This window comes from Mauremys mutica, chromosome 13 (assembly GCF_020497125.1).
Source record: "Mauremys mutica isolate MM-2020 ecotype Southern chromosome 13, ASM2049712v1, whole genome shotgun sequence".
Taxonomy (NCBI): domain Eukaryota; kingdom Metazoa; phylum Chordata; order Testudines; family Geoemydidae; genus Mauremys; species Mauremys mutica.
In genome coordinates, this window is record NC_059084.1 from 22,168,294 (window position 1) to 22,283,162 (window position 114,869).

The 114,869-nt window shown below is 43.6% G+C and overlaps 3 protein-coding genes and 1 long non-coding RNA gene across 6 annotated transcripts; all 4 read right to left on the reverse strand.

Annotated features, from left to right (window-relative positions):
- Positions 1–8,686: 8,686 nt before the first annotated feature.
- LOC123348159 lies at positions 8,687–17,621 on the reverse strand. The gene is made up of 3 exons (XR_006573183.1): positions 17,143–17,621; positions 8,963–9,131; positions 8,687–8,789 (listed from the first exon to the last, which is right to left on the reverse strand). It is a non-coding gene; the product is annotated as an uncharacterized LOC123348159 (long non-coding RNA).
- A 2,633-nt stretch (positions 17,622–20,254) lies between these two features.
- On the reverse strand, positions 20,255–68,991 carry DHX35 (DEAH-box helicase 35). Of its 3 annotated transcripts, none has more exons than XM_044985586.1 (22): positions 68,897–68,991; positions 66,631–66,764; positions 66,157–66,249; positions 62,047–62,124; positions 57,359–57,463; positions 55,585–55,646; positions 53,708–53,777; positions 53,068–53,127; positions 51,561–51,673; positions 49,709–49,805; positions 47,717–47,875; positions 46,188–46,398; positions 42,551–42,675; positions 41,325–41,379; positions 34,541–34,636; positions 33,305–33,399; positions 32,573–32,650; positions 31,209–31,338; positions 30,423–30,504; positions 29,569–29,640; positions 27,322–27,460; positions 20,255–22,075 (listed from the first exon to the last, which is right to left on the reverse strand). In XM_044985586.1, exons 1-22 carry the CDS (start codon positions 68,934–68,936, stop codon positions 22,031–22,033), a joined length of 2,139 nt encoding a protein of 712 aa, XP_044841521.1. In that variant the 5' UTR covers positions 68,937–68,991; the 3' UTR covers positions 20,255–22,030. The 3 variants fall into 3 exon arrangements, with proteins under 3 accessions (XP_044841521.1, XP_044841522.1, XP_044841523.1); XM_044985587.1 differs by lacking the exon at positions 68,897–68,991 and adding an exon at positions 67,140–67,269; XM_044985588.1 differs by having other exon boundaries at positions 20,256–22,075; positions 27,349–27,460.
- Positions 68,992–77,139: 8,148 nt separating this feature from the next.
- LOC123348592 (protein FAM83D-A-like) lies at positions 77,140–86,111 on the reverse strand. The gene is made up of 4 exons (XM_044986158.1): positions 85,630–86,111; positions 79,569–79,736; positions 78,560–78,684; positions 77,140–78,293 (listed from the first exon to the last, which is right to left on the reverse strand). Exons 1-4 carry the CDS (start codon positions 86,089–86,091, stop codon positions 77,903–77,905), a joined length of 1,146 nt encoding a protein of 381 aa, XP_044842093.1. The 5' UTR covers positions 86,092–86,111; the 3' UTR covers positions 77,140–77,902.
- A 6,667-nt stretch (positions 86,112–92,778) lies between these two features.
- Positions 92,779–108,291, reverse strand: LOC123347277 (protein FAM83D-like). The gene is made up of 4 exons (XM_044984676.1): positions 107,780–108,291; positions 96,707–96,874; positions 95,331–95,455; positions 92,779–94,246 (listed from the first exon to the last, which is right to left on the reverse strand). Exons 1-4 carry the CDS (start codon positions 108,239–108,241, stop codon positions 93,286–93,288), a joined length of 1,716 nt encoding a protein of 571 aa, XP_044840611.1. The 5' UTR covers positions 108,242–108,291; the 3' UTR covers positions 92,779–93,285.
- Positions 108,292–114,869: the final 6,578 nt, after the last annotated feature.

Sequence of the window (114,869 nt, forward strand, 5' to 3'; positions counted from 1 at the left end):
CCAGACCCAGGCTTCAAAGATCCAAAGGAGCATTCTCCCAGCACACGGCTGCCAAAAGTATCCTATGGGGGCTCCCTGGCGAGCTCCAGTACAGGGGATGGTAGGGGACATGTCGAACAGGAGTCATTTCATATGATGCTATGGATAGTCTGGGCTGCTCTAGACAGCCCAGCATGCAATCTGCAGCCATCAGGACATGGTCATAAATAACTTATACAGGGGGCTATTCTGGTCCCCCTAGAAACCCGAGGATGCTAAGGTGGCTTAGCCATTTCTGTCCCAACCATCCCTTCCTGTGCTGCAGCTTCTGTAGTTATTCCTAATCACGGCTTAATTAGTCTCTTCAAAGGCAGCCCTATTAAAAAGATAATGGAAGGAAGGAATCGGGTCACTTGCTAGAATCACCTGAGCAGAGTTCACTAAATCAATTCCCCGCCGTTGCAGGGAGCTCAAGCCCTGGTGCACCTCGGTCCTTCCTGTTTTCTACCTGTGGCACATAACGGTTTTGTCTTGGATCTAATTCTGGTTGTTGCACTTGTGGCTGTGATCCACAAGAACCCGTATGATCTTATGGTCCTTTCTGGCCTTAAACGCTATGACTCTAGATCCAGTCATCCAAGGACACTTGCAAGAGATTTGTACCTAAATTAGCTGATTCATTGGCCCCATTTGGAAGTTGCACCCATTTTCTATGGCAGACCTGTCATTACACACATGCAGTTGGATGGTCTTAAGGACTGTAAGAAGAAATGGTTTGAGAAATATAAATAAATCTTTCAATCACCATAAGATTAGTTACTCTTAGGAAACTAAAAATACTGGCATATGCCCAACTACTTACATGACAGCTTGTAATTGAATGACAAGCCCACTAATCAAGGGCCTGATTCAAAGCCCATTGATCCCCAACCTTTAAGGCAATTATCTCCTGATGCTCTCCAAAGCTAGTCCTGTGTGGGTCATGCTCCCATTCTTAGAGGGGGCAAAAATGGAACTCCCAAAAGGAGTTGCAGGCACTCACAAAGGTGCTTCACTCTCCCTGTTCCTCGGGTTGGGAAAGTGAGACAGAGGTGCAGTGACTCACCTAAAATCCAAGGGTATGGCCTTCAGGAAAAGAACTCTAAGCGCAAGACGGGAAGTCCCCAGACTAGTCCCATTAGACAACACAGAATGGCTCTGTCCCAGGACACTTGTCAAAAGTTATCCTCACTGAGCTGGTACAAGTGAACTCTGACCATTAGTCTACCCAGAGTTCCCATGACAACTATAGGGCTCCTGTCTGTGGGTAAGTCCCCAGCTGTGTATGGGACACCAGCCTAACTATTTCTATATGAAAGCCCCAACGTCCACGCCACAACTTGGGTGTGTTTGGCCAACACCGGTTTTAAATGGGCCAGAGTAATTAGGGTGGGGGAGACTTCAATCTGAAAGGCTCCATAAACAAAATTGGACAAAATGGCTTAGATCTGCTCAGACAGGTGCTTTGCAGGAGAAGCCGGCACAGTGCCAGACTCTAGACATTGCTATTAGCTCCTCTTTTTCACAAACATTAGATCCACCCAATTTGCAGAGAGTTTTATTAATATATCAAAATTTGGGAGGGGGGGGTTTAAACCCGCTGACTGAGCCTCTCCACCAGGCTGTTTCTTCCCTTTGCATTTAACAAGACGAACAAAGTGGTTAACAAGAACTTTCACAAGCTAAGCTTTTTCTATGGTTTTATTTTTTTATTTTATTTTTATGACCTTCGGAAGCCAACTCATCTGCTCTGATGGGCTCCTTGCTGATACGTCTCACTTTATTAGTGAGTTTGGCCTTGAGCGTCTCAGCTCTTTGATCAATACTGCGGGGGTCAGTGATATTTTCTCACTTTTAGTGTCTGGCTGCCTTTAACTTTGTCACCTGATGAACAGCGCTACCCCTGGAACGCTTATCTCGTATCGATTTTCTCTGGGCTCCTACTGCGTTTCCAGCTGTCCCACCATTTCCTCCCCTGTCACTGGATGTCCATTTAATGTTAACTTATCCCCTTTCTCCCAGGTGCCTCGTTCTTACAGGGATTTTCCCCCACTCACACACAATAGCAGATTGTCAGAAAAACAATTTCCTTTTTTCGCCTGACTCATTGTTATCCTTCAGCTGTTTATTCTTTGTCATCTGGACTCCTGCTTTCTCCCCTACCCCACTCCCTCATGCTTGAAATGGGGGACTGCTAGGCTGCAACCTTTGTTAGAAATTCATCCAGCCATTCCCCCACATAACCCTAACCCTCAGTTCTCCGTGCTGGGGTGCAAAGCCTTCTGCCACCACAGAACCCTACTCTGGAGGACTCCATTCTTCACATTCTTCCCTTAGATCTCTCTGCCACACATTCAGACTTCCCCCCACCATCCACATGCTCCAGCAGCCCCTTTAGACTCTACAGCAATGGCTCACAATGCCGCAGTTAGCGTAAGAGTCACTGTTCAGGACCCGTCCCTCAAAATATGGCAGTGTTTACAAAGGCCACGGCTTTTGCTCTCAGCACCCACACAAACACTGCCTCATTGACACTGGGAGTAAACAGGGGGTGCTGAACTCTTCTGCCTTGTTAGGCTACGGCCTCGCCATAATACCATGAACTACCCACTTACAGCAGAGTCCAAAAGTCACCCAACTGCTGGCACCTGCTCACTCCTAAAGAGCAAATGCAAAAGGGCTGGGGTTTATGTAACACTATCAGTGAAGAACTATCTCTGCGGGGGACAGGAGATTATCATGGACAGGATTTGCCCTGTTATAGGCTCTATTGTGAGAAAAACAGCATGATTCAGATGTTCCTGGGTCCCTCATTACCTAGAATTAATAGGTTCACTCTGAGCCACATTGCCGGTGGGGCATGGGAGAAGCTAGCACTGCCATTGCTAGTGTTGTACCACAAAATGACTTGATTCACCAGTACTGTCACTTACACTAGCACTAAAACCGCACACTTTAAAAAAAAAATCCACTAATGTCATCTGACACATTGATCTGTCTAGTACTGGCAGAGGTTGCCAATTGCACATACTGAATAGGATTAAACACCATCTACCTAATTAATCAAAGATGAACAGTGGGGGAATCACCTTCCTAGCCAAGAGGGGAATTCTTACATTCACCTTTCTCCTGCGACACTGGGCTGAGGAACACATCATTGGGCAAAATAAAGTGCACTTCATGTTCCATGAAAAATGTTGAACCTCCCGGCGAATTGTTCCCAAGCTCCTCTCTCTACTTTAAACTAATCTAAGCTTAATCCAGCTATGAAAGATCTACTGGGAAGCTCTCAAAGCACAGATCTTACCACAAGACTTTCCAAGCCCCAATCTGTTTAAATCACACTGTATATTGTCCTGAGATAGTTGGAGCATGGCAGAACTTTTCCCTATCATGCTACATTACCTATCACGCTAAATCATCAATTTTAAATAGTTGGTTCTAAAACTAATAAGGTGCTGGCCCCTGGAGAATCAAATCAATATTTCTCATGAAATATATCTGACTGAGAAATATTCCAGGGCACAAATGCCACCACCCACAAATGCTCCTGCTTCCCAGAATTTTGGGATCTTTAATTGCAGACTCTCCTCCCACCATTTGGTAACTGCAGAAAGAGTCTCACACATCCTTCACGTAGAAGAGTTTTGTTATTAGGAAAAACAACCCCCACATTAAATGCACCTCTATCCATGTGAGTTCCTATTTGCATGCGCACAGGTTAAGGGACTCCTGAAGCCTGTAAAAAAAACTTGATCCAAAGCAGTGGTGGACAACCTGCGGCCTGTCAGGGTAATCCGCTGGCAGGCCGCGAGACAGTGTTTACATTGACCGTTTGCAGGCCCAGCAGCTGCCAGTGGCCGCAGTTCATCATTCCCAGCAATGGGAGCTGCGGGAAGTGGTGCTGGCTGCAGGGACGTGCTGGCCGCTGCTTCCCACAGCTCCCATTGGCTGGAAGCGGCTAACCGCAGCCTGGGAGCTGCGGGCGGCTGGGCCTGTGGACGGTCAATGTAAACACTGTCTCGTGGCTCACCAGCAGATTATCCTGACGGGCCACGTGCAACCTGTGGGCCGCAGGTGGCCCATCACTGCCTACAGGATGGATTACCTATCTAGCATGCTAGCGGTAGTAGCAAGCATTACAATCACTAGCAAACATTTCCTGGATCAGTCCCTGTATTTGTGGGCAGAGACTTGATACACAGCACTGTAGGAAAATCCCGTTGAACTGACAAAGCACAGCCTATTTCTTTTAACAGGCCTGTTCCTTTAGGTAAGGCAGGCCTTAGATACTGCTTTGAAATACCATGTGTCTTGGGGCACAGAGAAGATCAGTTACTTTAGGTCAACTTTATTGCATTTCACTGATTGGTGCCCTGAGAGTTTACTCCTATATGAGAGTACCCATTTGCACTAACCTTATCCTGTTTCGGCATATAGCAATTGGTTTATGCTATTGAAAACTAGTTCAACAGATAGTCGTTTAATGGAGGAGGGTATGTGGAGCCCTTTCTTGTGACTGGGACCAGATCATCTCATCTTCCCATGGGAAAACCTGAAGGAGAGCTTCAGGAGATGAACTCTGCAGGTCATCAAGCTGAGTCTTCACCAGGCAGGCTGGAGGAATGGGGCAGAGAAGGGACAATTAGGGGATAGTGTTTTCCACTGCAGAATGAGCAAGAGGTTCTGACGCAAAACGGCAGATTCCACACAAGACCTGTGGGAGGCGAGGGGTGAGATCTCTGCCAATGAGGGGCTTGCCTAAAAACTTCAATTCCCCACTCGAGCTGGGGGAGAGGAATAAGATTCACAGAGCAGCTGTCCCTGGAATAATGCCAGGGTCCCACAGAGCTGCCCAGGAGTAGCAGGGGATAGTGCTACAGAGGGGTTATCTCCCTTCCATGTAAAAAGAGGGATAGCTGCCTGGATCCCATGTGTACATCCCAGATGGGCCAATCTGGACTCTTTTTTTTTCATATTCCTGCCACTTCAGCCCTATGAGACCTTTGCCAAGTCATTTACAGCTCTCTGTGCCCTCTTTTAACCTTCTCTAAAGCGTCCCTAGAACCAGACCTCCCTGACAGAGATCCTCTGGGACTAGACAAGCGCTGAGTGCTAACTCTCAAACAGGCCTGTGCAGAGAGTTCTCCGTTCACTATGGCACCGGGGTGAGGGGGCTGCCAGCTACGCCGGCTTGGAGAGGGAGATTTCCATCCCGTGGAGCACATCCACAGGAAACACTTGGCGTTTCCTTTGAACGGCTTCACTGGGTTTAATGTTTCTTGGTCGGGGCGGCATGCCTGTTACAGAGCCTGCACCTTGCAGCCCTGTATCTTTGGCATGGCATTATGCTCTCTGATTTAATGTAGATGTGCCCTTTTATTCCCCGAACAAGTTTATTCCTTTGTCAGGGGCAGCCCCCTATCAAAGGGCTTTGGTGAGATGGGTGTGCAGAGAATTTATTGCTCCAACAGGTTTATTCGTACACCAGCTATTCATTTATGCAGACTCCCCTTTATTTGTACATAAATGGGCTAAGGCAGGGCTCTTGTCTCTACAGAGGTGCGCAAAGTGAACCTTCAATGCCCCCTAGTGGTCGGCTGGTGCACCTGGAGTCCCGAACATTAATCATAGCAGCAGGAGTGTAAAATTCAATTTTACCTCTCCATTCATTCTGAGATGAGTTGAAGGCCGGCCTTGTACATATGAACCACACTTTACTTCATCAGAGCCTTGGTAACAAATGGAGTGTCTTCTTCGGGGAGTTTAACCATCAGAAAACACTGCGCCAGTTAATTCCACTTGTGCCTAGGGTCAGAGGAGGAGCTCTTGGCATCAGCAAATGCCTCAGCCCTCAACTGCGCAGTAAACTATGTTTTAGAGATTGTTCCTCAATATGAAATGATCAGTCCATTTATCTACTAAAGAAGCCTGTCTCTTTGTTCAGCCTCCCAATATTTTTTCTGCTGACCTGATCTGGACAATAAACCAGAGTCGTCTTAAGATATTCAATTTGTTCAATTTGTTACTTGAGTGCCTCCGAGCCTGGCTGTCTCTGCTGTCAGCATCCCAGACTCTCTGTAGCTTTCACTTTTGCCCAGAGTTCCTGGGTTTAACTCCCCAAGTCTAAGGGGATCGGAGCCAGCACAAAAAGTGGTGAGAGCCAGTGATTCCAGGGAAGCGGCTTAGCACCCAGTAATACTGGATCACACAAAGGGAGGCAAATTATCTATCTTAGGTACTTCTGTGGCCCCATCACCATAGTATAGGGTGACCAGATGTCCCGCTTTTATAGGGACAGTCCCAATATTTGGGTCTTTGTCTTATATAGGTGCTTATTACCCCCGCCCCCCCAACCTGTCCTGATTTTTCACACTTGCTATCTGGTCACCCTACCATAGTATCACAATGTCCCTAATGAAGTAGAGAGGTGCTGTTAACCCCCTATTCAAAACAGGAACTGAGTACAGAGAGGCTCAGTGACTTGCCCAAGTTCACACAGGCTGTGGAGGTGGTGGAAGGCTTTGAACCTAGGTCCACCAAGTCCCTGGTGTGCTAGCCCCTGGACCACCCTTCCTCTCATAGACAAAGGACTGAGCTTCACGAACAAGCTGGCCCTTTAACAAAAACTCCTACAGCCGTTACTGCTAATCCAGATACCCTGGCCACTTTCATTAGTTCTGTTTGACATAGTATAGCAGTATTCCTCCTTTAGGAATGTAGGGAATGCATCGCGATAAAGATGTACACCAGGGGATAATAAACATCAAGGTTTTATAGCAGCTGGTTAATAATGAGTTTCTCAGCACCTCCTGCCTCGGCCCCTTCACAGGACAAATTTGGACCAATCCAGCCAAACTAATGCAGAATCAATGATTGAGAAATTCCCATAGCCTAGAATCTCATTTCCTTCAAAATAGCTGGAGGGCTGTTGCGCCATGTGTGGGTGTGAAGAATGTTGCTGTGGAGAGCTGAAGCCGGAAGGGCCATAGCCAGTAGGGCTGTAGCCCTGTGGAGAGGGTGGCTGTGGAGAGTTGGTTATGTGGGGCTGCAGCGAGAACCTGCAGAGCTGCAGCCTGTGGGCCTTGATCAGAAGAGGCGATTAGATGCCTGGCTAGGACCCTGATTTTCTGTAGATAATCAGCAGAGCAATTCAACAGGTCATACATGGATCTGCTCGTATTGCTTCGTTGTAATAGTACAACGGCTTGCAATCTCAGCAATCTGAATGCCTTATACAATGCCTTCAGTCACGAGAACTAGAGCTGGCTCATGAAAGCTTTTCATTCAAAATGGGTAGGTCTTAAGCAGGAAGTTTTTATTTTGTGCCTAATTAAAATGGTCTTTGTTCTCCCTGTTTCTATCACTTTTTTTCCAGTGGGGGAAAAAGGTGGGGGAGGAGGAAGGGGTAGAAATAGGTGAGCAGTAGAGAAACCTCACTGTCTCTCATTGTAACGCCTTCCATACTTTTCCAATTGAAAAAAAAGTCTTTGCACCCATTTTTCTATCACTTGAACAAAGTGAGGGTGGAGGTGCACAAAGGAGTGGGGTTTTTTTTCTTTCCCTCCCTTTCTATAATGGGAAAAGGGGGGGGAGTAAACCCAAATTCAACCTCTCCACAAAAAATTTTTTAAAAATGAAACAAACAACAAAAAAGTTTTAAAAACAAACAAGAAGTGCAACTCAAAGCAAAACCATTCATTCAGCTTTTTCTGTCAAAATCAAATCATTTCATCCAATGACGCGTTCCCACAAAATTTAATTTTCAACAAAACCCCATTTTCAGCAGGAAAAATCTTCACATGAACGATTTCAACCAGCTCTAACTAGAACCACTGTTAATTCGGGCCAACTTGTCAAAAAACCTCTGCTCTTCCATAAGGCATCTTATCCACAGATCTCAAAGTACTTTACAAACATTAAAGTCCCCGAGTCCCTTAGGAGATAAATATTGCACCCATTTTTACAGCTGGGTAACATAAGGTACAGAAGGGAAATGAATGGCCCACTAAGTAACAGACCCAGGGTGAGAACTCAGAATTCTTAACTGGGTCCCAGCCTCTACAATAAAACTCTTGGGAGGTGGAAGAAGGACCCCATGTCATCAAAGCTTCCACATGGCTGTGTATTTATGAAACGGCAAGAAGCAAGGCATGCTCCATAGGAATCAATACTGCACAGCTCTCTCAGGCTGTAGCACTGCCTGCCAGTTCAGGACCAGCCTTGGGGATGGCAGACCAGTGGGGCATCCATAGTTGTTTTTATGGACACTGTCCTGGAGTTTTCTATATAACTACCTCCAGTAGCAGTATTTGCCTGGGAATGGCCAAATTTTGTCCTGTCCAGGACACTGTGACTCACAATGCACCTGAGGCAGGGATTCTAGTGCAGCTTGAAACACCTGCCTTGGCAGGAATTATGGCTCACTTTAGGTACAAGGTCTCCTGGAAGAATTCCAAGCCCTAATGGAAACTTCACTCAAATGACCAAGAACGGAGTAGTAGTCTTCCATATATTTCAGTCTACTGGCCTTCCTCCTGGCCTGTACAATACATCTTTCCTCTGTATAGCACTCTTCATGCAAACTGTAACCTCTGTTAAATAGAGTTAAAAGCAAACTGTGGGAGCGGGACAGGTACTAAGACTCTCAGAGGGAGAATGTCTGCGGAGGAAAAACAGGGAGCAGGAGCTACAGAGAAGGGTCTCACTAACCGTAGTATTACCAGCACCAATTTTGACCTCTTGGGGTCTTTCCCAGCAGTCTGGGTAACCTGTTGAAACACAAGCATTACAATATAACCTTCTACAGCTGGCCTTCAGAATTCAAGTGTGCATGGACAACCATCCCCAGACTTGTTACAGAAGCACTGGGAATACTGACATTAAGGCAATTGGGAAACAGCCCCAACTCAAAACTGAGAACAGAATCTGGGTACAAACCTACCTTTATCCCAGCTCTTTACTCTTCAGTGTAAGAACAGATGAAGACTCCACCAAATGAAGACTCACTGCACAGGGTCAGCAGCATTTTCCAAGCAGGGGGTGCGCCAAAGCACCAATTGTCTTGACAAGCCATGATGCAAGCCCCACCCAAGAGGCCTTCTCCAAAGGGCCTGTCAATTGAAAAGCACAACTAAGGTCAGTGACAGAGCCATAGCTGCTCCCTACTGGCAGTGCCTCCATGGTAATCTGTGTGGCGTGTAAAATGCAAATAGCCACATGTTATAAACTAGATCTAACCCAGGGCAGTCAATGAGAACTGCAAGTACAATTAATGGCAAATAGACCTACCCAGAAAGTAGTGAGAGTCCTGTTGCTGGAAACCACACTTGTCTATAAGAACTAATCAACCCCCTGATTTTCCAGAGTGTGTGTTGGCAGGATACCTCTGGGATGGGAATCTGAATCCAACCCAAGTCAGAAGAGCCTGAAAACTGTCCTGGGGCTATCTAGTGGTCTTGATTGACTTTCTAGCATACACATCCCCATACTGCTCAGACTAGCTGTGCCAACTGCAAAGGTAGATTTTGTGAAAAGGCCAAGGACATCATGCTCTGTAAATAATGGACCAGATTCATCGTTGCTCTACAGCCCTTTTGACAACCAAGTCATAAAACAAGTGGGACCTGGGAGGTAGGAAGGGAGAGTGGGAGAAAATCTTACTGATTAGGTTGAGGAAAACAAGGGAGTGAATCACATGGCGTCAACAGTATCTTAGCACTAGAAATAAACTAAAAATGTGGTGTCAGCATCTCTGCCATGTGTAACCCAGAGCTATTTGTGCTTTATGGAAAGGCTAGGTAGGAGTAGGACGGAGCCAGGAGGTGGAAAAGCTATAAGGGGTGGGGTAAGGCCAGCACTACTAACTTTCATAATTTTAGGAATCTGACAATATTTGTGTTTCTCAAAGGTCCAGCTCCTGGGATCCTGTGATTATGGGGAAATAAGCTTCTAGCCTTCATGGGTATGGAGAAAAGCTTTGAAAATATGACATGGTTGTACCCTAAAGGCTCAGAAATCAGAAGGCAAAGAACCCAAATATTATTATTTTAAGCCAATCTCATGATTTTGTGGGGCCTGATTTACCACTTCTGAAAACTCAGGGTTGGCAATATTGGTGAATACCCCGGGTGCAGAGAGCTCATGTGCCAGATGCCAGGCCAGCTCTAAGTTCTCCATAAGGCATGGAGAGCTTGCAGTTAACAGCTACATCATTTGTATTTAAACATTACAGAACCCAGCGATGGGAAGAGGAGGTTACTCTCTTCGTGCAGTAACTGCAATTCTTTGAGATATGCTCTCTATGGGTGCCCCAGGTCAGATGCACATGTGCCACTCAAGCTCTTGATCAGAGATTTTCAGTTAGCAGTGCCCATTCAGCCCACACATGTGCCCTATGCGTCCTTGTGCCGTATAGCAATGCTATATTGGGTGCGCGAGGGAACCGTCCTCAGTTCCTTCTCCACCCAAACATCCCTGAAGGAACAGTCCGAAGCAGAGGGTAAAGAGTGCAGGTAGTGGAGTACCCATAGGGACACACATCTCAAAGAACTACAATTACTGCACAAAGTGAATAACCTCTTCTTCTTCTTCAAGTGGCGTCCCTATGGCTGTATTCTCAGATGGAGGAGGGAGCTTTGGAACAGAGTCCAGAATTGAAGATAGTATTGCAGAACCAAGTGCCTCATCAGATCTGACAACATGGATCAGGGCATAATGTTTTGAAAAATGTATGTATTGAAACCCATGTAGTGGCCCTACATATTTCAGATACTGGTACGTTCTTCAGTAATGCCGTAGATGTTGCCTATGATCTGGATTAATGTGCTATTACCCTTTCGGGGGATGGACCCACATCTGCAGCATCATAACAAATGATAATACATCCAGATATCCATCTTGAAAGTCTCTGAGTAGAGATCAGGGACCCCATGGATATATCCTCAAAGAAAATGAAGAGCCTAGGTGACTTCTTAACTTGCTTGTTAGAAGGCCAATGACCTTCTAACATCCAGGGTATGTAAAGAGGATTCCTGTAGAGAACTGTGTGGCTTTGGGGGAAAACACTGGTAGGTGAATGGATTGATTAAAGTGGAACTCTGATAGAACATAAGACTTTAGATGTAAAGAGACCTTGTCCTTAAAGAACACCATAAAAGGGGCATCTGCCACCAAGGCTCCAATCTCCACAACCCTATGGACCAATGTGATGGCTACTGAAAAGGCTGTCTTCATAGATAAATGAAATAGAGAACAGGTTGGCATTCATTCAAATGGAGGTCTCATAAGGTAACTGGGTACAAGGCTGAGGCCTCAGGTCGGGGTAGGGTTTTTAATCTGTGGATAGAGATTCCCCAACCCTTAATAAGCATAGACAATACTGGATGAGCAAATATGAAGAATCCTTCTACCAAAGGATGAAAGGCTGGTACTGCGGCCAAATGGACCTAAATTGAACTAACTGATAACCCTGATTTCTTTATATCCAGCAGACAATCCAGGATGACTGAAAGTGGTACTGAATCAGGCAGGAGGCAATGAGAATACCACCAGTGAATCTCTTCCAATTCTGCAGGTAAGTAGTGCGGGTTCATTTCTCTACTATTAACACCTGCTGTACTTCTATAGCACAGTAGGATTCTAACGCCATGAATCATCTCTTCATCCCAGAGAACTGCTAGGTCAGGTGCTTCATCCCAAATCGCATCCTGTGACAGGAGATGAGGAATGGTTGGGAGTTTGAACAATGGTTGGAGACACAGGTGAAGCAGGTAAAGGTACCAAGCTTGTCTCGGCCAGGTCAGCATTGTAAGGATAAGTCTGGCTCTGTCCTGTCTGATTTTGTTTGTCACTCTTACTATAAGCAATGTTGGAGGAAATGCATAGAACAGACCCTCTTCCAAGACAGAAGAAAGGCACCTCCCAGGGAATGATGGCCCAGACCCCTTAGAGCAGACCCAGATCCCTCGGGTCTGTGCTTGCCTTCCTTGCTGGTGGAAGGTACCAAGGCCCTATCAGAGCCATGTTTCTCCTTCATGTTCTGGAACTTTGCAGACCTGCTGGTATCAGAGGAGGAGTCCTTCAACTCAACAGCACTGAGTCGAGAGGTCACGGCTCCAGAGTCTGCAGATCTCGGTGGGGACCTGGACTTTTCCAGAGCTGGATCCTTAAGGTGAGAGTCCATGTTCCTCTTTTTGGAAGCCTTCCCTGAAGTCTCCAGAGTCTTCCCTTTCTTAGGGGAAGCCAGCGCCAAGGTAGGAGAGGCACTGGATCTATCTGGAGACAGACGTATAAGCGGGGAACGTGTCTCCTCACCTGACTCAGAAGCTGGCCAAAGGGACTGCTCCATCATTAGCAGTCTGCATTTAATCTGTTTCTCCTTGCCCTGGACATGAGGGCCAGGCAGAAGTCGCACTTCTGGGTGATGTGGGATTCCCCCAAGTAACAGGCACACTTAGAGTGGCCGTCGCTCACAGGTATAGCCTCTCAGCAGAAGATGCAATGTTTGAAACCTGGCAAGCATGCATGCCCTGACAGGAAAACAATAAGTCTCCCCAAGGGGAAAGAAAAGGACAACAGTCATCCCACTACTTATCTGACTAACTATAAGTATTAACTATAAAAACAATCATAACGACTACAGAAATATTAGAAAAGCTGAGGCACACTCAAGATGGACACTCTAGGGCTCTGTCTCAGGACGAGGCAGTTGAGAAGGAACTGAGGACGGTTTGCCTGCGCACCTTTATATAGCTTCAGGATCCAGCACGAGGATGCATAGGGTGCATACGTGGACCAAAAAGGCACCGCTAACTGAAAATCTCTGATCAAACGCTCAAGAGGCACATGCACACCTGAAGTGGAACACCCACAGGGACAAAACTCAAAGAATCACCTGCTGTGAGCTTCAGCCAGTCACAGTCAGTTCTCTCCCCTGCAGCCCAAACTGGAGGCTGATCTTTGGCCTTGTCAGTCACGCCTAGGTAAGCTGTGCAGCCGCGTGGCCATGCAGCAGGCTATTTAGGGCCGCACAGGTCCCCTGGCCCAGCCAAACCCCTCCGGAGCTGCCAGCTAGAGAAGGCCCTCCCCCGGCCCAGCCCCACCAGAGCTGCCATGACAGGGACAGGTGCCCCTCCCCCAGTCCGGCCCAGCCCCGCAGGAGCTGCTGGAGAGAGGCGCCCCTCCCCCCCAGCCCAGGTGCTGCTGCGGGGAGAGAGAGCTGGGGAAAGTCCTCTCTCCCCATTGTAGCCCTAGGGCAGCCTGCACCCCAGAGCCTGCACCCTGCAGCCAGCGCCCTCACCCCCCTACACACCCCAACCCTCTGCCCCAGCCCTGAGCCCCCTCCCACACTCCAAATCCCTCAGCCCCACCCCACCACATGAATTTTGTTATGTGCACCTATATGGTGCACATCACCTCCATATTGGTGCACATAACAAAATTCCTTCCGCACATGGGTGGGAAAAATTAGAGGGAACGCTGGTCACGCCCACCTTCTTATATAACCGGTGTAGTTGCTCTATATCTCACCTCCCAGCATCCCAGGTGTTAGGGCAGAGATGGGGGACTGGGGCCGGGGAAACGTGACCCAACTGGATCGGTGATTCTACTACACCTAGGGGCTGGTGAAGTGGCCTCCAGCTGTTCCTCCTCCTGAACTGCCCCCAAATCCTCCCCTCTGTATAAGTGGTCCTTGCAGCTTGGAGCCAAGCTGTAGGTGCGGAGTGCTATGCAAAGCTGGCACTAGCACTGCATACACTGAACCTGTTCTGGGGAATCCCCGGCAGCTTCACTCTACAGAGCTGGCAACCCGGCCTTTCCACCAGCGCTAAGTTCTTTAAGAACTTAAGAGCAAAAAGGCCTATGCACACCACCCCCAAGGGCAGCTGAAGCGAAGCACACCCCAAGTATGCCTACAGAGGTGCTAGAATGAGCTTTTTGTAGAGCCGGAAAGGGAGATCTACAGGACTGGGGATGCTGTTCTTACCCTACACGTAGCTGGAAATGAACAGCTCTGCCAGGACTTACACTCAAGCAGAACAGGACACTTTCCCCTCCCAGCCCCCTCACATCTAACCCAGAAGTCTCTCTAAAACCAGAGGACTTTGCAGCCACTCTGATCAACCCCCCTCTCTGGCACCTGATCATAGAAAGTCCCTTTCCCATTAGCAATCTTCCTGCCATGCAAAGGGTTAAGTGATCAATAGCTGCAATTTCCAAGAAACTGAAACAGTTTCTAGTAAGACAAGTTCATCCTCTGCCTGCTCTCCGGCTCTGCACACATGTAATTTAGCTCTGAAATACGTCCCTGGGTTCTCCTCCCCGACCAGCACCTTCCCAGGGGAGCAATGAAGAGCCCCTCTTGGTGTTCAGACCAATTGGATGGTTATCAGTGGCTATCAGCAACACCACTTTATACTGTCTGAGCTGGTATTTACATTTCAGGCCTGTTAGTGCGATCAATGCTTTGCAGAAACACTAACCCTAATCTATGGCAAGTTCATGACGTCAGAGATCTGTTGTCTCTGGCTCAGGGTTTGGCTCCCTGGCTAACAGTCAGTCCTTAAAATGCCAAAGAGCTTCTAGGCTGTGTGAGATGGAGATGCTGACACCACATTTCTAATTCCTTTCTTTTAGTACTAAGCAACTTCTTGGCACAGTTTTACTCATTTTCTTTTTATCCTTGAAGATAAGAGTTTCATCAGCGGCTCTATGCACACCTCCTACACCCCCTACTTATTTGCATTACACCAACATCTAGAGACCTCCACTTATATCCCAGCCCTTTGGCACGAGATCTGCAAACACACAGTGCAAAGATCCCTGCCCCAGTAAGCTTGCTAACTAAATAACCAAGACAAAGGGTGAGGGAGAGGAGGGACTACCCCCATTTTACAGATGCGGGGAGGGGACTGAGGCACAGAGACTAAGTCACACTTGCCAAGCTCACATATAGTCTGCAGCAGAGGTGGCAATTAAGCTTAGATCTCCTCAGCTCCAGGCCAATGCCCTAACCCCAACTATCCTTCCTCCATCCAGCAGGTTCCAGATAAGTAGGGCTCCTAGCTACTTAACTCTCTGGGTGATTTAAAAACTCCTGATAGCCTGTTACATCCTGTGGAAGGGAAGGAGAGCAATATCTGATTCTTAAGCATTATCCATCCCAGCTGGTTCTGTGAAGCTTGCTCCATTCCAGTTGGTGGAATCAACCTGTTGGCCACCAGGCGTGCAGGAAAAGTCTCACACTACCTGAAAGAGCTGAGAAAATCTGAGAGACCTTCGCAACTCCTTGTTTTACATTTGACCTCATTAAAGATCTACTTGTATTTGTGTTAATAACTTTTCACCTCCAGGTACCCAGTCAAGTCAGTAGGGATTGAAAAACATTGGCATTTGCTGGCTGTTAGATGACCTAACCCACATGGAAATGAGTTCAGTGGGGCTCAGTACAGCTCCCAGTGGTCAAGGATCCACAGCTCCAAAACAACCACAGCTGGTAGTAATTGACCCCTTTGCTGGCAGTCCAGGGGGAGAGGCTACACAGCAAATGGGGCATGGAGACTGAACTCCCCATTCAGCCCCCACAGGTACACTCTCTAGGTTGGGATTGAGGGCTGCTGATAAGGAGTAACGGGAGCTTGTGCTGCCACTAAACTTGCTGAGGGTACAAATTAGCTTTTCAGAGCTGTTAGCCTAGTTCCTCACACAAGCCACGAATTTTCAAATGCAGGAAGAATGGCCTGGGAGAAAGGTTCTTGTGGGTAGGAGGGTTCAGAGCTCAACTGAAGAACAATAGTGAAAGGACTTTAGTGTCAAGTTTAGTGCTTAGTCATGCATCCTTCAGTTAATGTACTGTACTGGAAGCCTCTATTGTGCTAACACACTAAACTCCTCTGTATGAAATAGATTGAAGAGAGGGCAGTACTGCAGGGAAATAGGAACTTGAGGCTGTGTAGGATTGGACATGCATGTGTACAAATAAGTATAAGTGGTCTTTTGCCCTCATACAGGTTATTGACTTCTTTTAGGGAAGTGTCCTACAAAAGTTTGTACTGTAGGGCAGGGCACCTTACTGCTAAAGAGACAAGGGTTGTGCACTGGAAAAATGGGTTTACAAAAATTACCCTCCTATGTTTGGGGATGCTCAGCTGCACAGTTCAGCATCCAATACACTGAACACTTGAAAATCCAGTCACTATGGAAACATGTACAGGGTAGTACATGGCTGTACATGTACACTACCACCATTCATAGCAGTAGCCAGTAATGCCTTTTCTCTACAAGATTGCACCCCTTCTGTTCATACATAGACCTAGCCATAGCAACTCATGCTGTCATCTCTAGGCTGGACTAATACAAAATATTTTCTATCTAGCTTTGACAGTGGAGATTATATACAAACTATTAGTCCAACTCGCAGCAGCCTGCCTACCTAGCAACAAAGGGAAAAGTGCATGTTGCATCAATGCTTTGCCTTCTAGATTACCTGCCCATCCAATTTTGGACCTGATTCTGTGTCCTAGGGCTGACCGACTCTGTGGTTTACCACAGCAGATGCAACTGGGTGGAGCTGCTGTTGCTGAGTCCAGGCTGATCCACACCTCCGTTAAGGTTTGCAACCACTGAGATTCTCAGGAGAAAGACACAGGATACTACAGGGCTTTGCCGAGGATAGCTATAGATAAGGGGAGTCCTGTGGGGATCAGCTGGGTTGCCTCAAATAGGACTCAAAAGCAATTAGCATTCTGGGTATTTAATAAGTTAAACAAGCCAACAACTATAAATGAACAGTACTAGAAGGTTTCATTCCTCCAGTAGCATATTCTTCCCTACACAGCCTATGACAGCTGCCATTTTAATGACCAGGTAGTTGGGAGAGTCCACCTAGATAACAAATTGTGTTTTATGGGCTTTTCCCTCTATCCTGTCTGATGCCAAAGATATTACCTAGCTATCTGGGCCACCTTCTCTACTGGTTTCCCACTCCTTAGTACCACCTGCACCCATGAAATTGTAGTTTCCCCTCTCTCTATTTATCACTCAACTGTTTTGAACCTGTCAATTTTTCTAAAGTTCAACAAATGGGAGAAGGAAGAAGTAGAGATTAAAAAATTGGCCAAATACCTTTTCAATAAGAAACTGGCTCTGGAAGTTGTGATCTGCTACCATCTACTGTTGGCTCTCTCAAACTGCAGTCAGCATTCATCTCTCTGAAAAGGGACTGTACAAGCCAAAGGTGTGGCTGTTTCTCTGATTCCATGTCAAATGTGCTCAGCTTGCAAGTGATTTTTTTTCGTAAGTGCCAGTTCTGTAAACTCATCCTTAGATCTGAGAGTCAAGCTGGCTTCTTTCCTTCTCATGGATTGCTACCAAAATCAGCTCTCAGTAAAACCAATACAACCTAAACATCCAATTAAGCTCCTAATGATACCTGTCCTAACCTTGCTACTGCCTTTACTGGGTTTATTCAAGAATGACTGTCTGGCCTGATAACTGGTACTTAGTAGTAACAATATTGAGAAGGAACAGCTGCAAGCTCACTTGCACAGCTGAGCTGGATCTGAAGAGTTGACAGCAGTAAAGTGGCATTTAAAAAAACTTGATTTTAGTCACTAAAGAAAGCAGCTCAGACACTGATACACAAAGGAGAAGATCTGCAATGTAAGGAGATTAAAATTTTCCATTTTCAGAGCAGAACCATACTTTCAGATCCGAATGGATTTTTGTGGATGTGCGGGACAGGCGGCAAACCCGCTTCATTTTTAGAGTGGGGGAATTCCCCACAAGCCAGGCACTGTGCTGATTGATGACAAAACAGCCTCTAATAAATTAGATGAAGAGCCTGCTAATTAAAATACCAACAGTACACTGTAGTAATGTCCCCTCCCCCAAACAATATAATCATCATCAGCACTTCTTTAGTGCTAGATCTTCAAAATACTGTTTAGAAACATCTGATCCTCACTGGAAGGGGAATGATTGATCTCACTTAACAGAGTGGAATCAGAGAGCTTTGTTTCTAGTAAACAGGATCCTCCAAGCATAGCATTGAAATGATGGCAACTTCTACACCTTTGTAAGTGGCCAGAATGATACTGCTCTGCTAGCTGCTCTCTGCCAGCTGACTAATCGTAGACTGCCTCTGCTATTACAAAATGCCAGGTTTAAACAATGAGGACCTATGTAGCAAGAAGGTAGAGCCATCAAGTCATGATCCGGTTTAGGGAGTCTAAGACACTTTCACAAGAAAGATCCAATAAGCTTGACAGCCTTTTTATGTCCAGGTGCAACAGGGTGTCTGCCACCTTCCTCCTCCACAATTGATCATTAGTTATTTGACTGGTGTGATGAAATTTATGCACCCTGGAGCTAATCTTGTTCCCCTCAGGTGCATCTCCTGATTCACTGCTTCCTTTCTGCTGACTCCTCCTATCTCTCCCATTCTCATCACTGAACTCAAGGCAAGATGAACTCAAGGCCTTAGCTTTCTCTCAGGGTTCAGAAATATTCCCCCTTTCAAAAAGGGTCAGACTGGTGTTATTTTAAAATTCTTTATCTCCCACCTCAGCTTCTTGCAGGCCTGTCTCCCTTCAGGCAGAAGTGCTTGGAGGAAGTCTCCATGCTGCCAGTCCTTCCCTTCTTGGTCTTGCATCTCCAGTTGCTGGCACAGGATAAACATGTACTGTCTGCACTGACCCATTAGACAGAGGAGTAGAGAAAATCCTGGTGTTTCATTAGTCAGGGGGCATATAGAAATAACAGAGCAGAGTTCACCTGCTTTGATTTTGGCAATGCACTAAAACACTTTTTTTGGTTTAAGAATACATGTAAACTAATCTGCCATGAACAGATTATGTAAAGTTCCCATAAGGATGGTGAATGTCGTGGCCAGGAACAAGGGCACAAAATGGAGTTAAGGTACAGCACTGTATGCTGAAATTAAAGGAATATTCTAGTGGTTTTTTTTTAAATAAGCCAATTAGAATCTGCAGGCAATCTGGTTAATATACTGGGCACTTGTGTAACAGGGCATGGCTACAGAACTAATGGAAACTGCATCACCTTAAATCCATCTGCCTGAGCTTTTCATTTTCCCCGCATGCCTCTTCCTGGGACTGGCTGAAGAATGGGCCACAGCTGTGCCTGCCTCCCCATCAATTTGTCACAGCCACCGTTAATCTCCGGGAAGTGATTTGCATTTCAATTGCTATTGCTTTGACTGAATTTCTCCTCCAATTAACTTCATATTATTTCTACCATTGGCAATCCTTTTTTATAGTAGGCTATCAATACAGTGAAGGTCTTATGCAGAAATACTAACAGCACCTTCTATTGCTTTAGGGTCATTTAACATCTAACTTCAGTGGGTAGTGAGGGAGCTATAACATCCTTTATTTTTACAGGAAACATCTCTTCAAATACAGCTTTGGTGATGCAGGAGCATAATATGCTTAATCGCCCTCCCTTCAGCACCAATGATGTTTCTGCTAAGACTCTGTGTTGCACAGAGCCTGCTTCAAGCCAGCATTATCAGTCTCTGTAACCAAACTTATTTAAAACACAGTGCTATGAATCAAGCAGGCAAAGCAACTGAATTTCACAAAGCAACTAGTGATTTTAGTAGCCTCACCCTGTGGGTGAAAGCCCTTTAAAGGGGACTGATTTTCAGACAGGTGGGAGCATTGTACTCCGTTCTTTTCTGTTAAGCTGTCTGTTTGGATACCAAGATATTAAGGCAGCTAGTATCATTAGTCACCCTTAGCCCAAATCTTCAGAATCAAGTGTGTCTGTTCTGACAGGGTGCTGCCTCTAGCACGGTTAGTACAGCCGAAACTTAAGTAATTTTTTGACTGGGATTTCTTACACAGACCTATTCCACTTGTTCAACTGAAGATGCAACTGGTTACATGTTGTGACACCACTTTCAAATCTCTGTGCTCCTAACTTTGCATGAGTCACAAAGGCCTTGCTGGGTACAAGGACTCAAATGATTAAGAATCAAATTATTTTGCAACAGGAAGAAACATTGGCCACATAGCAGTGTCAGCCTCTGGAGCACAGAGTTCAAGTGCACCTGGTATTCCCGGAAATGCCAAATTAATTGGATGCTCTGCGTGGCTACATCCCAATGCAGATAAGCATGCTACAATCACGACAGAATGGCAATAATCACTAGCTAGCTAGTTGGATGTGTGGGAAGGGATACGTTCTCAAGCCTTCTTGATTCAATTATTTTATTTCTCTAGAGAATGTTTCCGGAGGACAGAGCAACATGGAAAGTTTACAAGTCTTTGTATTCAGCTCGCTCTCTCTTCCCTTTTAAGAGGAAAAAACTACATTGGATCTTTTTATTTAGTGCTTTTGGTGTTCTTCCCACAGTACAGTACACAGACACTCCCTGCCCCAAAGAGCTTACAATCTAAGAGAAAGATACAGAGAAGATGGGTTGCACTGGGAAATCCAGGAGGGGCGGGGGGATGACTGACAGTTTGTCATACTACCAGTGCCACACACTGAGGCTAACATATCTTATTTTCTGCGCTGGCGATGAGGACCTAGACACTGCACAGACCACACACACTTCACACGACAGAACAAGCTTTGTGGGAGGCAGCAATGTAAATGAAGTTTTCAGAAATGATGTGCAAGGCAGCCCTATGGCAAGAAGACATTTATTCTATGTAGAAAGTTTCACTTATTTACACACTTCTTAGAAATGGAAATAAAATTATATAGTTAACATGTTCCAAAGAAGCACATCAACCAAACCAATGTCCTTACAAAAATAAAACTTTCAAACCACGTTTCTAAAATAAATATCATCAAAAGGGTAAGAAAAATAAATACACATGTACCCAAACAACTGTGCTTAAACACAAAGGGGTAATGTTCTTTATGAAAAAGACAGCCATGGGGTCTCAGTTAAACCACTAGCTGCTGAAAATACCCCTGTCCCACTGGCATAAGAGGAGGAGAGTCCTCAACAGCAAAGAGCAGATTGTTTTAATAAAAATATATAAAGGACTATGTTCCTGATCGAGGGAAGTACAGAGCATTTTAATCTTTGCTGAATCTTGCTAAAAGCAGCATTCCTATGAGGTTTCCCTTCTGAAATCTCATGAGGGTTCTAAGTGTTAAGAGAGGCTGGCACATTTATTTTTACTCCGAAAATAAAGCTAAGCCCCATCTGTGAGTCTGCATAAATCCTGTTCCACAACAGAACATGTGCAAACATCTCACGGTTGATCAAAATGTAGCCCCCTCCTAAACGGCTGAGCAACAGCAAACCCAAAGAGATTTCCCCACTGCTGAATAGTGCTTTTCAAGTATGGAAACCATTAATTTCAAATACAGCACTATCTACAGAACAATTGTTACAGGATGGGGAAAGCTTGACTCACAGAGAGGAGGATTCTGCAGCTTCAGGGCAACATCATACCAATTAGGCACAGTTAAACACAGTATCAAGGTTTCCATGGCAGCCCCTTACATTTTAAGGGCCAACTCATTGTCCTCCATCTACCCACTTTCAGCAGGCAGTCTCAGGATGGCCAGCAATATTCACAGTGCTCCAAGAAATGGGAAGCAGGGCATCCTGAACCCTGGTCCTCTCTCTCAAAGGGTGCTGTACCATGCTAAGCATTTGGTTTCTTTCCTGGAGGTTTTGAGTCTTTGTGGTCCTGTGTCCCCCCCACCTCCCCCTTTATATTCTGATCATTTGTCTACCTATTAAAAAGAGCAACATATCCAGGTTACAGAGAGTGGTCAATTAGGCCAAGGAATAATATGTCCACAACGCAAGCTCTACTTAGGTTTACAATGTATTGGTCATGCATAAACCCCTACAGGATCCTGGCAGGCATTTAAACATTTAATTGATGTGGGCATTTAAACATTTAATTGATGTGGGGTCAGGTTGCTAAATGAACGGACTGCTGAATGGACTGTAGCCAACTTTGAATTAGTGGTGGGTTTTGCATCTGATGTCACAAGGCTCAACAGGCACACCAAATCAGTGGTCATCTACTTTAACTCTCTTTGCTTTCAAGGAAAGATGCTGCAAGAGAAAGAAAAAAAAGTGCTTAATACATATGGCACAATCTCATAAAAATCCAAGTACAGTGTATTGAATCAGTCTCCGTATCTGTAGCTCAGAATACTTTATAAAATCAACATAAATCCTGTTTTTGTGGTTGTGGGTTTTTTTGTTTGTTTTTTTGGGGTTGTTTTTTTTTGGTAAAATGCATCAAATCTTAATGCTCCTCTGGAAATAAATGCAGAAACTCCAAAAGCCAAATTTTCCCTAAGGTATTTAACTGGTCCTAGTGCACACATTAATACTTAAACAATTTGCAAGAGGAAGCAACTCGTCAGTGTCTACTAATGCAGATTTTCTATGCACAAAATAGTATTTACCTCTACCTACCTGCCTGATGGTGCAATTACCAGATGTGTGCATGCAAAATGATATATTTACTAATGCTGCAGCTGCAGTTCCGTTGGCCCTTTGAATATTTCACCCTTAAAATCTAATAGGAAAGAAAAAAAGTGCCTTGGAGAAAGTGCATACCGAAGAGGACCCAAGACAGGGTACAATCCCTCAAAGGTACATTCACTTTAAGGAGTGAAGCATATGTGATTACTGCTCATGCTTGTGACCAAACCACAGGAACCGAAAATATAAAAATAAAAACATAATTAGCTTTTTGATCAGGGATAATTTGTTTTAGATCTAGTGATTGAAGGTATCAAGGTTCCAATGTTTCTGGGGCCTGGTCTACACTAGGGTGTGGGAGGATTGATCTAAGTTATGCAACTTCAGCTACGTGAATAACGTAGCTGAAGTCGACGTACTTAGACCTACTTACTGTGGTGTCTTCACTATGGTAAGTCGACTGCTGCCGCTCCCCCGTTGACTCTGCCTGCGCCTCTCACCGAGTTGGAGTACAGGAGTCGACAGGAGAGCGCTCGGGGATCGATTTATCGTGTCTAGACTAGACGTGATAAATCAATCCCCACTAGATCGATCGCTGCCCGCCGATCCGGCCGGGAGTGAAGACATACCCTTAAACTTCTTAGTGCCCCACAGAGATTTCTCTGCTAAGCACTCCCAGTCGATGATATCTTGACCTAAGTGGTTTCAACATGAGACAACTTTACAGATGTTTGGGTGATTTATTTTTGTTTGCCTGCAGTACTCAAATACCACTGCTTCTGCAAGCATTCAGTCATATGTTTTTATGGTGCACCAAGGATAACACCGAGGTTCTGGTACCTTTAGTCCATGAAAGAGAAAGCAGCAGAGTTATTTATAAATTAACATCTGCCATTTGTGTGTCTTAAAAAGCACCTAAGACACTTCAGCAAGATATTGCATTAGTGAGCTTTCCCAACGCCTCTTTGAAAGACGTTCTTCCCTGTACCCTTGTGGACTCTTCTATCATCACCAGTGGGGGAAATTTTTTTATTCCTTAAAAATGAGGAAAGTTTAACGTATTCTTCAAACATCTATAGTTAACTGTATGTTAATATATGCAGCCAACAAAAACTCTTTCATATGGGAATGTCGCAGTTCATATTCACTTGTCTTTGTGTGGGATCAAACTAGCTGCAAATAGCTTGTACAATCACACTTATGTGAGACTAGCATCAATGCAGAGATCACCTAAGTGGGTTTATATTAGTGTCATGCGAACAGCATGTTTCATGATTAACAGAAGAGAAGACCCCACAGGGGACTTAGGAGCACTTAATTTTATTTTTTTAAAACCCTCCATGAATTTGCCCAATCTTAACTCACAAACCTCCTCTCTATAGCCCTCACTGCTTACCTAGTGTTGTCCACCACCCTGTCCTTTCACTTGGTCTTTCCCCTGCAGCTCCTGTTTGTCTTACAGAACACAGGCAGGGCCATAACAAGGCTTCCCGCCACACCCCAAATAACTAATGTATTTTATTCCTTGCCTATTGCCTGTAATTTCTCACTTCCTTTGCTACTAACTCTGTATTAACTAAACACTGGGTTTTGAGATTAGGTTTATGATTACACTGTCCCACCATAGGTGTGAGCAGCGGTGTGCACCAAAGTGCTGTGCTGTAATTTCCCCGTGTGAATACTGCAGGTGCTAATTAAAAGGTTCCTGGTTTGCACTAACGTAATCCTCTTCACACAGGTCTACATTAATGCGAACTAGAAACCCCTTTTAGTTGGCGCTCGCAGTGTCCACACGGAGAAGTTACAGCACAGCACTTTGGTGCTCACACTATTCACACTCCCATAGTCCCAATTTAAGGGCAGTGTAGACACGCCCTTAGTGAAATATGCTATAACAAAATTAAGTAGTTCATTTATTCTGATTTTTACCCCAAAAAGGCAAAGTGAAACTAAACCAAGGCTCTAGGCACCACAGATCGAATATAAACAATGTTTATCTTTTATACATTCAGCAAATTCACCTAAGTCTTGGGGCAAAAGGGGAAAGGCAAGCAGAAAAACAACAAAACCTTCCCCTCCCTAGGATGAAAATGATTCTTAGGGCATGTGGCAAAGCTGAACAGATTTGATCTCTTTCAGACCAAACAAGAGGGTGATGGTAGTGGAGTGAAGTCCTAAAGTCATCACTGAGAACACTCTGCTAGCAGTTCCGTCTCTATTAAACCAAAGGAGCTTTTAGATCAAGCATTTTCAATCTTCATAATGGTGGCAATATCGCACAGGGAGAGAGATGGTCACTCCAGATAGGCAGGTCCTAAGCCATCGGTATAGTGTAAAACACCAACTCTTCCAAATTAATCATAATCCATGTAAAGATCTGAGCCACAAGGATTCCAGAGGCAGATTTGGTACAGTGGGACTGTTGGCTCATTTCCTTCTAATGCCATGCTTGAGGCACGTGTACTGAACAGCAGCAACAGAAGCCCAAGGCCTGCCTTGCAGTGTCATTACCACCTCAGCCAAGAGAATTATGGAATACCCAGTAGAGACCCTTCAATCTAGGAATCATTCTGGGCAAGTTCTATGGCCTGTGTTATACAAGAGGTCAGGCTACATGATCACAATAGTTCCTTCTGGCCTTGAAATCTACAAATCACCTGAGAAGTCCATTTATAGCATGATAAGCATCCTATATAACAGATGAATTATCCAAGTTTCACATTTTAGAAAATCTCTGAAATCACTTACATGTCCTGCATTTGAGCATCACAATACCAGATCTCATTCTAATACAGACTAACAGGTTTCCGTTCTGGATCCCTCCACATCGGAAGAGGCTTGTTCCACAAGTGGAGCTGCATATTCCTATTCCATGCAGATTGCTCCTGCACAGATGGTAGTGGCTGGCTTGAATAGAGCCTCACAATAATACTGCTCTTTGTGTGCCCATTTTATGCCCACCCTGAAAAGTATCAGAATTTGGCTCTTTGCCACTGATACTCCCACATCATTGTTTTGCTGGAATGTTGCCCATCAGAAGAGCTTTATGAAGATTCACACAGAATCTCATGATGCATGTGGAATGAGGCTGTTTGGCATTGCTTTATAGTAAGTACCTCTCAAATTCCACTAATGTTAGGACTGAGTAATTAGTCTTCCTCCCTGAATGATCACACACGTGACACCCATTTGGTCACCCCTACTGTTCAGTGTTTATGTACAGTCTGCTATTGCAGAGACTAGCTTCAGTGTCACAAGCACAGGGATAACATTCCACTCTACATCGAGACTGCTCTGACAGTGCCTAATGAAGGTGGGTAGATGAATGAGAGCAAAGTCTAAACAAGACGAAGTGCTGAAAGTTGGCAGGAATAAGTGGCAGCTACTGAAGATGTACATCTATGCTCTTTGTGGATATGACTCATGACATTTAGGGGCCATACTCAATCTGTCACTGCTCCTGTCTTCCCAGATAGCAAGAACTTGTAGGGCCTTTACTCATGCAGGATCAATCAAGAGACTGCAGCATCTCCTCTGAGAGAGACCTTGCCACAGTGATTGATACATACCCATCATTCACAAGCTACATTACAGCAACAAGCTCTGCTTAGGGCTACCCTTGAAGAGGATTCAGAAGTTTTAGCTGGAACACAATGTAGCAACTTGCCTCTGAGATGCTACAAGGCTATTGTGCCAATGCCTCATGTTCTGCATTAGTTACCTGTTTGCTTTTGGATACTATTCAAGGATGTGCCATTGGTCAAGGACCCTATTACCTAAGAAGTCACCTCTTTCCCTGTTCCCCATTGAAGCAGTTATCTGCTGGATGCTCTTGCTGTTCAGAACTGGTGGCAGGGCTCTCTCTGCTGAGTGTTCCTGCCTGTGGCACTTACTCCTTTCAGGGGGCTAGGGCCAGAGTTTGGCTACTTTCAGGCCCAGAGCAAAGCTTTTGTTTTTTTAAATAGGCTTTTAGCTAGAGGGATAGCATCAACTGGAAAAAATAAGAAACATCTGTCTGAAAATGTGGTGCCTGCTGTCATTACTGGTACCTGCCAACGTGGCTCATTTTTCTATTATTTCACTTTGTGCATTTGAGCCACTTTGTGTACAGGGAAGCAAAACAATTACCCTTTTTAATAAATAAATAAGGGATGTACTATTTCAAAGGTCACAGAGAAAGAACAAGCCACTACTCCTCATTCAGGTCCTGTGGCTCTAATCAACTTCCAATTTAACTGCTTGAAGCCTAATTTTTGCTATTTAATTGTTATGGTGCCTTGGGGCCGCAGGAATACATGTTATATAACTATCCATCCAGCTACCTCACATCTTGAACCAATCTCTTTAATGTAAGGTGCTAAGTACACAAATGAACTTGTATTAAGTTTATCCATAGAAGGACACTCCTTTTCATGACTCCAGATTTTAACCTCTAATTTATTTTCCTAAGTAACAGAGCTATTATCATTTATTTGCTTGAAATAATAGTGTTGGGTACTGCCAAGAAAGACTTTTCAAGGCACATGACGATTCGGGCCATCTCAAGTTTACACTTACCTACAGCAAGTCAACAGAACTGCTGAGAGAAGTGCTATTGAACACATATCTCTGAGGATAGACTAGTTCTGTGCTGAATTTCCAAATGGACTTCAAATAGACAAATGCAATTCTGAGCTAGCGTCTAGACAGGCTGTACTCCTGTATGGCAAACAGAGCTCTTGCAAGGGTAATGCAAAGCAGAGTTTTATATATTAAATCCCCTTAAATGAGTTACACCCCAATTTGTTTCTATTCCCATCAAACAAAAGAAAAATACTGGGAAAAAAAAAAAGCTTTAAATACAAGAGCTGTCAATACAGCAATGATACCATTTGGTGTCTATGTCGAGTCCGTACCGTTCCTTCTTGGTAAAAGTGAGGTGCCAGTTCCAATAGCCAAGTGGATTCAATAGCAGTCACATCTCTCATGTAGTACCTGGAGGTCTGTATGACTTCATTGTAGACTACCCTGAAAACACAGAGAGAGAAAAAATGAGACCATGTTATATAGCAGAGAGGGACTTGTCTCTGACTGTCTGAACATTCCACACTATAGAGATTACAGAGTTATTTCACATAGAAGATGCCATTGGGTAGTCTCTGCTGTGCGGGAGGAGCGTCAATTATAAAATGCCCTCCGACCCACGCCCACCAAGGTGCTCAGAGTATTGTATAGCAGGGCAATAAAAAGATTTTTAGAACTCCACTAAAAAAATATCTCCACAAAACCATCTGGAAGAACAGACCAAGGGGAGGGAGTAACAAGAAGAAAAGGGAGGGGAACTTGTAATTATGGGGCCAAGAGCTCTCATACTAAACACCTCTGAAGGGGAGATTTTAGGTGTTGTGGGTGGAGTGTGACTGAGAAGGATGTCGAGGGTTGAGTGCAAAATTCTAGGCCCATCAGAGTTTAGTAACGCTCCACAACCTAATGTGACGGTGGGATCCCTGACTGCAGGCACTAGTCAGGAAGAGTGTGTTTTGAATAATGCCAGGACATATACTGCTTTGAGCTTTAGAAAGCAAGCATGCCAGTTTAAAAATAATCTGCTGCATCCTAGGCAGCCATTGCCAAGGATGCAGGAAAGTTCTCTCTAAGGCCTGTTACAATGACCCTCCACAGGGACTATAGCATCTCCAGTCCCACACCCTGCTCTCTCACTCATCCAGTTCATAACCTCACCACACGGAGCCATCTTCCATACACAACAAAAAAAGACAAAGCAATCGCCATGCTGCTTAGAGGGGGCAACTCTTTTGAGAACAGAGGGTTAGTGAATGGAAGCAAGAGAGAAGTTCTCACTCTTCCCTTCTTCCCCAAGACAACCACTGACCCATTCGAATGCATCTAAAATTTGAGGAAAACCAAATTAAAACAAGAAGTGAGACGTCACTATACTCACAGTTGATAGACAAAACACAGAGCAAAATACTACCTTCTTCCCTTACTAACAACAAAGAGCAAAACCAAATCAACCCAGCTAACACTGTCCATAGCCCAGTATATTGATTCACACATGAACACGCCCTAAAAGCACAACTAAACAAGTGGAGGTGGAGGAGGTAAGTTCTAATAGAACCAGCACAGTTAAGACTGAGTGATCTGAATTCTATCTCCATCTTGAGCATCAACAGAATTGATTGCTAAGTTCCAATCAGCTACACCAGGTGCAAACGCTGTGCACAGGTGTCACTGAGGATACTATTCAAAGACAATCAAGTTGCACAGGTGTCACTGAGAGCCTAATTTAGCCTGCAAAGTTTTTCTCACTGGTGATTATGCACAAGGTTGCAAGAACCTAGCTCAACTCCAGGAGCCCAGGCTGCAGTTGCTAGGCTGCCAATTAGAAAAACATTTTCATTTGTTTACTGAGCACTTTTGATATGGAAATCAATGACACACAAACATGTAATATCCCAAGAGGACATGTGACTAGAATCACATTTTAAAACCCACTTCTTCCACAAATCTGTTTATACTGTCACATCTTCCTTTTCCTGAAGTATTTTGTCTCTTCCATTTTAGATCGCAAACTTCCTGGAGGAGGAACAGTGTCCCGGTGTGCCATGTACATTTACTGCACTATATAAGTGTGTAATAAAAGTAACTACTACCTTGTATCGTTCAAATTTGTCTTTTTAAATGGGATGGCCTCATTAGCCTCCACATTAATATCAACATCACTGAACTAAGATAGCCTTCTCAATGGGTCAAGGGACCTCCTCAGAGAGCAATTCCTGTGAGTGATTTTACCTGCAGCACAAGGCTCTGGATTCTGGTATTTTTTAGGAAGGGGCCACCTGCCTCCCCTCTCTCGTCTTTACAGCTCTTAATACTTTTTAGTACCACGTTAATGCCACTTTTCCATATGCTCCTCACCTAGCAGTTTTATTTGGATGTTGCCTAAAGACTATTGCAGAGGAAGCCTCCTTTGAACTTACATTCCGGGAATCAGGATCTTCCAGGTGTGTTGTTACACTGATGCAGAACGGAGTTATTAATGGGAATCTCCTAACAATGCCTGATTTGGTGTGCCTCCTGATCTAGGCAGACAAATGAAACCAGCTCTAGCTTACCAGCGAGGAGGTTTCTCTGCATACAGCACTGAGGTGGGATGGATGTGCAGTTCCTGGTCATCACGGATAGTCCTTGAAGAGAGGGTATTATTTCAGATTTAGCAATTGCAAATTTATTCTTAAAATTTATTTACTGGTGACCTTTCAGCCCCAGTCAAAATGCTAATAAATTTGAGTACTGAAAGAGCTGGAGCAAGGTAAAGAGGTGCAAAGCTAATGCACTGGCCTTTCAGTTGCAGAGATCAGGCCCAAATTCTGGCCAAGACACCAGTGAAAAAGTTTGGAGTTATCATTCTATGGGTTTGTCTACAGGAGGAGTTATTCCTGATTGATTAACTCCATTTATAGACATTCTTATTCCAAAATAAGAATATCAACAAATGGAGTTCATCAGGAATAATTAATTCACTTTAAATTCATACCCTACATCATTCCAAAATACTTTTCATGTGTAGATAAACCCTAACACTGAATGGTTTTCTGCCCAAATCACAAGAACAAGGTCCTGAAGGCTTGGATTAAGGTGCATTGGAGGTGTTATGGAATTGAAGCATTTATAGTTCCTGCTCACATTAGCACATTAGTTAGTAACTATTAACAATTCCCCTCTATCAACCTTACTAACTGTCATCATTTAACCAACAAGAGAGGTGATAAACAAGCAAACAGCATTTGGAAACTGTTACATGTGACACTGCAAGACCTCATTAATTTAATGAACCAACAAAACTTTTCTTGCTAGTCTATCTAGAGAAGCATCTGTTTGTTGACTATCCAGATCTGTCAATTCATAGAAGCATGCTAAATAAAAGGACAGTTCTAAGGAATTATATAGATCTACATACATATTTTACCTGTAAGCTCCAGTGGAGTGGCATTTAGCTGCATTAGCAAAGAATCCAGAAACTATACACCTCAGAACAGGATCTGGGTCACCTAAAGAATGGAATTGACATGTTATTCTGCAAAATGTATTTGATAAACTAAGAGCTGATGCAATGACAAAAAAATCCCCTAAATACTGCTCTGTCATCAAAAGCAAGAGACTCAGGATTCTTTATTTCCCTCTCTCCGGTTTCACAATAAATCTCAATTACTATGTAAAAAACAAAGGTGCCAGAGTACCTCCCCTGGAGATAGTACCAACCGTAGCTATCTCACAGGGTACTATGAGGATTAAGTGGTTGCAGAGTGATTTTTAGAGATGCTGAGCACTTGCAACTCCAACTGAAATCAACAGGAGCTAGAGGTGTTCAGCACAACTGAAAATCAGCTCCAAAATGTTTATACAATGCCTTGATCATAATGAGAGATTTTCAAAGGTATAAATGGTGGGTGTGTGAAAATCTCCCATTAGGTTTTATCTATGAAGTTATTATTAATTAACACTACACAACACTGCTGCTATCAATTAAGGCACCAAGGTTTGAAGAAATTCTAATTGTAAAAATGGGCTCAAGTGCTGCTCTGGAAAAGTATATTTTGAAATCCCAGTTTTATTTAACATACATTATTTTTAGGCTGACAAGACAACAGTATTTCTTGAATGTAATAAGAAAATAAACTGACAGTTGGGCGACTCAGTATTCAGATAAACTCCAACAGGTATGACACAAAAATCCTCATTCAGTGGCTCCTACCTTCACTGGATTTCTTTGGTACTTTAAATTTGACAAGAAGCTTTTTCAGCTGCTCCCTCACAGTGGTTGCTCTGACAAGCCCTTTGTAGTTTAGAAAGTGTTCCTGACACCACTGAGAACTCTTGCTGTGCTGTATAGCAACAACAATACAAGAACAGTTACAAATGCCACAGTAAATCTCCCTACTGCAAAGTGTAGTCTAGTTCTGTTCCCCAACCACTGTGTTGTGTTCTGGTATTTACCGATTTGCAGTGGGAAGTAAACTGCAGCCAGTATGCATATGATCTGCCACTGCTTGCACACTGTATGTCAAATAGAAATAATGGCTTCCAGTTCATAAACTCATTTCCAGCACTTATTTCCTAATATATTTGACTCATTTCTTGGGATGTGGTGGGGGAGAACAGTGTCAGCTATTTCATACTATCACATAAAAGTGCTTCATCTCAGTATAAATTAAATCTGAGTCTTTTTTTTTTTGGCCCAAGACATAAGTAGACATCTCTGTACTTTGTTTTCCAACACGCACAAAGATAATCAGTTCAAAATACATTTAAGGCCTGGTCTACACACAGTTTTTGTACCAGTGTAACAACTTCGGTTAGGGTAGAGCTTCTAGTGCAGATACAGTTATATATGTGCCTTACATCAGTATAGCTTATTACCTTTCCCAACACATGTACTACCCTGGTATAGTTAAGGATGTACAATCTGAGTATTTAGACAAGCACTAAGATTTCAATTAAACCTCACTGATCACCAAGCACTTTAAGACATTGACAAGACTTACAATAAATGAGAACATGAATTTCCCATGTTCCTTTGAATGTCCCAGGATAACTGAAGATATGGAGGTTACAGTTAAGGGCCTGTGCCTTACACAGCCACAGGCTTTACGTCTTGCCAACGCAATGGGATTATGTGAGCATCTGTGACAAATGTATCCGTTAATTAATTAAACAAAAAGGTATATTAGACACTTGGGTCCATAGCTTACATAGGCTCAAGCTTCTAGGATTTTTATAGCACGTCTACACTAACGCTTAAGTCGATCTAACTTACATTGCTCAGCAGTGTGAAAGACACACACCCCCGAGTGACAAGTTACAGCGACCTAGGCGCTGTCCACATGCTCTCCTTCTGACATAGCTTCCGACTTTTGCAGAGGTGAAGTAATTATGCCGATAGGAGAGAACTCCCCTGTCAGCACAGAGCATCTTCACCAGACACACTGCAGCTGCACTGAAGTAGGGTTTCTAGTGTAGACCTGCCCTTAGTTTTGAGCATCAGGCATTAAAACCACTGGAACCCACCCTCTCCCCTTCCTCATCCTCAGGAATCCACATGCACTCTAACCTGCTTACTTTAATAAAAGCTTCATAAACATTAAGCATGGTGAGATGATCTCCCTCTTCCACAGCAAATTTTCTGTGTTTCCTGATCTGGAAAAAAGAGAAGAAATGTATTTTTATATAGAAATTAGTTTTTTTCAAAGGTCGCTCCTGCTGCCCTCCGTTCTTACTGTCTTGAGTATTTAGTGACCTTTAACTCTTATCATTTAACACCTCTCCCTTAACTGATATGCATGTTTCGCTATCCAACATACTATATTTTCAAGGCAGAGCTCTAAAACTGAAATTAAAACTCATTTGCACAAAGGAAATGGGATTTACTTACTGTATGTAAGGTTAGACTCAGGAGGATTTCTACCTCTGAATTAACCATTTCATATTAAATAATTTTATCAGCCTGAAAATAAATTTACTTTTTTCTCTCAAAGGGAAGCTCAAAACGGACAATCTTCCTTTCCATGCACCCCAAAACGGACTAATACCAACTTATGATCCTAACATTTCCAAACACTTTCCTAACCTTCTGTAGTACAAGGCCTCCATCATTAGCCAAGGACTGGTCTGCAGGTTTCACTACCATGCAGCTTCCCCTTTCTCCATTACCGAGCAGTACTGGCACGGACAGAAAACTCACTTCCATTCTAGCATGTCAGACTTTGCATGTCCCTATCGGATATTAATAGCAGAGTTGGCAGACACTCAAAGATGTGGATTAAGTGAAGAAAATTATGAGACTGAACTTACAGCCTGAGCCTTTTGGTTTGGAGGGAACATAAAGATGTTCTGAATCTGCATCATGGCAGCAATGCTCAAGATCTCTTGGGAGCAGCCAAAGTTTCCTGTAAAATAAGTGGTGAAAGAAAATAAGGTTTCTTGCTTCCAAGATTATGAAACATAAATAATATCATAAAAAAGGAAGGAGAAATTTACTCTTAGATTTTCCAGAAGAAAGTATTTTACAGCAACGATGGGGGGAAAAAACCCTTATTTCATTGCAAAGGAGGTCTTTGCTGATAAAAAGCTCCTTTTTGTAACATATGATGGGGAGTTGGAGGGGGGACATTTAGGAATTTCTCAGCAGTGGATCACTCAGTCCCTGCAGCAGCAATCAGATACATGCAATCAGCTCTGCCATCGCATCTGCATGTTGTCATACACAGACCTTAGAATCAAGGACTGGGAAATGCCTGTTACGTTTTTGTCTGCACTTAGAGTACAGAAATAAAGAATATGTATGATTTTTTACATATTTAAGAGAGAACTTATTTCACTGGTGGCCTTAGCAAGCACTTCAAACCAGGTAATCAGAAATCAGAGGTTAAAGCATTAACTCACTGCGCTGCAAAGACTCATACATGTTCTTAAAATTATCCTCATAACTAGTCCCATTAACTTCAATAGGATTACTCTCCATGCATAAAATTAAGCATGTGCATGAGTCTTTGCAGGATTGTGGCCTCCTATTATACCGCTGAGCCCTGCAGTTGAGAACTATTATTTATTGTTTATTACCTAAGAGGTAACCTTGTGGAAGCTGAACAACTCTGTAAAAGATAAAAACAGGAGTACTTGTGGCACCTTAAAGACTAACAAATTTATTTTAGCATGAGCTTTCGTGAGCTAAAGCTCACTTCTTCGGATGTTGCCCTGATCCAAAAGCACAACCAACCCCAAAGCATTTTTCTGCTGGCATGGGGACCAATCACTTTCAAACCCTGTAAGGTACATTGGTGCAATACTTGCGGGTCATGAATATAAATATGCCAAGTTATACTAGATAAACTAACTCTGAAGTTAAGATTACAGGAAGGCCCGTGGGATGTGCACTGATGGTATCAAATGGTTTCTTGACTTCTTAACTATGTATCACACCAAAGTTGACTATAGCTTCTTTTAGATACACTAAGTATTATTGTCCCTGGGTAGACAGTATCTTATACGCAACACAAGACTATTGATGGCACCTTGCCTTTTACCTACCTGATTCCAACAGCATCTTTGCAAACATAGGGTTCAAAGGGAACTCTGCTATTCTCATACCAAGAGGTTCTGTTAGGCGACAATGTTTATCCAGACCTGCAAGAATAATACTAAGTATTCAGACAGCAGACCAAAATAGCATAGAAAATTATCTTAATCTTTGTGCCATCAGCTAATATGTAGCAGAAACTCACAAAAAAGCTTGTTGAGCTAGCAAGTATCCAACTGGGAAATCGGGAGCTTTTATAAATACCCATTAACTTTCCCATGAGTCCTCAGTACTTTTAAGCAAACACTATATTTACATAAACACTAGCTTCTTGCAGACACACAAGCCACTCAATCCATGACCAAGTTCTACTGGCACCTCTAGTAACTCAGGAAATATGTAACCACCAAGGTCAATGCAGCAATACAATGGTCACAGAGATACATTCTGTAACGCATTTTGTACACACCATTTGGAAACCATTTAACTCTGCAAAGTAAGTTTTGTAGGAAAACTTCCACCTACTCTTTTGGAATTTGCTTCCAAGTTATTAGAAAAAAAGAGCATTGATAAGAGAGGAAAAGATTGGGCTTGGCTAGCAGATACAGAACAAGTCTCTGGGGTGATAGGGTGCCATTTTTCTGAGTTATATCTACTTGGCTCATTGACAAAAATAATTTAATATCAGCACTACAGTGGCTATTCCAGCTACAGGAAAAGTTAGCTGCAATCTGTTCTGCCTCATGCATCAGTAGCTAAATCAGCAGCTACATTCTAGCTCCAGAATGATGGTTGTTGGTGATGATGCACAGAACAGGATGACAGTTTGATTTTCAAATTATTATTACTGAGCACAGAGTTATGTCATTTTACAAAAAGAAAAGACTTGCCGCTTACAGTCTAAGTACTCTCTACCTGAAGAACTAAAATTCATTCTCTACCCGAAGAACTAGTTACTTCGATTGTGAGCTCTTTGGGGCAGGGATTATCATTTGTTTGGTATTTGTACCATGCCTAACACCACGGGGTCCTGATCTATGAATGGGCTTATTCAAGGAGCATCAAGAATAATATAAATGTGCAGCTATACATCAGTTTACTCACATAAAAAAGGGATTTAATCCCTATTGTAACTGCAGACACCAACACAACTTTAACTTTGCAGTTACTGCCTCCAAAATAAAAACAAAAAATCCCTTGGATATCTGAGAGTATCAGTTTGAATCTGAACAAAACACACAACCTGCTCCAAGTGGAATGGCAGCGTGAGCAGCATTTCTTGCGCTTCTAGAAAACATGTGGGAAACATCTCTGCACATTTCTGTGATTCTGTCCAAGGGTGCAGGATTTTTGGCAGAACATCAAAGAGCTAATCAGGGATCTTATCTGCCTCTCAGTTTCAGTCCTCCCTAAGGTGGTTTTGCTGTGTATCTACCCTTGCATTACACTTCTGAGCCAATGGGAGAGCACTGGTTCCCAGCTCAAAAGGGTTGCCAACAATCAGCTACCTCACAGGTGAAAACTCTCTCCTCCTCTTTTCACTGAATGGAATGAGCACATGGAAAACCATGGCCACAAAGGAACTTACAGCTCTAATGCTGTATGTCACAGCATGGCACCCATGAGTGCAAGGAAAAAACAAACACAAGCCTCTTGGAGCCGCAGAAGCCTGCACAATGTATTTCAAACTTACTGCCCTCTTCCCAATGTTTCAACTGGGAAGCACATAGTCTTTGTTTCGGATACTTCTGAAATGAGGATAGGTATGTTTTTGTTTTGTTTTACTCCCTAGCTTTCTTATCAAAAGTTCTTAATGGAGTGTGAAGGTGGCATCTTTTTACTGGAAAAATTACAAGTTTCTGTTACTGCTGTGGCATGCAACACAAAATGAAAGACATATCCACTGTACCAATTAAAAATTTCAGTGCCAAGCAATTTATCCAAGTGAACAAATGTCAATTTAAATGCCTAACTTTAGGTACTGATCAACTTAGTATCCTCAACCCAGTTCCTAATGAGCACTTCATAATATTGTAAAATCAGGAACACAAGAACTGCCATTGCGAGCCAGACCAGTGGTCTATCTATCTCTGGGTACGTCTACACTACGGGACTATTCCGAATTTGCATAAACCGGTTTTGTAAAACAGATTTTATAAAATCGAGTGCGCGCGGCCACACTAAACACATTAAATCGGTAGTGTGCGTCCATGGTCCGAGGCTAGCGTCGATTTCTGGAGCGTTGCACTGTGGGTAGCTATCCCGTAGCTATCCCATAGTTCCCGCAGCCTCCCCCGCCCCTTGGCATTTCCGGGTTGAGATCCCAGTGCCTGATGGGGCAAAAATCATTGTCGCGTGTGGTTCTGGGTACAGCCTCACCCCTCCCTCCCTGAGCAGCAGACAACCGTTTCGCGCCTTTTTTTGCTTGGTGAACTGTGCAGACGCCATAACACAGCAAGCATGGACCCTGCTCAGCTCCATACCGCAATCGTGGATGTTTTAAACACCTCGTGCACTCTCCTGCAGTATATGCTGAACCAGGACCTTCAATCCGAGGCGAGGAGGAGGCGGATACGGCAGCGCGGCAATGACAGTGATGAGGACATGGACACAGAATTCTCTCAAACCGCGGGCCCCTGCGCTTTGGAGATCCTGATGGTAATGGGGCAGATTCTATCCATTGAACGCCGATTTTGGGCCCGGGAAACAAGCACTGACTGGTGGGACCGCATTGTGTTGCAGGTGTGGGACGATTCCCAGTGGCTGCGAAACTTTTGCATGCGTAAGGGCACTTTCATGGAACTTTGTGACTTGCTTGCCCCTGCCCTGAAACGCCATAATACCAAGATGAGAGCAGCCCTCACAGTAGAGAAGCGAGTGGCGATAGCCCTGTGGAAGCTTGCAACGCCAGACAGCTACCGGTCAGTCGGGAATCAATTTGGAGTTGGAAAATCTACTGTGGGGGCTGCTGTGATGCAAGTAGCCAAAGCAATCACTAAGCTGCTGCTACGAAAGATTGTGACTCTGGGAAATGTGCAGGCCATAGTGGATGGCTTTGCTGCACTGGGATTCCCTAACTGTGGGGGGGCGATAGATGGAACCCATATCCCTATCTTGGCACCGCAGCGCCAGGGCACCCAGTACGTAAACCGCAAGGGGTACTTTTCAATGGTGCTGCAAGCACTGGTAGATCACAAGGGACGTTTCACAAACATCCACGTGGGATGGCCAGGGAGGGTTCATGACGCTCGCGTCTTCAGAAGCACTACTCTGTTTAAACGGCTGCAGCAAGGGGATTACTTCCCAGACCAGAAAATAACAGTTGGGGATGTTGAAATGCCTGTCGTTATCCTGGGGGACCCAGCCTACCCCTTGATGCCATGGCTCATGAAGCCATACACAGGCAGCCTGGACAGGGGTCAGGATCTGTTCAATTACAGGCTGAGCAAGTGCAGAATGGTGGTGGAATGTGCATTTGGCCGTTTAAAGGCGCGCTGGCGGACATTACTGACTCGCTCAGACCTCAGCCAAACCAATGTCCCCTATGTTATTACTGCTTGCTGTATTCTCCACAACCTCTGTGAGAGTAAGGGGGAGACCTTTATGGCGGGGTGGGAGGCTGAGGCAAATCACCTGGCCGCTGATTACGCGCAGCCAGACACCAGGGAGATTAGAAGAGCACACCAGGAAGCGGTGCGCATCAGAGAAGCTTTGAAAACGAGCTTCATCAATGGCCAGGGTACAGTGTGACTGCTGTGTTTGTTGATGAACACCCACCCCGCCTTGACTGACTCATTCCCTGTTAGCAACTCACCCTCCCCCTTCGAGTACAGCTTACTTATGCAAATAAAGTCACTCATTTAAAAAGCATGAATTCTTTATTGATTCATTATAAAAAGAGGGAGAGAAGTAAGGGTGTGGTTTGGGAGGAGGATAGGAGGGATGGAGAAGGCCATTAAAAAAAATTCACAGTAACGACATCCTTCTGGTTGGGCTGTCCACGGGGGTGGAGTGGGCGGGTGCACGGAGCCTCCCCCCACGCGTTCTTACACGTCTGGGTGAGGAGGATATGGAACATGGTGAGGGTTGAGGGTGGTTATACAGGGGCTGCAGCGGCACTCTGTGATCCTGCTGCCGTTCCTGAAGCTCCACAAGACGCCGGAGCATGTCAGTTTGATCACGCAGCAGCCCCAGAGTTGCATCCCGCCACCGCTGATCTTCCTGCCGCCACCTCTCATCTCGGTTGTCCCTCCTGTCCTCACGTTCACTGGCCTCTTTCCTGTAATTTGAAACCACGTCCTTCCACTCATTCAGATGAGCTCTTTCATTGCGTGTAACTTCCATAATATCCGAGAACATCTCATCTTGCGTCTTCTTTTTCCTCCGCCTTATCTGTGCTAGCCTTTGGGATGGAGGAGGGATGGTTGATAAATTTGCAGCTGCATGAGGGAGATAAATATTTAGAAAGATACATTTTACAGAACAATGGTTATACTATTTCACAGTGAACAGCAGTATTCACCACCTAGCACATGTGATTTCCCTACAAGGTCGCATTTTTTCATCTTAATAGTGAGTGCCTGCAGCTCTGGAGTTACAGATTTCACAGACGCAGGTCCAGGCATCATAATTCAGCTTGCATGCGGCCATGGTAAGCCACTGTCTTTCGGCTTCTGTAGTGATTTAACCCTTCCCCCCCAACAACGCATGGCTAATACCACGCTAGCTCCCTGCTAATCAACAACCTTCCCCCCCCCCCACCCACTGCGTGTCTGGTGCCTTGGGGAAGATCGCCGGTGACCAAACACAGAAAAGATCATCGGCATTTCACTCCTCCCCCCCCCCCCGTTCGGTACGTGCATGAAAGTTTTTTTTTAAGCTGATGCAGTCCACGAACCCAGTAGAAAAATGGCCACCCCCCCTTACTTAAATTCCTGATTTTTAACCAGGTTATCCTGAACGATATCACTTTGCTGAGGATAACAGAACAAGATAAAGAACGGATGCTTCTTGAATGCCAGCAGTCACCGGGACCATACGCTGCTATGCTTTGCCACGCAATGATACCTGATTACTTGCTACATGCATGGCGTGGTAAAGTGTCCTACCATGGTGGGCGGAACAAGGCTGCCTTGCCCAGAAACCTTCTGCAAAGGCTTCTGGAGTACCTACAGGAGCGCTTCATCGAGATGTCCCTGGAGGATTTCCTCTCAATCCCTGGACATGTTAAACTTTTCTAAGTAACTATACTGTCTGCGAATGCATCCCAAGACCTCAGGGCAAATCAATCATTAAAAAAGGCTTGCTTAAAAAAAAATGTTTGATATTTGCAAAGGTACACTCACCAGAGGTCCCTTCCATGGCGTCATTGTCTGGGATAGTGGCTTGTGAGGGCTGGGAGGACGGTAATTCCGTCAGGGTGATAAAAAGCTCCTGGCTGCTGGGGCACACGGAGTGCTGTGTGCTCTCTGCTAGGTCTTCCTCCTCTTCTTCATCTTCCTCTTCCCCGTCTGCATAATCCTCAGCCATGGCAGAGATTACAACCCCCACCTCGGAATCCACAAACAGGGGTGGGGTACTTGTGGCGCAGCCCCCTAAAATTGCATGCAGCTCAGCATAGAAGCGGCATGTTTTTCGACCTGCCCCTGACCTTCCGTTTGCTTCTTTGGTTTTCTGGTAGCCTTGTCTGAGCTCCTTAACTTTCACTCTGCACTGCACTGAGTCCCGGCTGTGGCCTTTATCCGTCATAGCCTTAGAAATTCTTTCAAATACTTTTTCATTTCGTCTTTTGGAACGCAGTTCTGTTAGTACTGAATCCTCTCCCCAGATAGCGATCAGATCCAGTACCTCCCGTGTAGTCCATGCTGGGGCTCTTTTACGATTCTCAGCAGACTGCATTGTTAACGCTGATGAGCTGTGCGTGGTCACCTGTGCTGATGAGATGAGATCTCCACGCTGGGGAAGCAGGAAATGAATTTCAAAAGTTCGCGGGGCTTTTCCTGTCTACCTGGCCAGTGCATCCGAGTTCAGAATGATGTCCAGAGCGGTCACTGGTGCACTGTGGGATAGCTCCCGGAGGCCAATGCCGTCGATCAGCGTCCACACTAACCCTAATCCGATATGTTAATACCGATACTAGCGTTACTCCTCTCGTTAGGGAGGAGTACAGAAACCGGTTTAAAGAGCCATTAAAATCGATATAAGGTGCCTCCTAGTGTGGACGGTTGTGGCGTTAAATCGGTTTTACGCTCCTAAAACCGATTTAAACGCCTAGTATAGACCAGGCCTCAGTATGCCATCTCTGACAGTGGCACATATCAGATGCTTCAGAGGCAAGTGCAAGAAACTATGCAATAGACAATAATGGAATAATATTTCCTTCCTAAATCACAGCAGTTAAAGAGGAGTACTTGTGGCACCTTAGAGACTAACAAATAAATTGTTTTTGCTGATACAGACCAACACGGGTACCACTCTGAAAGCAGTTAAAGACTGGCTTATGCTTATTCTCTGTGCATGAGAGTTTACAGCCTTTCTAAAACTCCTGGGTATTCTTGTTTGGAAAAGGAATAGAAGATACTTACAAGTCAAGACTGAGGTACATTGACAAAGTCGTGGACTGAGACCACAATAGAATCTAGTACAAATAGTATTCTCGAAAATAAAGATCTGGTTAATACTCAAGTTAATACCCACAAACACATTAAAAAAAGGACTCTGTAAAATACACATTGATTTGGATTTGTTCTTTAGTAACAGACTATAAATACAACAATGAAAGTGTAGCATGCTCACCTCCTAAAGCATACAGCAGCTCTAATGCTTGCACCATAGACTGCGCAGGGGGCGGCTGTAAAGAAAAAAACTTTTTTAAGCTGTCACTGATATGGGAATACATGAAGTTTCCTAGTGAGAATTTTTAAGTCCGTCCTTCTTCAAGGAGTATTCCTGCCTCAAAGGCACCAATTCGAGCCCTCTATAGTCCCTTTTTCCCAGATGCAGTATTTTCCCCCAGCCTGCTCCTACAGATGGTGGAAGATGTCTCAGAGCATCACCTGATGTCCTCAACCGACCAGCCTGGCTCATTAGACCCACAACTCAAAACCCTCTCCAGGTTCCTGCATCCCACTATGATGCTCTCAAGATCCTGTGACCACATGGAATAAGTCCAAGCTAAAAACACAAACTTGGATTGTCCAACATAGTGATACTATTACAGTGTCAGACCAATTGCTTCCTGAATTCTCTCAATTTAAGTTCTATTGTGTTGGGTTTATCAATGCAGATGTAACTGGAAACATTACAAGGAGATTCACTAAACAAAGTCTCTAATGATTGCTACTTGCCATTAGTTAATAAAAATTAAAGTAAGTGCAGAGGCTTGATACTGTTGATTTATCTTTTTCTCCACTTCACGGAAAGGCCTCCACAATTCTACTTTGGACAAATTGAGGGGTTTCGCCTTCTAAGTTGTTCAAAGTCATTCTTGCTCATTCTTTGTTCTCAAATACAAACTGTACAACAGTCTAAAAATAGTGGCATTTCAGTAGTGCTGGCAGAATCATGGAAATCTGATACCCCTCCACAACACAATATTAGGTCATCAATTGCTTCTTCCAAAGTAACAGAGTATTGGTTAGCAAACAATGACCCCTGGGCCTCAGATGGTCTGTACAGCACTTGCTGATGGTCCACAGAGAACAGGTAGGTCACATAATATGGGATCTTTGTCTTGGTTTCCAGGTGCATCTACAGGCATCCAGGAACTTTATTGCAAAGAAGAGCCTGGATATCTGTAGAATCAACAGGAAACAAGGAAGAGCCAACCAATCACATAAGCCACTACTGTAGCTACCACAGGAACGTTACATGATTACAAATGGTATATTGATTAGGAGGTAGTCCATAAGACAGATAGAAAAGGAGGTGCTCAACAAGATATTTCTGTTACGTGGTCCACACTATGAAGAAGTTTGACAATCCTTGTAATACAGAATTTCAAACAGGAATCCAGGACTTACAGACAGGAAGGGGAACCTGAGCACGTTGTCTATCCCCAGAGCTTTCAGCTGCAGGATAACAGGGGCCAGGTTACTGCGCTGCATTTCAGGAACAGTAGATTGAGGCAACTTCTCAAAGTCTTCCTCTGTGGGGGGAGAAGTCAAAGCTCCATGTGATCATGTTTCAGATTCAAACACTGATTATATTGAGCCAATATCCTCTCACTGTCTCCAGTTTCAGTTTAGCATTGTTAATGGGGGTGTACATACTACTGAGGTGCTAACTGAACCAAAAATGACTGGAAGTCAAATAAAAGAAGCTTATACCTCTCCCCACACCATTTATGTGATTTGAATCCTAGTGAGCAAAATTATTATTAAATATAAAAATAAAACTATTTAAATAGGGACTGTCAGGGTTGATAGGCTCCACATTTGACATACTTCTTAATTAACTTTTCAATGACTTTATACACATTTTTCAAAACTAAATATTTAATCTTTTTTTCTCAACAGATCAGTGTTTCTAAGCAGTCAGACAATAACAAACAAGTGTGCACACATTCTGAAAGCAAACATTTTTATTAAATGGAAAAATGCTTGCAAAGGCTTTTTACAAAGAAGAAAATATCTGTTCACGTTGGGAAGAATAACTCAGGGTCCTGTTATTAATACATGGGCAATGAGTTTTTTAAAAGCATATAAAGCATTACTATTTGGGTTTTTGTATTTTAACCTCCACTTGCTATTTTACGAGCCCTTTTAAAAATATTTTCCTTATAAGGCCCAAATCAGGAAAAATATTTTCTACAAGGCCAACAAAAGCTGTATTTTACATTAGTCAGTTAACTTGTCATTCTAATGCTGTGACTTCATCAAACCTATAGCCCACACCCGGTACTGACTTCAAGTAGCTACATCAAGGTAAAAATTACCTGTGTCTTGTCTCCATTAAGATTTTACATCAAGTTCACTATTTTGATGTAAAAAAACAAATCTTTTTTGCAGTGAAGACTTAGCTAAAACTATCAGAATTAAACTGGCTCTCCCAGCCCACAAAGTAACTTGTATGCAATAAGAGCTTTACACATTTGTGCCTGCACTACTCCCTTTAAAAATCACGACGATAGCCATGATGTTTGAGCTACTATGCAACATACAAAAAAACTCTGGTAATAACTTGAAAGATTTGGAGTATACTTGTGAGTGCGGAGTCCAGATATTGGCATTTCCATGAAAAATGCTGGAACACTACACATTGTATACTGACATGCAAATAAAGATCTTTGCTTCAAAATTCCTACTCTAGACTGCCATAAGTGCTTACTTCAGCCAGGTATGCAGTCATCTGGACATTTGTATCAACTCAGCAGAATTCAACAGTCAGCGACAATAACATAATTTAGCATGGATCTGAGTACAACCAACCCCACTGTACACTCAACCCTCAAAAGTTGGTTAATGTGGGACAAATACATAAGAGGTAGAAAGTCTTTGTTCAACATAAGAAAAAAGACAAAGCCTTTGCATGTGGCTAGAAATAACACAAAAGAAGAACAAGTCATTTTGAAACGTTGCTCTCCCCAGTGAGCATACTAAGTCGCAGTACTGATAAAACGCACTAAGAACTATGATTTATTGACTTTGGATCCACAGTATTATTTTGATTGTCTCCCCAGGTAGCGCATTACATGCTGTTTCAGATATGGAAGAGGTCATTAGTCAGATCTGGGATCACAGATGAGAAAGAGCTCGCAATATGGCTGTTCCCTGGAATCTGGGAACAGGTATCTGATTTTCAAAGGAATGAGGGCTACACTAGTGAAAAGCATTCTACAGTTAACAAGACATGCATTGTAACAATGGAGTGTTTTAAATCACAGACCAACATAACCAGAGACCTACACAGTGAAGTGTACAGACAGCCTACTGGAAAGATGCCTTTTAATATGGTATTACATAAACCTTACTATGATAATTAATCTTAACCACACACAGAGCATGTGCCCCCTACTCTCACTCCCACACAGTGCTGGAACACCCTCTTGCTAGAACTAAGGCAATAGTAACCATGGTAGTACTCTGATTGCAAGCAGTAGGCTCATAAATACACAGAATAGACCACGTTTACATTTAAAATTGTAATTGTAGCTGATAGCCTAGAAATTTAAAGACACACTAGGCCTATTTAAATCTTAAAGCTTCAGTAAAACGAGAGGGAATCTGAAATATGCAAGCAGCTACACTGTTATACTGAAAAGCCTTCTCTCACAAAAGGGAGCTAAGTATTTAGACTGCAGGTTTTTGAAGCTTACCAGTTGACTGACTGAATCATTTATAACAACTAATCTCACTACACCAGCCTCACTGAGCTTCACTCAACAAGCTAAGCATTTGTTTATGACAGCTAATGTTGCAAGAGGAATCACATGAGCAGGGAATTTTACCTTTAATTATTCGGATGATTTCCAAACATACGTCTTTGGTAGACGCAGTATCTGAAAGAGCCTTTTCAAACGTAATACAGAACAAAACATAACAGATAAATAGGTAGAATGAGTTGGAGTAAATTCTCAGCCTACAGCTGCCCAGAGATATCAACAAGAATGCATTGCTTAGTGGACTTTGCGGTCCAGACTTAGAGCAGCATCTTAGGTTTGCAATCACTGCTGGTCTCACAGCATGTCTCTCTATCAGCCTGCTTTTGCATTTTATTAAAGGGCCTCAATTTCAGAGACTCTGAAAGTGCAGCACAAATGGGGTACTATGTCTATAAACTTGTATAACATGCATGCATGGGTCGGTTTATTTGCATACAAAGGCGTGTGGCCTGCATATATTGTGGGGAAGATTTTCTGAAGCTGTTGGAAAATTTGGCCCCGAAGTTTTAATTATTTATTACATATTTGTTCCTTTGTAATTGTTCAACTTAATACAGCATAACTTGATGAATTTGATTAACACCTACTAGTATGAGGCCTCTGATGGATGATTACCATGATGTCCGCATGATGCAAAGACCATCAAGGTTAGCCAAGGAACTTTATACTAACATCACCCTGATCTAATTGCGAGTGAAATGGAGACAGTGCATTCTCGGTGAGAAGTTAACTATAGAATTTGCTTCCTGCCTCTGTTCAACAAATCTGTTGACTTTCAGGTCATGCTGCGAGGCTTTTGCTGATGAAGGTCTGGTGGGAAGAGTGAATTGGTGGGATGTGAAGAGACCTAATTTTATCGGCTGTTGTAACTAAAATATTTGTACTGGTGTCCAGGATGAAGCACAAGCACACATCACAAGAGTAGAAAATGTAAAATAAACACCAAGTTAACGTTTAATAATGACAATCAGTTCACCTATGTATTTATCATATGCTACTGTTTTGTTTTATTACTGATTGAATATATGTAACTGACTTATACTTCTTGTTAAGAAATGATGAATCACTTCCAGACAGGGGTCTGAGGCCAGTGAAGACTGCACTGTTTAGAGACCTGGGTTAACTAATCCATGTGAGTAGTGAAGGGAAGTCACTAGTTCCTGCTGAAACATAGATTCCAATTCTTTACTTCATGATTTAATGTTTGTGAATAGAAACTGGTAAAGCTAGCTGTAAGTCCCACAACAGCAAGATCTCCTGTGCAACACACCACCTACCTGTGTAAAGTCTATAACATTTTCCAGAACGGTTCCGGCCTGCACGACCTGCTCTCTGATTAGCTGATGCCTTAGATACCGGGACAACCACAAGGCATTCGACTGCTGTTTTTGGATTATAGGCCCGAAGCTTCACAAAGCCACAGTCGATCACAAATGCAATCCCATTAATTGTGATAGATGTCTCAGCAATGTTGGTGGCCACTATCACCTAAACGTATGAGAGAACATAAAGTTATTTTGCGACCTTCCACTTCTATTAGTGTTAAAACCTGCAGTCAGTGCAATAGGGCTCTGATAGGAACAATTTGGAAATAACTCAGTTAAAGAAGCTACATGGAATGCACCTGAGAGCAAAAAGAGATTATACATAGATGAAGCAGTTCACATCACACTAATGAGATATTGACAACTTGAAATCCGTCAATTTTTATGATTTTACAAGCATTTTCCTGTTTAAACTGCTGTTCTCTCCCAACAAAAAACAGGGAAACTGTCAATACAAGGAAAATCATGAAATTGACTATATACAAAGTGCTAACAAATAAAAACTGAAAATGAGAAAAATGTTTCTCTGTAATTTCTCTCTGTTATAATCTCAGGTGTCACTTGTGACAACAACAAAAATGGGGATGGTTGATTTAAGCTAACAGTTTCCCTTTAAAGTTACACTCGTTACCTTTGATGTAAAGAGCTGCAAGAAAATGCTATAGCAGAGTACAGAGAAGTTTAATTTTTAGTTCATCTGAAACAAAAATTAAATCCTCGTCGTTGCTGACCAGTATCAGATTCATGAGCAATCGGGGCAACTTTCCAATTGCTCATCTCCCTCCAACAGCGAGTGAATGATATAGCACTAGTTAAAGCCAAGCAAAGGCAAAAGCTATGACAGCTCACCCCAGGCAGTTCTGCCAATATATCTCAGTTTTAGACATAGGCCTCACCTGAACAGAAAAGCCAATTGTTCCCAATTGCAAGGTAGCTCTGTGATGTGGAAAAGTGTCCATTACAGGCTAACAGGAGTCAAACAAGTTTTAACTAATTTCTTCAGATCCAATTCTAGAGCATTAGCCCAGTGTGCCACCAAGCCTCCTGACACAGTGTCTCAGCTGTATACATTGAAGGAAGAAATCCAATTGGAAAAGTACGCAAGTGCAAAGTACTTTAAAGAAGAGGATGAGAAGCGTGAAGTGAATGCAGAAACACCTGGGGAGCCAGTGCAGAGACTTAAGAATGGAGAAACTGATCAGGTGGATGGAAGGGAAAGATTATTATAGCCATCACATTTTGGGAAGACTGAGAAGCTGGAAGAAATAGAGGGAAGCCAGAAGAGTTTGCAGTAGCTGAACATGAAATGATTCCCTCTATACTGATAGGCAATGATAGCTGGTGCATAAAGACTGCTTAGGGCAAAATCAGAGATTGCTTCATTCTAATGACGGATGGGCAGTATCTACACAATCTATAAAGAGCTATGGAATCCTTCTGGATGACAGGCACTATAGCGGTATTATATATGGCAGCCTTACCTTTCTGACACTGTGTGAAACTCTCTCAAACACTTTCATCTGCTCCGAGGAAGGCAGCCCAGCATACATGGGAAGAACTCGAAGGTGTTTCTTCATCCCAGAGCGAGAAAGGACTCGAGCCTGTTCTATTAGCATAGAAACTATGGTCTCCACCTCCTCCTAGAACCATATCAAACCAGAAAACAGACCAATAGAGATTAAGCCGTAAAATTGCGCAACTCACTCCCAGTTGCATAAGAAAAAGGTGCACACAAAGTTTGTCTCTAGTATCTTGTTACTAGATTGTGAAGAACTTCATATTGCAATCATCCCTCTTCTCTCTTTTATGCTTTGATCAGGAGTGAAATAGTTAACAATACTGACATCTGAACTGCCTTAGCTTCAGATTTTGGACCCAACTGAAATTAATGGCATTTGACTCCTTTCAAAACTTTTGTTTCAGGCTGCCTGCAAACTGAGACAAAACACCACTGCATCAATTAGCTCAGTTTTTCAAAACTTAATTTAGCAACAATAGGGGCTAGATAATTTTTCTTTAAAAAAAGCTTGAAATCTGGAGCACAAGATGTCAGTCACTACGAATAGCACCAATTTGCCTTGCTTCCTTGAGTCAGCCCAATTCAACCCCTAAAAGAAAAGCATGTAAACAATCTAAAAAGAAATAAAATGAGATGTAAATGTTACCCATGGTGCTTTGCTTGTTCCCTTTATTTACATGGTCAGGAAAAGAAATTGCACTAAACAAGAAATTTGACATGCAAGACAGCAACAGGCTTCCTTCACCTGCAACCTTTCCCACTCTTAACACAGGATAGCTAAACCCAGCAGTGAGCAACCTGTGGGCCGCATGCGGCCCATCAGGGTAATCTGATTGCAGGAGGCAAGACATTTTGACGACGATGACCATCCACAGGCATGGCCCCCCACAGCTCCCAGTGGTTAGGGTTAGGGTTCCATTCCCAGCCAATCGGAGGTTAGGGTTAGGGTTGCCTGCAGACGGTCAACGTCAGCAAAATGTCTCGCGGCCTGCAATCAGATTACCCTGATGGGTTACACACGACCCACAGACCGCAGGTGGCTTACACCTGGCTAAACCACCGTTGTTATTATTGTGCATCACAGTACCACCTAGAAGACCCACCTGAGATCAGGGCACCCTTGGTGCTAAGCATTTTACAAACACATGGATAGGACTTGACCACACTTGAAAGTTAATTTCAATGAAGGTAGCATATTAATTTAAAGTACAATAGCTATTCCTGAATAATTCCATTTGTGGACACCTATTCTGCTATTCCTGAATAAATTCATGTGTACATAAACCCCTAGTAAGAGAAAGTCCCTGCCCCAAAGAGCTCATATCTGAAGTAGGAACCTACACTAACAAGGTAGCAATAGTTACTGTACAGTTGTTGGTTTTGTAGTCACGCTGCTCCACAGCACCCATATAGAGTAATAAAAAGCTTGTCAGAAGGGGATTAAAATCTATACAATAGCAGGAATTAAAAAGCAAGTTGGAAAATATTTCTTTATCTGAAGTACCAGCTAGGTTGAAATATTACTGGTCAAGTCATTTTAAAGATATTTAACTTAACTGACACAATCTTACCAACTTAAAACCTTAATAGTCATCACAGTTGGAGTTTCTACTGATTAATGAGGATTTACTAGCATTTTAATAACTTGGTGAGTTAGACTAGTACGTAAAAGTTTTGCATTGTTTCTCCAGACAGTGAGAATGAAAGTGCACAGTAACATCAAAGGACATAACTCACCATAGCACCAAGTGTTTGACTTTGAGAAATCTAATTTACTCTGCAGGTAGGATTTTCAGAAGGGCTCAGCGTTGGCCTAACTCTGCTCCATTCATTTCAGAAATCCCAGTGCCTTAATGGAAGCAGAGTTATACCAAGGATGAGTGCTTTGAAAACTCCAGCATACATCGAAGTAGAGACTTTAAGCAAAAGAGAACAGAGTCCCTTTTGTCTGTACCTGGCCAGTTAGAAATGCCAATATATCTCCATCACTCTCTGTCTGGTGAATTTTCATCACAGTTTCCACAGTTGATTTGACATAATCTGGAACAGGGCTATGGGGGAAAAAAAACAAACAACCAAGACTTAAATACATGAATCAATACAATCTTCTCTCTTTAGTAAGAAAAGAACAAACTGTTAACTTTGCATAGACATTACAAATCAGTCACGTGTTCATTTAATTCATTCTGTATCTTCATTAAATTAACCAGTCAACCCTTGGGCTTTCCTGTATCTCATATCCGCCAAATCAGAAACATCCCATTTGTTCTTCATACTATCATAAGCTTTTACAAAAATGTATGATGCTTTTTATAGTGAAATTATCCATAAAAAGCAATATTTTAAATATTTTTGTTTCCTAACAGATGACAAACGGCTCACTCGGGTGAAATTCTAGTGCAAATACTATGGGCTAAATTTTCAAACAACAGTGAAACTGTTTACTGCAAATGCACTCACAAAGGCTCCTAATTGCCTAAGTCTTGTATGCAAATTTTTTGAAAATCTGGCCACAAGCATTTCCATTTCCTAATATTCTACAGGCTTTATTTTATAGGACCTTTGTAAAATTTGGATATGCTCCCATTTACATGCAGAAAGAGAGTGACATTTTCCCATACTAAATGTGATAACATGTCAAGGCGTGTTTGTACAAATGTGAGTTAGCAGGTACTCAAAGAGGGAGGTGCATAAATTAGAAGGCCCATTTGAACATCTGATCCTAATGGACTGCTATCTGAGTGACTCCACTGATATCAAGGGGCTGCCCGGGTTTCCTTTAGAAACCTTTTCTCCCCCAGAGGTGTGGAACTCACCTGTAAAATTTAGACATTATTAAGAAAAGACTTATTTGTAAGAGGCTAGACACATTTCTTTCAAAGCAAACCGAGGGAAAACCAAAAATCCAGACCCACCAATTTGTCTGTAACTTAGACTGTATGTCTAATCATGGTACCTAGGCCACATTGTGCTCAAGGTGGGGGATGGCCATTAGTTGAATAGGAGATCTTTAGATAAAACCCAAGTGCAGCACAAGTGGCGACGATGCTTAGAAGGTGCAGTAGTTCATCCCCAGCATGGTGCACGAAGACACGGTTACCTAGACTTGAGTGGCAATTCCTTTACTTCTTAGATGTTCTGCTCCTTGCAGTTCATTATTATTACTGTTTCATTTTAAGCATCCCCCAGTAGCACCTGGAGCAAACAGCATTGGGGTGAGGGGTACATAACTCACTAATACATGACAATGTACCGATCACACCCACAGTTCTTTGATCAGCAAAAATGCAAACTGAGCACTGTATACGCATGGGGTAAAAGAGCTGACTGCTGCCATCAGACCTATCCATCCCATTCTGTGGAGGAGAGGGAGCACGAAGCTTCTGCCAGGTTCTCCCATATCCCTTCTGTGGAGGGTGGGGAGGTAAATAATGAAATAACACTGGGCTTGTGCCCTCAAGGGGAGGAGAAGCATGAAGATGCCACTGAGTCCCTGCAGCACTTGTCTGAAGTCTGCTCCAGAGGAGAAGGGAACAGGGGAAGGTTTCTGAAGCCCTTCTCCACTCAAGTCTGCTCCTGATGCTCACAAAATAGGAGAAAAACACATTCAACTGCAAAACAATTTCAGTTTTACAACCTTAATGTGTTGGTACCAAAACCATGTAGGAATATTTTGAAAGCATGACTGAAATCCCCTTAATAACTGAATACCCCCCAGAGAACTCCCCAGACACTAACTAGGTAATCTGAAGTAATAGGTGAATATTTCTCTAGTCACCACTTACAAGGATTAAACAGGAACAGACCTCTGTATGTAAAAAATGTCCACCGGAAATGTTCTCCCTTCCACGGTAAGGATCATGCTGGTATCCTTACTGGGGTCATTGGTCTCATTTTGATTGAAGAAATCTCTAAATTTCTTGATAAAGCAAATAAAAAAAATTCCACTTTAAGTCAGTTTTTGAAAGAACTGAGGCAGACTCTAGAGAATACTGAAGAATGTCAAGTTAATGTCACTTGCATCTTTCATCTTTCCAAATCTGACAATTTGTTATTTTAATAAAATTGAAGTCCTTGTTTTTTAAAAATTAAGGCTAGGGTTTTGGTGCCCAAATCTTATTAAGTCTCAGTGGAAGCTGGGTGTTTAAATCACTTGAGACCCTTTGGAAATCCCTGCCTATAACTCTTTTGTGTAGTTATTATGTGCACACTTTTGTACACCTACAGCTGACCTAACAATTTACACATTCAGTCACAGTAATCAAGCACATGCAGACCATGGATCTCTCTTTTTTAAAATCAGAGTTAAAGTGTTTCAGAAAGGAACTGATTTATATTTATTAAAACATGTTAATTATTAATGGATTAATTTAATATATTAAATTTCTTATATATGTGTTATCAACAAAACATTAAGAACATAAGGGATTCCGTAATTAGTGCAGTTAACTACATCTTAAGGTTTCAAAATATATCCATTTAGTAACAAATGTGTAACAAATATACTGTATATAAATATAATGTATATACTTAGATATAATATATAATATATAAAAATAAATATAAAATATTTAGTCACGTATAAATACATGGCTAATATGTCTCTATCTAACCTACAAGATATTTGAAATTCAACTTTTTTTGATAGTATACAACTCCTCAAAGATTTAATGGAGTATTGTAATGATCTCATACTTTTACAAAACATATTACAATATACATGAAGATTATTACCAAGTATGGCACATTATCGGCACTAACTTAAATTTAAATGCTAAATTAACAATGTATAATTTTTTTTGATGCATTAGTCTCACTTTGTGTTTATTTGCTAATTAGCTAAATTCTATAATTCTCAATGGGCTGTTGAGTTACTAGTGAGAAATAGCAAGGTTCTACTGAAGTAGATAATTTAATAATCTTACATTTTTAATAATCAATGATTGCGTCAATTTGTCATCACCAATATAGGGCTTAAGTCTTTTGGTTTTATTTGACAGGAAACAAGCTAGATTAAGCAGCAGGAACATCTTTAAATAAAAACAGCCATTTAGGAAAGAAATAGCCACAAATACATGACAGAAACTGATTCATATTAAAATAACGCTCCAAAAAATGAGCTTACATAACAAACAAAACTGCAAAGAAATAGAAACACAGCAATCTCATTACTTGTAGGTTCTTTTTGCCCATCACCACCATTCAGACAATTCTGCAGATAAGCAGACCATGTAGGATGAGATGTCTTTACTGCTAGAAGTGAAACTTCCACTTGAGCTCACTTAATTTTTAAAACAAACTCATAAACTGTACCTCTGCATCCAGTGTGGCTGATGCTACGATCACTCGAAGATCCCCTCGTTTCTTCTGAATCTAAGACAAACAGTAAGAAATTAACGGAGAAAAGCCACTCACTCAGGAATGATTAACAGACGTGAGATGTCCTACAACATCCTGACCATCATTAACTCTTAGTTACAAATACTTAACAAGCCACAAGACAACTGAATGAGTTAAAGCTCATCCAGCAAGGACTGTGCAAGACTCTTTTTTCAAACACTGGGATAGGCTAACTGGTGCCTGTTCCAGAATGATCTCGGTAATCCTATTCCTCATGCCAGAGAAATCAGGCAAAAGTATCTCCAAGGATACCAGTCACTTCATACCAGATCGCTCTTAGGGAAGCACTATCAGCGGCTACCGAAACATACTTACTTTACGCCCATGTGGGATAAAAGAAAAGAGGAGTTATGTGTTGCGGAGGCAACAGGGTGGAACCTGAGCGCCAGCTGGGGAAGGCGGAAGGCTGTGTATAAAGAAAGGGTTTAGCCCAATAGATGCATTATAAACCTTGGCTCATGAAACTTTTCCCAACAGGGCCACCAAGCCGTGCAGCAGGATTAATGGTGAAAATCAAAACAAAAACTAAAAAGGGAAGCTAGTGAGGAATAACCTTTTTTAACAAACCGATGGCAATGTCTGTATACAGGGTTCTTTCATGGGCTTCATCCAGCATGAGGACACTGTTAAAGCAGAAAGACAAGGTTTCAATAATCAGATCTGATTGCCTTTGGAACCAAGACATCTGTCTCAAAATCCCTACACTTTCAGAGAAGTGCCTGGAATTTTAGGCACATCACTCATTAAAGTCAAAGTATGTTTGTAACTAAAGTCCTCTCAAAAACAGAGGGAAATGCAGCAAATTACCAGTGATAACATTTTAATTTACTAACCATAACACCAGGCATTACAAGCAGGGATAGGCAAGCTTCTTTTGCCTAATTTTAAACCTTCTTGAATATCATGGGTTTGAAAGTTTACTCAGATGTTACTATTCACATTCTATTTAAGTGAGATTGTGGAGAGAAGAAGGGCAGAGAGAGAAAAAACAATCCTGTGTAGGTGTGTGGGGAGGAAGAATAAAGATTGAAACGTGGAATGAAATGGGGAGGGAAAAAAACAGGAGGGGGAAATAGAACACATTCTGTATATTAAGCATCATCAAGGCCAGCTAATTTTTTGAAGAGGTGCAAAAGGATAGAAGAAATTCCCTCAATACACAATACAGACTTTCCTGGAGCTAGGGATTTTGTTTGTTTTTAGTGATAATCCTGAGGGGAAACGTGTGTCTAAATTAGCAGACAAAATGATTTGCAAACTAATTTAGCAAACCCAAATAAGAGTGAGAAGTTAACAGAACAGCAAATTCCATGAGATTCATTTATGTCTACTAATAAAGCCATTGCATCCAAAGATGCTTCTCAACAACATCATCAACATTTATTTTTTTCATTAGGGATGTGGTCTGCTGCTTTTCCTCTTTTGATTTTGGTTTTCATTTACACCATCTTCTCAGTAGCTCAGTTTATGCAGTGAAAGTGCAGTTCTGCTCTGAAAAGTCACTATATTAAAAACTGCAGCTCTTTATTCAACCAGCCAAAACAAGTGTTTACTCTTGTTGACCCTGCAGAGCCAGCACAGCTATAAAAGCATGAGATGTATTCCATTCTGGTTTGTGGATAATAAAGATTAACTAAATTTTGGTCGCAAATTATTGTTACTGATGCACAGGCTGCAATGAATCCAGCTTGACTTTCAGATTGTGTCTGCAGGGATGGCAGTAAGGAAAAAAAATGATTTGAGCTGAAAGAGACTAAAAAAACCCCAAACCCTACACTGAATTCTACCACTGCCTCCCTACCCACCCACAGAAACTTTTTCAAGTACAGCCTCGTTGTGAGGTAGGTGTTTTCCCTTTCTACTATAAACCTCATTTTCCAGGGGGCTTATTTCTTGACTCTGCTTAAATGTCTCTGGACTGAAACAAAATGCTCAGAATTGTACTTATGCCAAGTCTTTGTTTCATGCACTCCCCTGAATTTAGTGTAGCATATGCTACAGTACGCAAACTTCCTCCCACAGCTCTGCTGCTGGTTCTTGACCTCTTGAAACAGGCGCTAAGTGGTGCTGTGTTGCGTAGTGGTTCTGTGAGGCAGCGATTCAGATACGAGTGAGGGTGCATCTGTCCAATGGCTGCTTGTGACCATAGTCAGAGGAGCAAATGTTCAACTTTAAATGAACAAAAGCAAACCCTCCACTGGGCTAGGTTACCCAGGTTTACTTGGTTACCTTAGAAATCTTCCATTGGTGGGGCACTGTTTGCATGTAAATTATTTCCTATAATTCCCTAATAAGGCTGACATTCAAATGCCAAGATCAGCTTCAGTCTTTGGGATGTTTATTAACTGCATTTTACCGGAGAAAAATTCAGACATTTGCTATGGATCTGCCAGTCATCAGCGAGGATCTGCTCCAGTAACATGTCTTTACCTGTATCTCGTTAATAGTGGGTCAGCCATCATCTCCCTCACCAGCATCCCATCGGTCAGAAACTAAAATCAAACACCAAGAAAAATGAGTCATCTATAACCTACCTCCAGGAACAAGCGCAGCTGAATAGGCTATTTATATTACCTGTTTGTAAGAAACTAACAAGTATTCTGGATTACAAAATTCTATTTATTTTGCCTTTGACTCATTTTCTATGTGCCTTTCAATCTCTACAGTGTCAGCTTGTGCTTCTGAACGCTAGTACTGAAAAATAGTAAGAGCTACAAGTACAGGACGCCAAATCAATCCAAGTATAAGCAGATCAAATTTGTGTAAGAAATTCTTATTTAATTTTTTAATAAATTCACTTAGTTCTTGTGCAAAAACATGGACTGACAGCACTAAAGACAGCAGTTTCTCATTCTGGCCTGCCATCATGCCTCAACCTGCTTTAAAGAATGTCACATGTCAAGTGAAAAGGTTCTTCATTCTCTGTGCCCGCTCAGTCTTCGGCACCTCTAAGGAAACTGCTTAACAAGTGTCAGGTAGCTCAGATCAGAATACAGATGTTTTGTGATATGGACATTTTCCTCTTATTACCTATTGAAACCACCATCTTTTCACAAAAACCTCTGAGCGGCCAAGAGATAACAATAATTTCTAGCTACTCAAGACTTAGAAACAAAACCTTTTCAGTTTACTCATGAGTCGGACACGGCCCTGAGCTAGATATGAACTGATGACTGAGGTGAAAGGCTTCATATTTCTCCCCTTACCAATCCCATAAGCACACAAGTACTAAAAAATATTTAAGAACCATTTTGTAAATGCACATCTTCCCATTGTTTTATATTGCTTTTTAAAATTACTTTGAATTAGTCACGCTTTTGACAATAAAGGTAAAGTATTAGATAAATCCTATTCACTGTTATTATTCCACAGAAAATAAAGCAAATGCTCTTCTCCACATAGCACAAATAATTTCAATATTTCCCAATGTGATAACAATAAAGCTGTGAGGGGGAAAGCTACAGCCCACATGAAGTCACCTTCAGCTAATTCGTTCATTCTCTCAATCTAATTTTATCTTTAAGGTGGCTAGGATAGCCTAGCTTCAATTCATTGCAGCCCTTCCTTTTCACTTCACTGGTATCTCGGGTTACACTAGAACTGGACCAATATCTGATTATAACCACCTTGAAAAGCTCCTTTGGGTTTAGAGTGGTGGCGGCTGGTATTAGCAGAATAGAACATAATGTTCCATTCATTTTATTAAGATTTAAATAACCATTTAAACATTTTAAACATATGCAAACACACAAAGAGGGTAGAATCAAGAACCTTAAATAAGATGACAAAGTCCTTAACAAAAAAGCAAAGTCCTTAGGAAAAAAATACAAAATTAAGACTGAAAATTCAAGTTATATCTCTTAAAAAAAAAAAACTCCTTTCAATGAACTAACCCATCATCCCAGAAATTAGGATTATAATAAAGCACTATACCACTTCCTTTATTAAACTTTAAAAATATTGAAGGCAGTGTGACTAATGACTGTGGCAGGGACCTGGGAGCCTGTTCCTCATTCTTCTACTGACCCACTGTATTATTCTGTGCAATTCACCATTCTGTGCCTCAGTTTCACCATATGCAAAATGGGTATAGTACTATCTATCCCACTCATTGGGTGTTACAAAGCTTAGTTAATGTTCACAAATGCGCTTTGAGAGCTTCGGCTAACCGTTTCAGGATACCGGCACTCTGCTTAAGTTTCACCTTAATTCTTGTAGCCTGTGGGTCCGTGCAGTCATCAAATCGAATACAATATCCAACTTCGTGACCCAGCACTGCGCCCCTTTCTTCAGCCACTCGGCCTGCAACCTAAGAGAAGAGAGGTCTTGCAATGCAACAGAAACAGTACAATGGAAATCTGTTGTAAACCACCTCCTTTTCAAAGCCTTGTTTGGGAGTGGGGGGTCGGAAACGTGGAGTGTGAAAATACTGTTGTTTGCGCTGATTCCACTGGACTCAAATTCTACTCTGTATAGAAATATGTTCTGAACAAACATTCTGTAGTTACTTTAAAAAACATTAGGATTAAATTTTTTTTTTTTAAACAGGACATTTCAGTTTTTCCAAAAGAAATTATTAGAACACCAGATGAAAAAAACAGGATATATGGTCATTTTACTTGTAGATAACAGTGAAATCAACAACAAACAGATCAGTTTCACTCTGCTTTTGCTTGAGAAAGCTATGGAGCTATCTTCTGTGATAGAGAACTCAAACGGAAAACATGGGAAAGAGACTGCCCCTCAAGACAGACAGAAAGCTGAGGGAAGGACAGAGTAACAAACACACAGCCCATTGCCAAAGCTTGGAGGCAGAGGCTTCCTAAACCACCTTGCAGCAGACAGGGCACAAAAAAGATTTTATTAGATTATTTTAGTTTGAATAATTTAGCACTTCTAGTGGGAAAAACAGGGAAAGGGGAGTCAGAAATCCACGGTTTGATTATCAGGCCTATGCACTTTGGTAACTGCGCTGCTAATCAAAACACAATCTTTCTCCAGTAATTACAGCATTCACTATCAAATTCAAAATAAAGGCACTAAAGAATGGAGGGAAAACAACCTCCACTAACCAAAAAAACCACACTTGAATATTTGAAACTGAATTTTTAAAAGTTATTTCAATAGACTGTGCATGAATTCAAGTCAGATGGCCATGAAACAGGAACAAGTTATCACTTGCAAAATCATATGCACATGGACAGCATCTTTACTGTCTTTTTCTGCGAGGACAAATATTTTATGTTTGCAAACATGCTGAGTCAATTAACAGCAACCCTGTCCGGTGCAAACATTTATAACCTCTGAAATATCAGCTTTAGCTGAATTTCCTATTGAGGTAAATGGAAAAATACCTGTAATTTATTGTTTGTGGTAACATTCATGGCTGCTCAGACTTTTTTCCACATGATCAACACTGGTAAATATGGACATGAGGTTTGTCAATATTTTTTCATGTTTTCAGTCAATGTTTTGCAGTAATAATTATTATAAAAGTCTTCATACATTTAATGGATACTTCCAATTTATACCTTATTTATAACATGCCAATCTCAGAAAATTTCATTGGGCTTGAGAGAGAGAGCAATCTTGAGAGAGAGAGCATGTGCACACGTGTGTGTTTATGTATGTAGGAAAGGTGGGCAGGTTCTGCTCTAAAACTACTATTTTAATCAATGGCTGAACTAAGCTGGCCCAAAACCAAGGGAAGGCCTGGAGTGCTCAGTTCTGATACCTAATCTTTTACTGATGAAGACTGACGACATTAATGTAAGGTTCAAACTTAAAATGTCCAAGTAACCACTCCAGAAAATGAGACACACATTTGTAAACAATTTAGACCCATGCCTAATTTGTGCATACAGTTGCTGAAAATGGTTTCTTAAATCTAGAAATTATATGCCCAATTTGTTTAAAAAGGGATATGATCAACTTAAAAATCATACGTTGTAAGCCAAATTTCTTTGCGTATGCTACTAACACCTAAAAAACAAATTTGAAAATCCAATTTACTTATTTATAGACTTTTTGCATTTCTCTCAGCTTGGACAATGAAAAAAATCATTTCTGCCCAAATTCATTTTTTGTTTACACTCAGTTTCACCTGCAGGTCCTTAGTGCTGTAATGTTTGTGTTTCAAACACTGTAAGGGAATGTTTAATTAAAAACAGCTTGCACTGGAATTTTACATAAACTGTCAATGCATTTCTATTGGTCTTATATTTTATAAACGCTTTTAAAATAAAATCTTTAAATTAGAACTGAGGCACATTTGTGCTACGTATTTCACACACACCTAGAAACAAACAATCCCTACCCAAGAGAACTTGAAGTCTAAGCTCCCTGTCTAAAAACTGATAGTACGCAGGCAGATTGCGGTGTCCTCACAGGTCCATATGTGTACGGTAGCCTGCTGCACACTATCAATTGCAACAATACAAGTGACACAAAATGGAAGCAAATATGTTTAGTATTATAATTAAATAATTGATTATTCCCATCTGTCCTTCAACTGACCCAGCACTGACTGATTTCTTAAGATGACAATGTCGCTTTTAAAAAAAAATATCTGAGTATAGAATCTTCTATCCACTGGACAGACAGAGAACAGGCAGAAGTAATTCAAGCTAACCCACTACTGTTTTGCCAATGTGACACAACTAGGAGGACCACTAGTGAGGGAAAAGAGTAGCTCTGTCTTCATGGTCTTTCCAATAGTTGGCCTCTCTCCCGAGACTGTGTACCAACTAGTTTTGATGGCGATTTTGTGATAGTGACACACAGGAAGTGAACTGACTAAATATTTCTCATGTGTCACTGAATGACTATCAGATGGCAATGACTATAGGACACTACCAACTTGGGCCATTTTGAACCAACAGCCTAGGGATGATAGCGCAAATCTTGATTAATCAGATCCTATTCTATATTATTGGTTTTCTGAACCCAGAGATCTGCTGTCCAACACCTACTTGTAATGAAAAACTAAACAATGTGCATTTTAATCCTATTAATTTGGTCAAAATTACATTGTTTTCAACAGTCATTTGAATTACACTCTTTAAATCATTTTGACAGGCTTTAAAAATAATCTCCACATGTGTACGTTTGTCTCTGCCCTGCACATAAAAATGAATCTCTCAATGGCCCATTTACTCTATTATTCTCTCTTCCATGAATTCCTTCATGAACCCATTACTTCAGATGGGATCTTCTCAGCTCCCTTCCTCTCTCAAACCAAGCATTCAAGCAGATAACCAGGGCTGACAATGCAAAGCTAATTCAAACAGAAGTCTTAAAGTTTCTAAATTATTTCCACTTTATAGCTCTGCAACTTCCTCTTTCCCCTCTGGCAATGTCTATCCTCTAGTGAGGAGAGCAGATGAACTATCTTCTTTAAAAAAATCCATTTCAACCAGTCAAAGTAATAAATAACACCAACCACGCCTCCCAACCCCCTCAAATGGCCAGGCAGTCAGGAGAAATTTCAAGGGTGTTCCCAGCTTGAGGCCCCACTGTGGCAATATGCTAAATTATAGTCAAGCAATTTCAGTCTTTGAGCCTTAAAAGGAAAGGGGGTAAAAGCAGAGGTACCACTGAGAATATAGACTATAATTTAACATAAATTTTTACAATATACAGAGTCTGTCAGGTACTGAATTACACAGTCAGGTAGGCATATTAGATGGAGGTTGAGAGAGAAAAGATGGAGGCGAGCATCTCTCTTGAAGCACTAGACTCAAGTCACTGCTGGAGGCAGGATGCTGGACTAGATAGTTAAATGATCTGATCCAGTATGAAAATGCAACAGGAATCCACCAAGCATTTATTTTTCTAAGACAGCATATTACCATAGGTACAGGTTGACAGGTGGCACATACAATGTAATGTAAAGAAATTAGGACAGGATATAGAATAGCAAAGAGGTCTGTGTATAAAATGGTCAGAAGCTACAAAACACAGATGAAGAAAACGATTGTGGCTGAGGGGAGCATGCTGCAGTGGACATAAATGCAACATCTGGCAGCAGTTAAGAGAAGAACAAGGGGCATAGCAGAAGAAAAGAGCACAACTCAGTAGAAATGATCATGGAAGCATTATTAAAGGCAGGAGGAGCCCATATTGAGTAATGGGGACATTGCTACAGGAAGGATATTGAATGAAATGATACAGAAAAGGGCAACAAAAACAAAATGTCTCATATGTTATGAGATGTGAAAATTAGGTTTATAGTCATTAGAAAAGAGGACCTCAAGAAGGGAACATGACTGAGGTACCTACAATTCCATGTGGTATAGAGAAAGGGGATGCTACCAAACTAGCAGTGAAGGCAACCAGTTTATACAAGAGAGAATGAAAGAATCCAAGAAAAACAAGTCACTAAAGGATCAAAAAGGCTAACAATGTTAGGAACCATTAGGAAAGGGACAGATAATAAGACAGAAAATATCATAATGCCACTATATAAACCCACGGTATGTCCACATCTGGAGTACTGTGCCCAGTTCTGGTCACCCCATCTCAAAAAGGATATAGTGGAACTGGAAAAAGTACAGAGAAGGGCAACAGAAGTTGATCCAATAAAATATATTACCTCACCCACCTTGTCTCTCCACGAGTTTAGTGATGCAGACAAATGGAAACTAATGTTCAGTTATATAACCTGATACAAACAATCAATACATCCATTCAAAGGAAATCGCTAGTAAATTAACCTGAACCAATATGCGGACTAGTAAAAATTTTCTATGGTAAGGCCCGATCTGACACTGTACAATTTTTATTGAATTTAGAACTTTTGAACATTCTGCTTAAGGAGAATCAGTAGAAGAATCATTTAAACTTGAAGCTGCAACAATGTTAATTTTTACAGCAAAAAAGAAAGGAACTCACTGAAACAGCAGCAACCCTGCGAGGCTGCGTCACTCCCACTACTCTCCCTTCGGCTGTCCAGCCAGCTTCTGCTAGATACTGCAAACAAACATTGAAGACAGGAAATTAATTAGTCATACATGACACAATGTATCCAGCAGTTAAAGCATGGTACTGGATATCAGGGCTTCTAAGATTTATTCCTGGTTCTGACATCAACTCTCTGTGACACAGCAGGTAAAAAAACTGAAGATTTTGCGCATTAGTTGACTCCACTATAAAATACATATACTACTACTACCCCTACCTAACAGGTATATTAGCATTTAGAAAGCATTTTAAGATATTGAGATGAGAGAAGATTCACAACTGTAAAGTATTTCTTCATAGTGATTCCTTCCCTGCCCCTCTCATTTAGTAGTCCTGTCTCAGGAAAAGTGTCTGAACAGCATTAGTCAAGTATTCATGCTGAAGCAGTTAATATACCTCACTAGTTTTGTAGCCATGTGGCAAGAAAAGCTAATTTTATATACTTAGCAAATATAGATTTATTTATTTTTTATAATACTTGTCACAAAAAAACAGCTAAGTTTCTGTAACTGTTATACTTCAGATGTGTTGCACATGTCCATTCCACGTTAGGCGTATGTGTGCCTTGAGCACAGTTGCCGGAAATTTTTCCCTCAGTGGTACCCAGTGGGTTGGCTCTAGCACGCTCATGGCACCAGTATAAAGGGACCGGCTGACCCTGCACCTCCCTAGGGTGTACCATCAAACATTTTCTGTAGAGTCCCCCCACCCGGTATCTGGCTGGGGCGGGTACAGATGCTGAGGTGTATGGGGGCAGCTGCCTGCATGTAAAACCCCTGCTTTGTTTCTTTTGAAGGTCTTGGAGGGATGGTGGAGCACAGAAACGGGTGCTCTGCTGAGGCCTGAAATGCTTCCTCAAAGGCACTAGGGTGTAGAGGTCCAAGGACTTGAGGGTTACTCTGGAGTCCTTCAGTCCATGGAGCTTTGCATCTTTCTGCTCTGAGAAGAATGAGATCCTGTCAAACGGAAGGTCCTGGAGAGACTGCTGGACCTCCGTCGGCAGGCCTAAGGACTGCAGCCAAGAACAGCTGCACACGGCCACAGTTGAGGCCATGGATCTAGCTACCAAGTCTGCTGTGTCCAGGGTAGCCTGCAGAGAGGCCCTGACTATCGACTTCCATTCTTCCACCAGTGCAGAGAAGTGCTGCCTGGACTCCTCGGGAAGCAAGTCTCTGAATTTTGACATGGAGTCCCAGACATTAAAATTGTATCTCTCTAATAACACCTGTTGGCTGGATATGCAGAGCTTTAAACCTCCTGTAGAATAAACCTTTTACCAAATAGGTCTCTGAGTCCTTCGCCTTAGAGGTTTCTCCATGAAGCTCCTCTCTCTCTCTCCCTTTTGTTGGCCGTTGAGACCACCAGGGACCATGATGGGGTGGGGGGAGTACAAGTACTCATACTCTTGGGCAGGAACAAAATACTTTTTCTCAGCTCTCTTTGAGGCGGATGGCAGGGAGGATGGGGTTTGCCACAAGGCTTTAATTGGTCACATGATGGCCTAATTGAGAGGCAGATATTTTAGACAGCCACACCGCAGCCAAGATGTTGACAAGGCTGTGGGAGGATTCTTTGAGTACCTCCACAAGCAGACCTAAGTTCAAGGCCACCTCTTCATCAGCTTCTGATGAGCTCTGAAGTTGTTCCGGGGGGGGAGGGGGGAAGGAGAGAAGGAGGGGAAGGGATGTGACATGCCCGCCTCTGACACTGCCTTGTCCAGGGAGGAGGAGGAAGCCTGTACTGGCAAGGGGCCCTCCTCTTCTCCTTCTGCACTGACTGTGTCCCGCAGGTCTAGGTCCTATGGATCGGTACCAGGATCAGTACCAGAGTCCAGGTCAGGTGCTGTGCGATGAAGGAGCCCTTCTCTCCAAAGCCTCCAAATATAAGCATCCGGAATGTGCCCCAGACATCAGGGGAAAACCCCAAGGGTTCCAAAATGGCGATTGCATTGACACAGGTCAGTGCCCACTGGATAAAGCACTTGGAGGTACCCCTGCATCCAGGTCTATCACCACATAGGTCTGACCAGAAGGGTACTGACAGCAACCCATCTGTTGTGTATCCGACCCCACTTCTGACTCAGACGATGAGCCTTCCTCATAGCGGTGCAGTACTCATCAGTTCCAGAGATCAGTGCCAAGGTGGGGAGGCCTGCATCGAGGATAGCAGGCACAGTTTCCCCCTAGATGGTACCAAGGGGCCAGGTACTGAGCAGCAGCTTGAGGTAATGTGCTCCTTTCTGCCCACCTACACCGCCAACACCGGCTCTTGCACTGCAGGCGATGGCAGTACCAATAGCACCAGCAAATATCTGGCTGCTATGAATGTTTCCAGGGTGGCCAACGCCGTGATCACCCCAGAGTCTTGCTGTCCCTCCAGCACCAGCTTATCTGGTATTGGACTCAACAGAGCCTGCAAAGAGGATGGAATCAATGGTACTCGCACATGGAGAGGGAGCAAGGCAGTGACCTGACTCATGTCGCACTCCTGCGCTCCCCATGCTTGGCCTTTTTCTGAGTCGGGGAATGTCCTCTTCTTGGCCAGTTGCTTCTTATGTTTCTTTCTCGGCACCGGGGACAGGGAATGGTACTGAGAGCCCCTCATGGTGGGAGGAGCACTCTGCACTGAAGCTGAAGTACTCAGTGCTGAGTCTGACTGGCTTGGCTCCAAAGAGTGTCTGAGTGCCTCTTCCATTAATAGGAATTTCAATCTGGTCTCCCGGTTCTTCTTCATACAAGGATTAAAATCCCGGCAGTTATGACAATGGTCCCATACATGAGCCTCACCCAAGCACTTTAAGCAACTGGCATGCGGGTCGTTCAAAGGCATAGGCTTGGCACAGGGCTTGAAGCCTGGTGACCGAGGCATGCCTTGGCACTAGGGGCAGATGAAAATCCACTAACAAGCAAGAAGTTCCAACTCCACTATGTACAAAAGCTATTTACACTCCAAACAAAAAATAAATAAGCAGTGAAGAAAGAAACAGGGGACATGGATGAAAAATGAAGACCTCTGAGTACAGCTTGTCATAGCAAGAAGAGCAGTTCCAGCAACCATCATAGGCAGTAAGAAGGAACTGAGGGAGGTGTGGGGTTGGCCAATCCCTTTTTACCTGCGCCATGAGCGCGTAGCACCAGAGAGCACTAGAGCTGACCTGACAGACATCACTGAGAGAAAAATGTCCATATACTGTGCTTGAGGCATGCACACACCTAATGTGGAATGGACAGGTGCAAGCATTCGAAGAAGGTTAATATTTTAATGGAATATGAAAAGGTGCCATACAAATATGTTTCTCCCATTCATGTTACAATTTTCTGGCAAGGAAGCACAGGAAATAAAGATGGTCACTGTTTGAACAAAGAATTAGAAAGATACCAATTGAAATGTTTTCTTTACAAATGGTGATGAATTTAAAAGAATTCTGAAGGAGTAATAAATTTAAGAAAAGTTGGCCTCCTACTTGAGCAGGAGCTTTTTGCAATGGGAATTGTGGACCCAAGTTTGATTCCTGAGTATGGTCCTTTGTTACATAGGCCAATAAGTTATGTGGCAGAAGGATTTTATGCTGTTGCAATCATAGAATATCAGGGTTGGAAGGGACCTCAGGAGGTCATCTAGTCCAACCCCCTGCTCAAAGGAGGACCAATCCCTAACTAAATCATCCCAGCCAGGGCTTTGTCAAGCCTGACCTTAAAAATCTCTTAGGAAGGAGATTCCACCACCTCCCTAGGTAACACATTCCAGTGCTTCACCACCCTCCTAGTGAAAAAGTTTTTCCTAATATGCAACCTAAACCTCCCCCACTGCAACCTGAGACCATTGCTCCTTGTTCTGTCAATGCCAGAACCTGTTGGCTGATAGCAAGGGAGAGGCAAGGTGTAAGGCTCTCTCATACCTCAGTGCATTGCAATATCAGGACTGGGCCTAAGGTATCACCCTTGCCCCATAAGGTCTCTACACCATTCCCAAGAGTTGGCTGTCATCCTATGTAAGATCTCTTGGAAGAATACAATTTTGCTAAGTTACATGCACACTCACTTGTGGAATCTGAGTAGTTTTTCCACATCCTGTTTCTCCAACAATCACCAGCGTCTGATAGTTCTCCACCAGATAAAGGATGTGGTTTCTAAGCTGGAAGGGCAAAACATATTCAAGTTACGAGAACAATCTGAACAACAGAATTTTCAATACATTTCTGCAAAGAGCAATGCACATATAGATATACACTCAGTATAAGATATGAATTATTAATTCATTAAACTCCATCAATGCAGTGCACAACATACAATATTTGAACATAAATCCACATAAAGGTTATAATAAAAAAGAGCAGATTCACTTTTGCCAACATCTATTAAACACAAAGAATAAATTTCATCAAATAAAAGAATGATGACTTACATCACATCACTTTCATGTTGTAAAGTGATGTTTAAGAGAGAGGATCAAAAACAATTTATAAAAGAAACACAGCAGGCATGAGATTCAGCATATCAAAAAGTTCTTTCATACCTTAAACACTGGTAACTTTTGTCTCTGTTGTTCAATTGAAAGAGATGCATAGGGATTATAGATGACAGAAACACCAGTACTTTCAGCAGCACTCTGCCTCTCTTCTGTGATACTGACACCAGGACCTTCCGTGCCTACATGACATGAGACAATTGTAATAGGAGGATGACAGAAATTTTCCTGGCTTATCTCAGTCTAACTCAGACAAATAAGTTCTTTAGGAAAAGGAACTCTGTCTGCCTTCTAACATGTGCCGTTAAGCATCTCTAACATAATAATCATAAACATATGTAGTTAATGCTTAACAAACAGGAACTTGTTCCAAATTAAATGTAAATCTCCCTTTTTTAAAGTCTCCTAACATGGTACAATATATCTGTGTCTTTCAAAGAAAATGTTAAAAATGTCTATGAAACATCTATTTCATGAGAAATGTACAAAAGCCTTAACTTTTGGCACCTTCTTTTTCCTTTTCTTCCGCTTTAAAGAAAGTTTTTTAACATACTCACTGTTTTTCCCAGGAATGCCTCTATTCATTTAAAACCAGGAATAGGCAATAAGAATCAATTTCATCAACACACAATGCTAGAATAAGTCTTCCAATGAAACCTTTTTGATTCAGATTAATTCTAAGGTGTACTTTTAACCATACTTGCTTATGAGCCATGCCACTCACTAAATTGAGCTCATAAATCTGTTTATTCCCAGTACATGTAACTGGGAAACTAATGACAGCTGGAAATGCTCAATCATGGGGGGGGGGAATTTTCTCATTAAGGTAATGCATCATCTGCAGTTTTCTCCTCTGCTATTCAGTTGAGATGTCCCTCATTTTGTAGGATCTGTGTTGCACATTATTGGCCACGTCCACAGAAGAATTTAAACTGTATTTGCTCATTATTCTGCTTTAAAACAGACAGGTCCCATCCACATTCAGCAAACAAACTGTTTACATTTTGTATTAACATAGACCAGTTTAAAGAAAGGTTAAAAATGGTTACAATAAGAATTTAATCCCCATTGTAGACATAGATTTAAACATCAGTATCATATAACATTTGGATGCCGACTGAAAGATAGGGAATAATTCCTCTGATCATCCATATATCTTCTGTTACCGCACTCCTGGACATACCCGACAGATAGTTATCTGATTTAAATAAATTAATTCACCTTGCCAAGGCTCATCCATTTGGAGGGAGACTCCCTCACTTTTAGATAAATTTTACAGCAACTTATACATTTCTCATTGTTAATCTTCAGTGTATGAACCGGCTCTTCCCATGTGTTTGTACAGTGACCTGCTACAGGGGATTTGGGACACACAGGAGACTTCAGTATATCCCAGGAAATTGACTACTTGAATTCAAAATGTTTCTGCCTCTCTCTCTCTACTATTAACTAGTATAAATTCTGGCTCTTCCATGAGCTGATTGTTGCTTTGTGCATTACTGGAACCTCTGGGTGACAATCAATTGTTTTCAGATCCTCACACAAAACACAGAGCATAAGCACAAGATAGTATAATTATTTCAGGAAGAGTTTTGTGTTTCAGTTAGATTTGCTCTCTGCTTTGCTTTTATTATAGAGAAGCTGTAGTGTTGCTATAGTTAAGGTTGGGAGTCCCTTGCTTACAAGATGACAAATTCTATTTTATTTTAGAGGTATACATGAATTTAGTGCTGGTGAGAGATGCCTGTTTGATAACCCTGAAGACCCACCACATTTATCCACAGGGGAGTTTCAACCCAGGCAGCAGGAGCACAAGCTTCCCGCCCGTGTCCCCAGTGCAGCCCTGTCAATGTGCCTTTACCCTGCAGCCCAGAGCCCACCCCCAGCTGCACGAGCAGAGCTCAGACTCCGTGACCCATCCACCCTCAGCATCTCGGCTGACCGGGGGCCAGGCAGGACCAGGGAGAACGGGGGCTCAGATGATGGGGGTGGGGGGGGGCGGACTGTAACCCTGCCAGCTCAAGGTGAACCTAAATGCCCCACCACCCTGGGGCTCTGGGGAGAGGGGGAATAATGACAGACCATTAAGTCACCAGCTCCTGGTCACTGTGGTGGGGAATGGTAAGAAATGAACCGCTTTGCCCCAGCCCGGGCAGCGCCAATAGGAGGTGGGACGAGGGGAGGCCCAGAGGCTCCTGCCGGGCGGCACGGCCAGGTCCCGGCGAAGGGAAGCCGAGAGGACCAGCACCGGCAGTACCTCCCCGGCCTTTGCTCCCCGGGGGCTCCCTCCCTCCAGGGCCCGTTCGCCCCTCACCCGGTTTCCAAAACTTCATCGGTCCCACGGGCGCCGCCATCTTGGGGTGAAAGGTCAAAAAGGAAGTGACGCCCTCGCCCGCCGCACGGGTCGGGGCTGCGTGTCACGTGGCGAGCGAGCTCTGTAATTGGCCGGCCGTTGCCATAGCATCGGTCCCGCGGGCTAGCAGCCGTTGTTCTTTTCCGTGCCTTGCCCTTCCCAGCCCTCGAGTCGTAGGGGGCCCCCTTGTGCCTCAGGCAGCTCCCGCCCACCAGAGGAGGCGCCCAGAGACTAGGGTGATGGGCGCCAAGGGAGGAGCCAGAAGGCCCCTCCCCTCAGGGCGGCCGGGCAGCACCCCAGGGCCCGCGGGAGCAGGGGGAGGTGCAGACTCCTAGGGGCTTTGTGCCTTGATCTTTAATAGGGGGCGTGGAAGGGCTTTTAGGGGTAAAATGCAGTAAGTGGTGATTTCGCCCTATACAAACCTAGGAGGAAATAATGATTGAAAGCTACAGCTGGGCCAAGTCGGGAAAACGGGGCTTGGGAACATGTTAGATCAGTGACAGTCACTCAGACCTCCTGGTGCAGGAGCCAAATAGGGTTTGGGTCTTTTTCTTATATACAGGGCAGGGGCGGCTCCAGGCCACAGCATGCCAAGCGCGTGCTTGGGGCGGCAAGCCGCGGGGGGTGCTCTGCCGGTCGCCGGGAGGGCGGCAGGCAGGCCACCTTTGGCGGCGTGCCTGCGGAGGGTCCGCTGGTCCCGTGGCTTCCATGGAGCTGCGGGAGGTCCGCCGAAGCCGCGAGACCAGCAGACCCTCCGTGCATGGGGCGGCAAAATGTCTAGAGCCGCCCCTGCTTATATAGGCGCCTATTACCCCCCGTCCTGATTTTTCACACTTGCTGTCTGGTCACCCTAGAGCCAAATCAGCATCAACTGTACCCAAAAGAGTCATAGTAGTGTGAATTCATTGTTTCATTTTATATATATATATATTATTCTCACACCAAAGTGACTGACCAAGTATTATTATTTTTATCAACTATAAAAATTGGTTAATAACATACCAAAAGCATCCTGACTGGTTAATAACTTAGATTGGTTAATAATTAAATCACACCGTGTTTCAATGTGTGCTGCAAAGAGCCATGCCTGGAGACACATTAAAGAGCCACTTGAGCTCCTGAGCCTCAATTTTAGAGGTTTGTTGAAGGATATTCACCTGATAGATTTTGATGTGTGATGTTGACTATTTGTGTAACAGTTATGAAGCTTTAACGTTTTGCATCTCAGTGCCAACTGCCATTAAATAATTACTGTCTGACTCACCCCCACCCCATAAATTCCCATAACTGTGAACATTTAAAACAATAAAAGAAAAAAGCTTTAAAGTAAACGTGTGTGTGTGTGTGAGAGAGAGAGAGAGAGAGAGAGAGAGAAATCTAAGTCCATTTCTTTCAAGCCTAATAATAGATGTGGGGCACAGAGGACAATGCTGTACTCAGAGACCCCATGATGAAACATTCCCCATACTGCCAGTTCACAAGTGCTGAGCCCCCAGAATATCATGTGTGGTTTAAAAAAATCATTACCTTTTAACAGATGCTATGTCCTGGATTATAGTTATTTGCCTGCTGATTTCTCAGATCTAGGCTATGTCTGCACTACAAAGTTTTGCTTTCACATCTATATCAGGCATGGGGTGTGACCTCTGACCAACACAGCTGTGCCAGGAATAGCACCTAGGGTATAGACCAGTGGTCCCCAATGCAGTGCCTGTGGGTGCCATGGCACCTGCCAGGGCATTTATGTGTGCCCACCTAGTGCCCAGCATGGGAGAGAAGCCACGGCCCCGCACCTGCCGGGGACAGAGAACTCCTGGGCTGCAGATTGCGGGCGCCGGTGTTCTCGGTCCCTGACAGGCGCGGGGCTGCGGCTTCTCTCCGGCTTCTCCGGGGCTGCAGAGTGCGGGTGCTGGTGTTCTCGGTCCCTAGTAGGCACGGGGCTGTGGCTTCCCTCCAGCTTCTCCTGGGCTGCAGACTGCGGGCACCGGTGTTCTCAGTCCCTGGCAGGCGCGGGGCCGCAGCTTAAGCCAGAGAGAAGCCACGGCCCCGCGCCTGCCAGGGACAGAGAACTCCTGGGCTGCAGGTGCCAGTATTCTCTGTCCCTGGCAGGTGCAGGGTTTTCCTAGTGCCCAGCAGGGGAGAGAAGCTGGGACCCCGCCTGCTGGGGACAGAGTACTCCGGGTTTGCAGGCGCCAGTGTTCTCTGGCCTCCCGGCTTCTCTCCGCACTGCCCAGAACTCGCACCAAAAAAAACAAGAAACAAAAACACCCGCCCCCCAAAAAACATGCTCCAACTCTGCAGAATGGATGGAATGCTGCTCCGTAGCACGTGCTGCCCCAGGCACGTGCTTGCTCCACTGGTGCCTGGAGCAGGCCCAGCATTATGTGAGTAATTGTTGGTGCCCGATATACTCTTCTGAAAACATGAATGTGCTACTGGCCACAAAAAGATTGGGGACCACTGGTATAGACAGTTATTCTGGCAAAACTATGCTTTTGACAGTATAGTTTATTTCAGAGGGAAGGGCTATCCATAACAAGTTATCCATGCTAAAGTGCAGATTTGCAAGTATATACTGAGTCCACACTAGGAATGCTTTACAGGTATGCTACAACAGTAGAGCTATATCAGCAAACCCCCCTAGTTCAGATGCAGTTTATACAGTTCTTTTGCTGGTATAACTTAAACCAAAACTAAGCTATGCCAGCAAAAGAACATTTTTGCCAGTACAACTGCATCAGCGTTAGGGCTTTTGCCAGCATAGCTATGTGAGTTAGCAGTGTGATTGTTTTCACACTCCTAACCAACAGTTATGCTAATAAGACTTTCTAGTATAGACCAGCTCCAAGTGTAGATCTGACCCTAATCTAGACTAGAAAAGGCCGGGGGTTGCATGTGTTTTTATACCAATATCGCTACACTGGCAAACCCCCCTAGTGCAGACACAGTTTATACTTGCAAATTGCTAGTATAGCTTTTACTGATTCCCCCAGCAAAAGAAGTTACACTAGGGCTTTTGCAGATACAGTATAAAAATGTTATAAAAAATCCACCCATCCACCCCCACCCGGTATTACCATATTGGCAAAAGTTTTATGTCTAGCTCTGGCCTGAGCCTTTAGGGTGCATTTCGATAACGTTTTCAAGATTTCCTCTACAACCAGATAGGCTAGAAACATGCATTACAAAAAAAAGTAATCTCAGATTCACACCTAGCAATTTGCTCCTAGGAGCTGGAGCTTTAAGGAAAATACTGTGCATCAGGACACTCATAACAAGAGGGTTGCACGTTTTGTGGCTTCCCTAGGCTGAGCACTTTGCACACACCAGGGGGTCCTTGCATTTTTCTCTTCCCAGCCACAAGTTCCCTGTGTGCCACCTTCCCCTCATCCCTTGTTGTAGGGACTCTCTTCATCCCTTCCCTTCAAGCCAGGGTCTTTGTCCCCCATTCTTCCTCTCACACTGGCAGCTCTGTTTACTGATAGTTTTCCTGGCCCGCATGCATCGGGCACTGTGTGTCCACATTGTCCCCATGCTCACCAGTCCCCGAGAAGGGCTTAGCATGCCTCCCTATTTCCCCCTCCGCCATACTATTGTCCCCCATTCCTCCCATGCAGGATCTCTGTGTGCCCTCCATGCCAGGGGCTGTGTGCTCCACATCCCATAGCAGAGTTCCTCATTCTTCCTCCTTCGGCTAGTGATTGTGTATCCCTCATTCCCCCCTCCCTTGGGTTTCCATGGGCCCCCCCATGACAGGACCCCCTGCCCATGCCAAGGACTGTATATGTACGCCCCAGCCCCCCACCTCCAACCCATTCTTTTTCTTTCTCTCTGGGAGATAAGTAATTCAGGGTGTCAATATGTTTAAACTGTACTAGGAACAGCAGCAGAACTGAGATTGGGGTATTGCTATGGTGGAAAGCTGCCATCAGCTGGTTCTTTGATCTACAGCCACAGTCGTTGATTGAAGTTGCTCAGTCTGCTAACCAGATGCCAGAGGATCTGTGCACCCCCCATTTCTCCCTGCTGATTTTTTGATTTTCATCCAAAGCAATAGGGTTCTGCCCACTGCTACCTGCAACAGTCCCTGAAATTTTGGAGTTGATCAAATGCAGCATTCAAAAATTATTGCATTGCAGACAAGCATAGAAAATGCCACCACACTGAGTGCAAGATTTCACTTCACCTGGCTAACTAGGAAAAGAGGTTGAGTTTAGGTTGACCTTAGCTACCAAGTTAACTAAGCCCTACCTAAATTGATCTTTTTTCTAGTCAAGACTAAAGAGTCAACATTGCTCCTTATATTTGATCTCACCTGTTATGTCTTTAAAATGAATTCAGCAGTGCAAGGTAAAAAGGCAGGGAAGCAATAGCAAAGTGGCTGTTGCTGTGACCATTTGTATTACGGACAGCACTGGAAGGGAATCACCTTTTGGTGACTGGCAAGCATATGGGATGTAATTTGAGGCAGCACCAGCACAGGAAAAAACAGAGGCAGAACAGGACGGATAAGGCTGCTCAAGGCCCAGTTTAGGCACAGACCCAAAACTTGACTTGTGAAAAGTTTCCTTAAATTCACAGAAGAAAAAAAAACAAAAAAAACTCCAGAAGTATGATGCAAACCATAATCCCTTGCATGACTTATTAGTCCTAGCCAAGCCTTAAGAAAAACCCCTGACAGCAGTTCTCAAACTGTGGGTCAGGACCCCAAAGTGGGTTGAGACTCCATTTTAATGGGGTCGCTAGGGCTGGCTTAGACTTGCTAGAGCCCAGGACTGAAGCCCAAGGACTTCAGCCCTGGGCAGCGGGACTCAGGTTACAGGCTCCCTGCCTGGGGCTGAAGCCCTTGAGCTTTCGCTTTGCCCCCCTCCATCCAGAGTGGTGGGGCTTGGGCTTGGGCTTTGTCAGAGGGGGATGTGGTGCAATGAAGTTTGAGAGCCTCTGCTCTATGATAAGACAAGGCAGCACAGACTGTATTTGAGGTGGTGGCGGCTCGACCTAAGGAGAACCACAGGATCTTTGTCCAACAGCTTCAATAAAAAGAATCCCCATCACATTCATTACAACCAGGTCAAGTTTCTGCCCTATCACGAGAGGTAGATACCACAAGGATATATGCACCAAAATCATTGCACTTGATACCAGGCAGCTGATGGTTTGGGAAAAGAATCACCAGACAATTAAGTTCAATTACCCTGATGCTTTATTAAATCTTTGACAGAGAGGGTGAAAAACTCACAGAACCACAAAATCCCCAGTCACATTTCACTGGCTTCTTAATCTCTAGCACTCTTTATCATGCACATAAATAATGTGACAGAGCAGCACTATGACTATTGTAATTAATCTTAAGTGATGCTTTTATACAACATTACCTGGTTAATATAATCTTGCAATTAATTTTTATTTATTATCTAATAGTTGTTTCGCAAACTCTTTTGGAGAAAATTATGTCTTTGACTGTAATAAGAGATGTAATCTTAAAATCCTGGCTGTTTATTTGGATACATTTTGAAATTACAAATAATACAAAAGATCTCAGTGGTTTGAGCATTGGCCTGCATAGCCCAGGGTTTGGGAGTTCAATCCCGGAGGGGGCCATTTAGGGATCTGGGGCAAAAATCTGTCTGGGGATTGGTCCTGCTTTGAGCAGGGGGTTGGACAGATGACCTCCTGAGGTCCCTTCCAACCCTGATATTCTATGATTCTTTGTAAATGTTGCTTTTTTCCAATCACAGCAACACTAGCCCATACAGGAAACACTGTTACAGTAAACTTAGAATCCTTTGCATAAAAGAGGGGGGAAATCTTATTCAAAAGAAAAGTCCATCATCAATTTTGAACATACAAATATACAAGACATTTACAAATTCTGAAAGAATTTGTTAGCCTGACAGGAACATTCTGCATAGATCAGAAAATTGGCATTAGGAGGATTATTGCATTTAAGAGAGACATATCTTAGCAAAGGACAAACCCACACTTAAGATACCAGTAGAAGGATAAAAAACCATCATGGACATTTACAATTATTGAGTGTTCTTAAGTCAGGCAAATTAGAAAGGTAAAGTTTCAGTTACAATAAATGCAGAAGATAAATTATGTTATACATTCAGTTTGTCATGTTTTAATCTTAGTGTTATCTTTATTGCACATAAGAGTTTTTCTCGTTTGTTTTGTATAACAAATATACAGGCTATATGAAGTGCTAATTAATGTTGATCTAGAATATTAAATTTTTCCTGATTTAAAACAGCCTTAATGCAACAATAGGGTTGCCCCAAGTTGTGTGTCTTTTTTGTTTTTAATTGCCATGCTTAATAACATACAGTAACGCCTCACTTAACGTAGTTATGTTCCTGAAAAATGCTATTTTAAGTGAAACGATGTTAAGCAAATCCAATTTCCCCATAAGAATTAATGTAAAGGGGGGGGGGGAGGGGAGTTAGGTTCCAGGGAAATTTTTTTCACCAGACAAAAACCTATTATACACACAGACACACATATACACAGTATAAGTTTTAAACAGTTTAATACCGTACACAGCAATGATGATTGTGAAGCTTGGTTGAGGTGGTGAAGTCAGAGGGTGGGATATTTCCCAAGGAATGCCTTACTGCTAAATAATGAACTAACATGCAGCTGAGCCCTCTAGGGTTAACCAGGGCCGGCTCCAGGCACCAGCTTATCAAGCAGGTGCTTGGGGCGGCCACTCTGGAGCGGGGCGGCACTTTCAAGTATTCGGTGGCAGGTCCCTCACTCCTGCTCGGAGCGAAGGACCTTCCACTGAATTGCCGCAGATCGTGACTTTTTTTTTTTTTTAAGGCTGCTTGGGGCGGCAAATCCCCTGGAGCCGGCCCTGGGGTTAACTTATGGTTAATGAAGCCTCACACTCTGCAAGGCAGCACAAATGGAGAGAGAGGGAGAGGGAGAGAGGGAGTGTGTGTGTGTGTGTGTGGTGCATTGCCCCTTTAAGTACACTGACCCCACTAAGTACACTGCCTTTAAGTAGATCAGCAAGTTGAGACAGCAGCTGCTGCTAGCAAGCTCCCTCTGTCCTGAGCCCTGTCCTGTCCCACCCCTGCTCTGTGGAGATGGGGTAGAGGAGCAGGGTGGAAGGGGGCAGGAGGACGCCCTGACATTAGCACTCCTCTTCTCTCCTCCCCCCCACCACAGCAAGCAGGAGGCTCCCAGGAGCAGCTGCAAGGCAGAGGGCAGGAGCAGCACACGGCACTGCGGGGAGGGACAGCTGAACTGCCCGGCAGTTGGTAGCCTGCTGGGCGGCTGCACCACAGGGAACTTAGGGGAGCTGATAGGTGGGCTGCTGGTCCACCCTGGTTCCGAGCCCCAACTAGCTCCAACAGGCTGCTCTTTCTGTAAGTAGTGGACAAAGCAGGCGGCTGCCAAACAACGTTATAAGGGAGCATTGTGCAACTTTAAGCGAGCACGTTCCCTAATTGATCAGCAATGTAACAACGAAACAACATTAACCGGGATGACGTTAGGTGAGGAGTTACTGTACATAACTCTTCAATTAGCTTTAGATGTTCATGCCTCAGACCCAGACTCAGTAAAGCACTTACACCCATGCCTAGATGCTCTGCTGAATCAGGGCCTCAATGAATGAAGTAGGATAAGATTAAGTTCCTACTTTACTGCAGATACCACTGTTGACTGAAGAGAAGTTTCTACAAAGCTGAATTATTGAGACCACAGGGCAAGAATATATGTTGCAATTATTATTTTTGCAACAGTAAAGGTTAGATTTGTTTTAAATGAGAGCTTTGAATTTGTATGAAGACCTTAAAATGGCAGGATATTTTGATTTTTTTTTTTGCACATATGATCTGATTTTGGGGAAATGTGTGCAGTGGGGGGAGGAGGATTCCCCCCTGCATTTCAAAATCTCTCATAAAACTTGTCCCAGAAGTAAACTGAAAGCAACAGCCCCTGTGCCTGTCAGGCAAGGTATGGAAAATGTACAATGATATAACCAAGTAGGGCTTCATTTGGTTCTGCAAAAGCTAATAGGGAAAGCTTCAGCATAGAAAAAAAAGTATTCTAGAGAAATGAACATCTAAAAAAGATTTTTAATACTCTTTTTGCAACCTTATCCATACTTAATTACAAAACAAAAAGGATATTGTACATTTAAAATAATGTAATTTGTTCAAAACTCAAATAGCAAATTAAGGCATGTCTATGTTTTAATGCTTCAAGTACTTCACTGTGCATTGTGTAATAAGTTGCCTAGGAAGAACCACAACAGTGCTCTGTGCAAGCTTGAAAAGCATGTCTCTTTCACCAACAGAAGTTGATCCAATAAAAGATATTACCTCACCCACCTTGTCTGTCTAATATCCTGAGACCAACATGGCTTCAAAGCAGCTGATGCACTAACTTGCTCCACCTAGCTGCGGCCATTCATTTGAAGAAAGGGTGTGATGTCTGAGGCCCAGTAGGCTGACATCGATATTTTTCCATCTAGTTGAGGTTATACGTTATGTTTGGCTATCCATGTCATTTTTCAGTCAAATGTCCCTGGCTGGAGAGGTAGCCAAACACAAGATTGAGCTTGGACCTGATTTCAGAGCAGAAGAGTGCCCCCCTCTATTTATTTTTCAGAAGGAGATCTTTAAGCAGTGTTCTTTTCAGTAGCTAGAGTCTTTAGAATAACCAGAGCCATTGAGTTAAGATGATACTGATCTAGTAGAGGATGGGAAAGTACAGGAGAATGACTGAAAACTAGAAGAAGTTAACAAGAGAGTTATCCACATATTATCACCTTGGAGACAGAAACAATACCAGTCTTATGTTTGTTGGCCTGAGTTGTAGTGGTCTTCAGTAGAACCACTGTTTGAGGATTGCCTTCTCTCAATGTGAAGTTTGTTTTCCAGTGGCTATCATTACAACATTGGATATGGGCACAGTGGGCTCTTCTCATTTTTCAAGTTGAGTGGACAGTGCTCACCTCTCTATGCTCCAACGTGGCCTCATGACTGCAGAGACATTCCTCTCAGTCAACGGTGGAGATGCTTGCATGATGATATTTGACTTACACTTTGACTCCCTGGAGGCATACAAGAAGCTCTGTTTCCTTCTCATGTTTCCTACAAATGCTCTAAGGTAGAAAAAATCCATTCTCAAGAAGTTTTCCTTCATCAAGTCACTGGAAGCCTTTGTTCTCCTAATCAGCTGATTAAACATTCCACTCTTCTTGCAACTGGATGACAGTTTGGGGTTGATGGGCTTTGACCGTGCAAAAAGGATCCGGAATTCCAGGTCAAAGTGTGCGACTGCTGGGCCCGACAGAATCAAGATGTTACTTCTGCTTAGTTTCCCATCAGTCCACGTGAAACTTTATAATGAAAAAATTCACAATGATGTTTATTTATTAAAATAAATAATACACCCACACAAAGGTTGAAATAGTGCCAATACATGTTCTCTTTCAATACGAGAAACTGGTTACTGTACTATGGGTAGTTAGCAACATAATTTTTAGTGCAAACATCACATACGATCAACAGCTCACAAGAAAAACAATTTTGTACTATTACCCTTCACCCTACAATCCAAAGAAGTCATAGGAGACAAGGACATGAAAAGAAATAGGGTACTTGCCTGTAGGAACCTGTTGTCACTCTTATGCCATCAACCAGGATAAATTTTTCTTGGACCTTCCCCACAATTTTGACTCCTGACCTTGTGCAATAAGTGTTTCCCGATATAGTTCGAACTCTCATCAGCTGTTTGAAAGAGAAAAAAAAAACTTATTTAAGTTTTGACATATCAAAAGAAAAATGATTCTACCTAAGAGGGAAACTTACAAACATTAATGATAAAACAGAGTCCGAAGACCACTGTTGATCGGCTAACACAGGATGCTGCTGAGTGACATAAGATTCTCTCTCCTAGAGGAGTCAAATGACCATTCTAAGGGGTTCTTGTGGCTTAGGGAGCAAAACATGAAGTCAAAATTTGAACCAGAATTTAGTCTCCCTCATTATAAAGCAGTGAGCCTTGATACTGTTGGAGTAACAAGACCACTCAACGTATTTGTCCTTCAGGGAATAAGAAAAGGACTAAACTGAACTGAAATCTCCTTTGTGTCCTTACAAAAGAGTGACTAAAATATAGTGGATTATGTGTTTACCCAGTATGAGTCCCCTCCCCCTTTAAATAATTTATGTTTGTGGGAAGAGAACCTCTCTTTCAACAGATTTCCTAAAAGAAGGAAAAAAAACTTTAATTATCTGGGCCAGAAACATTAAGACATTCATCAGAAAGATTCCCAATTTTAAAGAAAGTCAATTTACTTTATGAGATGGCCAGAAAATTAAAGGTTCAAGCTATGGCTATTTAAACAAAGAAAAGAGCGTCTGCAGTGCTTCCAGCAATCCCATAACAAGTGTTAAAGACAAAAATCACTTCAATATAATACATGGGGGTTAGTGCACCTCTAAAGACATCATTGTTTGTGCAGTTAGTGCCTTGTTTTTCAAGATCAGTTAAAACTTACAAAAAAAGAGCAAGAGCTACATAGATCATATTTCTTTTGAAAACTCAGATGTTATGGTTGCAACAGGGCCAATAACCAAATGTTTGTTGCCATAAGTATCACAGTGCCTACCTTCTCCTGCTCAAGATCAACTCCTAGATTTCTGCACATTTTCAGGAAGTGGGGAAATGAAGCACGATCTAAAAGGATGTACACACTAACTTTCCGCTTGCTACAGGCTTCCTGAAGGTCTTTGAAGATATCAATGTCTGTGAAGGTATCCATAACCACAGCAATAACCTGCAACAAATACAGAAGAAACTATTAGTTCAAGAAAACCTTGTGACCTAAATCTTATTTTTCTCAGCACCCCAGGGGAGATTTAGAAGGGGCAGAGGGGTATATGAATCAATTTAGCTTCCAAATTAAGTAGTCCCCTGGTTGGTTTCCTTTTATCAATACCATATTCCCTAGACAAGTTTCCATTTTCCTTGCTACTTTTTTTAAGTGTTATTTTATTGTGACATAGTCAACCTGTTCCGTCATTCTTAGCAGCATTCCACAAGCGTGTCAAGTACTGGATAATTTAGATATGTAATGTTGTAGCTGCATCAGCCCCTGGATATTAGAGAGATAAGGTGGATGACGTAATATCTTTTATTGAACCAATTTTTGATGACAGACAAATCCCTGGCTGAATCAGAGCTGTATGTGCAGGCTCTACAGTGGGAAAGCTTTTTATATTGCATCAGAGGTGAGAGAGGACACCATGATACTGAGTGATGGAAGGGTAAGGGAATGGGTTTAGGTTAAGCTAACAGCATTTCAAAGGGAAAACACATGGGTATTGCACAAATATGTTGCTTCACAGCACACCTAAACTATATGGGTACCTATTATAATCAATCTCTGCATATCATCGCTTCCACAAAGTCATACATAGTAAAATGGAAACATAGATATTGAACTCATAGGATGATGGGAGCCTGCTTTTTAGAGTATTCATTCTGTCCTTGACACTTACCATTTGATAATGTATAAAAAGAAAGTACATCTAAGATTCTTTGCTACACCATCCACGTGGTTTCCTTTTGTACACCTGGAATTGCAATAGCAGGAACTAGAGAGAGTCTGCGAATAGGGACTACATCTCTTTGGTTCATAGGGTGCAAACAACACAATTAAATAGCTGAAGGCAGGTAAGTGAATTGGGAAAGAGAGATTGCTGGCTGTCAGTCCTTTCTGCCAATGCATAAGTTACTCAGGAAAAGGAATCTTTCAGTACTTGATTCTGAAAGTATGTATCATCACTTATCAGGGAACACTATCTCCGTTTGTCATTTGCTCAGCAGCATCTTGCTCGCTGTTTAATTACATTTGTCATGCAATACACAAGAGGGAACATAGAATACTTCACCCACAAGGCTGCAGCACACAGGTCTTAAGGTTCCCTTCATTTCCCCCACCTCTAAATTGATCCCAAGACCCACCAGGGCAGGCAGGGACTACAGGCTGCTCTCCAACAACAGAGGAATGGGCTAGCAAGAAGCTTACTTAGAAACATTTTTTTAGAGATAGGTGTTTCACCACCAGCCTTCCACAACCAAATAGTTGACCTTTAATACCATTCAGCCACTTAATGAACAGGGATATGGGAATGGGGAGTAAATATCCAGTCCAAAACAGAACTTTGGCAAGATGGTTCATTCTTAGCTTGAAGTTTCTTACACTGAAGTACCCCAACTTGGAGATGCAACACAAACGCAAGCCATTTTGATAGACACATCCTAAGTCGGAGATTGTGGGATTGTGTCCTCTTCCTGTAAAATGTATTGCTTGAAGAGAAGGGCTTCTTCAGTCCCAAAACTTGGAAAGGATCACTGACTTCACCAGTGATATCTGCAAAGGGTTTGAGTATGCAAGGAAAAGGAACTTCTCAACACAGCAAATATCTTCACTGGTGTGAATTGGTTTCCCCTTTACTATCATTTCTTTAGATGAGAAGAAATGCTGAGGATCCTTACTGTATTGTCATTAGTAGGGCTGTCAAGTGATTAAAAAAAAATCACAATCACGATTAAAAAAATAATCATGATTAATCGCACAACAGAATACCATTTATTTACATATTTTTGTATGTTTTCTACATTTTCAAATATATTGATTTCAATTACAACGCAGATCAGAGTACAATGCTCACTTTATTTTGTATTACAAATATTTGTGCTGAAAAAAAATATTTTTCAATTCACCTCATACAAGTTCTGTAATGCAATCTCTTTATCATGAAAGTTGGACTTACAAATGTAGAATGATGTACAAAAAACTAACTGCATTCAAAAATAAAACAAATGTAAAACCTTAGAGACTACAAGCCCATGGAATCCTACTTCTTGTTCAGCCATTCATTCAGACAAACAAGTTTGTTTACATTTGCAGGAGATAATGCTGCCCGCTTCTTGTTTACAATGTCACCTGAAAGTGAGAACAGGTGTGCACATAGCACTTTTGTAGCTGGCACTGCAAGGTATTTACATGCCAAATATGCTAAACATTCGTCTGCCCCTTCATGTTTCAATCATCATCCCAGAGGACATGCGTCCATGCTGATGACAGGTTCTGCTCGATAACAGTGCCGACCGGCGCATGTTCACTTTCATCATCTGAGTCAGATGCCACCAGTAGACGGTTGGTTTTCTTTTTTCGTGGTTCGAGTTATGTAGTTTCCGGATTGGAGTGTTGCTCTTTTAAGACTTCTGAAAGCATGCTCCACACCTTGTCCCTCTCAGATTTTGGAAGGCACTTCAGATTCTTAAACCTTGGGTCGAGTGCTGTAGCTATCTTTAGAAATCTCACATTGTACCTTCTTTGTGTTTTGTCAAATCTGCAGTGATAGTGTTCTTAAAATGAAAAACGTGCTGGTTCATCATCGGAGACTTCTATAACATGAAATATATTGCAGAATGCAGGTAAAACAGCAGGAGACATACTATTCTCCCCACCTCCGGGGAGCTCAGTCAAAATTTAATTAATGCATTTTTTTTAAACAAGCGTCACCAGCATGGAAGCATGTCCTCTGGAATGGTGGACAAAGCATGAAGGGGCTTATGTATGTTTAGCATATCTGACATGTAAATACCTTGCAATGCTGGCTACAAAATTGCCATGCGAACGCCTGTTCTTATTTATAATGTCACCTGAAAGTGAGAAGCAGGCAGCATTACCTCCTGAAAATGTTGTATGTCTTAGTGATTGGCTGAACAAGAAGTATGACTGAGTGGACTTATAGGCTCTAAAGTTTTACATTGTTTTGTTTTTGAGGGCAGTTATGGAACAAACAAACAAAAAAATACATTGTAAATTGCACTTTCACAAAAAAAGCGATTGCATTATGGTACTTGTATGAGGTGAACTGAAAATTACTATTTTTCTTTTTTTTATAATTTTTACAGTGCAAATATTTGTAATCAAAATAATATAAAGTGAGCACTGTAGACTCTATTCTGTGTTGTATTTAAAATCAATCTATTTTAAAATGTAGAAAAAATCCAAAAATAATTAATAAACTTCAATTAGTATTCTATTGTTTAACAATGTGATTAAAACTGCAATTAATCATGATTAATTTTTGAGTTAATCACGTGAGTTAACTGTGATTAATTGACAGCCCTAGTCATTAGGGATCCCACAACATTTTGAACAAAGGAAGCATTATTAGTTTAGATGGCCTGGCCAAGATCCAGCTTGGATAATTACACTCTGCCTTCATAGCTGATATCACAGGGAGAAATCTAAGTAGAGATGTTCTTCAGTTCTCCTCTGAAAAACTTAAGTGGGACTAACTTGGTTTGAACATTGGCCTGCTAAACCGAGGGTTGTAAGTTCAATCCTTGAGGGGACCATTTAGGGATTTGGGGATTGGTCCAGTTTTGAGCAAGGGGTTGGACTAGATGATCTCTTGAGGTCCCTTACAACCCTAATAATCTGTGATTCTAACTTAAGTCAGCTTCACTTCAGGCCCCGGCAAAATCACAGAGCAGGTCCTCAAGGAATTCATTTTGAAGCACTTAGAGGAGAGGAAGGTGATCAGGAACATTCAACATGGATTCATCAAGGGCAAGTCATGCCTGACCAACCTGATTGCCTTCAGTGATGAGATAACTGGTTCTGTGGATATGGGGAAAGCGGAGGATGTGATATAGCTTGACTGTAGCAAAGCTTTTGATACAGTCTCCCACAGTATTCTTGCCAGCAAGTTAAAGAAATATGGATTGGATGAATGGACTATAAGGTGGATAGAAAGCTGGCTAGATCATCGGGCTCAATGGGTAGTGATCAATGGCTCAATGTCTAGTTGGCAGCCGGTATTAAGCAGAGTGCCCAGGGGTCAGTCCTGGGGTCAGTTTTGTTCAACATCTTTATTAATGATCTGTATGATGGGATGGATTGCACCCTCAGCAAGTTCGCAGATGACACTAAAATGGGGGGGGGGAGGTAGATTAGCTAGAGGGTAGGCATAGGATCCAGAGTGACCTAGACAAATTGGAGGATTGGGCCAAAAGAAATCTGATGAGGTTCAACAAGGACAAATGCAGAGTCCTACACTTAGGAAGGAAGAATCCCATGGACCACTACAGGCTGGGGACCGACTGGCTAAGCAGCAGTTCTGCAGAAAAGGACCTGGGGATTACAGTGGATGAGAAGCTGGATATGAGTCAGTAGTGGGCCCTTGTTGCCAAGAAGGCCAATGGCATGTTGGGCTGTATTATTAGGAGCACTGCCAGCAGATCAAGGGAAGTGATTATTCCCTTCCAGTTTTGGTCCCCCCTTCCCCCCACTACAGAAGGGATGTGGACAAATTGGAGAGAGTCCAGCAGAGGGCAACGAAAATTATTAGAAGCCCGGGGCATATGACTTACGGGGAGTGAGGTGGGATGTGTCAGGTGTCCCCTTACCCCCTACCCACCCCATCTCCATAGAGCAGGGGGGACACAGGAGGGAGCTAGCTGGCAGCACCTGCTGTCTCAACTTGCTGACCTACTTTAAAAGGCAGTGTACTTAGAGTGGGGTCGGCATACTAAACACATACATACTAAGCACATCTCTCTCTCACACACACAGGGTATGTATCTCTGTCTGCCATGCTGTCTCCCCTCCCTCCATTTGTGCTGCCTTGTAGAGTGTGACGCTACATTAACAACAATGTGTTAACCCTAGAGGACTCAGCCGAGTGCTAGTTCATCATTTAGCAGTAAGGCATTCCCTGAGAAATATCCCACCCTCTTCCTCCACCACCTCAACCAAGCTTCACAATCTTCATTGCTGTGACAGTATTAAATTGTTTGTTTAAAACCTAAATACTGTGTGTGTGTGTATATATAGTCTTGTCTGGTGAAAAAAAATTCCCTTGAACCTAATCCCCCCCAATTTACATTAATTCTTATGGGGAAATTGGGTTCACTTAACATCGTTTTGCATAAAGTTGCATTTTTCAGGAACACTACTACAACATTAAGCGAGGAGTTACTGTACAAGCAGAAGGCTGCTATATTCCATCCTAGAAGTGGCATGAGTGATCCCCAGGTGAATTATGTACATAGCACCCATTGTGCGGTAGACACAAATTATCAGGTTTTATTTAAAAGACACACTGTGTGATAGTGTGATACTAAGGTGCTACAAACGTGTTTTGGGATGACCACATTACTCATAATTGCAGAGGTCCCAAGTGAGCTAACCAAGACCAATGAGTGTCCATAAGCACACTACACTGTCATGTATTCTGCATATAACACATAGGTCCCCGAAAGACTAGTTTCTAAAGTATGAGAAATTTTACCACAAAGCAGACAGGATCCCTGCCCTGAGGAGCTTCTCCCTTCCTTCATTCTCCTGCAGGATTGTAGCGATGGCCTATCCAGAGAGGAAAGCTCACCACAACCATGAATGTCACAAGTTTTGGCAAGACCAAACATTAAAGTGGTGATTTAAAAAAATGCAATAAATAATAATGCGAAGTTGCAGATTTCAGAATTTAATCCTAGCTGGCTGGAGCTTAGGGACCAAGGCCAGGGGGTCTTTAGTGCACGGGGGAGCGCTGTGCAGCGCAATATCCCCCCGGGTTTCCTAGAGCGCCCGGAGGAGGCGGCGGCTCGGGCAGGAAGGGGGCGCCGAGGCCGGGCTGGGGACTCACCTCCCTGGCCGAGCGGATCTGCCTGCGCACCGCCTCCTTGCAGCTGTAGATGGTCTCCCCGAAGCTGGGCTGGAAAAGCGCCTCCACGCGGGTGAGGCCGCGGTACGAGCCGCTGGAGAATCCCGGCCAGCCCAGCTCCAGCACGGGCGGCTCCACGTCCGACTGCTCGGGGAAGTAGGTGAGCGAGGAGCAGTCCAGCGAGGCGCTGAGCGAGGGCTCGGCCGCCCCGTCCTCGGCCCCGGCCGGCGGCGCGGCCGCCTGGAGGATGGCCTGGATCTCGGGCTCCGAGAGGAAGCCGGGCACCTTCTCCCGGCGCAGGAAAGCGCGGAACGCGGCCCGGCCGCCCGCCACCAGCTCCTCCAGCGCCAGCCGCTGCGCCTCGCTGTAGAGCTCGGGCGAGCTCGGCTCCCCGGGGGGCCAGCGGCCGGGCGCGTCCTCCAGGCACTGGGACTGGTTCGCCATGGGGAGCCGCGGCCGCCGCTGCCACCAGCCCGCAAGGGGCAGCCACTAAACCAGGCCTTTTATGGGGAGTTTTAAACCCAGCCAACGCCCCCTCAGCCCGAGTCTCCTCCACCTCCCACCCAGCGCCGGGCCCTGCCTCCGCCTCTTGCACCTTCCCAGGCTGAAGGGAGCGACGGTCGTTGAGTTCAAGCGGCTGGTAGCCGGCTCCCTGCTGCCCCAGATCACCTTGGCGGAGATGCCCTGACTAGGCTGAGCAGCTGCTGGAGCAACCAGAGAGAAGCAATGGAGAGTCTCTACTCTACCAGTCCCTGCTTTCTTCCCACGCTCCCCACCTAGCAATCCCTTGTGTAACCCCATCCGTGCTCTGGGAATGGCTACCCTGCCCCAGGGGGGCTCCCAATGAATGATTGAAAACAGTTGTAGAACAGAGCACATTCAGCACAGGAGACCTGCTACCAAAGAACTGCACCTATCTTGTTCTTGCCTGTAACCACTAAAATTGCATTTACAAACCTGCATGGGGAGGGTTTTGTTTACTGATTTCTCATCATCTTAACATGAAGGAGCCCTTCCAGACATGTGTCTGATGAAGTGAGTATTCACCCACAAAGCTTATGTTCCAATACTTCTGTTAGTCTATAAGGTGCCACAGGACTCTGTCCCTTTTTACAGCACCAGAAACACGGCTAGTCCCTCTGATACTTCTAAAAGGTGGTGAACTCCCACTGCCCAGGTAGCAAGTAGCCAAAATAAAAGCAAGGCATTAGCCTACCCCACCCCCTTTTCCCAAAGGCTGTCTGGGTGAAAGCTAAAGCAGTAAGTCATGTTAACAGTCATTCTGCCCCTTTTCTTCAGAGTAAACCATATCAGAGGAATGTTTGAAACAGCAAGAATAAACCCAGGGTCTCTTCCACAGCACTGTTGTTTCCCCAAAAAGAAGTCTAGTGTCTAAAGAATAGGCTATTATGAAGAGTAGAATGGGTATGCTACATCTTGATAACTTTGACTTCTTCCATGTGCTGTTTATGGTGGTTAATAGCACTAGAATTAATTACCGCCTCTCCCCCTAGCTGGAAAATATAATCCAGATAGAAAATGTTTCATTAAGTGAAGAAAAGTCAAAATCCCAAGTAGAAGGAAAGAACCAAAGATAAGGAAAAGTCATAATTAAGAAAACCCACACTGCAAATTCACTGTTTAAATTAATTTGTGAAGTAACATACTTTCTGCTGATGGGAAAATACTGCATAGCAGTATATTGCAACATTGTAAAAAGGACATGAAAGGAGGAAGGTTTTCAAAGAGTTTAAAAAGGAGAAAAGTGCTACTATACATGAAGCATGGAATAAATCCCTCACTTGGCTACTAAAGTGTGCATTGACCAGCTCTCTACAACCTCTGCAGTGGCTGATGAGGGGACTTCTGACCACTAAGCCACCTTTTCTTTACTGGTTTAAACAGTGCTAGTGCAGCCAGGGCTTTAAAGCCAGATCCTCCTCTCCTCATAGTTGCATGGTATGGGCATGGTAGTATAAAACAATGAATTGTCAGCTTTTCCCATGTAGGGAGCTTGAAATGCACAAAGTAGCCACTTTTGAGCATAGGTACGAGTACCACTACCAACAAGAATCATAGAACAGATGCTGACATTACTAGAGAAATGTTACTGCATTTAACCAGCTTGTGTTGTAGACAAGTTACATTTAGGGTACCATATACCTTTCTACTCACTGGCATAGAGGAGAGGATCCAGTAAGAAAGCTGGCTTGTTCCACCCATTGCACACAAACTCACTGAAAGTGAGAACTCTGTAGTATATTTATGAGACCTGAAGTTACAGTTTTACAAAAGTGGAAATCAGATTGGCCAGTGAAAGTTCTGTCCATGCAGCTCTCTGCTATTGTAGCTTGCTGAGAATAAACATCCTGGTAGGGGGCTTATTCCTTCACCCTCTCACTTCCCTGGTCTTTCCTCACATGAATGAGAGCAACAATACGCAAAGTCCGAAGGTGCAAACACTTCGATGTTTATTGGGGGGAACTTCCAGCAAGCGTGATTCCAGTTTCCTTCCTCAACGTCCCCCTTCCCAGCTCTGACACCACAGAGCCTTGCCTGTGTCCCTATTCCCATTCCCCCACCCTTAGCAAAACATGATTCCAGTTCCCCCATCCCCATTTCCTCCTTACTTCCTGATTGACTGCAGACTATATAATAAAACTTGAGTTCCGCTTAGCTATACCTTAACCAATCATTTTATTGAAATTTGACTAACCAATCCTAACACATTGTAACATCGTTATTTAACCAATTATATCCCATCACCTTAATTGGTTTACACCCCAAAAAATTAATTCTACAGCAGACAGAAAATCACAGAACCAGACAGACGTTATACAGGCAAACAATAGGGAAGTGGAGACTACAGTGATAGAACAATACAGAAATGAGGACTTCACATCCCAGCTATTGTTAAGTGAGTTCTTGCCAGACAGGATGCTAAGTTTCCTTTTACATCTTCTAGGCTCGTCCCTTTCTCTGGAGGTGACAGGAATAACAGCCCAATAGCACCTTATTTCAATGTGACTAGTTTGGAATGTAAGGATGTGGCCATACACTTCCCAGTTTATGGCTGCCTCTGCTTGTTGGCCGAAGGCCTTAGCTTAAGAACAGCGCCTCAGACTGTCACAGTAAGAGAAGGCCCTTACACCAGCAGACAGTGATTTTGGATTCTTTCTTTTATACCTCTATAACTAGCTAAGTGATAAGAATACACCTAAACTCTTAAAGTATAGGCCTTTGCGGACAGGCCTGAATATCTATATCCTAACATCCCACGGTAGGTTAGAAGGATTTAGCTTCCTCCATCTCAGCATCTCTCTAGATGATCAAGATAGATCAGAATTAGTAACCATGCCTCACTTCTGAAAGATTTATGGAATACAGGTAATCTCTGAAATAGGGACAGCAGTGTTAGAGGTATGATACTTGCAAGGATTATACTTCCCCCACAACCCTCTGCCAATTGTTGTAGGTTTCTAGATTTTTTTAAAAAAATGTTTCTCTCTGCTTCTTGGTAAGAGAAAGACACACAAACAGGAAACAACCTATACTGGAGAGAACAATGGAACTGGCAACAGACAAAGTGCTATCAGCTACTTCACTTAAAAGAAATTGTTTTCCTTGTATTTTTCCTACTTAATTATTTGTAACAGTAGGTAGCACATCTTCACACAAATTTAATTAAGATGATGGCATCCACTTGTTGCAACCTACACATTTAGATTACATGAATGTAAAGGTTATGCAATGTCATTGTGTGAAGAAGTCACTGCTGTGCAAGGTTGTCAGCTAGATATTAGGATGACAGAGCACCTGCTGCAATCATTTATATTGCCCCACTGCCACCTCCGATATCAGTGCTTCTCAACCAGGGATCTGTGGCCCCCTGGAGATGCACGCGGCCCCACGGCTGAACCCCTGATCCCTGGTGCCCTCCACGAGGCTGAAGCCAGGAGGTACAGGGCTGAAGCCTCAATCCCCGACACCTCCAGGGGGCTGAAGCCAGGAGACGGGTGTGACATTGCACTCCCTACATTTATGGAAATATGCTTATGAGTGTGAATATAATATAACTAGAATATGCTTTATGCAAGGTAAGGTATCATTACAAAGCTTATAACATACTGAGTGTGTTCAACCTATTTGGATGAATGTATCATTCTTGTATCTGAAGTTAGAAATATGAAGTATTACTCTGAAGTCCTATTGTAATTATGCAAAGTGTGGTCCATTAACAGTGTCTTGGAATCTTGATGGCTCCCATTGACTAGGGCAATTGGTTGTAAATGGCTCTGTTTACTTGCAAGTCTTCCTGTGTATCAGGCCAAGAAGAATGAAGGCTTGGGGGTCTCACAGGACATGTGATCATGTCACCTGGTATTAGACTCCATCTTAAACCTGGTGCTTTTCCATTTAGAAAGAGGGGTGCAGACCCAGAGAGACAAAAGATTCCCCACTTGTGCCAAAGCTATAAAAGGGGTGGAACAAAACAAAGGGGGCTGCCAGTCATGAGAAATCCCTGAGTTACCACCTGAGCTGGAATTAACAAGGACTGTACCAAGGGAAAGGATTGGGCCAAGACTAGGAAGGAGTCTAGTCTGTGAAAGAAGCTTATTGGAACACCTCTGAGGGTGAGATTTATCTGTATTCAGTTTCTTAATGTATTAAGCTTAGACTTGTAACTTACTTTGTTCTGTCTGTTATTACTTGAAACCACTTAAATCCTACTTTTTATACTTAAGTCACTTTTATTAATTAACCTGGAGTAAGTGATTAATACCCGGGGGAGCAAACAGCTATGCATCTCTCTCTATTAGTGTTATAGGGTGTGGACAATTTATGAGTTTACCCTGTATAAGCTTTATACAGAGTAAAATGGATTTATTTGGGGTTTGGATCCCAGTGGGAGCTGGGTGTCTGGGTGCTGGAAACAGGAGTACTCGCTGAGCTGTTTTCAGTTAAGTCTGGACCTTTGAGGGCGTGGTTCAGACCCTGTTGCAGCAGGCTTGTGTGTCTGGCTCAATAAGACAGGGTTCTGAAGTCCCAAGCTGGCAGGGAAAATGGGCTCAGAGGTAGTTTCAGCACATCAGGTGACAGTCCCAAGGGGGTCTGTGACTGAACCTGTCACAGCAGGTCCTGAATCCCAGCGCCCCAAGACTCCCTGTGTGGCAGAAGCCAACAGCATGGCAGTCCCAGGGGCAGCTCCACACCTCTCCCTGCTCAGGTTGGAGGTGGGAAGCCGGAGCCAGGCAGTGCGGGAGCAGCAGCTACTCTGGCTGGTGCCCCGGGTTGAAGGTGCTCCTCAGCTCCCAGCCCCCTTTGCTCCTGCAGAGGCAGTTTGTAAGAACCGCTCAGGTGGGGATACCTGGGTCTGTGGCTGGCAACCCCCTCTGCGAACAGGGACTGCAGGGGAACCCTCTGAGCACATAGCTCCTAGTCCCCCTCTCCCTGAGCTACCCCTGGCCCTCACACAGCCCCATGTCCTATATGATACCTTATAGAGAAGAAAGTTACTAGACTGTTTACAGGGACATTGAAATATGGCCTACACCAGCAACGCTTCCCTAGTGCGGAAGTAGCTTATACCGACCAGTTCTTTTGCCCTTATAACTTACACCAGTTACCTGAACAAAATGAACTAGACTGCCAAGAGGACTGTTTTGCTGGTACAACTGCATCTACAGTAAGGCTTTTTGCTGGTATAAAAACATTGTAAATAATCATACCTGTATTATTGCACTAGAAGCTTTTGCCAGTACAGGCCAGGGCTGCCGTTGCTAGGAGAGTCTCTTGATTTAATATAATCAGATGCCTACTTATCAGGAATAATTTCCTTACGGGGGGCAACTACAGAGAGTGTGTGGCAATAAGGACATATTCTTCTTCCTAACAGCAGTAACTGTTTTTCAGCAAAATATCCCTGTAACAGGTTGGGGCTCACCACCTAGCGCCTCCCGCTGGTAAGTCTGGGAATTAGCTCTGTCTGGCGGTGTCCCGTCCGTCCTGGTGGTGTCCCGTCCGTCTTTCCGCCCTCCGTTGGCATCTCTGGACCCGCATTGCTCCCTGCTTGACGGTGTCCTCTTCGAGGCCACTGCCCTCTGGCAGTGCCCCTTAGTCCATCTGTGCCCCCTTCCCGGGGTCAGCGATCAGCAGTCCTACCCCCCAGCCACCATGTCCAACTGCCCTCTGAGTCCAATCCCTCTTGTCAGGGATCTGGCGTAGTACAATGGCCGCTCCCTATGGCCAATGGCTGGGTGTACTGCAAGGGGGGGGGACCCAGGCCCGCCCACTACTCTGGGTCCTGGCCCAGGGACCCTCTGGCAGCAGCCTCGCTGTCCTTCTCTCCCCTCCTCTATCTGTTTGCCTGGGCCGCTTCCCCTATGGCCCCTTGCACCCGCTAGGCCCTTCCCTTCAGGGCCTGCAGCCTGGCGGCTATGGGCTCAAGCTCTCTAGCCTCCCCGAGCCCTGGCCAGCACTGCGCTGTCCACAGTGCTAGTCTCCACCCTTGGAGACTGACCTTCCCCTCTCAAAGGCCTGGGACAGACCTGCTCCTGCTCTGGGCAGCCTTTATATGTGGCTGAGCCTGGTCCTGATTGGCTCACAATAAGCCCTTCTCTAACTGGCTCCCTGTCTGTGCAGGCACCCTGGCCTGCCGCAGCCCACACTCTCAGGGAATGGGGCAGTCTGCCCCACTACAATCCCACAAAGAAAAAATGTAAGGTAATACATACCTATTGGTTTTTCTGCCCCACATGATCACTTTTTGTAGCATAGACCCTGAAAAGGCCTTAAAGCTTGGGCAGACTTCTGAGAGTTCTCCCAAAAGACGGGGGTTATACTCTGTAGTGTAGAGTGGGTGTTCATCAGGGTTGTTTACTAAGTTATTAAAGAAGCTTGGTTTTATAGAAAACAAAATGTGCAAAAGAAAGATGAGGCTGGAAGATTCACTGAGTGGTACCTAACTAGCCAGTTTCATTAGCTTGGAGTTAAACAGAGGGGATATAATCAAACACAAGAACACCCATAAGCTCTTATCTAGAGTCTTTAGGACTATCATGCAAGAGTGATAAACCCATAATATCTCTAAATTGATCACTGAAGTCAGATTAGGAACAAAGTTAGCCTTGTTTATTGCAGATATGTGAAGCTATTTCCCCACATTATTTTCAAAATAAAACAACTTTAAAAAACCAAAGTTATAATAAAACCCAATATTAAAATAGTTCATGTTAGTGAGTGGAAGTCAGAATAATATCTCAGAACCCATTTGGAACAGAATCATTCTAAATATAAATAAGTTAAAACCATAATGTTGACAGCACTACAAAGCACTAGCTAGTATATTTTGCCGGTGACGGTCTAACAAGGAATTGAGAGGGTAAACATCCATAGATAGAATGAATTGTACTGTTATTACATATTTTAAAAAAAAGCAAGTGGAGGCAATTATGGCATTAAAAATATCTAAAAATAGTTCAGTGCATTGTTTAGCAAGTTATATAGAATGAGACTACAGTGCTGGCAAGTTACCAGCCCCTACACACACGGTACCATGATGTACTATAAGAATCAGCAGCTATTAAAAGGACTGTGCAGTGAGCCTGGTGCTCTTGTGCTTATAGCCAACTTAGTCACTTATTTGAACACTGAAATGTCTCCGAGGCTGAGTAGGCTGGTGCTGATCTCACGCCTCAGTTTTACATTGCAATTTACAACGTGGCAGCTTGTATAGTTTTCAGGCACGCGTCCCCTTCGGGAGAGGATAGCAACCATATGGTTAAGTTTGGATCTGATAACAGAGTAGTGGAACTGCCTCTCTTTATGCAGTTTTTGGAAGTACTCTGCCCTGTGGTTGCCAGAGTACTCAGTGGACCTCAGAGAGGACAGCGAGCTGGTAGAGCTTGCCAGAGAGCACTGGGAAGATGATGATGAAGAAAGTGACCGTAGACTAGAAGAAGTTGATGTGGACTTTTCAGATGAAGGAGATCCTTCTTTCGATTGTTGTCTCAGCAGTAGATGCTCATCCACACTCTCCTTCTTGTCTGTCTGGGTCATAGCTGTCTTCCGTGGCACTACTGTTTGAGTGCCAGCCATTCTAGCAGCAACAGAGGTTTGGGTTCCAGATGCTACCATTACAACACTGGTTTGCGTGACAGCATTAGAGAGAGTCACCGTGGGCTTCTCTTCCCATGGTTCAGTTTGAGTAGACATGCTGTTCACCTCCTTTGGTTCCACTATGGCCTCCTGACTTCCAAACCACTCCTCTGCGCCAATGTAAGAAGGACCCAGGTTATAGGATTTGCTTCCTTCAGTGTTGTTAGCCAAATCTGTTTTTTTCAGTGGTTTCTTGGGGGTGCTTGACAGTCTGGCCAACTCTGCTCTCAAGAGGTTTCCCACAGTGTAGTCTTTAGGTGATTTTGTTACATTGACCAGGTGATCAAATATTCCACTGCTCCGGCAGCTGGATGGCAGCTTAGGGCTGATCGGTTTTGACTGTGCATAAAGGATCCTGAACTCCAGGTCAAAGTGTTCAGCCACTTGGCCTGACAGCAGCAACAAGTTACTGCTATTCAATTTCCCATCAGTCCATGTGAAGCTATTGAAAACAAACCGAGATTCACAGTTAATCTCACTTTCATTGGTACATTGGAATGAATAGTACAGCTATACACACCGAGTGACAAGTACACATTAGGAGGGTTATGTGTTTAGGTGAGGTATAACTTTCCATTAGGGCTATCCATATCCAGTCCTTATGCAATCGATGACACTTTATGCCATAGGCATCTAATCTTGCAATTAAATATACAGAAACCTGGTGAGCTAATGCAGTGGCTCTCAACCTTTCCAGACTACTGTACCCCTTTCAGGAGTCTGATTTGTCTTTTGTATCCCCAAGTTATACCTCACTTCAAAAACTACTTGCTTACAAAAATCAGACAAAGTATCACTGCACACTATCACTGAAAAATTGCTCACTTTCTCATTTATACCATTTTATAAAATAAATCAACTGGAATATAAATATTGTACTTACATTTCAGTGTGTAGTATATAGAGCAGTATAAACAAGTCATTGTCTGTATGAAATTTTAGTTTGTACTGACTTTGCTAGTGCTTTTTATGTAAGCTATTATAAAACCAAGCAAACATCTAGATGAGTTGATGTACCCCCGGAAGACCTCTGTGTACTTCTAGGGGTATGCGTACCCCTGGTTGAGAACCATTGAGCTAATGTATGGTCATGTGGTTGTGCACTGGTTTTCAGGAACCCACCATGCAACTAGGTTTCATCTCTGATGCAGCAACAAAAACTAAGGGAGAAATATGTTTGCCCTTGCACAATTGGCTGTAGGTGTTTGAATAATACAAATGATGGCAGTTACAGGAAATAGCATACTAGGGACCATAGCCTGCCAGAAACAGAAGCACGGAGACAAATGTTTTTCTCCCCATGACCCTCCTCTATGGATCCGAGTGCTCAATTGAAATGCAACCACTCAATTTCCCAACGTTATTCAAGGCTGATTCAGATTAAAAAGAGTTCACGTAGCATTAGAAAGATGAACCACCAATATTGCTTTTGAGCCAATCCTATATCTTTCAAGTTAGTTTTCACTTCTTGCAGAAATCTCCTCCCCACAAAGGCCTAAAGAAATGCAAAGGACCCCAGAACTTGCCTGTAGGAGCCTGTCGTCACTCTAATGCCATCAATTAACATGAACTTCTCATGGACTTTCCCAACAATTTTAGCTCCTGACCTTGTGTAGTAAGTGTTCCCCGTTATAGTTCGAACTCTCATCAGCTGTTTAAAAGAAAAAGAAAATTAAACTGATTTTTGTAAGAGTCAACAATTGTCTTCAACATATAAACCATGCAGTGTAGGAAAGAGGAATGAAACTGACTTGCTTAATACCACTTACTGTCCAGCAAGTGTTAATACTAAGTGACACTATTATTAATCGGTTATAACAGCAAATTTGTGCTAATCACTAGAGAGATAAATGTGGCTGAAGTCCTTGTATCTACACAGCTTACATTCCAGATCAGAGATGTCAGACTCAATCTGCAGAGATGGCCCAATTCCATTTTAATTATGGGTCATTAGTCAGGGCATAGGTTAGGACTACAAAGAAACTCCCACTATTGTGAATTGGAGGTTTGCACAAAACCCTTGTCTGTAATAACTTAATTTTTAATCATTAGTGATTTAGTACCAGATTTTCACATTCAGCAACACTCATTGGGAAAATAGCCTCATCTTTGGGGATACCATTATGTCTTCCCTACCTTTGTCCCCACCATCCTTTTTGTCCCTCTGCATTTCCTGCCCTGCAAGAACTTCCAAATCCTACCCCCTCCCTTATTCTGTCCCCTGAATGTCATCATTGGGCTTTAGCACCAACCTCTCAGTGAGAGTAAATCAGGGACACGGGAGTTCACACTTCAAGATATCTGAAAACTTAAGGCAACACTGCATAGCTTTACACTTGGAAGATTCCTCAACCATGACAGCTAGAATTTTTTTTTATTATTCATAATTAAAACGTTGATTCTGAAGAACTGGAATACGTCACATGACTTATGTGACTACATCAGGTGGGTCTGACATTTGACACTTCATTTAAAAAGAAATGTGTATTATGGGGGGGAGGAGAGAACAGACTATAAAAGCCACGTGCTTTAGAACGCATGCTCCTCCGGACAAGGACAGTCTCTTCCTATACGTATGTATGGCATTCGGAACAATAGGGCTGCTCACTATGACTGTGGCCTCTGAACAGTATTGCAGTACAATGCATACAAGTTGGAATACGGGCCAATATGCTGCTTCTACATGGCTCTTGCTGGTTTTGGGAACCTATCATGTTGGGTTAATGCAGAGCCCACATTCAAATCCTGCAGCATAAATCCCCAACCTTTGGGATACACAGAGGCTTCCAAGCAAACATAAAAGAGTATCTAAAATGTTCAACTATAGGCAGCATGTGGAATACTGGTGTGCCTTTCAAAGGCAATGCTATAATTTACCATAGAAAACTCCTCTAATACTTACACCTTCCTGCTCAGGGCAGACTCCCAGACTCCTGCACATTTCCATGAAGTGGGGTAGAAAATCTTGGTCCAGAAGGATGTAGACCGGAATCTTCCGCTTTCTACAGGCTTCCTGAAGATCACTGAAGATATCAATGTCTGTGAAGGAATCCATAACCAGAGCAATCACCTGCAGAAACAGAAGACGCCATGAGGCCCACAGCCTGACTCTCATTACACAAGCAAGCATGACTTTGCCTGTCTAGATCAGTAGCTCCCTCAGTCAGTTCTCATTCACAAACATGTCTGGCTATACAATACCACTTTCATGCTGCTTTTTGTTATTGTTTGGCAAAATGTTCGTCTTCTGTTCCCACAATTTAGTCAAACTCATTATGCCCTGGAGTATACAGGATGATCCCAGATGGACATTTCCCACACCCGTTAATGCTCTCACATGTTGTGGTTTGCTTTTCTGCACAACCTTGCATAATGACACCTTATTTCAGCACCCGAGGAGCTGGTGTGGCACAGTCAGCAGTCTTGCAGAGTTGGCTCCACTCCCTTGCTCCCAGATACTCTGGGCTGAATACCTCCTGCTGCAAGGGTTTGTCTTAGCCCTACAGTTGCTGATCAGTTCACTGTGGCTCGAGAGAGTTTTAGATATAAAAGCTCCTATCTATACTGGACTACAGGTCTGTCGCATCTTAGGTGCATTTAACATGTGCGATTTCAGCTTTACGCGGTCGGCAAAAACAAGAAAAACAATTTAAATACTGTTTCTGTAGTGCGGGCGATTCCGCCCGCCATTACACTCAATGTAATTTTGACTATACACGATTTTCGCTTTACGTGCTGACTGCGGAACATAACCCCAGCGTAAGATGAGACAGACCTGTATCTAACATGTCTTCCATCCCTGTAGTATCTGAGCATCTCACAAGCTTTAATGAATTTATCCTCACAACACCCGTGTGGTAGGGATGCACCATCATCACCCTCATGCATACAGAGATTGAGCTGCTTATCCACGATCACAAAGGGAGTCTTGGGCAGAGCTGGGAACTGAACCCTGATAGAGCCAGGTATTAATAGTCTGAGTCCCAGTCCAGTGCCTTCACCAAAAGATCATCTTTCCACCAGCATTAGCATCATTGCATGCTTTCTGCTAATAATTCCTCTAGTGTAGACAGGGCCCAAGACAGGAGGATCCCTCTCTTCCAAGCCACTAAGAACTAGGACCACAGCCATGTGTGTTCTAGCAACCCACCTAGCTGACTCCAAATGTCATCACAGAGCTAGAGATCTAGCCCTTCATCATTCAGAAGAAGTGCATCTGGCTTGGGGATGATGGAGATGGGTAAAAAAAAAAAAAAAAATCGATTTGATGGCTTGTTTCGCCATATTCCAAAGTATTGGCACATTAAAGGAGAGTGGCTATACAAGTAATGCAGGTATATGGGACCTGCACTTATCAGGTGTGACCCAGCCCCAACGTGTGTATAGGTACATTGCATAACCACTACTTGTGTGGTATTGCTCACACAAAGTTACTTCCCACAAGTACAGAGATTTACTTTTTTGTTCACCATTGTACCCTGTTCCAAAGCACTGGTAATTAGAGTCTGCAGAAATACTCAGATGTTTTTAAACAGATTTGCTTATGGCATGTGTCTTAACAAGAGTTTACTATAGAACACATTCGCAGAAACCACAACTTAAGTGGACATTAGAAAATATCCACTGAAAGTAGATTTGGAGTTGAAAAACTCCACATTTTCACAAGAATCCCAATTCTAAAAGTCATGCATATCAAATCAAGGAAGATAAGCAGTACCTATGATTTAGGTGTCCAGTGAAAGTTAAACAGCTTGAATTTTAGCTCTTGAGCACTTGCAACAAGCTACCCTCCAAGAATTATTCACAGAAGTTTGGCAAATAATTTGAGGAAACAATAAGCTGTTGTGACAATGCACAGCCAGAAGAAGGAGGCTAAAGGTATTTAGCAAAAGCATTCAGTTTTGGTCCACTTCTACTCCCATTAAGTCAATGCTAGAAAAAACTCCTGTTTAATTCAAGTGGAGCAGTTAGACGAACAATGGCCGCTATTGAAAAGCTCATACTAAATCGGTCAAACGAGTTATTGGCTGCACTTTATCCACCCAGCTGTAATCTCACCAATACTTGCAATCTGAAAGGCATCATTAGTGAATGTGCTTCTAAGGGTATGTCTACACTGCAATTAAAAACCCCATGTCTGACCCATGCCAGCTGGCTCAGGCTTGCGGGGCTCAGACTAAGGCGTGGTATAGACATTAGGGCTTGGGCTGTGCCATGGGGCTGGCAATCCCATGGGCCAGATCTAAAGCCCTGAGAGGCCGGATCCGGCCCGTGGGCTGTAGTTTGCCCACCCCTGGTGTAGACATAAAGCAGGAGTGGCCAACCTGAGCCTGAGAAGGAGCCAGAATTTACCAATGTACATTGCCGAAGAGCCACTGTGATACGTCAGTAGTGGGCGCCACCTCTCCCAGTGCCTCCCACCCACCAATCAGTGCCTCCTCCCCTCTCTGTACCTCCCGATAAGCTGTTTGGTGGCATGCAGGAGGCTCTGGGGTGAAGGGGAAGGAGCGAGGACACAGCAGGCTGAGGAGTGGGGCTGGGAAGGGGTGGAGTGGGGGCAGGGCCTGTGGCAGAGCCAGGGGTTGAGCAGTGATCACCCCCCGGCACACTGGAAAGTTGGTGCCTGTAGCTCCAGCCCCAGAGTCGGTGCCTATACAAGGAGCCACATATTAACCTCTGAAGAGCCGCATGCGGCTCCAGAGCCACAGGTTGGCCACCCCTGACAAAGACTCCTGATGCACTGTCCTCACCTTTTGCTTTGTATGCCTGGCACTACAGTGGCAGAAACTAAAATACCAGTGGACTGAAACTACTGTTCTGGTTCACAGGATCCAAGTGACTTACTTTGGAAAGCTAGATGCTAGTGAATGCAGTATGATCACACAGTTCTGGCTTCAGGGCGTTTCTACCAGTCCATCAGTCACTAGCTGCCCCAAGGTTCAATCAAAATCAAATATTGACTCACCAGTCGTTAGGCAATAACAAGCTGTTGCTGTTTGATAGTCATCTCTCTCACTGTTTAATTACATTTTGTTTAATACATTTACACCCTTCCCTCGTTTAGGATTGTGCATGACCTCAAGCTGAAAGTTTATCCATCCACTCTCCCCCTCATACACCAGTCCTTTTGCCAAACATTGAAGCTGCCTAGCTACATAGCCTTACAACTAGGAAGACGACAGTGCTACTCCTTAGACTGACCACGAGAAGAGTGCTATGATGTTTCTGGCCAGCGTTTCTTCCTCCAGGTGGTCACCTCTACTGCAAATAAGCTCCCCAATTCAGCAAACAGTAGAGCTCACCTGGAACTGAAGTGGCATTGGAACCACGATCTCATCTACCAGTGTTACAGAACCACTTCCCCACCAGCTTAACTTTCCTTTTAGCCTGGAGGGGAACATGTGCATCCAGAAATATTTAAACCTTGTTATAAGGCTATGGAAGGGAGGGGAAAGAAAAAGTGAAGTCTGAAGAGACAGACCACATTTACAGTCTGAGCAAAGTTCATTCTGAACCTGGGGTTTTACATGGAATCATGGCATGTTACGGATGCACACCATACCAAGCTATTAACATGCAGATATAGGTACATACTATATCAGAAAAGTTGCTTGGAAATTGGGGAGGGGGGGAGGAGAAGTTTGTCTTTCTTTTTAAAAATATATGCACACTACATCCAAATTTATGGATGGACTGGAAAGGGCAGTATCATCCAAATCTTTAAACCAAGTGCTCAATTCCTCAGAGCTTCAAACATTTCTGAACTGCTGTTTTAAACAGAGAACTTCTCTAAGCTCTGCAAGGGGAGAGAAACCCAGTGAAAGCAATTTCTCCCTTTTACAACATTTGGTCTTCAAGAAGCAGCTTGGAACAGAGGATCCTAACTGCTCATGGCATACAGAGACCAAGAGACTTTTCACACAAATAAGGGTAGAGTACCCACTTGTGTAGTTGCAGTCTGTCACCTATTCTTACTCATGAAATTTCACTCTTCACTGCTTCAGGAAGGATGCGTGCATACATGCAGGATGGGCGTATAGTAGACCCTCTCCATAGTTTGATCCCTGCAGGATGATCCAGGCCTCAGCTTTAGTGTGTGTTTTAGGCCACAGGAGTTGTTTTAGTCTCGAGTGAGTAGTGTGACTAGTTTCTGCCACTGAAGGGTGCATGTACAGCCATAGGGGGGGTATAAGTTATTCATTCTCTTGTCGTTTCCCTTCATTGCACCAGCTATGAACATATTATAACAATACAGATTAATAGCTACACCTCCCTTGCTATTTCCGGTACCTGAATCACTTGTTTACTTCACTAAACTCAGGTTTTAATCCCTTCTTGTATAGAATAGAGAGAATGCTACATCAGCAACCTTTACTGAACCACACCAGCTGGAACTGATTAGCCCTTTGAAGGCACTGAGAGACCTGGCCAGAATCAGCAACTTTCCTATCTGATAAAAACCCAAGATAAAGAAATGCTCAATACCTCCCAACATTTGGAGGTTTCTATGCAGACCCAAGGCATTATGTGACAGAGGTAATCCCTGGAGAAGAGGCCAGTCTCATGAAGTAGTTTGAGTTGTATGCAAGTTACAGCAGACAGCTCTGGTTTCAAGTAGCTCTAGCACCTGTAGAAGAAGTGGGTTTATCTCTAGCAGATAGGATTATCCAGTAACCATTCCCCTACTGAATCTGAGATTTCCAGAATTTTCAGGTATCAGTGCTACAGTAATAGGTTAGAATTAAGCCCATTGCTTGAGTACTGTGATGTATTTCTAGCCACTACCTCTGGACTTTACCTTCCTCAGTGAGCTATGTGTACACTTCAACAGGACAAGTCACAAGGCCAAGTTTCTTGTTGTAGGTCCACATCTACCTCTGAGCCACACAACTCCAATCCTCCCACTGCACATTACTGTCAGGTATAGGAATATGGAAAGAGGTGCCATTTTCCTACTGCACTGGACAGACCAGCATTCCAAGTCAAACACAAATAGAGCAAGGTTTCTATTCAGGTATTTTAGATTTTCAGAGCCACCCCTAGGAAAGGCACTTCCTTCCAGCCTGCTATTATTATTGAATAAGTGTCAGACCATTGGGCCATCTAATCCAATATCCTGCCTTTGGCTGTAGTTAATACCCATAGCTTCAGCGGAAACCAACCCCAACCTCTATACAGAGCACATAGTACCAAGCCAGGTACACCGTGTTGTACACTGGGGTGGGAAAGGAAGAACATAACTTTCTTCCTAACTCTCAGTCAGTTTATGCCCTGAAGTATGAGATTTAGTGACTGTTTTTATTAGGTCTAATTACACGTTATTGGTCCTAATTTTATCGCGGCTATTTTTATTAACTTCAGCTATAGTAATTGACTGACCTCTTGGGGTTGTGAATTCCTTAGGTGGATTACACACCATTTCAAGTCGCTCTCTTTTATTCATTCTAAATTCACTTGTCCTTTTTTCTCAAGTGACCCCTTTCCCCTCATATTGTAGGGCAGCATTAAAAAAAAAAAATCTTATCTGTTACTCCCTCTTCATAACTTAACACTGATTGACATGAATTCTGGACCTCAAGACTATACAGCTTTAAAAATTCAGCCCCATAGCACTTGGCCTTTCCTGTTCTATTGTGTTTTGGGTGGAATTGTTGTGGGTTGTCATGCACATATAGATCAACAGCGGACCTGACAAGTTTCTTTTTTTAAACTCCCTAGGTGTATTTTTAAAGTTATTGTTTGTTAGCAACCAAAAGAAGCGTACTCAGAACGTGATCCTACCAGATTAAAAAGCCTGACCTAGCTCACTCCAGAAATGATTGTCCAAATGCTCATCGGATTCCCTCCCATAATACACATACCTTCAAATGGCAACCAGAAACCAATTTGAGTTAGCAAAGGGCAGGGTGGAGGGCGGTGTTAGTTTGAGCGTAAGTTACAGGTAAGCAGGAAAAAAAATCCTCCTCTGGGTGCCTGTAAAATACTGTTCCATTATAGAAAGGACTAGGTGGGGGAAGGAGATATTGCCTTGGTGTCCTCTGGTACTGGCCACTGTCAGAGACAGGATACTAGACATCTGACCAATTATGGCAACTTATGCCAAGTCAAACTTTGGAGTGCAAGGGAGAAAATGAGCAAGACCTACTCCTTCGGTTGTTTGATGCCTGCTTGGTTCTTAGTAGCATTGTAAGATATCTTAGGCGATGTCTATACAACAGTAACACAGCTACGGTGATGCAGCTGTGCTGCTGTAGTGCCAGAGCAAATGCTTCCTACGTTGATGGATGGGTGGGTGTTTCTCATTGAAGTTTTAATCCACCTCTCCAAGCAGAAGTCACTAGGTTGATAGAAGAATTCTATCAACCTAGCTGCACCTTTACCGGGAGTTAATTTGATATAACTACAGCATATGAGGTGTGAAAAATTTTACAGATGAGTGACATAGCTAGATCTAATTTTAAGTGTAGAGCAGGCCTAAGATACAAGTTATAGGAGCTATGGGGCCCAAAGATCAGTGGAGATAGACAGCTATTCGGGATGTTACGTTACTGTGACAAAACAGGATCTGGCCCATTGCCTCTAGCAATCGTTTTTGCTAGAAGTGCATGTTGTGTGTGGTGTTTATCAACTAGATTAGGTCTTGGGCATGGTTCAAATGTCTAACTTTAACCAACAAAAACAATGCTTTCCCCCTGGCTCAGCCGCTAGTGAAAAGCCCAGCTACTGTGCCATCTTCAGCTGCTAGCCCTAGACTCTGCACAGGGGCTCAATCTTGCTAAGCAGCCTCACTAGTAGGCATCCGAGACAAAGATGACAAGAAGGACATCCCCCTTATCTCAGATATTAGCTACTGAAAAAAAGACTGCTTGCTTTCTTCTCCCCATCTCAGTCTTCTGGCTGGTAGGGGTGGCAGGTGGGAGACAGAACAAAAAGGACTTCTAAGCCGTCCTTTTGCCAGCTTCCCAGTTTTGGCATCTTCAGTCCCACCTTCCAAGAAGCTAAATGCCTGCCTCTTTTGCGCCCCTCAAACAGCTACCTCCGGGTTCCCACTGGCAGTAGTGAAACTGGCTAGCATCAGGTGAAGTTTAACTCTACTGCTGCTGAGCAAATCTATGAACAACAGCTGTTTACAGACTAGGGAGCTGGGAGGGAAGGAGAAGGGAGGGAGAAATCACAGCATTATGGCCAGAGGGTTGTCTTTGCAGATAAAATCCTGTTGCATCAGAGAGGGAAACTACACGTGCAAGAACTTTGAAAAGCAACACGACATTTATTAAGGAACTGCAGCTACACAAGACAAATTGGTTAGGAACTTGATATGGGAGCAATTAAGGGTCCATTTGTCTTGGCCAAGACAAACTTCAGCTCATGAGCAGTGGAACATTTGGGTGAAAAGATTTGGAATGTCTTGGCAAGCAGCATAAAGGGAGGATGAAGTTTAATGTTTATGTAACTGTGTAACATTGCTAGAAGGGAAAGAATTAATGGGTGTGGCCCAGATCCCTCAAAAAAATTTCTAAGCTGTTTAAAAACTGAACAGGTTTCTGCATGATGTTTTTGATAGGTGATAAGGCAGACACGGAGCAATACATTCATAATATGTTGTTTAATAGGTTTAGGGTTCTTTAAAAATTAATTACTTTACCCTTTCTGCAATACAGAGACTACTGCGAAGCAAGAAGTGGTTAAATCATTATGATCCTAACACTAAAATGTTATTTCTCCTAATCTTGTGACTTTATAATTTGACTCATTTGTTTTGAAGAGAAATGACACACACGTCCTAATATTCTGGCTAGGATAGCATGTTAGATGCATAGTCTTACACAGTAGTACAGCTTGTATGCAGGGTTATGAAACTGGAAGCTTTTACTATAGAAAGTGTGATATTTATAATAAAATATATGGCGATATACCTATCTCATGGAACTGGAAGGGACCCTGAAAGGTCATCAAGTCCAGCCCCCTGCCTTCATTAGTAGGACCAAGTACTGATTTTGCCCCAGATCCCTAAGTGGCCCCCTCAAGGATTGAACTCACAACCAATGTCAATGCTCAAACCACTGTGTTTTCCCTCCCCCCTAAAGAGTGGGAGGGAAGTATCTGACAAGTTACAAAGTGGAAGTGACAGACACTACATGCTAAGTAAGGCATATGCATATGGGGCAATTCAGCCTTCACGCTACAATTTCTGACTTCTGAGTGCATTGTTTCCTCAACCTTTATATCACATTAGTGCCAATTTTAAACAGGTATAATTAACCATATTGCTGGTGCAGCATTGCAAGAGTAAGTGCAGTGATGACAAGAGCTGGGCATACATAGCAGAAAAGGTGTTCCATTTTGCATAGTGAAGGCAGTTACGGCACTAAAGATCTTCTCCTGCTGTAATCCGCAGCAGCTGGAGGAGTCAGCATCAACAGGTCCGTATTCAGGCAGCTTAGCAGACAGTCCAGGTTTCAGCCCAGTCACTGAGATAGTATTGGTCCCAGCTACACTACATGTTATAACCAGCTCAGAGTACATCTGGGTGATGATCAAGTCCCTGACTCAGAGATCTCAATCCAACCTTGCTCCTTACAAGAAGCTGGAAGCATAGTATAAAAGTTGCAGGGAATCCCTTGCCTGCATTCTGAGGGTTATGGGGGTTTGTTTTGCTTTCTTGTAGATCAGAGCTTCCTACAGCCATGGTTTGTTTCAGTGCTGCCTCTCTCTCCCTTCTTACATACATACCTCAAGATAAACTAAGGGATGCTTTTCAAACCATGATCTAGGAGAGCATTAGTTAGAACTGGCAAGGGTGATGCAGATCAAGAGTCTGACTAGCCCCAGGTGCAACATACAAGGGTACAGTCCAGACTAATGAGTAGCAGTGTTATCCCCACCCTGTAAAGGGCACCTCAGGTTACAATGCCTTGCTGCTGTAGTCTCCAACCTGGACTGCTCTCAAACAGCCTCCAGAACGTAAATCACTCCCAGCTATGTGTGTACATGCTACAGCCAGCCAGCCACACCTTGACTCTTGCCAGCTTTAAAGATTACTACAGGGTGATCCCAACACACTCCCACATTTCTCCCCAGGAATATATGTCCTGTACTGCCAAGCCCTCTCCTGGACAGCACAAATAGGTTAAGTCCATTATTCCTTTAAGAAAATAATAAGTAAGGCTCAGATTTTGTCAAGTTTCTTTTGTTTTTTAAACGAGACAGGTCACAGGCTTCTGTGGATTTTTGTATATTGCCTATGACCTGTGGTTTTTACTAAAAATATTCATAGAATCATAGATTAGGGTTGGAAGGGACCTCAAGAGATCTAGTCCAACCCCCTGCTCAAAGCAGGACCAATCCCCAAATGGCCCCCTCAAGGAGGGGGCTCACAATCCTGGATTTAGCAGGCCAATGCTCAAACCACTGAGCTATCCCTCACAAAGTGGGGAGAAAGGAAGGTCCAGCACCCACAGGCACTGAGCAGGTGGGAGCTCGGAGGTCCCCTTGCCACCTGGAGTTGTGGGGGAGGTTTCCCCACCATCCATAGCAGCTGCGGGGGTCCTCCCGTGCCCACAAACACCCCTGCAGAGGCTGGGAGCTGCAGGGTCCCCCTGCTGCTCAGGGGCTCTGTCACCAGCAGCAGCAGAGAGCTGCACGGCCTGCCAACTGACAGCTCCAGGGAAGTAAACGTCACAGAGGTCTCTGGAAGTCACAGATTCCGTGACATAATCATAGCCTTAACAGGCACACAACTTACTACCCCAAAGGAAGTTACCCAGACACTTCAACATGACCATACTGGATTAGATAAAACAAAAACAAGTTTATTATCAACTACAAAGTACAAGTAATAAGGCATAAGAGGCAGAAATGGTTACAAGATAAAACACTGCCTAACAAACTACATTAGATTCAAAGCAAAGTTCTCACTAGTTGCTTTCAACAGTCATAAGAATCAATCCACAGGTCAGGACTCGTCCCTGTTTAAGAGCTGCTTCCTTTGTCTCTTTAGGGGCAGTGAATGTGATGGGCATGGTCTGTGTGTGGGGTGGAGCGTCTCGGGGCCTGTGTCTCCCCTTTTTGTAGTTTCAGTCCCACTCTTGAAAAACATTTCCAGCAGAGACCCAAAGAGATAATCTACATGAACGGATATTCGCTGCTTGTTTTTTTTCACATATGTAAGCGTCCTTTAGTTTTCCTCTCTGCTTGATGATTCTGTTTATTGCTTAAATACAAATTAGAGCAAGTACACATTCCCTCTTTTGTTTAGGGCAGACCTGATTTCTGCCTGTGCAAGGCAGTGGAGTTTCAAACATGTGTTAAAGCAGCAAAGAGTCCTGTGGCACCTTATAGACTAACAGACGAAGCATGAGCTTTTGTGGGTGAATACCCACTTCGTCGGATGCATGTGTTGTTAACCCCTTAGAGGGGAATGTTATAACGTCACATAGACTGTACGGCCACATTGTACCAGGGATAACACTGACTCCCCAGCAAATTATGGGTTTTCAAATGATACCTCACCTAGGCATGGTTTGTACAAAGATTATTGCACTAATGTGCACAGTAGGAGTACAGGGATTTATTCAATCGCAGCCAGACTCTGGTTTTCCGCACCAACAGCTCACCCTCATTAACTGCGCAGATTAAGCACTCGCCCAGTCCCTAGAGCCAGAGGCAGCGCTCGGGGACCTGAGCCAGGGGCTAGAGGTTACTCACACTAAAGGACACAGCAGCAGAGTGGGTTAAACTCCCCCCTGCAGCCCAGCTTCCATGGGGCGCTGGAACAGTCTGTATAGTGCGGGTACTGACCGAGAGTCATTCACCAAACTCTAAACCCCTGTAGTGATGGAAAACACTTCCAGCCAGGGGCTGATGCAGCTGCTACACTCGCAGCACCCCCAGTTCCCCAGGCACAAGCCTGGGCGCCCGGAAGAGGCGGCGGCTCGGGCAGGAAGGGGGCGCCGAGGCCGGGCTGGGGACTCACCTCCCTGGCCGAGCGGATCTGCCTGCGCACCGCCTCCTTGCAGCTGTAGATGGTCTCCCCGAAGCTGGGCTGGAAAAGCGCCTCCACGCGGGTGAGGCCGCGGTACGAGCCGCTGGAGAATCCCGGCCAGCCCAGCTCCAGCACGGGCGGCTCCACGTCCGACTGCTCGGGGAAGTAGGTGAGCGAGGAGCAGTCCAGCGAGGCGCTGAGCGAGGGCTCGCCCGCCCCGTCCTCGGCCCCGGCCGGCCGCGCGGCCGCCTGGAGGATGGCCTGGATCTCGGGCTCCGAGAGGAAGCCGGGCACCTTCTCCCGGCGCAGGAACGCGCGGAACGCGGCCCGGCCGCCCGCCACCAGCTCCTCCAGCGCCAGCCGCTGCGCCTCGCTGTAGAGCTCGGGCGAGCTCGGCTCCCCGGGGGGCCAGCGGCCGGGCGCGTCCTCCAGGCACTGGGACTGGTTCGCCATGGGGAGCCGCGGCCGCCGCTACCACCGGCCCGGGGAGAAGGGAACTGAACCGAAAGGGGGCAGAGCCGAGGCTGAGCCGGGGCCTTTTATAGGGAGTTTGAACCCAAACGAGCTGCCGCCACGGCCTGGGGAGGCCGCTGCCGCTCCTCCCCCCGCTGTGGTTGGCTGGCCGCTTTTGAATGTGTTTGGCCGAGGCCGCCCCTAGCTCCTCCCGCTACCGGCCGGCTTCAGTGCCCCGCGGGCTGGGCGAGGGAGCCCGGCTGCTGCGCCTGCCTCCGCACGCTCCCTGCTCCCCCGGCCCCGGTTCCCCCTGCTGGGACGCGCGCTGAGCGGACTGCCCGGAGTCTGGCCAGCAGCGCCGGGTGTCGGGCCCCGACCACGCGAGCAGCGTCAGGAGCTGGGCTGTGCGGGGAGCCTGAAACGTTTTCCCTCTCCCGGGCTGGCTGCAGGCTTTGCCCTGCAGCTCCCTCCTCACCGGATCATCTGCGCTTTTTACTAGAGTTGTTAGAAAAGGGCTAAGTAAAAAGTTCACACACACACACACACCCATATTCCCTTGGCATTTGGAAATGTGGAGTTATTACTCTTTGCAGAGTCAGACCTGTTCTACTCATGATGACGCTCCTTATTTAGTGGGCTGCATTTAACAGGAGATGCATGTGCCCCTTGAAAAGAGGGGTGTACGGGCAAAGAAGCGAAAGCATCCAAAATCCTCGCTGCCCATCCCATGATCTGAGCCTGTTGCATTTAGCAGAGGTAAGTGGGAAGGTCCTGAGAGAAGAAAGGGCTGGAAGCTTTAGGTCTGATGAAACACTGAGGCAAATTAAGGGTTCAGTGACAGCAAATGGTAGGGAGAAAAGGGCATTATCTTTCTGCGGGGGGGGGGAACACTGTTGGATGGGAAGAGGTAGCACAGATTTAAGGGGGTTCTGCTGTCTCACTGCCCGCTGCAACTCTGCGAAATGCTAACGCTTTCTCTGCAGACAGCTGCTTCTTCCCTGAAGCTGTGCCTTCACAAGGAAAAGAGCTGGATTTTTCACCTGCGTTAGAACCATAGTGAAGACAAGGCAGTTGACAGCTACACATTGGAGGGATGCAAAGGGGGCACCAGCTAAAGTGGGGGCACCCCCCATGACCTGCATGTTAAGGACAGCTAAATTATTCAGTTGTGTCTGTCCCATTGATGACGAGATAATTTTGAAGTCTTCTGAAGCTGGAGAATGAGTTCAGGGTGGTACAGGCACAGTGAGGAGGATTCTTACATTTGCAGTACTCTGGAAACAGTGCTTCCAGAGTACCGAAAATGAGTCCAAGATCTCTTTCTTAATGAGTAACAGCTAATTTAGGCACCATCATTTTGTATGTATAGTTGGGATTATATTTTGCCACGTTCATTACTTTGCACTTAACACTGAATTTCATCTGCCATTTTCTTGCCAAATCACCCAGTTTTGTGAGATCCCTTTGTAACTCTTTCAATCTGTTTTTGACTTAACTGTCTTGACTAATTTTGTCATCTGCAGACTTTGCCACCTCACTATTTACCCCTTTTTGCAGATCATTTATGAATATGATGAACAGCACTGATCCCAGACTAGGACAGACCCCTGGGGGCACCTCTATTTACTTCTCTCCTTCTGAAAATTTATTCCTATCCTTTGTTTCCTGTCTTTTAACTGGAGTGCCTGGGAATGCTTTCAAGATCACCAAAGGATCCTTAATTTAATGGCAAGCCTTTTGTTATCTTAATCACCCTTTCTCTGTTTATAAACACACTCCCTGCACCAAGGGTGGAAGTCCTTAGCAGTCCCCCCCCCCTGCGATTGGGGAGGGGCATGTGATCCTTCCTCCCTCAAGGTAGGTTACCACTGGTTCAACCTACAATTCCTTGTCTTCACTACAGTCAACATGGGTGCATTTATCTGCTGTCAAGTTAACTTTCCTAGTGAAGACAAGGCCTTAGTGGCAGCAGCAAACTCCTGTAGTCCTTACAGTGGCTGGAGCTGCTGGTATTTGTGATCAAGAGGAGATGACATACAGATCTTCCCTCACTCCAGGGCTTATCTATACAGGAAAGTTATACTGGTGTAACTGTGCATGCTCTTCTTCCAATATAAGTCAAGCTGAAAAAAATGTGCATACAGAACATTATACTGGTATAACTAGTAAAACTTTCCTATTAAGACAAGACTTGAGGCTTAATTCCTTTTCTTCTTCCTCTCTCTGCAAGGGTCCATTCCCAAACCTGAAGAGAGATAATCACCCCTCTCCTGAAGCAGACAGTGGAATTGATGAAAGACCAGCATGACAGTTGCACATTGGCCTGTTCATTATGGGGGGTCAGATTTACACTGCTCCAGTTATACCGGTGATGGTTAACCTCAGGCCCCAGTAGAGAGAGCTGCAGCAGTGCTTAATTTGTAATAAGAGGTACAGTTGCTCAAGCAATTAGGTGCTAGGGCTTAAGCAATATTTTTACTTTCATGTGGCAAGCCCAGAGGTGCCCGGGCTCTGAACTGCCAAACCCAGAGATACTGGGGCTCAGCCCTGGCACTGCATTAAGCATTGAGCTACAATGTAACCTGGAGATGACAAAAGTGTCAAACATAACTGCTGAGTCCTCAATTGTGGAAGAAAGGGTGATGGTTCCTGGGTATTTGAGGATGTATGAAAGAAGTCCTCGCTACTGTGGCAACCCGTGCGTGTACAGGATTAATTAGGAGTCCACCATGAGCTCAAAGCTCCATGCAACGCTGAGTCTGGTAATTAAGGACACAAGACCATGGGCTTGAATACTAGTCTATTCCCATCATCCTAAAAAGCTCACTTCTACTGATAATCGGTTGATTTAAACTCACTGCATTTTATCCACCCACCTAGCTCTTCCAGACAGATTATGTTGGCAAAGCTCATGGCTGCAACGGAGGGGAAAACACATTTAGGTACAGTCCATACAGTGGTGGTACATTGTTATATTAAAAATCAGATGCCATAAATTTCAAACTCATTAAACCAGTAAATAAAGACCCTATCTGCAGTTCCTCGTATTATCAAAAGAAATTTAATATATTTTTTAAATTAAAAAATTCAATCATTCTATTAAAGACACTGAGAAGTCAGATGCTAATACTGTCATACATATCCTGTTGGCATGAGATTTACATACAGTTTGATATTTAATGCATTACTTCAACATGTTAAAAAACCATCTTTTCATACTTACAGTAGCAATATGAAGTTAATTCCATACAATATCAAATATCCTTTTTTAAAAAGTTTTAAATATATTACTCTGATTGCCAAAATGCCATTTTTATACACAAAGCTGCTAATACAATATACAGTTCTCTTACATTATTTTTTCACATAAAATACATTTTGTCAAGTTTTATTTGTACATCATTTACTACAGCTCAATGGAGTCATGAGTTATTGCAGAGGGCTGGGCATCCTTTTGACATGTCCTGGACATGCTGCAGCTGAACCTAGCTGTACAAGGCCCACAGATGCCACTGAAGTTAGTTCACTGCTTCCTTCTCCTGGAAAAACCAACAAAATTGCAGTCTAGATGCTAAGAAGTCAGATAAGGCTCAGCTAAGGGTGCATCCACATTGGCTATCTGAAAACCTGTTCTCCACTGGCTCAGGTGGAGGATGGAGTATAGACGGGGCTCAGGCACAGGATTGAACACCAGATAACTAAAATGCCTGACTCTTCTTTCTAGACCCTCCACCATTGCTACCACCAATAGAACTGCAACAGAGGAGAATTACAAGTTGTAAGTTTGCTGTAGCAGATGCACCTGTAAAGAATCCAATCATACTCCTCCTGTGTAGGCAACTGTACATTGGCAGCTTTACCTGCATGGAGACAGCAGGATCAGGCCTAGAAACTGCTCAGTAACTCCAAACCCCATTCTACAGCCTCAGAAAAATTACAGTGTCCAGTAGTAATGGACTACAGCTTGTAATACTACCATTGTGTTTGGGCACTTACTGTACAACAATATAATATCTTTTGTGGAGAGAACGTGATGTGCCAACATCATCTGTTAAAATACACAAGGACTTGGATCTCGTTGTGTACTCATATGACCCGAGAAAACCAAAGTTAACCTGGAGTTTTCACCTTGCACAAGTTTTCATTTATAAATCAGTCAGTTACTAGTAAGATAATACTTTAGGAAGAACATTTAGTGCTCATAATGCTTGCACCAAGACATCAAAGCTAGAGAAAGAATAAAGATTTTAATGCTGGCACCAGACTTGATGTTAGAATCAAGTCATGGCCAGTGGACAGGAGCCAGAGCTGAAACTCAGGTGTATGCCAGGCCTGAGTATAACCTTCCATACTTCCTGGCCCGTCCCAGCTACCCTAAACCAACCTCTCATGGTGCTGTACAAGTAAGATTAGACCATAGCCCCAAACTAACAAAACTAGAACTCATTGTGTTTTTATTCCAGGTATCACAAGACTGCAGAAAATCTGTTTTATTTCAATTCAAATACAATTTTTGGGCTGGGTGGCAGGGAAGATTCCCTCTCCTCTCACTGGAAAAGCAGAGAAGAGAGATGGGGGAACAAAAGAAGCAAAACAAAAATCTACAGTTCAAATTGAAAAATTGTATAGGAAGTGAAATTTTGAAAAAAAAAAAAAGATTTTCTTTAGAAAAGCCATTTTGTCAAAACAATTGAAGCCAGCTGTACAGAGCTATTTTGTAGCCAGCATGGTAATATATAGATATGCCCATAGACACGGAGAACACCTTGAGGCAGGCTGACACCAATTAAGCCACTGAGATCTGCTAAAGAATAGTTCTAGTGCTTCCCGCGGTGCAGTATTCCTATTTCAGTATATGACTGACAATGTTTCAACACAGAAGGCTGTGGGAACAGATGCCCAGCATCAAGCTGAAGTGCGCTAAGAATGACGCTCAATGCAATTTAGGGGATTATAAATGCTTACATCTACCTACAAATTTATCAGTCAAAAGCCACTTTGCGTTAACAGAATTCATCATACCCATTAGGTATTGCCCTGTCTCATTATTGCTATTTACCCGAACTCTCCCTGTGACCTTCCCTAACACATGGGATTCTCTGCCCTGTGTAACATCCCATCAGAGCCCAAGCTAGAACACTAGACTCAAACCGTCCAAAACTTTGGAAGGAATTCCAAACTGAGGCCTTGCTCTAAGCGCTCAACTGGGACAAGAAATTTCAACATCTTGAAGGGGAAAGTCTGGATCTAGGTCTGAAATGAAAACCAAACTTTATAGTTCAAGCCCATCTCTAACAATTAATAGTCTATTGCTTGGCTGGATCAAGAGCTGGCAGAGACTGCTCCCAGGCACTATTATGCATCTGAAGAAGGTCCTTCAGCATGGCAGATGGAGCTCCCTCCAACTTTGCATTAGTTTGCTAGCAGCACTAGGGCTCCAGTGTATCATGACAGCTTGGCATGCAGTAAGGTTGGGCCCATACACAGCACTCCGGCTGTGGTGACTAATAACTGGATGGTGACTGGATTCAACCTCCTCAAAAGCCTGGGGAAAGGTGGATCTGAAATTTACACCCCGGGCTCATGTCTAAGAAAGCTAGAGTCTGACTGGCTTCCCCACTGTTACTCAGATTTTAACAGAGCCAGGCTGCCCTTGCCTATAGGGGAACATGCATGAAGGAGAGGATTGTACCAAAGAGGCAGGGCCAGACAGCTGTATAGACTTTAGGGGAAACAGAGCTTGAATGGTTTGGCCAAGAACAGAGCACTAAAAGAGAAGGAAAAATTTCTGCTAATCTAAGTGCTAGACATGCAAATCCTAAGATGGTTTCTATTCTCAGCAACTTTTTAGTGGCACTAAAATTTCCAACAAAGTAGTTGAGTGTCTGCTATTGTAAGCCACAAAATAATCAAAGCATCCTACTAGAATGGCCCCCAAGTGCAAGATATTACAGGCTTTAGCATAACTGCTATAGCTATAGTGCTTTTTATAAATGAATAAGGATTATATTCTTAAAGGAGGGCACTTGCAATATGTCTACAGACGTGCCTGTGCAACTATCCTACCCATGAAAACCTGCATTTGCAGCTACCAAATAAATACCTGCAGGTGGATTAAGTCCCCATTCTGTGCTCAGAATTATCCATTCGGTGCTTACTATCACCACTTCGCACACATGTTTAAGTTGTCTACGCCCTGCCCATGTATCCCTGCTGGTGTCCCATGGCCATCTAGGGACCATTCCAGTCAGCAAGTCCCTTATGCCCTTGTTTGAAAACTTATCCCAAGATGTCAAATTGATTCACATCCTTAAGTAGCCATGGAAAGGACCCTAGATTGACTATCCCATTCCCAAATCCCTACATGCACCAATGGTAGATAAAGCTCATCACTTGCCCTGGTACAGCTCCTGAAGCATTCACTAGTTTCTGTCTCTTCTCAGTTCTGAGATAAATTGGAGATAAATTACAAGTTATCACCAAGGTCATATTTACAGCCCCAGAGCCATAACAGCCACATTAAGCAGCTCTAAGGCCAATTTTATGGTTACAATGTCACAGCAGTCCAATTAAGGGAATATTTGTGCAACCTAGAGCATGTAGCATCTCTTCTCTTCCACACCCCCAG

Excerpts from the sequence above, each read along its gene's own strand:
- LOC123347277 (XM_044984676.1), bottom strand. The coding sequence starts at position 108,241 with ATGGCGAACCAGTCCCAGTGCCTGGAGGACGCGCCCGGCCGCTGGCCC. Across the intron at positions 96,875-107,779 it reads AGATCCGCTCGGCCAGGGAG|GTGATTGCTCTGGTTATGGA; the intron begins GTGAGTCCCCAG and ends CTGTTTCTGCAG. Across the intron at positions 94,247-95,330 it reads GTGACGACAGGCTCCTACAG|CTTCACATGGACTGATGGGA; the intron begins GCAAGTTCTGGG and ends TGTTTTCAATAG.
- LOC123348592 (XM_044986158.1), bottom strand. The coding sequence starts at position 86,091 with ATGGCGAACCAGTCCCAGTGCCTGGAGGACGCGCCCGGCCGCTGGCCC. Across the intron at positions 79,737-85,629 it reads AGATCCGCTCGGCCAGGGAG|GTTATTGCTGTGGTTATGGA; the intron begins GTGAGTCCCCAG and ends TATTTGTTGCAG. Across the intron at positions 78,294-78,559 it reads GTGACAACAGGTTCCTACAG|TTTCACGTGGACTGATGGGA; the intron begins GCAAGTACCCTA and ends TTCATTATAAAG.
- DHX35 (XM_044985586.1), bottom strand. The coding sequence starts at position 68,936 with ATGGCGGCGCCCGTGGGACCGATGAAGTTTTGGAAACCGG. Across the intron at positions 66,765-68,896 it reads GATGAAGTTTTGGAAACCGG|GCACGGAAGGTCCTGGTGTC; the intron begins GTGAGGGGCGAA and ends CATGTCATGTAG. Across the intron at positions 47,876-49,708 it reads TGGCATTTCTAACTGGCCAG|GAGGAGGTGGAGACCATAGT; the intron begins GTACAGACAAAA and ends ATATGGTTCTAG.